General features: G+C 43.0%; 3 protein-coding genes across 6 annotated transcripts in view; 2 read left to right on the top strand and 1 right to left on the bottom strand.

Annotated features, from left to right (window-relative positions):
* On the bottom strand, positions 3,781–72,135 carry XRRA1 (X-ray radiation resistance associated 1). Of its 3 annotated transcripts, none has more exons than XM_018059344.1 (19): positions 72,030–72,135; positions 64,978–65,045; positions 62,926–63,023; positions 56,822–57,006; positions 52,344–52,415; positions 50,997–51,069; positions 47,600–47,697; positions 41,167–41,300; positions 30,789–30,917; positions 29,817–30,034; positions 23,300–23,340; positions 20,182–20,307; positions 10,514–10,607; positions 9,623–9,738; positions 6,573–6,914; positions 5,816–6,014; positions 4,949–5,064; positions 4,642–4,747; positions 3,781–4,253 (listed from the first exon to the last, which is right to left on the bottom strand). In XM_018059344.1, the coding sequence occupies exons 3-19, from the start codon at positions 63,017–63,019 to the stop codon at positions 4,000–4,002; spliced, it is 2,397 nt and encodes a 798-aa protein (XP_017914833.1). In that variant the 5' UTR covers positions 63,020–63,023; positions 64,978–65,045; positions 72,030–72,135; the 3' UTR covers positions 3,781–3,999. The 3 variants fall into 3 exon arrangements, with proteins under 3 accessions (XP_017914833.1, XP_017914834.1, XP_017914835.1); XM_018059345.1 differs by having other exon boundaries at positions 56,822–57,003; XM_018059346.1 differs by lacking the exon at positions 20,182–20,307.
* SPCS2 (signal peptidase complex subunit 2) lies at positions 72,043–98,897 on the top strand. Its single transcript, XM_005689995.3, has 5 exons — positions 72,043–72,505; positions 86,694–86,777; positions 87,372–87,532; positions 89,018–89,152; positions 98,009–98,897. Exons 1-5 carry the CDS (start codon positions 72,059–72,061, stop codon positions 98,193–98,195), a joined length of 1,014 nt encoding a protein of 337 aa, XP_005690052.3. The 5' UTR covers positions 72,043–72,058; the 3' UTR covers positions 98,196–98,897.
* The window catches only part of NEU3 (neuraminidase 3), a 13,703-nt gene continuing 9,558 nt past the window's right edge, over positions 113,922–118,066 (top strand). For both annotated transcript variants that reach the window (XM_005689978.3, XM_005689977.3), the window contains exon 1: positions 113,922–114,503. Coding sequence is in view for 1 of the 2 variants with exons in the window: in XM_005689977.3 (XP_005690034.2) it covers positions 114,479–114,503 (25 nt within the window). In the remaining variant the exon portion in view is untranslated. The remainder of the gene's footprint in view (positions 114,504–118,066) is intronic.

Genomic DNA, 118,066 nt, shown 5'->3' with positions numbered 1-118,066 from the left:
TGATGATCTTGGATGGCCCATTCAAGGTACCATCCAGCACCCTTGGACATTTTAGATACCCCCATCAGTTCTGTGAACTTGACTGCAATATTGCTTTCTGTTTCTGAAGTACTTTTACCAGAGGAGAATGATCTTTCTCCTCCCATGATTATAGGACAATTAGAGTTCTCCAGGAGCTGCTTTTAGCATAAAGCCCCAAGAAATGAGGAAGACTGTGGATCACTGACATGGTCAGAGGTGGTTCAAATCTCAACTTAGCAACCTACCAACCTCTCCATGAACCAGACCTGTCACCAAAGCTGGCAGCAACTTGGGATTCTTTTCCTTTTTCTTGCATGGCTTTCCATTGAGATGGAAGGCCAGCTGGTGAGGAGGGGAAGAAAAATGAAGGCTGGATCATAATCACAAAATGTTATATAGCTGGAATGGGCATGGGAATTACCCAAGCCACACTATCCCACCTGATGCCCTCCTTCTCTTTAAGAAACAAGGAACTCGGGGTTCAGTGCCCTGTGTCATATTTTGTACTACAGTTATCTAAGGTCTGAATCAATAGTCCTTTAAGTCCTCGAAGCTGCACACACACACAATTTGCTCATGAAGGAGATAGCCAAATGATTATTTTAACAGGTTTTTCTTCCTGCTTTTTTTTCAGACAATTAAAATGTACCCAGATCCCTTGAATACACAGGGAACCGCCCGCCCTGCCCCATAGTGAGAGTAATGTGAACATGAAATCTTGGGAAATGATATATTTTGACTGAACAGCCTGTCATTTTTAACTACCAGGGATTAGAACACAGTCAGCTCTTCACTTTTCTTTGAAAATCAAAAACTCCATAGGGACTTAATTTTTCTCGGCCAGCCATTTTTTAACAACCCACAGATTGGTCATTTGGCTTGGCTTTTAGAAGTAAATATAGCTACTTATGTTGTGACTCAACGAGAATGACTTATTCTTGTGTCAATGAGGAAGCAGGTCTGCTTTTTATTTTCTGAGGGGTGGAATACTAGGAAAAGAGGCTGCTTGAATAGGCTTTCCTCCAAAGGTGATCCAGAAATGCATCTTGACACGTCATCACAGTTAAGATAAATATACAGAAGTCTTCAGTTTAGAAACTGGTTATATTGGATGAAGGAAACGTGCCAAGACTGAATGTGCACATTGTTCTATGTATTATCAGTATTTTTTTCCTAAGAAAAATATTTACACACTTTGCTTTGTGAATAATTGCTTCCTTAATGCCTTGTCTCAGTTGTAGGAGGCAACCTCAGACTGGGGTGCCTCCCTTTCTACCTTTTCTGGGGTCTTAACAACTAGTTAGACAAAGCCAAGGCAAGGCCAGGCTTGTTCTTCCTTTCCTCTCATTTAATAAAGGGTAAAAATAGGGAGTGTACTCCTCAAAGATCAAGCTGTGAGAGCTCAAGAGCAGCTTTTGGGCCCTGGCTCCAGATGGTGGCAGATTCTCCCTTATTGGCCCTGCCTTCTCCCCACGCTGTGCCACCAGGGGCAGGGGATTTTGCTCAGTGGTTCAACCCTTAACCTCCAACAGAACCTTAAAAGTTCCAGTGAGAATGGATAATTATGTAAGGGAAATATGATTGTCTCAAGTGCCAACTAATGGATTTTCTTGTCTGTGTGTGACCGATGTACATTCTCCGTACAGTTATCCTTAAGGCCTTAGGCCCTTACACCCAGGAAAAAAATAGTTTGGATTTTGGTTTTATTCCACCTGCTGTCTGCAGTAGAGCACAGAAGGGGCCTGGATCCTTGGCAGTGCCGCTGCTAGATGCCTCCTCTCCAACTCTTCAGAAAGAGTGTTTTGACAAAGAGGACTCGTAACAGGGCATGCCTATCAGGAATGCTTCTGCCCACACAGGACCAAATGGGATGATGTGTTATTTGAACAGTACTAGAGTGCATTCCTCAATGCAGGTTTGCCAGGCTGAGGAGAGGCCCGAGTTGAGAATACAGTAAAGCAAACTCATGAATGTTCTGTTTCTAGTCAAAGTCTTATCTCTGGAGAGCAATCTCAGGCAAATCTGGGCTAAATGTAGACTGTATATGAGTTCTGGTGCCATTTTTGCTTTAGAAGATGCCCCATATTGGAATGTCTTGCTTCAGCATTCAAAATGATAGGAAAACCAGTTTATTCAGATGGTATCCATGTGGAATAACAGAAAGGTAAGAGCATCTAATCTAGATAAGTATAGCCTCTTCAGGATAGTCTCCTACAGGTAAAGGACTGGCCTGACTGGGCAGAGAGAGCAGATATGCTCTGGGCCAAAAAGCAGAGTTAGGATTTCAGAGGGAATGAGCTCCCTGTCACTAGATGTGCAAGCAAACTGAGTGATCTGCTGGGGAGACGGCAAGAGACTTCCTGCCTTGAAGCTGGACGAGCATGTTCTCAGGAGCCTTTCAGGCCTATGAGCTTATGGTTTGATAGGTGTTTCTGGCTGAAGGGAGCATCCCAGATCTGAATTCGAACCTAGTGAGGTTTACGTGAATGTGGGGGTGGATTCTCTTTCTTAACGTTAGCAGAAGGGTGGTTTTGGGCCTAGGTGATCCAACGTGGCAATTCAGCAACAGGCCCCAGCACAGGAGTGCCGTGGAGGGTAGCACTGTAGGTATTACCTGAATCGGTCCCGGTGCCTGTGTGAGACGGAACTGACTTCGGAACTTGGCATGTCTATGAGAGTGCGTGTGATCGTGCGTGAGACTGTCTGAACTTGAATGTGTATGTCTGATATGACACAGCTTGGTGTAAATATGTGTCTGGCCCCGTTTGTGGCTGTGGTTGAGTATGATGGCGTGCGAACACTTGTGTCCTAATAGTCTCACACTCGGGATACAGCAGACACTGCACCACAGACCTGTGGCGACCAGACTACTTCTGTAATCGCCTTAATTACACCTTAGGTTGTGAGACTTAGTGCCTTGCCGTGGATCCTTCATTTCTATGCCACCGCTTCCTGGACCCCAGGAACTATAGGCCAGGTCTGACTTGTAGGCACCTCTAGGAGAGCAGTCTAAGGAGCAGTCATTGGCCAGGTGACTAGGTCACACCCAGTGTCCGTCCCGAAGTGCACTCTCCAGAATTCAGCCCCAGTGGCCTTCTCTGCAGCAGGTGTGGAGGACTGCACGCACAAGAATGGAGCAACCCTTTAGGCTGCTTTGACCAGCTTGCTTACCCTGCATCCAGGCTGACCCTGCACACTCCACAGTCCACAATCCAGTTTTAGAGTCATGTCCCCCTGTACTTGCACATGGGACTTTGGTTTATATCCTGGATTAGAAGACCTTGGGAAACTCCATGTAAGCCCTTCCCTCAACTTGTCCCAACTTTGTGGTGATATCCATCTAACAAGGAAATCCCCAATCCTCTTCTCCCTTCCATTTGCCATCACAGTGGAAGAGGCTACCCAACAGAGAGAGCCTCAAGGATTTCAAGGTCCTAGAGGCCTCAGTTTTGCACCTAAGCTCTGCTCCCAATACAGACACACACTATTGGACCTGTCCCCCGCCTCCCACACACACACACACACTTGGCTGTGGGCAAGTTAACCTCTCTGAGCCTTAAGATTCTGTGCTGCTTTTCTGTTTCGTCAACCATTTTGTGTCTCAGTGCTTACCCCAGCTCTGTGGGATTACACTGTTATCACCTGTGTGACTCGGGCAGGTTTCCCATGGGACTCTTAAGGATGTGTATCAGCTGGGGTTTCTTTCCCACAATAGAACAACCTGGCCCAGGCTCCAGAAAGGAATGAGGGCTACCTTGCTCTATGCACTCACTCTTTATTGCTGTTGGACAAGGTGCTGATTCCTGCTTGGCCCAGGAAGGGGAGGTCCTGACCAGCTCCCCACTCTCTGTGGCCAGCAAGCAAGGCTGAGCAGAGCTTGGAGACCTAAACCTGTCCCAAGGAGCGGTCAAGGGTGTGGCACCCTTGTGAAGGGTACAGGGCACAGGCTAGTTGGCACCCATGGCCCTGTGCACAGCCCTAGCCTTTCAAGTCACTGGCTGTGGGCTCCTGGTAGAATTCATCCATGAATTCGAGGAAGCGGCCCAACTGAGGCTGGCTCCCGCTCAGTGCCGGGCGGGCCTGGGGCGGTGCTGTGGTCCCAAACACTGACCGCAGCGAGCAGCGCACCAGCCGCCGGTAGCGTGCACGGAACTCCTTCAGCAGCTTTTTGGCCTCCAGGAACTGCTTCTGGTTCACCAGCCGCTGCTCTGTCCGCTGGCGCAGGACGGCTCCTATAGGGAGAAAAGCCAGGAGGGACACCCAGGTCACCTGGGGTCCCACCTATCCCTATGTGAGAGAGCAGCAGGGACTGGGTCCAGAGCTCCCCCATAAAGTGGGATGGAGTGGGAAGAGGATGTTGATGGTCCCTCCAGCTTGGGCACTAGAAGGCCAGAGGGATCGCCTTCTGAGTCTGTCTCAAGCCGTTGGAAACATGCTGTGACTTCAGGCAGCTCTCCGCTTCACTCAGCTCAGTTCCTCCATCTGCACACAGGAAGGTCGGGCAGATGCTCTAAAGGGCTCTTTCTGCTCTGACACAAGCCCTCTGCCTTATCCCAGCAGGGGAGTAAACGTCTAGACCTCAGAGCCTGGCTGATGAGGATGAGGGGTCCTGAGCCATACCTAGTGGCGCCTCTGTAATGTTCTGGGTGGCCCGCATGCGAATGAGGATGTCATCCAGCAGCTGGGCTCGAGTCTTCCGTTGGGGCGGAACAGGGATCCTCCGGGTCTGACAGGAGGTGAGAGAGCAGAGTGTTAGCACAGGCACAGACTTCCGTGGCCTCACCTCCTCATACAGTCACAACAACAGGCAGGGGAGAACTGGGGGCACTAGGGTAAAGTGTGGCTCTTGGAGGTTCCAAGTGACAGCCATTTATGTCCCTTAGGGTCCGCAGGGGCAGTTCACATGCACAGTGAGGTGGAGGCTTACCCGCTTCTCCTTGGGAACATAGTGTTTCTGCAGAGTATCCAGCCTGGGCTTGCTGGAGCGGTATACAAGCGGGTGTTTCAACATGTGCTGCAAGGCCTGTGCATTCTTCTGGATTCCTAGGTCAAAAGGACAAGGTCGAGTCAAGGCATATTCCCCTTCTCCTGGATGCCTCCCCTGACTTCTTCATTCCCCATTTCATAGCAGCCCTGGGTAAAAGGATGCGGGCGCCAAGAAGATCCTTTCTAGCCAAGAAGACACTGTTCCCATATCCTGGCCTGATCTGTTGTGGTGCCAGAGGTGCCATCATTCAGTGAATACTTGTATCACAGAACAAGTCCTAATGGAAAAACAGCACAAGAGTGGGGAAAGGTAACCCATTAACCTCGGAGGGTTACACTGCAGAGACTGACACCCACAGGAGCACAGCTGAGCACCAATACAAAACACATCATCCAAAACAAGGGGTGGGAGAAGATGCTGCCTCCCTTGTCTCAAACCAAACAGGGAGGATTCTGGATGTTCACTTTAGGGATTAACTGGGCTGGGGGAGGACCTGGGGAATCTGACTAGTCTGGGTGTTTATTCATTAAACCCTTCCTGGAGAGACTTCCAACCAAAGCAGTTAGGTCCAGAATGGCTGGAATCTCTGAACAGCTGTGATTCCCTCAAAGCCAGTGAAGTTCTGGCCAGGGGTCCTGACAAGTAGGGCTCTAGACCAGGACACTCCCAGGGGCCCTTTGACAGACATTCAGATGGAAAATAGCACCCTGGCCTGGAAAAGAGTGTTGGCACCAGCCTTGGCTTTGCCCTGACTTACTCTGGGTCATGGAGAGGGCTCCCTGCCCTAGAGACATTCTCCTCACATACCTTTTGGCTCAACGAAGGTGGGGTCAGGCTTGGCTGTCAGCAGCTCCTCATAGCCATGGTACTTCCTGGGGAAAGAGGCAGATGGGGGCTTCTTCTGAGTCCTCTTTGCCTCTCCGGGTGCTGTGGATGGTGGTCTTTGTTCTTTCTCCTTTGTCTCTGAATCATCCCTCCGGAAGATGGAGGAAGATAACCCACTGACCTGTGCCCAAGAAGGAAAAGAAAATGCATTCCATGAACACCTCTGACCTCTGTGTGGGTCCCCATGCTGGATCCTGTTAAGGGCAAGAAGCAAGTCTGGGGTGAGAGGCGGCAGACACGGAAACAGACACTGACTGTACACTGAGGTAAATGCTGTAACAGAGGGGAGCACAAGGGTGCTGGGTGAGCCTAGAGCAAGCTCTAAAACAGCCAAGGAGGCCAGGAAGCTGCCCGGAGGGATTGCTACCTTAGCCTGAGCTAAGTCTTGAAGAACCAGGAGAGCCATTCCCAGGCTGGGGTTGGGGAATGGTCTGCAAGTGATGAGAAAGGAGGACCGTGATTTGTCCCCATGGGCATCCCTACCAGTAACCTTGGATCAGTGGGGGGCTGCAAACTCCCAGAAGGGGCTGGCAGTCTCTGCCAAGGGTGCTGCTTTCTGGTTTCCAGATCTGCCCTGTGCTTAGTTCTAGTTGCCTTATCACAGTTCAGCCATCTAAGGATGGACAGGAACCCATGGGAGCTGGGAACAAGTGGGCGGGAGCAGGTGGGGTCCAGGCACCTGGGTCAAGAAGATGGACTCTGTGCTCTTGCTGTCCTCATCTGACAGGTGGTCTGGGCTGAGGCGGCCAGCAGCATCGCTCCGGTGGGATGTCTCCTCACTATGCACAGTGGAGTTGGAGCAAATGGGCGGCAGTGGCACGAAGGTCCGGTGGGGCATGGGAGGGCCCCCCAGGCCCTCGATAGGCATCTCTCGCTCCACAGAAATGGTTTTGGTGGCAGACGGCTCCTTAGTCAGCTCTGCCTCTGACTCCAGCATCTCCTTTGATGAAGACTTGGTCATCATGGATGGGTGAGGGAGAATCATAGGCTGCTTTGGCACCTTGGGAACTTGAGTTTTCACCTGTCACGGGAGAAGGGCTGAATTGGTCTGCTTCCTAGTCAGAATCTATCCTCCTGGACATAAGCAGCCTACGGCCAACCAGTATAGTGGTCAAAGCACTGGGGTAGGTCTCATGGGGAGGGAAGGGACAAAAATCACACTTAGGAGGCATCTACGATGTGCCTGGTACATGATATGTTACATTTTATTTACACCTCAAACTACCCAGTGAATAAATGTCCTCATTTTGTAAATAAGAAAACGGAGGCTCAGAGAGGTAAAATGACTTGTCCAAGGTCACAGAGTTATTCAGTGGCAGAGGCTCTGGGCCTCATTCTGGATCCCTGACTCTACCACTCTGCCCTTTAGTAGCTTCATTCCTCTGATCAAGGCATTCTGCAGTGCCCATGACTTTCCTCAGGGACTCCTAGGAGGGCCTGGGGGAGATGGCCCCACATTTTCTGGAAGATAGCAGCACCAGGCCCCTATCAGGGTGCCAGTCTCTGCACCTTATACAAAGACCTATAAGGCAAATCTCTCTCAGGGTTTAGACCCAAGGAAATAATTTCTTTCCCACTGAACTGCTCAGCTTTCTTAATTAGCAAAAGCCTGTCACCTCCCCTCTATGCCTCTGCTCATCTGCCAGGAGAGAGCCATGTGCCCAGCTTCCCTCCGCTGGGCTTAGTTCTGCTTCCCCTCCCTAGTTACCTGGTAGATTGCTTATTTTTTGTCAGAAGTCTTTCGTCTACTTACATCTGTACTTTGACAGGCCATGCAGTGCAGTGGAAAGGTCTCAAGCACAGTCTACCTTTTGAGCTCACACAAGGGGAAAACAGTCCCTGCCTGCCTATCTTGCAGAGTTTTCCCAAGTGAGATCTCAATGGTGTGCTCAAATGTGCCTGGTGAGCTAGGGAGTGGGAAGGATGACTATTTTATAAAATAAGGTTCTTTTTAAGAAAGTATTTCCTTTTCGAAATACATAAAATCTCAGTGTTTAGATTTGAAGCCTGAGGGACCCAGTCTTTTTTTCAGAACCCATGCCTCACAGTGGCCAAAACAAGTGCCATTATTTGCCAGCTGGTGGGGAAGGGGCCACATTGATTCCTCCCTCTCACAGGTTTGTGCTGGAGGAGTGCTGGGGATGTTCTTCCTTTATCCCACCACTTTATCTCCTGAGCAAAGATTGGATAATCTGACTGGCCAGAGGTTGAGAGTCACTGGGTTCTGTACGCTGGACTGCTGAGCATCCAGAGCAGGCCATGTTATCCTCCATCTGTGTTCTCACACAGAAGCCTCACACCGCTTTCTGGTTCCACGTTGCGTGGGTCCAGGCCTGCTCTGGCAGGTTCTCCATTTTCTCCCTATTCTGTCCAAGTCTCGTAGGAAGGAGCGCCAGCAACCTTGGTCTATATAACTGAGTAAAAGGCTGTACATCCAAACCCATCTCTGGGAGCACATTGGGGACATGCAGGCATCTCCAAGCTGCCTGCAGCCCACACCACACTCTCCGCGTAGCCCGTGCTGGAGGTCAGACAGGATTTACAGAGCACTGATTCGTTTCTCATTTGGCCACTGGTATGTGTGTTTATATTCCATTAGTTGGAATGATGGTGGTGCCCCTGGACCCCAACACTCCCTTTTAACAAGTAAGTTATTTCACCGCTCTGAGCCTGCTTCCTTGTCTGTGGTGAGGATTACGGGGGAGCACGTGTGCAAGTTCTCAGCATGGGTGCCCTGTACATGGGAGAGAGGATTATGTACTGAGCATCTGGCTCACCCCAATTCCGCCCCTCCCCAGCTGCCTGACGGGAAGGGAGGTAGTAGGACCCTTAGATAACGCAGCAGACGGGGGCAAAGATTATGGAAACCCTCTGGATTTCTATTGCTGGTTTTAAATGCTGCTCTGGTCCCCTGAAGGCTCAAGACAAGAGCTTGGCTGTACACAGGCAGATTCTACAGGGAGGGGCCTAGGGAATATCTTTATTTAACTTCTGGGGTCAACAATGCCTGGTCCAGCTTTTGGCTGTAGGAAGACAAAGTTCAGGAGGGAGAAGCATTTCACAGAAATTTCTGAAATCCTTTGGATGAAAGAGGGATCTTACTTTATGGCATCCCAGAAGTTAAGTCTGGACCACTAGCTAAGGGGAGGTACCGAGAGGGCGGACCGCTCTCCACACCAGGAAATGCTTCCCAAGAGTCAGGCAGGAGACGTGTATTCTAGGGCTGGCACAGCCATTCATGACCAGGGGTGACCGTAACTTGCACTGGTAGGGGGTTTGGGGAGTTAATGTATCAATTTCATCCAGTCTTCTCAGCAACTCAGAGGTTTTAGAGTTGAGAAGCTGATACTCAGTGGAAATTTTGTCCAAGTTTAGGCAGCTATGAGAAATGATGGCACCAGACTGACATGTGGGTCTTCTGACTGATCTCCCCCCACTTCTCCACAGTGTCTTTTTTGGACCTCAGTTCCTCTGGAAAATTAGGGGATCAGACTCAATGCCCTCCCATACCCCTCCCTACTCTGATTTTTGGGTCTCTGTCTGTCTTATCTCTCCTGGGTATATCTGTATGTCATACAGGGAGGGAAGGAGAAGACAAAACTGCTACTACAAACCTAATAAGGATCCCAGGTATTGTGGGTGGGAGTGGCTCTGCTGCCAGGCTGATCTGCAGCATTAGAATAGGCTCCACTCCCTCTGGGCTTGGGGGTCCTGCCTATGAAGCCTTACCTTCCGAGAGTCCTTCCGAGGCATCAATATATGATGCTTAGCCTTTACGATCTTCCTTCGAATTAAGCGGATTCCCAGCCGCTCCTGGAGGAAGCTTTTTAGCAGTGGTGGGACCCCTGGAGCCATGATGGGAAAATAAGATTATTCTGTTAGCTAACATTTACTGGGGGCTTCTATGTGCCAGGCACTGTTCATGTACATGTATAACCTTACTTAATTCTCACACCAGCCCTAGGAGGTAGAAACCTATGTTATGCCTATTTGACAGATGAGGAAACTGAGGCACAGAGAGGTTAAGGAATTTTCCTGAGGCAATGAAGACAGTGTAGAGCAGAGATTAGAATACCCTAGTGTCACTCCAGAGACCCAAGATTCTAAAATGCCTCCAGCTGCTGCGTCTTGGACGGTGGCTCCACTACTGACACGGCAGCTACTGTATACAGTGTGTTCTGGGAGGGGGAGGGCTCTGCAGTTCGGCTTCATGCGCCTCCCCAGCTGGGAAGTGGGGAGTGGGGTCACAGCAGACTTATCCCACAGAGCAGAGTGTCATTATGGAGCTCACGCAGGATCTAGATAATTCTGTATTGCATTCCCAGTGCTGCCTTTTTTTTTTTTTGCTGTGTGACTTTGGGTAGACTGTGATTCTCTGATCCTCAGTTTCATCTTCTGTGCATAAGGACAATAATGCCTGCTTCACAGGGTTGCTGTTGGGATGAGTCAGTGCAGAGCATGTGCTCAGCAGTGTCTGCTGTTTTCTATAGCCCCCAGTGCACTATGAAGCTTGTCCACCTGACACAGAGCAGAGCAGGGCTTGGCACTGAGGTAGGGATGAGGCTCTCCACATTGCTTCTTGGGGATTGGGTTCAGGGGGCAGGTTTGCAGGTACCATACCTCGTGTATGGGTCACCAGAGGGTTGTTGTGAAAGATGAGCTCACAGAGGGATGGGAAGAGAGCTACCGGTAGGATGGCATCTTCCTTTGCAATCTGTAAGGAATGCAGGAGAGCATCACATGGACACCACCCCGCACCTCTCCCCAACTGCTTCCAGGCCCTACAATGCAGGGCTGCATGCTTGCAAGGTCTGGGGTGGGAGTGGGGCTGGGGGAGTGAGGCTGCTGGGGACAGGACTTACTGCTGGGACTGTCTTGTCTCTGCAATTTCACCTGTTTGCACCCAGAATACCTGTGCCTCTCCTGGCCCAAATCTCACCATCACTGTTTCACACTGAAACCTAAGAATTTTTCCCCTTCTCCATATTGGATATGTAGCTTATACCAAGTATTGAGGATGTTGGTGTCAAAAATAAGAACAAATATATGTAGTACTTGTCTCACAAGAAGCCTGGAAATTTGGCAAGGCACTGACTTTGACTCCAGCATACAATTTGTCTGATACTTCCCCTTGCTCAGTGTGACCTCTACACATGCGTCAGTCTGTCAACAGCAGTGACAGTTCTTTCACTGTAGCCTGTCTGGGCACTGATCAAGGGAGGGCTAGGGGACAGGGGGTTGGGGGGACACGTGCATCAAAACGATTAGCTCAGCCAGTGTCCGGGGCCCGGAGGCCACTCTACCCCATGAGGCCAGCCTCTGAAGGGCAAAAAACACTCCTTGTTGAGAAGAATGGTGAGAACATCTGGGGACAACCTTGGGCCAGGTATCTGTTAGCAGTGAAATAGAGTCAGAGCGGTTGGGAGCAGGGCAGTGGCCTCTCAGATGCCTTGACACACTGGAAGGTGTTTAGTCAGATCTGGGGCCCACAGAGAGCACCAAGCGCCGGGAGTGGGTGGTAGCTCAGTCTGACTTCCTCTGGAGCCTCAATGGGTAGTGCCAGATGGCCCTGGGGCAATTACCTATTCAGTGCCTTTCATTTTGGTTCCTTCAGTCAACAAATATTTACTGAATGACTTTATGTACCAAGCTCTGGGCTGGGACTGAGAGAGAGATACAGTTCCTATCCTGGAGGAATAGTACCTGGTGCGAAATAAGCACTGAAGAAGAGTAACACAGAGAAGCATACATTTACAACAGTGACTAGTGCCGCAGGAGAGAGGCACAGGAAGCACCAGGGTGGCCTGAGCTAGTCACAGAGCTAAGAGGGGGCGCCCCTGAGATCCGAAGGACGGCAGGAGGCAATGAGTGAACGCAGCGGGGGATGCAGTACGTGTCAAAGAAACCTCTGTATTAGTCGAAACATTCCCTCTAGTTTCTGGGCATACAGCTAGACTGTTTCTTCTTGCCTGCTAGGCAGCTAGACGTGGGCCTATGACTCAGTCCTAGCCAATGCCACCTGCGTGGAAGTGATAAATGGGCAACGCCATTTCCAGGCACAGCCCATTCAAAACCTCCTGCAGGATCCTCTCCTCACTCAACTATCTTCCCACCAGTTGTGTGCATGCATGCTCAGTTGCCAAGTCGTGTCTGACTCTTTGCGACCCCCTGGATTGTAGCCTGCCAGCCTCCTCTGTCCATGGGATTTTCCAGGCAAGAGTACTGGAGTGGGTTGCCATTTCCTGCTCCTGGGGATCTTCCTGACCCAGGGATTGAACCTATGTCTCCTGCATCAGCAGGTGGATTCTTTACCACTGAGCCACCTGACCAGTTGCACAGGATTCAGCAAAGTTCTCTTAAGGTCCTATGGGATGACAGAGCTATGGCCAGAAGAGATCTGGATCTTTGAAGAATCACGTGAAAGGCCACCTACCAGCCAGGAATATCCACAATGGGTTTTGTAAAAGCAAGAAATACACTTTTGCGTTCATTGACATTTTAAGTTTGTCACAGCAGGTAGCATTACTTCCTCTAATGCAGAGAAGAAACATTTCATACAAAGAAGAATGTGTGAAAGATACCACAGCAAGGAGGAGAAACCCTGTTGGATGGACTTAAAGAAGGCTGCTGCTGCTGCTAACTCACTTCAGTCGTGTCCGACTCTGTGTGACCCCATAGACTAGTGTGACTAAAAGCAAAGAGAAAGGGTGGTTGGTGCAAAATGAGACTGGAGATGCAAGTATGGGCCAGACCAAAGTTTATTAAAGATGTTGGTCCATAGAGAACCTATTTGATGAATTTTTAGAAATATGAAGACCCAGGCTATTGCTTCAGGAGGGGGATCCAGATGACAGAGTAAAGAGGACATGGAGCTCACCTCCCCTCACCCCCCAAACACATCAAAACTATATCTACACATGGAACAATTTTCATGGAAAACATGGAATCTGGCAGACGAGCTCCTAAACCACCAAGGCTACAAGAGAGACTCCCACATAATCAGGCAGGGTGAGAAGAAAGGCACTTGGTCAGGACCTGTGTCCCTGGAAGGGGACTAAGAGGAAGAGGGAGATGGCGTGGTAGATACTATCCCAGGGAGTGAGTGGGTCAGGACACAGACAGGGTGTCCAGTCCTGGGGTCCTACACAGAAAGGGCAAACCCTGTGGCTGTTTGGAGAAATGCTGGGATGGGCTGGAGAAAGGCTGAAGCCTAGACTGCATTAGGGAGGAGGGGGTGGGTGCTGGCTCACCCCCAGACAGGGCAGGGGGTGGTCTACCCTAGCAGCTGCCGCCTTGCCACACTCAATCTGAGCTGAGTGAACACCCCAGGCCAGCAGTGGATCTAGGACAGTCAGGTTCTAGGAAAAGAATCCATTTAGGGAGGCAGAGGTGGTGCGGGGGGCCTGGTGGGCAATGGTGGCCACTGCTGGCACTTACACAGAAGCAGCCCAACTTCCTACAGCTTGAGCAGCGCTTCACTTCCTACAAGCACAATGCCGAGATTCCCAGTCCCAGCCTAGTGAAGGCGCCAGCCCTGCCCACTCTGTGCTACAACTGTGCACTAGATCTGGGCCAACCATAACGGGGGGAAAGATGCAACTTGGACTGCAGCTGAGCAGAACTGCAGACACCTACACAGGCACAGCGCTGGACCTCTGTAAAGCACAGGAGCCCCACTTACTTGTGCACGCCCCTCCTTCAGGGCAAAGGCCCCAGTGTGGGAGAAGGAAAACCACACACACTTTAAGGGAACAGAGTCAGCCTGAGTCAGACCCTCAAGGTTTCCACTGCCGCAACTAGGCAGCAGACCCTGGCGCTTGATAGAGTAGCCTCTGTCTCTGCTGGGAGTGCCAGCTAATCCAACACCAGCCACACCCTCTATCAAAGAGGCCAGCACCCCCTGAGCAAAGACCGGGCTGCTGTCCACCTCAGATCCAGCCCTCACCTCGAAGACACTGGGGACACCCAGCCAACATATGGTACTCCCACACAAAAAAAAATCCGTTCCAGACCAGGGATTGGCCAAGATGGTGGAGCAGAAAGACCCTGAGCTCACCTCTTCTCACAGGCACATCAAAATCACAACTATTTACAGAACGACCATTGATGACAAGGACCAGAACCTACCAGAAAAGAAACAGAATTAGCCTGCCAAATCTATTAAAATAGAAACAGCAATTTAGGCAAAATGAGGTGAAATAGGAACATGTTCCAGATGAAGGAACAAGGTAAAACCTCAGAAGAAAAACTAAGTGGATATAGGCGATCTGCCTGAGAAAGAGTTCAGGGTAACGATCAACAGGATGACCAGAGAACTCGGACAAAGAATGGATCCGGAGGAAAAGGCGGAAGTTTTTAAACAAAGAATTAGAGAGAATGCAATAACTGAAATGAGAAATACACTAGAAGGAACCATTTACTACCATTAACCCAGCAACTTTACTCCTGGATAAACATCTGAAAAAAAAAAAAACACAGTAATTTGAAAAGGTACATTCATCCCAATGTTCACAGCAGTGTTATTTACAGCCAAGATATGGAAGCAACCTAAGTGGCTATCAACAGATGAATGGACAAAGAAGACATGAATCATAGATATACACAATGGACTAATACTCAGCCATAAAAGAAAATCTTGCCATTTACAGCAACACAGATGGATTTGGGGAGTATTATTCTAAGTGAAATAAGTGCGATGGAAAAAGAAAATACTGTATGATATCTCTTATATGTGCAATCTAAAGAATACAGGAAATGAGTGAATAAGAAAGAAGCACACTTATAGATACAGAGAACAAACTAGCAGCGACCAGTAGGGAGAGGGAAGGGAGAAATATAGCTGTAGAGAAGAAAGACGTATAAACCCTTAAGTATGAAATAAGTTACAAGGATATACTGTACAACACAGGGAATATAGGCATTATTTTATAGTAGTTCAAATGAAGTACAACCTTTAAAAACTATGAATCACTATACTGTACACCTGTAACTTATATAATGGGCTGGAAAAAGCACGAGCTGGAATCAAGATTGCCAGGAGAAATATCAATAACCTCAGATATGCAGATGACACTACCCTTATGGCAGAAAGAGAAGAGGAACTAAAGAGCCTCTTGATGAAAGTGAAAGAGGAGAGTGAAAAAGTTGGCCTAAAGCTCAACATTCAGAAAATGAAGCTCATGGTATCTGGTCCCATCACTTCATGGAAAATAGATGGGGAAACAGTGGAAACAGTGTCAGACTTTATTTTGGGGGGTTCCAAAATCACTGCAGATGGTGACTGCAGCCATGAAATTAAAACACGCCTACTCCTTGGAAGGAAAGTTATGACCAACCTAGATAGCATATTCAAAAGCAGAGACATTACTTTGCCAACAAAGGTCCATCTAGTCAAGGCTATGGTTTTTCCTGTGGTCATGTATGGATGTGAGAATTGGACTGTGAAGAAAGCTGAGTGCCAAAGAATTGATGCTTTTGAACTGTGGTGTTGGAGAAGACTCTTGAGAGTCCCTGGGACTGCAAGGAGATCCAACCAGTCCATTCTAAAGGAGATCAGTCCTGGGTGTTCATTGGAAGGAGTGATGCTAAAGCTGAAACTCCAATACTTTGGCCACCTCATGCGAAGAGTTGACTCATTGGAAAAGACTCTGATGCTGGGAGGGATTGGGGGCAGGAGGAGAAGGGGACAACAGAGGATGAGATGGCTGGATGGCATCACTGACTCGAAGGACATGAGTTTGAGTAAACTCCAGGAGTTGGTGATGGACAGGGAGGCCTGGCGTGCTGCAATTCACGGGGTCACAAAGAGTCGGAGACGACTGAGTGACTAAACCGAACTGAACTTATATAACATTGTACAGTAAGCATACTTCAATTAAAAAATTTTTTTAAATCACACCCCCAAAATACCTAGGAATAAATTTAACCAAGGATATGAAAGACTTGTATTTGGAAAATTATAAAACTTTGATGAAGGAATTTAAAGATGATTCAGTGAAATGAAAAGATATCCCATGATATCTTATTATTATTAAATTGGACATACTACCCAAAACAATCTACAAATTTAATGAAATCTCTATCAAAATGCCTATTACTTTTTTCTGAAGACTAGAAGAAATAATACTAAAATTTATATGGAATCAAAAAAGACCCAGAATTGCCAAAGCAATCCTGAGGAAAAAGAACAAAGCTGGAGGTATAATCCTCTCATACTTCAGACTATACTATAAAGCTATGGTCATAAAAACCGTGTGGTGCTGACACAAAAACATGGACATCAATGGAACAGAATAAAGAGCTGTGAAATAAAGCCACACACCTACAGTTAATCCATGACAAAGAAGGCAAGAATATACACTGGAAAAGAGATGGTCTCCTTAACAAGTGATGCTGGGAAAACTGGACAGCTTCGTGTTAAAAAAAAAAAAAATTAGAACATTCTCTTGGGAATTCCCTGGCTGTGCAGTGTTTAGGACTCCATGCTTTTACTGCCAAGGGCCCAGGTTACTTAGACCCTGGTTGGAAAATTATGATCCCACAAACTGGATGCCATAACCAAAAAGAAAAAAAGAAGAACATTCTCTTACAATATATACAAAAATAAAACTCAAAACAGTCTCATCCCCTAAATTTAAGACCTGAAATCATTAAAGTCCTACAAGAACACAGGTAGAACACTCTGACATAAATTACAGCAATATTATTTTGCATTTTCTAAGGCCAAACAAAGAGCAGAAATAAACAGACGAAGTCTAATTAAACTTAAAAGCTTCACAGCAAAGGAAACCACTGATAAAACAGCAATCTGTGGAATGGAAGAAAATATTTGCAGATGATGCAACTGACAAGGGGTTAGTATCTAAAACAAACAGCTCATACAACTCATTATCAAAACTAAAACCAAATAATCCAATTGAAAAGTGGGCAGAAGGTTTTTTCCTTGCTTTCTGCCACTTTATTTTTTTAATTAAAGGATGATTGCTTTACAGAATGTTGTGGTTTTCTGTCATACAAGAATCAGCCATAGGTACACCCCACCCATGTCCCCTCCCTCCAGAACCTCCCTCCCCATCCCACCCTTATACTTTATCACAGAGCCCCTGTTTTGAGTTCCTTGAGTCATATAGCAAATTCTCACTGGCTATCTATTTTAATATGGTATTGTAAATTTCCATTTTACTCTCTCCATACATCTCACCCTCTCCCTCCTCTCCTTCTGCTATGTCCATAGGTGTGTTCTGTGTTTCTCCATTGCTGCCCTGAAGATAAATTCATCAGTAGCATCTTTCTAGACTCCATATATATGCATCAGTATATGATATTTATATTTCTCTTTCTGACTTACTTCACTCTGCATAACAGGCCCTAGGTTCATCCACCTCATTAGAACTGACTCACACGTGTTCTTTTTTTATGGCTGAGTAGTATTCCATTGAACATATTTACCACAGTTTCTTTATCCACTCAGCTGTTGAAGGATATCTAGGTTGCTTCCATGTTCTAGCTACTGTAAATAGTACTTGGGCAGAAGATTTTAATAGACATTTTCCCAAAGATATACAAAAGCCCAAAGGTCACATGAAATATGCTCAACATCACTAATTATTAGAGAAATGCAAATCAAAATCACAATGAAATATCACCTCACATTGTCAGAATGGCTATCATCAAAAAGTCTACTAACAACAAATGTTGGAGAAGATGTGGAGAAAGGGAAACCTTTTATACTGTTGGAGGGAATGTAAATTGGTGGTATTACTTGGCCATAAAGAAAATGAAATACTGCCATTTGCAGCTACATGGATGGACCTAGGAAATATGCTTAGTGAAGTAAGTCAGAGGAAGACAAATACTATATAATATCACTTATACTGGAATCTAAAAAATAATAATAATGAAAGTCAATGTATATGCAAAACAGAAAGTCTCACAGATACAGAAAACAAACTTCTAGTTACCAAAGGGGAGAAGGAAGCAGGGAAAACTAGGGTTATGGGACTAAGAGATATAAACTATTATATACAAAATAGATAGGCAACAAGGATATACTATGTAGCACAGGGAATTATACTCATTATCTTGTAATAACCTATAACGGAATATGATCTGCAAAAATACTGAATCACTATGCTGTACACCTAAAATTAACATAATATTTTAATTCAATTCCATAAAAAAATATGAAGACCTAAATTGGACAAGACTAGGAAATGGATTAGATGTGTGTGGGGAGGAGGGATGTACAGGAGAGAGAAGTATCAAAGATGACAACCAGGGTTTGGCTCAAGCAGCTGAATGGAGTCAACAGCTCAAGTAACTCAGCTATTGACTAAGATACAGAACAATGGAAGAACATTCAAATTTGAATTGGTAAGATCATTAATTCACTTTGGATATGTCTACTTTGGAGGTGCCTTTTAGACTTCCAAGTAGAAATTCACGTAGGTCTGGGGTACAATAAGGAGTTAAAAGTTTATAAGGCACTGGTCATAGGCAATGGATCTGTGAAGCCAGTCTCAGGAGAAAATACAGAGGAAGAGGAGAAGGAGATTCAGAGTAGACCTTGAAGAATTCTGAAATTTGATCATCTAGACCAGAGGTCAGCAAACTTTTTCTGTCAAAGGCCAGATAATAAATGTTTTAGGCTCTGCAGGCCATTCAACCTCCATTGCAACTACTCAACTTCGCTGTTGTAGCAACCACACTAACTTTTTATAGAACACTATCCCCCCAAAATGCAGAATATACATTTTTTCCCCTAAGTGCACACAGAACATTCACCAACCTAGAATATAGGGTGGACCATAAAATAAGCTTAAATACATTTCAGAAGGATGAAATCTTACAGATTACGTTATCTGACTACAACAGAATTAAATTAGAACTCAACAAGTATAAGTTATCTGGAAGAGCCCCATATATTTGGAAGTTAAACCACTCACTTCTAAACAAACCATAGGTCAAAGAAGAAATCACAAAAAAATTTAAAATGTTTTAATTGAATGAAAATCAAAACACAAAATTTATTGAATGCAGTTCCAACAGTGCTTAAAGAAGATATTTATAGTTGCTTATATTAAAAAGAAGAAAGGTCTACATCAACATCTAAAATTACACTACTTAGGAATCTAGGAAAAAGAAGAGTCAATTAAACTCATTGTAAGTAGGAGAGAAAGAAAATTATAAGCAAAAATCAATGAAATAGTAGACAGACAATAGAGAGATCCAAAGAAAGCAGTAGCTAATTATTTTTTTAAGTCAATAAAAGGGTAACTTCTATTCTGGATCAATAAATAGAAAAGATGAAAATTAACAGTTTCAAGAACAATAGGATAATCCATAATATTGATACATCTATGGTCCACTGATTTTTGACAAGGGTGAGCAGACCATTCAATGGCAAAAGAACAGTCTTTTCAATAAAAGGTGTTGAGAAAATTGCATATCCACATACAAAAGAATAAAACTGGACCCCTACCTCACACCATATATAAAGATTAGCTCAAAATGGATCAAAGACCTAAATGTTATGACTAAAATTATAACTCTTGGAGGAAAATACCTGGGGAGTTTGGCTGTACTAACTGCTTGCCTCAGGAGCAACGTAAGCCAGGTTTCTTAAAAGTTGCTGGCATTTCACACCTGAGTAGGGCTCAATTAGTGGGGCTTACAGGAAGTTTTACAGGACATGGAAAAACATGTTAACATAAAACTTGTCAATGAAACACATATTAAATCTGTTCTATGGACTTTACATCTGCTGTTCTCTTTGGTTTAAACATATCTCAAGTCACTCAACCCTCAATCTTCACCTCACTAAGCTCCCTGATTTCCATCTCAGCTTAAACACCACTCTCAAGAGTACCTTCCCTGGTCCCAAATATGAGATGAGACCTACTCTTCACATACTTCATAGCACTGTGAATGTCTTTGCAACACTGGGCATGTTTATACTGAGATTATTTGTTCACTCTCAGTCTTCCTTGTAGGTGACGAGCTCTGCAAGAGCAGAGGTCAAATCTCTTCATGCAATTGTATCCCCAGTGCCCAGCACAGAGCCTGGCACATGGTGAGTGGTAAATCAATACCTGTGACTGAATCAATGGACTCCTGCCTCTGCCTTCTTGCCTTCTGTTTCCTCAACCCTGAGAACCCTTACCCTGAGAATTCCTGAACCTGCATTCTGCCAATGCAGGGAATGGGAGGGCTGGCTTTCGGGCCAGAGCAATTCACACCCCACCCTCCCATCTGCTCCTGGGGAAAGAGGTAGAGAAGCCAAGAGTCACCTTGTTGTAGGCCAGGCTAAGGTATCTCAGCTCTGGGAAGGGTGGGGCCAGCGTCTGGTTCCTTGCCTTCAGTGACTTCACAGGAAGAATCTCGAATATGGGCGGAAGCGCACATACCTTGGTCGTCTTAGAAGGAAAAGAGTCAAAGTCAAAGCACCCTGGTGATAAAGAAGTGGACCAACAGACCCTTCCTAGTGAAGGTGGTGGAAAGAATGACCATTCCAGAGGGGCTGGCCCAAAGGAGGCTTCTGGGGTCATAAGGGGGGGATGTCACCAAGGGCCTAGAGTTCTAGCTCCAAGTTCTCTGATGTCACATAGTTAGTTCGTTCTCTGGTACCCAAAGTTCCAGTCTCAAGTTCTCTGAAGCCAAAGGATGACATAGCAGCAGTGCAGACAGCAGAAGCTCCCTGCTCACCTCCCACTTTCTGCCCTATAGTGGCTTATCCTGAACTTGCCCTTCTATACAGTTGGGTTAAGATTTCTCTAGAAAGCAAAAGGGCAGGTGCATGCTTGCATCATTAAGGGGACTCTTCCTAGTGAGGAGACAGAGCAGGAGTGAGCTGAGCCTTGAACTATTGCTCTGATGCACTCATCCAATCCTACAGTGGAGGGTTCTTCATTCCAGGATAAAACAGCAGCTAAGTCCTGGATGATGATCAAGTTGAAAATGGAAGTTGCTGGATTAACTATGCCAAACTCAGTTTACTTGCTGATTCCTTGAGTTAGATGGAGCCAAAGGAAATCACAGGGTAGATGCTGGACTAATGAGTGGCTTCAGATGAACTTGATTCATCTAGGTGCCATTAACTGCTGTGTAGTCTTGAGCAAGTCACTTATATTTCACCTGCTCATTCAATGACTATTTGTGGAGCACCTACTTTGGGCCAAGTATTTTGTTTCTTCCTGGGCTCCACCTTGTACAGCCACAAGTGGATGAGTCATGAGTGAGAGTAAAATGAAAACCAGTGATGGGGCTTGGGAACTCTCCTCTCAGGGGAATCGGAATGCAGTCTCCCAGAGGCTGGAGGGGAAGGTGGTGGCAGTCTGTTAAGGCATCTCCTCAGCTGTGCCATTCCCGATCTGGAGGGAGGCCATGTGAGCCAAAGAGGGTAAGTCAGACTGAAGCACACAGAAGAAAACACCAGCCAGGCTTGGGAGTTATCTAGCCCTATCCAGGGCCAGGAAGGTCCTGACCTGAGGGCATGACTGGCTCTGCTGGGGTCACAGAGGGCCCTGTCTTGGAGGGGGATGTATTTGATGTTGATAGAGGGGCCACTAAAAGTTCCATCCATTCAAATCACTCTGTATTCTCAGATGGCACACAACTGGGACTTGAGCACTAAGCAACCTGCCAATAATCTCTGGCTTCTATGGCCACAAGCCCTTCTATCCATTAGGCACAACTTTATGCAGAGTGACCTGGCTGCTCCTCCCATTCAGACCTGGAGTCTGTATCTCTAATCCTTTGAAACCAGACTGGCTGCTGCACAATAAAGAATTTGTCTGGTCTTTGTCCTGGGTTTTTGGCAGTGAGCTTCTAAAACCCTTGGAATCTGCAGAGTGATAGGAATGTCTTTGTTATTCATAACCCCTTGGATCATACCTGAGTTCACACTAATGAGATGACTTAGGATGGGGGCTGGCCATACTATAAAGACAACCATGTGATCAGAGGACTGGGGTTTGAGCCAGCCTTACCTCTGGGGAGGCGAGAGGGGCTAGAGATCGAGTGCAATCATGTAGCTAATGGTTCTATCAATTATGGCCATGCAATGAAACTCCAATGAAAGTCCTGGCCACTGAGGCTCTGGTGAGCTACCTGGCTGGTGAACCCATCAGCTGTGCTGGGAGTGTGTCACAAATTCATTCCACAGTGAGAGGGCAAAGAGGCTCTCTGTTTCGAGCCCTCCCAGCCCTCACTGTGCATCTTTTCATTTGGCTGGTCCTGATCTGCACCCTTTATAGTCAATTTGTAATCAGAAGTATAATGGTCTCCTGAGTTCTATGAGTCATTCTAGCAAATTACTGAACCTGAGGGGATCGTGGCAGCTGTAGAATTTATTGCCATTACAAATAGCCCAGGAACCCCACCACTTGCAACTAGTGCCTAAAGTGAGGGCAGTCTTGTTGGGGACTCTGCTCTTGTGGGCTTATGCTAGCATCAGAATTGCACTGCAGTATTATATTGGCCTATGACTTGCTTTGATCAACAGAGAACGCTGTTGCCTGAATTTCAGAACCTTGCTCTTGGAAGTCTAATGCCACCATGCTGCAAAGAAGTCCAGGATGAAAAGATAACATACAGATGACAAGTCCTGCCAGCTGTCTATGAGTCCAGCTCCCAGATAACCTGCCAGCTACAGGAATGCGCCCTAGCTAAACACCAGTAGAACCACCTAACCAACCCAAATAATTGTGAGAAATAATAAATTGCCATTGTTTGAAGTCAACAACTGTGTTGGCTTGTTAAGCGGCAATAATATAGCAATTGATATAATTTCTCACCCAGTTGCATCTGTGGGGAGGGGGTATACTGAGTTGTGACCCAAGGATGTAGGTTGCCTATCTGCATAATGGTACTTCTTACTATAAATTAGTAAATGAATAAATAGATAAATATTAGTGTGTCAGTCTTCTTGCACTTGCTTAGTGAGTATCTACCCTGAGAAAAAAGACAATTTTCTGTGCTGACAAAAATCAAGTGTCTAAGCCTGTGACACCAAGGATTAGATCCCAGATGGCAGTGTGTTTGGCCAGGATCGCTCTAGCTTTGTGGTGAGGGTTCTTGTTAAGGAACTACTCGGCTTCATCCTAGTGGCAGCCTCAGTTCAATGCCAGCTTGATCACTTGAGGCAGGAATCATCCCCACTGAAGAACAATGGAAGCTGGTCTGTGGGTTGTGCGAGGCCTGGGACCTGTCGGTTGAGTCCCCTGCTATATCTCCACAGGCCAGCATAGCACCTGGCACATGGTCAGGACTCAGGAAATATGTGTTCAGTGAATGGGCTTCCTCAGTGTTATATATGCAAATGCCTCTCATGGCTCCATCAACTTATTTTTGTTTACTAAAACTAATGTTCTAATGCAAGGACACAAATATAAAGTAGGCATTTCCTACCTCTGAGGTTGAAAATCCAGGATAAGATGAGAACACGACCTCTGAAATATAAGAGAAAAGAATGGAGATTGGTGAGAGCACTAACTGACCCCCAGGAGGCCAGGGTCTGCGTCTGCCACCCACTGTGTGCAGCAGAGTATCTCCCGGAAGGGGTACTCCTTGGTCCTAAGCTTCAGTGCTAACTAGGAACAGGAGCCAGCTGTGACATGCATCGGGTGTTATGCCCTTTGTGCTTGGAATAAAATTCAAACTCCTTGGCTAGGCTTTGGAGATCCTGCCTGATGAACTCTGATTGCCTCTGCCTACTCCTCCAGTCTTATCTCATGCTACCCTGGCCCTCACTCACTATATATCAGCCACACTAATCTTCTTCCTGACTTTGTACCATGCAAGCTCTTGGGAGCCTCAGAACTACAGGGCAGTCAGTATTGGTCAGAAGGAAAACCAACTGTTTTAGAAGAGAAAAATGGACATAAAAGATATTCTGTCAGAGGATTTGAAAATACTATTTGTTATATTAGTAAAATAGAATGCGTTAAGACAGTGAATTCAGGAGAGACAAGTGAGAAGGAGGCTGCAGAGTGATATCATTCTCGAAATCATCAAAGAGGAGCCAATAAAGAGCTGAGTTCAACCTAATAAAGCAAAGCATCTGCTGGGTCTGGATCCTATGCAGGGACCACTCACCTTTGCCCTGACTAATGGGACCCCTTCCACATGTTAATGATACTGTATTGAGAAGGTTACGTTAAAATGAAATAAGCAATAATATGGGTGGAACACCATGTGGCAAGAACAACTCCGATGACAAGGGTCTGAAAGGAATCTGTGAAAGGTCTGTGCAAGGAAAAAAGTAGGAGTTAGCTAAAGGATGAGCCATGGTCATAAGTATGGGTGCTAAGCAGTGATCTTCTGGGGAGATAGAGAGCCCCCATATCTAGGAAGATGAACTGAGGTACACTCTATCTGAACTCAGGTCCTGGCCCTTCCCACAGTTACAAGAAAGAACTCCAGAAACCAGAACCTGGGTTCTAAGGTTCAGACTGGGAACCGTTCAAAAGATGTACAGTCAGGCACTTCCTAATATTTGAGGAAAATTAGCACCATGAAAGAAAGTTATGAAATATAAAAGAAGAACCAGCATCTGAAAAAAAAGAGAGGTCATTTAACCAAAAGAATAAAAACTTTAAATAGAATAATTAATGTCTTCTAAGGAATTCAAAAGACTATTTCATTTTAAGACAAAATTAGGTCATTATGGAAGAGACACTGTTACTAATTTTGTAATTTTAAAGTATGATAATCAAAAGATTTAATAAATGTCTTGTACAGAAGAAAAGGTCCATCTGAGGAGCTAATTCATAAAACAGAGAACGGGATGAAGGATAATACAAATTTTCCAAGATAAAGGAAACTATCTTGGAAAGAACAAAGTACCTAACAAAATAACAAAAAAGAACCGCATACCCAGAAGCACCTTAGTCAAATTTCCAAAGGAAAAAAGGGAAATCTTATTCCAGGAAGTAAAAATAGGTTTCCTATAAAGGGATGGGAATCAGATTGGTATCAGACTTCTCATGGTAACAATGAATTTAGAAGGCAATCAAGTAATATCTTCAAAGTTCTCAGGAAAAATTATTTTAAGGCTACAGTTCTCTATTCGGTGAGCTAGCATTCAAGCATCATAACAAAAAAAAAAAAAGGTAATCTGGGATATTTTATGGGCTGAGAAAAATCTATTATATGCAAACCCTCTTTGAAAAAATCAACTCAAACAGCAAAATGAAAAGCAATACAGCATAGGAAACTATCTTTGTGACCATGAGAAAGGGAGATACTTAAACAAGAACCCAAAGGCATAAGCCATATGATAAAATTGCACCGGTTTCATGTGATGGACTGAACTGTGTTATCCCCCATCACCTCCCTAATTCATATGTTGTAGTCCTAACCCCCTAGTACCTCAGAATGAGACTGTATTTGGAAACAGCATCTTTAAAAAAGTAACTGAGGTTAATAAGCTCATTAGGATAGACCCTAATTCAATATGAAGGTTCTCCTTGTAAGAAGAGAAGATTAGGACATAGACAATTCAGAGAGATGACCAAATGAGGATAGAGGAAGAAGGCAGCCTTCTATAAGGCAAAGAGAGGCTGAAAAAGAAGCTAAATCGGCTAACACCTTGATCTTGGACTTCTAGCCTCCAGAACCATGAGAAAATAAATATCTGTGGTTTAAGCCAAACAGTGTGTGGTATTCTGGCAGTCTTAGGAAACTAATATACTTGGGTAAATCAAACTTCAGAATTTCTCTTCAAAATGTCATCTCTACCATTGCAGATGAAATAAACAGTCAGGTGATTACAAAATAAAAGAAGAAATAGAAAATATTAAAACTATCAAGGGATATGAAATAGCAATTCATAAAAGCTGAAAACTAAATAAATGAAGAAATGCTTAACATCACCAATATTTATAAAATAGAAATTAAAACAATGAAATATCACTTTATACCTACCAAAATAACAAAACTTAGAGCAATTAAAAAGCTTGGAAATATCAAGTGTAGGCAAGGTTGTAAGGAAACAGGAACTCTGATGTTCTTCAAGTATGAGTGTACACTAGAGCCACCATTTATTTAAATTATGTATGCATATACTCTGTGATCCAACAAACTCACTCCTAGGTAAATATTCCAGAAAAACTCTGGCCAGGGGTATATGCAAGAAACATATACAAGGTTAGGTGACATAGGTGTCCATTAGCAAGGGAATAGATGAATAAAGTGCAGTTAGAGCACAGTGTGGAATATTGTGTATTAGATAAAAGGAAGAACTGGATGGGCATATAGCAATAAGAAAAACCTTAAAAAGAGTGCTGAGTGGAAAGAAAATTAACAGAATGGGCTCAACAGCATATTACCACTATGTAAACTAAAAAAACACATTACACACAAACTAATATATTTTACAAAGATATATCCATATATCCAGGAAAATATACTCAGCACAAAAACAGATACTTATATGAAAATGGGAAATGGTAGGAGGGATTAAGAATGAAGGAGAAAAAATAAAATAGGGCAAGGGAAACTTTATAAAGACTAACAATTAAAGTGCTGGGCTTCTCTGGTGGTCTGGTGGTTAAGAATCCACCTTGCAACACAGGGGACACCAGTTCAGTCCCTGGTCTGGGAGGATCCCACATGCCGTGGAGCAACTAAGCCTGTGTGCCACAACTACTGAGCCCGCACTCTGCAACACGAGAAGCAACAACAGTAAGAAGCCCACATACCACAATTGGAGAAGAGCCCACATGCAGCCATGAAGACCCAGCAAAGACCCTGAGAAAACCATAATTGAAAAAGACACATATATCCCAATGTTCGGGGCTTTCCAGTTGGCTCAGTGGTAAAGAATCCACCTGCCAGTGGTAAAGAATTGGACCAAAGGAGATTCGGGTTCAATCCCTGGGTTGGGAAGATCCCCAGAAGAAGGAAATGTCAACCCACTCCTGTATGCTTTGCCTGGGAAATTCTATGGACAAAGAAGTCTGACAAGCCACAGTCCATGGGGTTGCAGAGTCAGATATGACTTAACGACTAAAACAAACACACACACCTGATGTCTTCTGCACTACTTACAATAGCCAGGACATAGAAGCAATCTACAGGTCCATCAACAGAGGAATGGATAAAACAGTTGTAGTACATATATACAATGGAATATTACTCAGCCATAAAAAGGAACAAATTTGACTCAGCTCTAGTGAGGTGGATGAACACAGAGCCTATTACACAGAATAAAGTAAGTCAGAAAGAGAAAAACAAATATCACATATTAACACACACACATATATATAAAATATAGAAAAGTATTACTGATGATTCTATTTGTAGGGCAGTAAGAGAGATGCAGACATAGAGAACAGATGTGGTGACTCAAATCAATGTGATACATGAAGAAATGACAATACCCACAAGATCACCTCAACAGATGCAGAAAAAGCATTTGATAAAATTCAACATTCATTCATGATAAAAAAAAAAAAACTCTTGCCAAAGTGGGTACAGAGAGAACATATCTCAACATAATTAAAGCTATTTATGACAAACTACAGCCAACATAATACTCAACTGTGAAAAGCTGAAAGCTTTTCAGCTAAAATCTAGAACAAGACAAGGACTCCCACTCTTACCACTTTTATTCAGCATGGTATTGGAAGTTCTAGCCACAGCAATCAGACAAGAAAAAGAAATACAAGGTATCTAAACTGAAAGGGAAGAGGTAAAATTGTCATATATGCAGATAACATTATACTATATATATATATATAACCCTAAAGACTCCACACAAAACTACTAGAGTTGATAAATGAGTTCAGCAAGGTAGCAGGATACAAGATTTAACACATAGAAGGCTTCCCTGGTGGCTCAGTGGTAAAAATTCCACCTGCCAATGCAGGAGACACAGGTTTGATCCTGATCTGGGAAGCTCCCATGTGCCGCAGAGCAACTAAGCCCATTCACCACAGCTATTGAGCCTGTGCTCTAGAGTCTGGGAGCCTCAATTATTGAGCCCAGGTGCCGCAACTACTGAAGCCTGAGCACCCTAGAGCCCATGTTCTGCAACAAGAGAAGTCACTGCAGTGAGAGCCTGTGCACCACAACTAGAGAATGGCCCCTGCTTGCCAAAACTAGAGAAAGCTCACACAAGCAATGAAGACCTAGCACAGCCATAAATAAATAAATAAAATTTTAAAAACAATTAAGATACACTTGTAGTTCTTTACACTAACAAAGAAATATAAGAAAGAGAAAGTAAAAAAAAAAATTCCTTTCAAAATTGAAACCAAAAAGAATAAAATACTTAGGAATAAACCTGACCAAGGAGGTGAAAGACTTATATATTGAGAACTGTAAAACATTGATAAAGGAAATGAAGATGATTTAAAGAAATAGTAAGATATACCACACACTGGATTGGAAGAATTAATATTATTAAAATGGCCACACTATCCAAAGTAATCTACAGTTTAATGCAATCAATTTACCAGTGACATTTTTTACAGAACTAGAACATTCCTTCATTTCGCCAAAGAAGACATACAAATGGGCCAACAGACACATGAAAAGATGCTCAACATTGCTAATCACTGGACAAATGCAAATCAAAACTATAATGAAGTATCATCTCACACAGATCAGAAGGACCATCAACTAAAAGTCTACAAATAATAAATGTAGGAGCAGGTGTGGAGAAAAGGGAACCCTTGTACACTGTTAGTGGCAATGTAAATTGATGAAGCTGCGATGGAAAACAGTATGGATGTTGTTTAAAAAACTAAAAATAGAGTTACCATATGATTCAGCAACCCCACTCTTGGGCATATACCCAGAAAAGATGAAAACACTAATTTCAAATGAAACATGTAACCCCACAATGTTCAGAGCAGCACTATATATGACAGCCAATACATGGAAGCAACCTAAGTGTCAATCAGTAGATGAATGGATAAAGAAGATGTGATACACACACAATGGAATATTACTCAGCCATATAAAAGAGTGAAATAATACCATCTGTGGCAACATGCATGGACCTCGAGATTATCACACCAAGTGAAGTCATACAGAGAAAGACAGATATCATATGATATCATTTATATGTAGAACTTAAAAAATAGTACAAATGAACTTATTTATGAAACCGGAAAACTCACATGGAAAACAAACTTATGGTTACCAAAGGGGAAGAAAGAGGAAGCATAATTAGAGTATGGAATCAACAGATGCATACCACTATATACAAAACAGATAAACAACAAGGATTTACTGTATAGTACAGGGAACTATTTTCAAAGTCTTGTAATAAATGACGGTGGAAAAGAATCGAAAAAATATAAACATATACATATAAATGTATAACTAAATCACTCGGCTGCACACCTCAAACTAAAAAGCTTCTGCACAGCAAAGGGAACCATGAACAAAATGAAAATACAACCTAATGAAGGAGAGAAAATATTTTTAATTACTGTATCTGGACAAGGGATTCCTATCCAAAAATTAATTTTTTTTAAACTCAAAACTCAATAGCAAAAAAATAAACAATCAAGAGGATATGAATAGGTATCTTTCCAAAGAAGACATGCAAATGGACAAGCAAGGAAGGACAAGCAAGCAGGCCCAGGATGGGGAAGAGAGGATGGAAGGAGCCCAAGTCCCTTGAGAATGCCAATGCACCCCAGAATTAACCATCACTGGAAAGCCTTACTTCTAGCCTCTTACTATTTGAGATTTAAAAAAAAAAATCCATTTATACCTGGGTTGTAAAAACATCTTGACTGATAGAACAGGTAGGAAGTTACTAAAATATTTCATGTGAGACCACAATCTCCCCAGACCCAGCAGCTGAGAAGCAGGAGCTCCCCAGGGAGCCATAGACTTTCAGAATCAATTCCTGGAAGCTTATTCACACCATGGGTCAAGAGTCTCTTTAACAAGAGGTATCACTAACCTGTCCGGTCAACATCCTTTTTCATGGGCAGTATAGTATAATCCGGCTGGTCATCTGAGGCCTCATAGATCCACGACTTGGGCTGCAGCATGGATTGGGGCTGTTTCCGGGGACTCCCCCTGCCTCCAACCCAATCTCCAGACCCATCTCGGAGCTGAACCTGCTGTAGGTACGGGATCCGGAAAATCTTGTTTTGGTCCAGGCTTAACTTCTTCAGTCTTTAATTAAGGAAAGTGAATACAGAATCACAGCAGTAATGATACCTCAGGGACATTTACCAAGCAACTTTAGGGAATGAACATGGAATCAGTCTTGGACACTTACTCCTCCTCTGTGACCTTGAGCCAATGATTTACCCTCTCTGGGTCTCAATATCCCTACCTCTAAAATGGAGGTAGCATTTATTAACCTTTTGAGGTTCTTGTGAGGATTAAATGACAAAATATGTAAATAATGTGGCACAAAGTAGTGTTCAGTAAATAGCATTTGAACCCCAAGTAAAATTTCCAGAGATCCAAAACTTAATCATTTAAAGGCCAGCATTTCATTGCTTTAACCAAATACAGTCAGGCCTCCACAATTATGGGTTCTATGTTGGTTGAATCTCTGGATGTATAGAGGGCTTTCTATAGATGGAACTCAAGAGTTTAACTTTTCTGATTCTCAGTCTTTTTTCTTTTATTCCATCTCCTCTCTTAGGGCTAGGATCTCGTTTCTGATAACATCTCATCCTAATTGCCTCTTTGCTGCTTCTAAACCAATCATGTGATCAGAAATATCTTTACTAATGCCCCACTTTTTTGGCTCAAGCTAAAGCTCAGAGGGGAGATGACTTACCCACGGCCACACAGCTGAGATAAGTGGAGGAACTGGGATTTAAAGCCAGGCCTTTTGGCTTCCAGAGCAGTACTCAAGGTGTGAGCAAGCTTGGGGGTTACAGAGGGCACTGTAGAGACAGGCTTTTAGCTTTACCTCTTGAGCCCGGCCAGGCTGACAAAACAGTTGGGGTTGGAGAGTTTGTTGTCATCCAGCATCAGTGTCTCCAGCGCTGGGAACCTCAGGATGTACCTCTTGGTGGTCAGCGACGTGACAGACGCCTCCCTGTGTGCACAAAGACCTAGGGTCATGATCAAGGGCACAGGACAATCAAGAGGCCTAACCAGGGGATTTCTCTCATGGTCTAGTGGTTAAGATTCCAGCCTTCTGAAGCAAGGGGACATGGGTTCAATCCCTGGTTCAGAACCAAGATCCCACATGCTGTGTGGTGTGGTCCCCTCCCACCAAAAAAAGAAGCCTAACCACCTTGGAAATTTCTCTAGTGCCCAAGAATAGTTTTTGCAGACAGAGGTACCAGAAAGTGGAATCCCCTCTCCAACTGACCCCCTTCCCCAAACTCCACTCACACATCCAATCTTTCATATGGAGAAAGGTTGCGTATATCCACTGATGGACTCAGCGAGACCAAGTTGGGGCAGGATGGAGAGGCATTAGTAATGTTCATGGAAGATACCAGGGTGGCAAAATTAGGGGAAAAATTCTATAGGAAGAACACTGCACAATTTGGGGTCAGGGAAGACTCCCAAGTATGTTGTGTCACCCCAACAACTGGTAACCACAGAAGCACTTGGAGATAATGACCCTGGCAGAGGCCAAGTGGGGTAAGGTAAGACAGATGAAGGGCACCATTTTTGGCCGCGGTGAGGCTCTCCTCTAAACGCCTTTGTAGAGTGCACACATCAGTATGGAACTGAGAAGTCTTTTCTTAAATTCTAATTCTGAGGATTTTCAGAAACACTTGAGAGTGGGATTTAACAGGCTGAGGTCCTGAATCACACGTGGGGTAGGAAGTGGTGGTATTTTAGGTACAACCATCAACATGACCTCATTTGTGTCACCATGTGGATGAGGCTTAGGTAATTATTTCTAAGCACATGAGAGATAGATGACTCACATTGTGTTTTCATGGCTCCCTCTAACCTCATCCTCTCTATACACAAAAACAAACACATAGGGATACCTGGTCACACACACACATACACATATGTGAATCATAGGCCTACAATAAGAGGACTGAAAAGTAGCCTTTCTTCTGAGCCTACTGCATTCCTGACATTGTGTAGTTTTATATATGCCATCTCAGAGGAGCACTGGGAAGGACAGGGGTGATCGCTCTCCTTTTCAGATGAAGAAATTCAAACTTAAGAGTCACTTGCCCAAAATCTCATAGTCAGAAAGTGGTAGAGCTCCAATTCGATTCCAAACCCCAGGCCCTTTCCACTACAGCGCCCACCTCTCACATCACATCTTCAAGCCCTATGTGAATTAAAGGGTGGGGAAGTGGAAGGGTAGCTGCTGGCTGGGTGAGAGAGAGGCTGACAACGGTAGACAGTGAGATCAAAAGCCCAAAAGGACTGTTAACAGTTCACCTAAAGGCAGCAATATTTTAAAGGTGAATTTAAAGACAGCACACAGCCAGTTGTGCACTCATTCATTCACACTCAAGAATTTTTTTACACATATTTGTGGAGCCAGGCACATGGAATACAAAGAGAAAAAGAACACATTCCCCTCTCAAAGTTCTTATAGTCTCGTGGAGGAAACAGATGCTCAGCACACAGTGAGATCAATACTAGAGCAGAGGCAGGCACAAAACTTGATGGGAGTCACCCACTCAGGTGGGGCGAGCCCAGAGAAGGCAATGCTTAAGCTAAACCATGAAGACGGAGAAGGAGAGAACTCCCTGTTGGTCCAGTGGTTAGGACCACTGGCTTTCACTGCTGAGGGCCTGGGTTCAATCCCTAGTTGGGGAACTAAAATCCCATAAGCCATGAGGCATGGCCAAAGGAAAAAAGGGAGAGAGAATTTGCTATCTTCTTAAGAACTGTGAGAGAAGGTGAGGAACAAGAAGACAAATCATTGTTTTGTGGCTGCAGCTGTAGTATTTTTAGGAGCTCTGGCTGGTCATGTGCCTCAACATGGGGCTCAGAGAAACACAGGCACATACCTGTGGACAAATCGGGTGAGTCACTGAGAGGAGTAGGTCTGAGAGCTGACAGACAGAACTTCTGGGGTGCTCCACAATGCTCAGGACTGATATTCAGCATGACCCCAGGCCTGAGTGTTAGACGCCTCGTTGTTTTTAGAGTAAATTCTTCCTTTTTTGTTACTCTAATAGTGATGGATTTCTGTAGATTATAACCATGATAGTTCTGAATAAAAAGAGGAAGGGGTCAGATACGGTTTCCAAAAGAGCCCTGGCAGGGTGAGGGGCAAGAGGCTTGAAATCCAAAGACCAGAGACACTCAACAGAGCAGGAAGGAAGCCTTTAGCTCCTGGTATTTTTCAGGGTCACAGATCATTCTCTTCCTCTTCCTGAAAGGACCAACTTCCACACAGTGAATTTTTAATCTACCTGAAAGCAATTATAGGATGGTGCACAGAAGCTCTATTGATCTATAGCTAATTGGCCAATCTTTATTTTACTCCAGTGAAATATGAAACAGCTAAGAAGTAAGATTTCAAAAAATTCCTCTTAAGCTCCATAATAAAAAAGCTAGCTCTGACCTGTCTCTTGTGAAAAGTCACACTACTTTGCCTTTTCAAAGTTCAGCTCCAATTATAATATAGAGGAGTTTCATTTTCTCTCTAAAACACATGCCTTGAAATACGGGGGCCATCAATAGGTAGGTGAGAAGACAAGATGCAAAGCTTCACAGGAAAGCATCAGACTCTCTTGCTGAGCCCTTCCCACAGCAGTTTTGGGAGAAGAGTTCTTTGAAGTGGCAGGAGTCCGTCAGTAATGAAGAAACCAAGATTTCCAGCTGTAGTGCTCTTTTTATTATACCTTCTCTCAGCAAAGGGAAGTGATACCATTTAAAATCTGGTAGCTTTAATGGAATTGCTTAGAAGGTAAGAGTCTGCCCTGGTGGTTGGGTTCTATTCAGGAATGGGAATTCGAGTACCATATTAGAAAAAGCATGGGAATGGGGATCAGGAGCCCTGGGCTCTGGTTCTGGTGTTGCTGCTGCTTTGCTTGTTGTGTGGTTTCTAGTTGGTCTCAAGCATCTCTGGGCCTAGTTGGTTGTGAGAGGTGAGGAAGAAAAGAATTCAGGCTGATGACCATGTTTCTAGCCTGGACAACTGCACAGCAGATGAAGAGCAGTGCCCATCAATGAGGCCAGGGACGCAGGAGGAGGAGATGCTGGCATGGGCATGTGTCTGATGAGTTTGATACGGTAGGTAGGATACATGGGTGTATAGTTCAGATGACAAAAGTGAAGTAGAGAAATAACTTAAGACTTGGAAAGGGATGAGAACACTAAGACTATAAAGAAAAACAGTGGGTTGAGAGTGGACAATGGGGGACCAAGATTTAAGAGATTAGCAGAAAAGGAGACTCAACAGAGCATACTGAGTGTGGACAGATGTGTAGGAAGAAAACGACAATAATACTTGTCTGAAGCCGCACTGCTTTCAAAGCATAAATATTTCAGTTGATTCTCTGATGTAAGCAGGAGTCTATTTATTCTCTCTTTCTTATATGTAAAGAAATAGGAAGTACAGGGTGGTGAAGACTTGTCTTACTTTATAGATTTTCCACTGGAAACAACTAGAATGATTAATAAAGTACATATATATTTTTTTCAAAAAACCTATCATTTAGACCTGCTGCATGATCCAGCAATCCCACTCCTGGGCATATATCTAGAGGGACCATACTTTGAAAAGATATATGCACCCCAGTGTTCACTGCCGCACTATTTACAATAGTCAGGACATGGAAGCAACCTAAACGTCCATCAAAGAGGAATGGATAAAGAAGATGTGGTATACATATACATACACAATAGAGTATTGCTGCTGCTGCTGCTAAGTCACCATCAGTTGTGTCCGACTCTGTGCGACCCCAGAGACGGCAGCCCACCAGGCTCCTCCGTCCCTGGGATTCTCCAGGCAAGAATACTGGAGTGGGTTGCCATTTCCTTCTCCAATGCATGAAAGTGAAATGTGAAAGTGAAGTCGCTCAGTGACGTCTGACTCTTCATGACTGTAGCCCACCAGGCTCCTCCGTCCATGGGATTTTCGAGGCAAGATACTGGAATGGGGTGCCATTGCCTTCTCCACAATAGAGTATTACTCAGCCATAAAAAAGACTGAAATAGTGCCATTTGCAACAACACAGATGGACCTAAAGATTGTCATAATGAGTGAAGTAAGTCAGAGAACAATAAATCTTATGTGATATTGCTTATATGTGGAATCTAAAAAAATGGTACAAATGAACTTATTTATGAAACAGAAATAAGAGTCACAGATGGAGAAAACAAACTTATGGTTACCAGGGAGGAAAGGAGGAGGGAGGGATAAATTGGGAGATTGGGACTGACATACACACTATTATATATAAAACAGATTAACTAATAAGGACCTACAGTATAGCACAGGGAACTCTCTACTCAGTACTCTATAATGACCTATATGGGAAAAGAACCTAAGAAAGAGCAGATATATGTATATGTATAACAGATTAACTTTGCTGTATACCTGAAATGAACACAAAATTGTAAATCAACTATATTCCAATAAAAAATTTTTTAAAAAAACAAATAAAAAGATGTAAGAGATGCAAAGACAGTAAAGTACTGTGCCAAAATCTAAAACTCTAGAGACAGGAATTTCCCTGGAGGTCCAGTGTGAAGATTTCACCTTCCAGTGTAGGGGGTGAGGGTTTCATCTCTGGTTAGGGAGCTAAGATCACACAGTCTTTTTAGCCAGAAAACCAAAACAAACAACAGAAGCAATACTGTAACAAGTTCAAATAAATATTTTTAAAATGGTCCACGTTAAAAAAAAAACTTAAAAAAAATTAAAAATAAAACTCCAGAGATAGAAACCAGGCATAAAAAGCTACTTTTGCCATAAGGATATTTGCTGATATTATTGAAAGAGAAGGTGGGGCATATAATTGGAGATCCTCACTTGAGTCTGGGATCCTAAAGAAAGGTATCCTCAGAACCAGAACTAAGCCCATTCCTCTCATCCCCAAACCAAGGGAAAACTACCTTGGAGTGAACAGAGAAGGGGAAGGCGGAGGGCAAGCTTGTCTTCCTGAAAAACTCCAGCTGATATTTGTATCATTGGAGTGGTTCATAAAATAGCCAGCTAGTTTATTTAGTTTAAAATGGTTGCATACCAGGCACCTAGGCACCTGGCCAAAATAAATGGAAAGGCTTATGGTCCTGCAGACTAAATACCATGAGCCAACTCTCTCCCAAGTATAAACTATAAAATCCAGACTATATACACATACATACATACATATATATATATATATATATATATATATAAAAGACAGTCTTCTTTAGGGCATCTGGGAACTAATAAGCTGTGAAAACTTAGGGCATCAAGATTTGGAAGAAGGAGAAAACTTGAAGGGAATCATGTTACATTTGGGGCCGCTTTTCACCTAGGGCTCTCTGCTGACTCCAGAAGTGGCTGAGAAGCTAAGCAGAGATTCTGACAACCTTGCTAGTCCAGGAGGCCAAAAACTGGGGTCCAGAGTATGTCATAGAAAGGGAGCCCCAATCAACCGCCCCTGTTTTAAGTTAGGGCAATGGAAGACTAAATCCAAAAAGGAAGTGTGAACTAGAAGACTGTGATCCTTGCAGGGACCGAAGACTAGCTTCAAACAACTTCAATTTCTATAAATGAATTAAGCTGATTTGGAGTTACTGGTGACCTATATAGCCAAAAGAACTCTAGATCTGGTGAGGAAAAAAAGTGATTTGAGTTGCCCACAGGGGAAGTCATGGTTTCTCATTCAGTTCCTGACTATCTACATTTAAATTAAAACTAATCAAACTTTAATAAAATGAAATATTCAGCTCCTCAGTCACACTAACCACATTTCAAGTGCTCAATATGACTAGTGGCTACCATACTGGACAATGAAGATATAGAACGTTTCCAACAATACAGAGAATGCTAATGAATGCTTTCAAACATAACTAGAAAATATCTGCAAATTGGTGCTAAGTCTGGGGTATGAAAGGCATGGTGGTCCATACCAAAAGTGGGCAAGTGTGATGATTCAAAGGAAGAATGGAAATTTAGCCTGTGAAGGGACCTGGTAAACTCACAAACCTACTTTGTGGTTATCTCCCCAGTTCTTACATCATTAGAAAAGATGCACTAAGCCACTGACAAAATAACCACACTTTTTTTACTGACCAATAACATGAGGCCTATTATAATAGGAAGGGCCAAACTGAAGCCCTAGGAATTTTGCTTCCAAAACAGTAAATCAAAGATAATTCTACATCTCTGAGGTAACTGCAGAGATTACTGCAAACACTAAAGACTGGAAAGGTAGAAGGATGATGAGTCCTATAACATCCCTGTTTATCTTGTTTATTTGACTTGTGCAGAAGACAGGTCTCAAAGAATGACTGTAAATTACTCAATCACATGGTGACTCCAATTTCAGCCACTGTTCCCTATGTGAACTCTTCTTACTGTAGCACATCAACACAGCCCCTAGAACTTGTGATATAGCTAAGGATGTTCCAGATGTTACTTTCTCTTTATTAATGAACAAGAACCACCAGAAGCAGTCTGCTTTCACCTGACAGGGACAGCAGTATACCTTTGTTCTCTTCCCTAGGGGCTACCCTAATTCTTTAGCTCTATCATAACCTAATCCTTGAAAATCTTGATTATTTTGGTATTCCACAGAACACTATGTTGACTGGAGCTAAAGGGCAGGAAATTAAAATACTTTAGATATATCAGTATGGATTGTGCCACAGGATGGAAGTAGACCTTACAAAAATTCAAGAAACTGACACCGTGATTAATGTTCTTGATGTCCAGGTATCTGGAGCATGTTGGAATATACCTCCAATGTGAAAGACATTTTTCACTGCCTTCTACTAAGAAAAAGTTATAAAGCTTTGTTGGCTTTTTTTTGGGGGGGGCAGCCACACATAAAACATTTGTGCTGTTCTGATACATTTACTGAGGCTGCTAGTTTTGTGTAGGAAGAGCAAGGCAAGGCTCTGCAACAGGCCCAATTGCCATGCAAGTTGCTCTCTGGGCATTATGTAATTTACCAAGGGTACTGGGTATTATGACTTAGCAGGTCCAACTGTGTTCTGTCTAAGGCTGTATAGATAGGGTTACCATATATGCTGGTTTTCAAGGACAGTTTAAATTTTCACCTGTTATCACCATATAATTAATAGTGAAGCTTTTCCCTCTCAACAATGTTCCTGGTTTGGATGAAAAATAGAGTGAATGGTCACTTATTCTATGAATAGAGCCTTTGTAAGGCATCAATTACAGAATCATATTTTGAGTAAAGTTATGCTCTATTCTTCATGTAACTACTTTCCTTTTGAAAAACAGCTTCTAGCTTACTCCTGCATGTTGGTAGAGACTGAACACCTGACCGCGGGACACTAAGGTGACCACATTTACTAAGCTGTGCATCATGACCTGAATGTTCAGAACTTTCTCAGCACATGAAAATAACACTGGAGATCAGCTCAAGCAAATCTGGAAAATTGAATGAATTAACATTGCTTAGATTTCTATGATGCCTACTCCTGCTGTACTGTTTCTTCTCTGTCAACCCATAACTAATGTTCTATGACCACTGGGTGCAGGAAAACAATATGCAACTGGATTTACAAATGGTTTTGCATGATATGCTGATACTAACCAAAACCAGACTGTTGCAGGATTATAGCTCCATACAAAGGTGGCTCTGAAAGACAGAGGAGGAGAAATCCTCCCAAGAGATAAAACCCAGAACAACAGATCTGACTGTTCATTTTCCTTGGTTGGTGAGATAGCCAAAAGTGCAGGTCTGTGCTGATTCATGGGCAGTGGTTTAGCTGATGAGTCAAAGCTTGGAAACCATAATGTAAAACTGCTGACAGGGAGGATTGAGGGAGAATTATGTGAATGGACCTCTCAGAATGAATAGGATGAGAATTATTTGTATCTCGTGTGAATTCTCACAAAGACTATCCACTTCAGAGAAGACTCTCGATGATCAGGTGAACAAGATGACCCATTCCATGAATGTCAGTTAGATACCCTGCTACTTGTAAAATGGCCTTGGCAGCAGGGAAGAAGGCTACATACTTCCCCTCCACAAAGTTCATTTGGCTGCCAGTCCTGTTGAACACCCAACCTGCCAATAACAGAGGCTAATGCTGAGTTGCTAACATGGCACTATTTCTAGGAGGATTAGCCAACCATCCAGTAGAAGGATGACTAGAGTGGACGTTTACTTTCATAAAAGGAGCAGTGATTTTTTTTTTCTTATTGAAATATGGATGCATTTGAGACATGGATTTTCTCTGCCTAACCACAGTGTTCTGCCAAGCATCACAATCTGTGGATTTACAGAATGTCTTATTCATTATTTAAATAGTACACATAACATTGTTTTTAACCATGGAACACATTTCATTGCAAAGAAGTACAATAATGGACTCAAAGACATGGAGTTTAATTTTTTGCCATGTACTCCATCACACAGGAATAGCTGACCTAACAGAATTGTAAAACAGTCTTCTGACAACTTATTTATTCCACTAGCTAGGAGACTACCCACTGTGAGGTTGGATGCTGACTTACAGGATGGAGTGTCACATAAACTAGCAACTAAAACTGATTCTGTTTTTCTCATACTTGATCATAAGGGCTAGGAATGAATGAATGAAAATGAAAGCAGCTCCTCTTACAATTTGCTTCTAATTCCTGCAGCTCTGAGTTCCTAAGTTAGAGCTCTGAGTTTCCTTGGGAGGAATACTTTTACAGGGGACACAAAAATAGTTCGACTTAACTGGAAGTTAAGTTTACTGCTGGCCTCTTGGGTTCTTTATTCCACTGAACCAACAGGCAGGGAAAGAGGGGTTTATTATATTGGCTAGGTGACTGATACCAATTATCAGAAGTATGATTGCTGCTCTACCTTGAGGGCAAAAAGGAATATCTTTGGAATCCAAAGAATTATCTGATATTCCTCTTAAAAGCGTCATGTCCATTAGTCAAAGTTGATGGAATTTCTGCAAGGTGAACAGAGTTCTGGAGTGGGATGATTGTGATGGTTGCCCAACAGTGTGAATGTACTTAATGTTGCCTCAAGATAGAAAGCCTTAGGATAGAAAGCTCTTAAGCCTTAAGATAGAAAGGCTTCTGATAGGGAAAGAGGACAGTCTGACGTAGCCCTTGGAATATGTACAGAAGCAACATGAGAAAGTAATGGTCATAAGCCTGCTCTCTGGAGTCAGATGGACTTGGTTCAAATTCTGCCTCTGCGACTTGGCTTTGTAACTCTGGTTGAGTTATTTAATTTACCTGTGCCTCAATTTCCTCATCTATAAAATGAGGGTGATGATAATAGGGCACTTACCTCATAGGGTTGTGAGGATTAAATTAGTTAGTATATATTAAGAGTGTATAGTCAAGGCTATGGTTTTTCCAGTAGTCATGTATGGATGTGAGAGTTGGACTGTGAAGAAGGCAGAGCGCCGAAGAACTGATGCTTTTGAACTGTGGTGTTGGAGAAGACTCTTGAGAGTCCCTTGGACTGCAAGAAGATCCAACCAGTCCATTCTGAAGGAGATCAGCCCTGGGATTTCTTTGGAAGGAATGATGCTGAAGCTGAAACTCCAGTACTTTGGCCACCTCATGCGAAGAGTTGACTTATTGGAGAAGACTTTGATGCTGGGAGGGATTGGGGGCAGGAGGAGAAGGGGACGACAGAGGATGAGATGGCTGGATGGCATCACTAACTCGACGGACATGAATCTGAACTCCAGGAGTTGGTGATGGACAGGGACGCCTGGCGTGCTGTGATTCATGGGGTCGCAAAGAGTCGGACACAACTGAGTGACTGAACTGAACCGAAGAGTGTCAGAACAGTATCTGACACATAGTAAGCATTACACATGTATTACTATTAAGAGAGAAAGGGCCAGTACATTCTGGCCAGAAGGCACAGCCTCAGCAAATGTGCAGAATGGAAATATGCAAAGCTTATTTAGAGGGTTCATGAAGGGAAATAATCTGGCAAGAGCAATAGCCACAGCTTACGAATGAGCAATCAGAGCAAACGACAGTGATGTGCAGACACCCGTGTCACTCCCTATTGGGGAGGGGTGTGGACTCCCTAACTGAGGCCTCCCCAACTCTTGGGGCTTTGCTTCTACTGGTACCTTTACTGGGAGCTTTAGTAGGTGGCATTCTCCCGGCTTTGAACGCTCACAGTCTGTCCTTACAGCCCTTTAGAACTGCTTTGGACTATTTCTTTGGATACTTGTACTCTGGGACTTACTGCTCTGCAACAGCCAAACTGGGTGGCAGAGAGGTGAGGCCATTGCCTGTGAGGAGCAGGACACGGAGGTGTGGCAGAATCCCCAGGTCACAGATGGCCTCCGCCGTCAGGCTGTTGAAGGAAAGGTCCAGGAACTATGGTGCAAAGATAGAAGACAGAGAAGCAGAAGCACTCCTCGTGATAATCATGCTCATACATGAGGTGGGAGGTGGCTACTTTTTTTTAACTTTCTAGGGGGCCCATCAACCACAGACTAAAACCCTCTTGACTCTCTGGATTAACATTCAAGGTCTACCAGAGTTACTTCCCAACCAATTTGTCAGCCTTTGCTCCCATACTGCAAGCTTTTGCTTATCCCCTGGTGCTAGCCAAAGTGACTGGTCCTTATTCCTTGCCCCACCCCATCCAGAGATCTTTGCTTGAGCTTTTCACTCAGGAATGCCCTCTTTCTATGTATCAAAATCCAAGCCCTAAAAGGCCAGTTCAAAAGCTCCCTCCTTCTGAAAGCTTTTTTCATTCCCAGCCAGATGGACTCTCTCCCTCCTTTGACTTTGAGTGCTTTATCTAGACTGCTTCCAGGGTATTTCTTATAGGCAGCCAGGTAACTGTGATAACGGGATATAAGGCTGAGGACTAGAGATTTTGGTACATGGATGTGCCAAGCGAGCAGGTCCTGGTGCACAGCAGTAGGCTAGGCTATAAACTCTCTGAGGTGAAGTGCCTTGTCACTGTAATCTAGCATAGGCCCTGGCACAGTAGGTGCACATAAAATAAGCAGCTGAAATGAACTGGCTTATGAGGACAATGACCCAAACTGTCACCTCAACACAAAGCGCATTCTAACTAGCCACTGAGATTCATGATATAGTCGACTTGGGTTAGGGGGCCAGCCAGGAAACTGAGTTTCTCTATGCAAACACAAAGGCAATTATGATACCTGGTATCACTCCAGTCTTTCTTTCCAGAAGAGCCTCTCCAGACACCTACTTTTCTTTGCTCCCTTCCCTCCCTCTCTGTAATAGAGATGAACCTTTTTTATTTTATTACCTGGTAATCACTAAAGGGATGTTGCCTATAAAATTAAATTATATGTAATGGCCCATCTCTGGGAATCCTGCCTCCCAGGTAATGAGCCATAAGCTAAAATTCCTCTGTTTAGCTCACAGGAAAACTCCTGAACAGGCCCACCTCTGAATGACTGCAGGAAGGAAGAAATTAACACTTCCTCTCAGGAGGCTGACTAAACCAGGAAATGTTTGACTTTACTCCTTCCTCTTTTAGTAGAAAAGAAGCCTGAATTCTATCTCAGGCAAGATGGCTCTTGGGACATTACTTCACCATCTTCTCGGTTTGCTGGCTTTCTGAATAAATTCACTATTAGGTGCCCCAACAACTTGTCTCTTGATTTACTGGCCTGTTGTGTGGCAAGCAGTACTTGCTAACACATCCACCCACACACCCCCCTACTGAATGGGGCCAGTTTCAGCATCTTACACAGCTGGTGCAGGGGCAAGGTTTCTAGTTTACCACTTCAGTGAAACACAGTCAATCGCACATAAACACAACTGACTAGGTCACTGTTGGAGGAGGGCTGGGTTTGGTATGATTCCACTGCAGAAATTAACTGATACCCCTTGTAGACCTGGCTTTAAGTCCTGACTATCTGTGATATTGGACAAATTACTTAAGCTGAGTTTCCTTATCTATAGAGTAGAAATAACAATGGATTTTTATGAGAAATTGTGTAGGTAAAGCCTGTAGCATAGGGCTTGGAACACAGTAAATGCTTAATGATGCCTGTCATGGTCATCACCTCCCTTCATTCAAGGCCTATGTATTGAAGGCTTACTGTGAACCAATCCATGCCCTGTGTGAGCTCACAGCCTAGTCGGGCAGCTAGATACATAATGTGTGTCTGTTAAGTAGCAATGCTACTAGCATAGATGTTTGACCTCTACCAGGGGCTCCAGACGGGCTTCACACAGCAGGTAACACATAAGCTGTCCTCAGAGACTAGCTGGTATTCACCAAACTGTTGAATCATCAAAAAAGCAAAAGAGTTCCAGAAAAACATCTACTTCTGCTTTATTGACTATGTCTAGCCTTTGACTGTGTGGATCACAACAAACTGTGGAAAATTCTTCAAGAGATGGGAATACCAGACCACCTGACCTGCCTCCTGAAAAATCTGCCTGCAGGTCAAGAAGCAACAGTTAGAACTGGACATGGAACAATGGACTGGTTCCAAATAGGGAAAGGAATACATCAAGGCTGTATATTGTCACCCTGCTTATTTAACTTATATGCAGAGTACATCATGTTGCAAGTTGCCAGGCTGGATGAAGCACAAGCTGGAATCAAGATTGCAGGGAGAAATATCAATAACCTCAGATACACAGATGATACCACCGATATAGCAGAAAGCGAAGAACTAAAGAGCCTCTTGATGAAAGTGAAAGCAGAGAGTGAAAAAGTTGGCTTAAAACTCAACATTCAAAATACTAAGGTCATGGCATCCAGCCCCATCACTTAATGGCAAACAGATGGGAACACAATGGAAACAGTGACAGACTTTGTTTTTGGGGGCTCCAAAATCACTGCAGATGGTGACAGCAGCCATGAAATTAAAAGACACTTGCTCCTTGGAAGAAAAGTTATGACCAACCTAGACAGCATATTAAAAAGCAGAGACATTACTTTGCCAACAAAGGTCTGTTTAGTCAAAGCTATGGTTCTTCCAATAGTCATGTATCAATGTGAGAGTTGGACTAAAAAGAAAGTTGAGTGCCGAAGAACTGATGCTTTTGAACTGTGGTGTTGGAGAAGACTCTTGAGAATCCCTTGAACTGCAAGGAGATCAAACCAGTCAATCCTCAGGGAAATCAGTCCTGAATATTCATTGGAAGGACTGATGTTGAAGCTGAAACTCCAACACTTTGCAAAGTATTGACTGTATTAACCTGATGCAAAGAACTGACTCACTGGGAAAGACCCTGATGCTGGGAAAGATTGAAGGCAGGAGGAGAAGGGGACAACAGAGGATGAGATGGTGGCACGGCATCGCCAACTCGATGGACATGAGTTTGAGCAAGCTCCAGGAGTTGGTGATGGACAGGGAGGCCTGGCATGCTGCAGTCCCTGGGGTCGCAAAGAGTCAGACACGACTGAGCGACTGAACTGAACTGACACTGTTAAGGACAGAAAGACATACAGCACAGCAAGTGGCATGTAAAGAAGTCAGGAAGCAGAAGGCAGCCTTGCTTATTCTGAGATCTGCAAATGGTTTGGGTATGACTAGAGCCCATGGTATAGAGTAGGCTTGATTGGACTGCACAGGCCATGAAAGATGCCCAGCACCAAAGCACTGCCGAGTTCATACCACCATCAGCAAATTCCAATGAGAATTCACACAAATGGGCTATCCCACTTGGCAGGGGCAGAGAGAGAAGATTTCAAGAAGGAACACCTGGAAATCTGGCTTGGGTAAACAGATAAAGATGGGGATAATTCTCTCCTCCATACACATATGTGGACAGTCAACAAAGCCTATGGATTCTATCTCCTTAATACTTCTCACATATGTTCCTTCCGATCCATTCTTTATACAACAGCCATACCACAGTGGTTTTTCTAAAATATACTTTGGACCCTATTACTCGTCAGCTCCAAATACTTCAGTGGGTCCCTACTATCCATAGGATAAGGGTCAGAGTTCTTAAAAAGGCTTCCAAGGCTCTCTACAGTCTCTTCTGTTTCCTCCTGGGCTCATCTATCACCATATTCTACTGTGTCTCACTGCATTCCAACCATACTGAGCTGTTCCATCAGTGTTCTAGCTCAGAAATTGGCAAATGAAGGCCTGTAAGCCATATCCAGCCTGCTGTCTGTTTCGTATGGCCTGTGAGCTAAGAACGCTTTGTATGTTTTTAAATGGTTGGGGGGAAAAACACAATAATATAACATTGTATGAGAATTAAATAAAATTCAAATTTCAGCATCATAAAGTTTTATGAGAACACAGTTCTGCCCATTTGCTTACATATTGTCTACAGCTGCTTTTCTTCTACAACAGCAGAGTGGACTAGTTATGACAGTTATGACTAGTTATAACCCTAGGGGCTGCATAGCCTAAAACAGTCACTGGCCTCTTACAGAAAAAGTTTGCTAACCCTTGCTCTGTCTGTTTGGGCTATTTAATGTTGGATCCAAATCTGCTTTCTACGGAAGTAAGGACAGTTCAAAGAAATGAACAGTCTTAGAACTTGCAGGGCAAAGAATTTCACAGCTGGCCCAGAATTTACAGAGGGGGAGACATAAGTTCCACCGAGAGGGTAAGTTATTTGGCCAAGGAGGTTAGGGAAAAGCAGTGGTGGACCAAGACTGCAAACAAGGTGTCCTGACTTTTAAGGCAGTTCTCCAGCTGACTCCTTTTCAGACTTGTGTACAGAGAATCAAATCATGACAAAGCTGTTTTTCTAAACTGACTCCTGAAGAGTTCTACTCTGGGTGACAGCCCTTCTGGCAAACAAGGAGAGAAGATTCCTAACTTGGATGTTGCATCTGCTGAGTGACATCAAGTTTCATTACACATTAAAGTATTCACTGCTATTGGCTGCAAATTCAGGATTTCTGACAGGTTTATCCTTTTTCTTAGAGAGCCCTCGCAAACCATAGAGAGAGGGGGAATAAATGACTGAGCAGGAGATTTCCTCTTCTCATTTACATTCTGAATGTTGACTTTGTTCTCAGAATTTGTAAACAAATTCTGTTGGATAGGATTGGTCTGCTGGATAAATAATCTTCATCAGTTGCAATCACACTATGAGGCAGGGCCTCCAAAAAGTCAATTAATGATCAACCAGTAAGTCAGCTGTAGGATCAGCGCCTGTAGTCACGTCCCCTCCCTGTGGGCCCACAGGCACTTGAAGCAGGAGTGTGAAATGGTTGGGGTAAGGAATGCAGGAGTCTCTGAACAATGTACAACACACAGGAGCTCAATAACTACTCTTTTAAAAGCAAAATAACAAATTAATGGAAACCTGTAAGAAGCTCCCAGGCCTGTGGGTAAAAAAGTGGCTCCCTGTATCTCTAGAGCTTCTGGAACCTGTTTCCCTCTGTCTATAATAAACTCTGGTATAACATGTTTTTTAACCTAGCACAAAGCTGCATGAGTTGTTGTAAACTTTCTCTCTCTCTCTCTCCTTGTTTTATTGGACTTTCAAGAACTTCACTTCCTGGGTAAGTATGAGAACCACTCCTGTCAGAATTCATAGTAAAGCACTGTGAGCCTCAATATGACTGGAAACCGGGGAGAAAAGGTACTATTACATTCAGTATAGCATGCTTTACAAATACAAGGACGTATAATCCACTTCAGGAAGATCACCATCCCAGGTGGTTAAAACACCTTAAAACTTTGGCACGTAACTCTTAAAAGTGCACTCTCGTGGAAGGTTTCTCTCTGGTCAGACTGGGTTAAATGAGGTTTTTATGAAGAATGGCTGTCTCTTGATGTTTGTACATTAAATAATTTAAGTTACCAGTTCTTTGAGGTAAACCCCAAGGATCATGACATGCAGACACTTCGCTGAGGTGTGATTCTGAAGCTTTTCTAGAAGGCCACCATGTAAGGAAGAGCCCGTTACTTAGTGAGTGAGCCTGGCCAGATGCCTGCCCCACACCTCAATCCAGCTCTGCTGTTCTCTACTCTCTGTGCACGCAGATTCTCAAGTGGTGACAAAAGCTTTGCTTTTATGTGAAACAAAATTACCCTAAAGTTTTCATAGATGCTGATAGGTGATAAACTTGAAGTATGAGAACATGTACAGAAGATGCATGACTATGGGAAATCTAAGAGAAAGATTTCTAAGAGTGTAATTTAAAAAAATATTTTCAAATACAAAACAGCTGTGGATATATAGATGTCAAGAGTATGCTATAGAACTTAGAGAGACCCTGTTTTATTTCACACTCATCCCTGAGTCTATGGCCCATAACCTTATCCAAGCTCATTAGAACCAATCTGGCTGATTCATACCAGGGTGGGTCTCAGGAATAAGTTCACAACACCTCTCATTCAGCTGGGCCAGTCTGCTGTGCCCAGCACTTAACCCCCATGCCCCAACCCCATGGATCCAGATCACCCCTCAAATTCTCTTTCCTAAAATACTCTATTTAAACTCACTCTCCTAGACAGACTACTTTGGCATTTGTTTTCCAAGACCATGGGCATAGGTATAATGCCTTCACCTCCACCAACCCACTCCCTTATCATCACCACCAATTCCACCACCCTCCCCAGAGGACCACCTGAAGCAAGGTAGCTATACAGGCCCAGAGATCTCCTTCCCCAAAATTATGATCACTAGACTCCTTACACCCATTCCTTACAGGGAAACAGGTGGGCACCAAAAACTCCCTACCTCCAACTTACTTCCAAGGACTTAAAGTCTCCGTATTTCACGTAGACTGTTTTGATGCCGTTAAATGCGAGCTCCAGTTCCTTTAAGACTGGAAACGTGTGAAATGCCTCTAAAGAGGGAGGAGAAAGAGGGAAACTGTAACTTGTAAAAGACATAACAGGAAGATAAAATAGTGGTCATTTACTGGGTTCCCACTGGGTTAGGCCCAGCATTGTGTAAAATGCTTTACTTACAGGGATTCTTACTCTCTAACAACTCTGAAAAAGAGTGATTACTACTTCCGTTCCACTGCTGAAGAATCCACGGCTCAACCAGGCTAAGTGATTTGCTAGAAACAGAATTGCTAAATGGAAAGATCAAGAACTGAATCTAACTCCAAAGCCCATTTAAAAAAATGATCCTTATTATTTCTGATTATAAAAGTAAACATTTCCACCAAAGTTTTTTAAAAAAAATAGAAAAATAAAAGTTCCTTTTAATCTCAATACCTAGAGATAACTATTCAAAGTTTCACATATAATACTCTAGACTTTTTATGTGTATACTGAAACACACACACTTCTTTCTACAAAAAGGGACTCATACTACACACATTGTACTGTGACTTGCTTTTTTTTCCCCTTAACAATATGGTTTAACGATGTTCTAAGTCAAAACATACAGATATGTATAATGTCTGAATTATGTTCTACAGTATAGACATACCCTATTTTATTTAACCATACCCCTAGGGATAGTGGCTAGATTATCTGAATAAAAGGTTAAGAACACTTCCCCTTCTGCTTGAGAACTGGACCTTATGTTAACTTTCTAGCCCTCTTCCACTGGTAACCGGAATAAAAATGGTACAGTCACTGTGTTATTAAGCAAAACTGCTGTGGTAAAAATGACCCCAGGTTGGTAAGTCACATCTGGACTAGGAGAAACTAAAAAAGAACTATACCTATCTGAAGGGGGCACCATAACTTTGGGCTTCTCTGTGTGCGGGAACTCCTATGATTGGCCATGTCCTTTTCAGAACTCTGGGGGCTTTGTCTATGGATTATAACAACAGCTATTTGCTCCTGTGGGGAAAAAGGCTTCTAAGCCAGAGTGCTGGCATCAACCCATTGAGAGCAGCCAGTGGCTCACGGATGGCTACCTGAACAGCTACATGAACTGCTCAGGAACTGCCGTGAGGATTCCACTGAACATGAAGTGCTGATGCTGTGCTGCTGGCATACGTGGGGAATTACCCAGAGCCTTCTAAGTGAACCTGGTGTCAAGTGTGGCCTATGTTGGTTTTGTGAGTTGGAATGTTCTAGAGAGTCAAATAGAAACATGTGCCTTCAGGGTATTTCCAATGAACATCCTTGTTCAAGTGTGTTTCTGTAGAATAAATTTTGGGGAGTGGAACTACTAGACTATGTTAAGAGATACTGCCAAACTACCTTCCAAAGATGTTGGACCAATTTATTCCATTTGAATATGAGACTACCCATTTCCCTACCAATGCTGACAGTCATCAGTCCTCATTTCTGTCAATATTTGATACATATATAATAGTTCTTGGATGCTCTTTTATTTATCAGTGAGGTTGAGCATCTTTCCATATGCCTGCTGGCCTTTGTTTTCAAACTCAGGCTCCTAAGAGACCACACTGTTTCCTCAAGGACAGGGACTCTGTCACACACTTCTTTAAAAACACCCTTCAAACTCCATGCATTCAAAACTGAATTCATCCTATTTATCCCTAAACCTGCCTTTCCTATACTGCTGTCTGTCTCAGTAAATCCCCTTGGTTCTTCTCTTTCTTTACATGCCCCTTAGTTACCATGTCTGGTTTATTTCTACCTCCTCTCTCTCTCTGTCTTTCTCAATCCCCTCTACCGTTATGGCCACAGCCCCAGCTGAGGCCTCACCTCCCCTCTCCTGGAAAAATGCAACCATCTCCCAGGTTTCCTGGCTCCCATCTTACAATCCATGCTCCTCACAGCCACTATTGAGTCTCTATTTCAAAGCCTTCCAAGGTTCTCTTTTGCCTGCAGAGTTAAGTCCACGTCACTTAGTGCCCCTGATAATATGGGGCCCCTTCCCCACATTCCTAGTCTCCATTCTCTCTGCCTATACCTCTTGCACACATACAAAGCTTCTTCAGGGTCCCTGATCAGGCACTGCTGGCCCCTATCTGTTGTTCTGTTGGCCAGAAATGCCTTCTCACCTTCTGAGTTACTCCTATTCGTGTTTTAGGTCTCAGCTTACATACTCCTTTTCTCACAAGTATCTTCTGACACTCGAGGCCCAGTTGATGGCCCAGTTGATTTTCTGATTCCCTCTACTGTTGCACTTACCGTATCCTGCTATAACTGAGCTCGGAAGAACAGAAAACTGGACACACTGATTGCTAAAAGCCAAACAGGATACTGTCCTGACACCCAGCAGGGGTCGCTGTGGATTTGCTGAATCCACAGCAAAGAAGGCTTTACACTCCTATAGGAGTTCTCAGGGACTTAAAAACTTTTTACATACAGTCCCTTGGTATGGGTAGGAGACTGGTTCCAGGACCACCCACCCCCACATACACACCCCCTACCCCAATCCCCAACCTCCACCTCCATCTTGCATCACCACCAAGGACACTGAAATCTGTGGAAGCTCAAGGGCCTTGTATAAATTGATGTAGTATTTGCATATAACCTGCACACAGCCTCCTGTACACGTTAAATCATCTCTAGATTACTAATACTGAACATAAAGTAAATGCTCTGTGCTGTGCTGCGTCGCTCAGTCATGTACGACTCTGTGATTCCATATGGACCACAGCCCGCCAGGATCCTCTGTCCATGGGGGTTCTCCAGGCAAGAATACTGGAGTGGGTTGCCATGCCCTCCTCCAGGGAATCTTCTCAATCCACGGATCGAACCCAGGTCTCCTGCATTGCAGGCAGATTCTTTACCAACTGAGCCTCCAAGGAAGCATGTTCTGTAAGTAGTTGTAAATATAATATAAATGCTATGTAAATAGTTGCCAGTGCATGGCAAACTTAAATTTTACTTTTTGGAACTTCTTGGGATTTTTTCTAAATTTTTTATATCCTTGTTTGGTTGAATCCATAGATGTGGAAAACACAGACATGGAGGGCTGACCGTACTGATCCTGTCTGAGTCTACAAAGTATCCTGCCTTAGGGAGGCAGAAAGGAAGGGGATCATCTCCATTTATAGAGAGAGAAGCGGCAGCTCACAGAGAAGTGTTCTGCATAGGTAGTGTTGGCTCTGGGCTGGAATCCAGGTCTGTGTATTCTCCCACACCTAGCTCGTTGCACTCCAAAAAAAAGATGTATGGCGTTACAGGTGAACAGACAGGCAACTTCTAACATGAAAGACTGGCAGCCAGGAAGCAGGAGGTGGTTTTCAGGAAGAAAACTTACCTAGAGGAAGCAGGTTTTCTGAGGCATTGATGTAAATCACTGAATTAAAATGCTTGAAATCCTTTTCCTTAGCCTGTGAAAGGGCATTTCAAAGAACACAAGATTAGTTCCCTGCTTGGAGGCCTTGCTGAAGCTCCAGGGCTGCTGTCAGAAGGAGCAAAGACTTCAGGGTTAAGAACAAGAGCATTTACTTGCTGAAGGCAGGAAGGGCTTTTCTGCTTCTTTTATTTTCCTATTATGAAATAATTCAAATAGTCAGCAAAGTGTGGTAAGTGTTACTCTGAAGGCCCGTGTAACCACTATCCAGCTTTAGTAAGTCTGAATATTATGCTGTCTCTGCTTCAAATTCCTTTAAAGAAATAAAACACTACAGAGAGTTGATATCCCTGCAACATATCCCTACCCTCCCTCTCATAAAATACAACTATCCTGAATTGGTGATCATCCCACATCTCTTTAATACTTGCATTACATGTATGTGTATCCACAAGCCATATATAGTTATTATTTACATGTTTTAAAATTTTATATTAAGTGCCATCATACTGTAGATACCATTCTGCAACCTGCTTTCTTCACTCAACACCACATGTTTAAGATTCACTTGTGTTGAGATACACAGATCTTTTGAGATTTACTTATGTTAATACATTTTAATTTCTGTGTGGCATTCTACAAGCAATCTCTCTTTATATGCCATGGAAGGCCTACAAATTAAAAATATGGGCTATAATATATATACTGGGGATGACAGGCCACAAATCTAGCTCCAAGCTACCCATTAGCCAGTGCAAGGAAAGAAACATGACTCATTATATAAGTCACAGAGTCTGTGAGTTAAGAACAAACCAAGACTTCCCTGGAGGTCGAGTGATTAAAACTCCACCCTCCCAATGCAGGGGGCACGGGTTCGATAGCTGCTCTGGAAAGACCCAGCATGCCATGTTAAAAAAAAAAAAAAAACCACCAGTTATCAGCATCTTGGGAGAACCAATACCATTCCTGGCACTGAAACCTGAGAGAAATTTCTCCTGTAGGCTCTTCTGATGGAAACTCTCTGCACATAATGAATCATACCCCAATAAAATTCTATGCACATTCAACCACTTCCATAACGTTATTCATTTCCTTCAGCTCACCTCACATGGGATAATGGCAATACCAAATCTATAGCAAAAGACAGTGTCTGTGAATGTTGTTTCCACCCAGCAAGTCCCTGTGTGACTCTCCTCCTTCCTATGCCCAGATTCCCAGTTCCCAGAGACTCTGAAAGTTATGATGGTCAATCAGACAGGAGCCACCTCAGGTGTAGCTCACCACAATTACACCTCTGGTGGCTAGCTGTACCTTGGAGAACTTCAGGCCGCTCACGTTAATGTTGCAGAGGTCTGATGGATCCTTCACACAGTGGTGCTTCAGCTGCAACACAATACAAAGAATCAGCACTCAAGGCCCCAGCAAAGCTCATATAATTGGCCAAGACAACAAATGACTCCCTGGTGAGGAGGGCAGCCTGGTACAGTGGAAGAACAGGCTTTGGAGCTGCTCAGAATCAAGCTGCCACCTCGGCTCTCCCATCTCTGTTTCTCGTATGTAAGATAGGGGTGGAAACATAGACTTTATGGGGCTCTTAGAAGGCCGCATTCCTCTCTGTTCCTTCTCTGTCTTTTAAGAGCTCCACTTCCTCTAACTGGTTCTTAGAATAAAATCTTTATTTCTGGGGCATTACCAAAACACTTGTCATAACTTTTGTGTTTCCTCATCCATTCATTTATTCGCCAAATATTTATGTACTACTTTGGGCCAGCAGTACTTTGGGCCATGTGTCATGCTAAATATATCAAGAAACTTTCTCCTGGGACTTCTCTCGTGGTCCATTGATTAAGACTCTGTATTTCCAATGCAAAGGGTGCAGGTTTGATCCCTGGCTGTGGAACTAAAGAGCCTATAGGCCACTCAGTGTGGCAAAAAAAAAAAAAGGACTTTCTCCTAATCCTAACTAAACTCTTTGACATAAGGGAATATATGTCTTCATAAATGAGAAAAATAAGGCTAAGAGAGAGAAAATGACTTCCCTAAGGTTCCACAGCCAATAAGTGATGGACCTATGATTTGAATCCAAATCTGTAATTACTAAACACTGTGCTCTTAGGACTACCATATATTGTCCTTCACAATTAAAAGGTAGAAGAAAAATCTCAACTTTGAAGTTGCTATTTCTATTTAACCAAACCTCATTCCTTCTTTCAGTTAATCATTTAGTTATGGTGCCTTTTATGGTTAGGCATGGAACTGGGAACTTAAAAGACAACAAAGAAAAGCAGAAGTATTTCATGCCTTCATAAAGCTTAAAACTGCATGGAAGCCAATGAGCAAGCAAGTATTTACAAATACAGTAAGTATTTTAAAGGAGAAATTCAAGAAGCCACTGGGAGACAGTAATGGGAGATCCTTATCTTAGTGTAGAAGTGAGGAAGTACCTATTTGAGGAATAGTTCAGCCGATACCTTAAGTGCTAAGTATGAGCTGGTCCCATGAGAGTGGGTGGCAGGGTTTGTAAATGCTATTAAGGCAAATGAAAGCAAGGCTTTTCTGAGAGGATGAAAAACAGGTAGGTAAGGTTATGGACGCACTCATTAGATCGTACGGATTCATGGTGGCTCTGCAAAGGACTGTGGATTTTAGCCCACAGTCAATGGAAAGCTGTCAAGAGGTTTTTTGGCAGAGGGCTGATGGCAATTTTACAAAAACTGCTGTATCTGACATACATAGAGGATGAGAAGAAAGAAAAGGGTGGAGAGAAACCACTATACCAGACATTGTTAGCTCATTTCTCTAGAGCCACTTCTCTACTTCTCATTGTGAAAGAACCCAATATCATTCACATTTCTCTAACTAGATGTATCCTTCAACCCCCGCTCTACAGGCTAAGTCAGTTCAGTTCAGTCGCTCAGTTGTGTCCAACTCTGTGATCTCATGGACTGCTGCAGTCAGGCTTCCCTGTCCATCACCAATGCCTGGAGCTTGCTCAAACTCATTTCCATTGAGTTGGTGATGCCATCCAACCATCTCGTCCTCGGTCGCCCCCTTTTCCTCTTGCCTTCAATCTTTCCCAGCATCAGGGTCTTTTCCAATGAGTCGGCTCTTCGAATCATGTGGCCAAAGTATTGGAGCTTCAGCTTCAGCATCAGTCCTTCCAATGAGTAGTTCATCAACCAGGGATCAAACTCACATCCCCTGCACTGGAAGGCAGTTTCTTAACCCTGGACCACCAGGGAAGTCCCTCTAACAATTTGTTTTTCTTCCAGTTTTATTGAAATATAATTGTCATGTAGCACGATATTAGTTTGTGTACAGCATTGTGATTTGACTTACATACATTAGGAAATGATAATCACAGTAGGTTTAGTAAACATCCATCATCTCATTTAGACACAAAATTAAAGAAATAGAAAATTTCTTATGGTGAGAACTCTTAGGATTTTATACTCTTAATTTTCATATATGACATAGAGCAACATTAATTATATTTATCATGTTGCATATTACATTCTTCTGTGGGAAGAAATGGCAACCCACTCCACTATTCTTGCCTGGGAAATCCCATGGACAGTGAGCCTGGCAGGCTGCAGTCCATGGGGTCTCAAAGAGTCAGACAGGACTCAGTGACTGAGCATGCATATTACATTCCTAGTACCTCTTTATCTTATAACTGGAAGTTCAAATCTTTTAAAAAATGTTTTATTGAAGTATAGTTGATTCACAATGTTGTTAATTACTGCTGTACAGCAAAGTGATTCAGTTATATATACGTTCTTTTTCTTATGTCCTTTCCCTTTATGGTTTATCATAGGATAGTGAATATATAACTAGTGACATATTGTTATCACTAATCACATAACATAATATGATGTTATATGATATATCCATCTCTGCTAACCCCAAGGTCCCACTCCATCCCTCTTCCAACCCCCTCCCCCTGACAACCACAGATCTGTTCTTACTCTCTGTGTCCCACTCATTAGATCGTGCGGATTCATGGTGGCTCTGCAAAGGATTGTGGATTTTAGCCCACAGTCAATGGAAAGCTGTCAAGAGGTTTTTTGGCAGAGGGCTGATGGCAATTTTACAAAAACTGCTGTATCTGACACACATAGAGAATGAGAAGAAAGAAAAGGGTGGAGAGAAACCATTATACCAGACATTGTTAGCTCATTTCTCTAGAGCCACTTCTCTACTTCTCATTGTGAAAGAACCCAATATCATTCACATTTCTCTAACTAGATGTATCCTTCAACCCCCGCTCTACAGGCTAAGTCTTGACTTTCTCTAATCCAAGCAAGGTGGTCATGGTCCCCTAACCAGTGACTGCTGGGACTTGTGATATATGTTTGGCCAATGAGATGCAGGCTGCTGGAGATAGGAGGCCAGTTCTGGGAAGCTGCTTATATTTAAAAATCAATATAAGACAGTGACGTTCCCTTTTCTACCTCTGGATGTTATGCTTTAAATGTGATGACCAGAGTTTCACAGTCATCTCAGAATTGTAACAAGTGATCTCAATGTGGATATGTTGAAATGCTGAAAATAAAGGGGAAAAGAAGAGCACTATGGGAAGTGGTTCTGCCCCTTCTCAGTACTACCGCTTCAATCTTCCTCATCCCTAATGAGAAGTGGACCTGATAATTAAAGAAAGGCCACAGTATTCTGCAAAAAGCCTATGCTACCCACCTTGAGGTGAGATGCCTCCTTAAAGTTCTCTTTCAACATTTGATCTGTGCAGGAACCATAAGCAGAGTCTGGGAACTAAGTAAGCTGCCAGGGAGTTCTTCTTGGGAAGCTATGAGCATTGGACCGCACATTAATACTGGTTTACAAAATAGGTCTTTCTGTGTAAAGCCACTGAGGCATTGCACAGAGTAAATAAAAATTACCATCCCAGTCCTCATTGTAAAGCCTGACCCAGACACTAGGTATATCTAGTTGGCATCCTTGGCTTTCAGCCAGACACTAAACCCCAAGGACAAAGGGAGTGGTGGTGTGTGAGGCTCCCTAGTTCCCCCGCTCCTACAGAGTCTCCCCAGAGCACAATAGAAGCCTTTACACCCTACTATGTGCTGGAATAGTGGTGGTGGTTTAGTTGCTAAGTTGCATCCGACTCTTGTGACCCTATGGACTGTGGCCTGCCAGGCTCCTCTGTCCATGGGATTTCCCAAGCAAGAATACTGGAGTGGGTTGCCATTTCTTTCTCCAGGGGATACTCCTGACCCAGGGATCGAATCCAGGTCTACTGTATTGCAGGCAGCTTCTTTACCAACTGAGCCAGTAGGGTGCTGGAATAGGATTTTTAAATTTACTGTTTACCTTGACCTACTGCTTTGTCTCTCTGGCTCAATGAAGACTTTTTACCTGATAAAATGTAAAGGCATAGGCTTTACAGTCAATAGACCAGAGTTTTAATTCTGAATAGTTCTAATCCAGGGTAAACTAGAGTCCTCATTACTAGCTGAGGAACTTCAGCCAAGGCACATTACTTCTGGGGGCCTCAGTTTTCTCATTTGCACAATGGCAACAATATAACAGGGATGATAACACCTAACTCACAAAGTAGATGTAAAGAAAACTTCACATATAAAGAAAGCTCTGGGTCCCTTCAGCATCTTGGCTACACTCCATTTGCCAAGCGCATTAGAATAGTTTGGGATGGATGGGAGGTAACCGTACCAGAGAAAAGCAGGGCAAGGCCTTGCCACCGCCCCCCACCCTCCAACCGAGACAGTCGTCAACTGGTGCTGCCAGCCCTTCCAGAATGCATTCACTCTCACCAGAAAAGCCAGGTCCAGCGCCTGTCCAGGAGTGTCCGACCGGTTTTCCTGTCGAGACCCTTTCTTCCCTCCAACCTCAAAAGAAACCTTCTGGCCTTCCTGACCTTCAGCTGTTGTCTCAGCCACATTCTTGGGCTTCTTCTTGAGGCTACCTTTCCGAGCCACTAGCCAGTGTCCTCGGCCTGCTGAAAAGATGAGAACAGTGAAAAGATGAGAACAGGAGTAAACTCCTTCAAAGCCAAAACTAGTGCCCTTCCAGAATGTTTATCTTTAATGCAAAAATGAAAATTAGCTCCTCTTTACCTAATATGCACCAGATACTGTGCCACAACTGGGATTGTGGGAGGCAGGTGAACGTCTATATACCTGTCTTATTTAATTGGCCTCCAAACCCAATGAAACATGCTACTGCCCCTGTTTTACAGACAAAAAGGCAAAGACTCAAAAGTGTAGAATGACTTGCCCAGTTCTTTCCTCCACATTTTTGCCTTTGAACTCTTAACGGTTCATTCATGATTGCAGATAAAGTATTTCCTATTCTGTGAAGCCTTCCCTGACTATCCTCAGTTAAGCAGATCCTTTTTTCCTGGGCCAGCTAGTTACTGCACCATTTGTTATCTCTTGGGTAAAGTCCATTGTGTGACACCAACTCAATGGGTTCCATCTTCCTGGACCTTACCCTGAATTCTATCGTTACAAGGCAAAGGTCATGTTAGGAGCTCAGGATAAAAAAAAAATCAAAGGACAGCTGCCATTTTAAAAAGACTCAATAATACATGTCCACTGTAGAAAGAACTAGAAATTGTACACAAGTAAAGTGAATATGAGGTTCACTACTAAGCCTATCCAATAAAAACTGTGACAACATTCTAGAACCTGTTCTCTCCTTCATCAGTAATTTATTCATTTAACATTAGGGAAACTGGGTGAAGACTGTATAGGAACTCTGTTTTATTTTTACAGCTTTTCTTTAAGTCTAAAATTATCCCCAAATGAAAATTTACAGGTGGGGGGAAACCTTCCTAGGGACAGATACTGGTCATTGTTCACTCTTCATTGTTCAATATCTATCATTGTTCACTTGTTTATTGCCTATCTTGCAGTCTAGAATGAAAGCTCCATGAGAATACAGGCTCTGATTCATTCATCTCAATGTTCCCTAGGCCTACACAGAGCTTACCGCACTGAGTGTAGCTGAATGAACCCTGAGCCACAGCTCCCACCCACAATCATCCATTCAGACCTTTTCTGAGCACTGACTTTGTGGCAGGAGTTGGGGCTATAAAGAATATGACTGAGGATTCAAAGGTGCTCAATAAATGTAAAGAGTGCTGTGAAGCCTAGAGTGGGGAGCTACCAGCCTAGGGGATGAGCTGGGTCTTGTATGTTGAAAGTTGACCAGGTGAAGAGGGAAAAACTAAGTAGCCTGGGCAGAGAAAAGGGCACAAAAAGTACTCAGAGGCATGAAAGATTGGGACTGCGAAGAGCAGCACAGAGCTGTGGGGACCAGCTTGGTGCCTCTGACCACTGTTTCCCTGCCACATAGCCCATTCCCCGCCTCAGGTGCTTGCCTTGGCTCACCGGAGTACTGCTACTAATCCTGGCTCTTGGATGCTGCTTCTGCCCTATGCCTGATGTGAGCCAGTCCCTATTCCCACCCAGGGCCCGACAGCCCGGGCACTCATTTCCCAGGGCTGCCCTCACCTAGCACATGGACCTTTGTCCTATCCCAGCAGTCCAAACTCTTGAACACTCCAGCCTGAGCTGGTGCCAAAACTGCCCACACACCCAGGAAGGAATGTGTCGGGAGATGGACATGAAGGAAAAGAGATGAGGCTTAGGAGGTCAGCAGAGTTAGATCTGAAAGGTCTTGAGGGTCAGAATAAGGAGTGTCGGTTCTAATGTGGTAGGCTTTTAGCAGAAAGAGTATCTGTCCATAGGAAGGTTTCCCCACACCTGTAAATTTCATTTGGGGATAATTTTAGACTTCCAGAAAAGCTGTAAAAGTAACACAGAGCTCCTGTACAGCCTTCACCCAGTTTCCCGAATGGCAACATCGTATATAATCATAGTGCAATGGCTGAAGCCAAGAAATTAGCAATGGCATAATATTAGTAATTTAATCTACAGCCTTTATTTGACTTTCATCAGTTTTCTCACTAATGCTCTCTTTCTGTTCCAGGGTCCTATCCAAGAACTCACATTTCATTTAGCTGTCACATCACCTTCGTCTCCCCTAATCCGTGACAGTTTTGCAGTTTTTATTTTTCTTGTGTGATCCTCACACTTTTGAAGAGTACTAATCAACAGTCAATTGCTTTAAAAGACGTCTCGCAATTTGAGTTTGTTTGATTTTTTCCCCCCCATAATTTAGACTAAAGGCCTTGCAGTTTGGCAAGAAGTGGTGCTGTGACCTCCTAAGCACAACATATCAGAGCACACATGATGCCAATTATGTCTTATTACTGGTGATGTTAATTTTGATCACTCAGCCAAGGTGGTGTCAGCTTAGTTACTCTACTAAGAAGTCCCTTTGAAATTAATAAAGACAGCCCAAGACTATACAAATAACCTGTTTTTCATCATACTTTAACCCATGAATTCTAGCATCTATGATGGTTAATTTCATGTGTCAACTTGGCTGGGCTATGGTAAGCAGTTAGTCAATCAAATACCAATCTAGGTGTTTCTGACAACCAGTTGTCTTTAAGTACCTGAAACAATCCATGGATAATGTGTGGGCCTTACCCATTCACCTGAGACCTTAAAAACAAAAAAACAGGCTTCCCAAAGGAAGAAGAAATTTTGCCTTAAGACTGCAGCATGAGCATGAAAACCTGAGTTTTCAGCCTGCCTGTCCTACAGATTTCAGACTTGCCAGCCTCCACATTTCATAAACCAATTCCTTGAAATATATAATTTATCTGTGTGTTTGTCCACATATATATACACATATATGTATATGAAAACAAAACATGCAGGATATACATACAGAGAGACACACATATTCTACTGGTTCTATTTCTCTAAAGAACATTGTAGAGCTTCTTGCCTGTAAAGATTATTATTGTGATGTTTTGATAGTGATTTTCTATTTCCTTCATTCATTCTACATTTATTAACTAGAATTCTATTGTAAGGAAGAGCTGCTCTTCCCCCCCCACTTATTTATGTAATCAGAGTTTAATTATATTGTATGAGATCATGACTGTATATTAAAACTTATTCTACAGATTACAACCCAATTTTACCTTTATTTATTTTGCTGTTCATACTGCTCCAGCTTTGCCCACTGGGCATTCCCTCAGGTTGGCACCTATGTCCTTTCAAACTGCCACCATTGTTTTTCTGAGCACTGCTTTATTTTCTGGCTCAAAGTGTATTTTCTCCTGACTCAGCCCTAGAAACAACTTTTTGCCTGAGAAGCCCTGGCTTCTTTTATTGGAGAATGGTATTTAGAAACCAACACTAAGGTGCCAAGCATCCCTTTGCAACTGAGGTATTATCGCCCTCCATGGGCCAGGAAATATACATATGTATACTAACACATGAAGATATATACAGCTATATTTATTTCTCTGTCCATCTATGTGTGTGTGAGGGAGTGTGGGTGTGAAATCAGGAGTTCTTACTGACAGCTCCACAGGAAGGTTTTAAACAACTAGGTGGCCAAAGAAGGTCCTATGTGAAAAGAAAAATCACTCAAGAGAAGTGGGGAGGACAAGCTGAAGGAGAAGGTTCTTCCACTGTACATGGTTCTTCCATGTACAGACTGAGCAGCAAGCCACTCCATCCAGGGTAAGCTAGAAGTACTTTTCCCTTGCTCTACACTTTCAAAGCAATAAATTAAATCCAGTGAAACCACACTTCTCAGCAGTGTTCCATGTGCAAGACTCTGCTCAGCATTAGGAGGGGTCCCAGCCCCAGGGGAGTCTTTAATTAGATAAATGGTTGAAAAACTATTTAGCAGAGTCAAGTTTAAGCCACTTTATTTAGGAGCTAGGCAGAATATGACTATACATCAAACAAGAAACACAGAAAGGAAGATGGCTCACAAGAGAGGATGGGCACTGAGGGCTGGAGTAGCTGGACACGGCTTATTGGAAGATGTGGGAGACAAGCTGAGCCAGTGGGATGGGAGGAGTCTGGACAACTGGAATGAGAGCTGGAACATTCCAGGCAAATGGTTAAAAACTATGTGAATAGAGAACAGACTCATGGACATGGGGAGAGGGGAGGAGAGGGTGAGATGTATGGAGAGAGTAACACGGAAACTTACATTACCATATATAAAAGAGACAGCCAACAGGAATTTGCTGTATGTCTCAGGAAACTCAAACAGGGGCTCTGTACCAACCTAGAGGGGTGGGATGGGGAGGGAGATGGGAGGGAGGTTCAAGAGGGAGGGGATATATGTATACCTATGGCTGATTCATGTTGAGGTTGGACAGAAAACAACAAAATTCTATAAAGCAATTATCCTTCAATTAAAAAATAAGCAATTAAAAAAAAAGCTATGTCAAAATAGAACACTATGAAACAGGGCATAAATCAAGGCATGGGGTAGAACGGAAAGGTAAAGGAACAGCAGTGAGAATTCACTGAACAGATGAGAACACTGTGGTGTACATTAGAAGGTTCCCTGAGAACCTTTGTACACTGTCAGTGGGCATGGAAACTGGTGCAGCCACAGCGGAAAACATTATGGAGGTTCCTCAAAAAATTAAAAATAGCATGACCATATGATCCAGAAATTCCTCTCCTGGGTGTATATCCACAAAAGACAAAGTCACTGGGCGTCCTTTGTAGCTCAGTGGTAAAGAATCTACCTCCTGGTGCAGGAGACACCAGTTCGATCCCTGGTCTGGGAGGATCCCACATGCCATGGAGCAACTAAGCCCATGCGCCGTAACTATTGAGTCTGTGCTCTAGAGCCTGGGAACCACAGCTACTGAGCCCATGAGCTGCAGCTACGGAAGCCCACATGCTCTAGAACTCGTGCTCCACGACAAGAGAAGCTGCTGCAATGAGAAGCTCACACACTGCAACAAAGAGCAGCTGCTACGCACTGCAACTAGAGAAAAGTCCGAGCAGCAACAAAGACTCAGCACAGCCAAAAATAAACAAATAACTTAAAAAAATAAATTTAAAAAAGCAATTGGTAACCAAAGTTACCAATTCAAAAACATACCCCAGTGTTCAAAGCAGCATTATTTGCAGCAGCCCAAGACATGGAAACAACCTAAGCGTCTATCAACAGATGAACAGATAAAATCTGTGGGACATATATACAATGGGGTACTACTTAACCATTAAAAAGGAATTTTGCCATTTGCAACAACATGGATGGACCCCGAGGGCATTATATTAAGTGAAATAAGTCAGACAGAGAAAGAGAAAAACTGCCCATATAAGATATTGCTTATAGCTAGATTCTAAAGAATACAACAAACTAGTGAATAAAAAAATTGAAGAAGCAGACTCACAGACACAGAGAACTAGTGGTTCCAAGCAGAGAAGAGGGATGGAGGGGCCATGTAGGGATGGGAGGTACAAACTCCTGGGTGTAAGTTAGGCTCAAGGATGTACTGTATAACATGGGGAATATAGCCAATATCTTGTAATAACTGTAAATGAAAAGTAATCTTGAACAATTGTGTAAAAATAAGACATTTTAAACAGATACATGTTTAAAACAGATACGTGTTAGTTGCTCAGTCATGTCAGACTCTTTGCGAGCCCATGGACTGTAGCCCACCAGGCTCCTCTGTCCATGGAATTCTCCAGGCAAGAATACTAGAGTGGGTTGCCATGCCCTTCTCCAGGGGATCTTCCCAACCCAGGGATCGAACCCAGGTCTCCTGCATTGCAGGCAGATTCTTTACTGTTTGAGCTACCTGGTAAGCCCAAATACATACATAAATAGGACAAAAAAAAATTAGACTCTCTGAGGCTGCTGGGGGGAAGATGGATTAGAAGGGAAGGAACAGGATGGGGCAGGGAACATTAGTGAATGGGTTGAAGAGGAAGACATGGGTGTTAGAGACATTCTGAAGCAGGTGCTGGGTGTGAGGCAAAGGTTCTGATTTGAGAAGTCACCTGACCTTCCTCTGGCATCCGAAGCAGGCTTTTGGCTGGAAAGCAGTTGCTCAGGTGAGGCTTCCCATCATCCAGCTTGTAGAGTCCTGTGGAGGCCATGACCCTAAAAGCCAAGCACGGAAAATAGGAAGTGAGGAGTGAGGAGGGGCAGGGCTGCTCTCACCCCAACACAGCCTAGGAGCCCACCAGGACCACCCCCAACACACACCCTCTCTCTGAGGCCCTACAGATCCATGTCTTTGTTCTTAGTGTTCCTTTGGCACAAAACAGCTCTTCTATCTTGTACATCTCACTGATCTCATGCTTTAAGATTAGGCTCCCATTCCACTTCCTTTAGGAAAAGAAATTTCTAATCGAAGATCTAAATTCTTTAAACCTTGAGCTCTTAGAGACTGAGATTTTTCTTTAAAGGGATTCAGTAATTCCTAAACCTGCTTTGGGATAGCTTTAGACAATTTGGGGTAGCAGAGGTTTAGGAACCTTTAAGACCCTGGCCAGGGGGAAGGAGACCCTGGCAAGAAGGTAGGACCCTAAGATGGAGGGTCTGGGAAGATTCAGTTCATGGGAGGAGCAGAGTAGAGAGCTGGGATCAGGTGTCCTGGGAAAATGTTTCCCAGAAGAGAAACATATGACAAGGAGATGGGTGCAACAGGAAGGGGTAACAATTTTACAGACAGGGACTTAAGTTTGAGGCTAGTTTCTACCACTGAGCTCAGTGACCCTGGGCAAATCACTTTACCTCTTTGTGCCTCAGATTTCTCAAATATAATATGAGGATTAAACCTGTGCCTCAGAGAACTGTTCTAAGAATTAAATGAGGTAATAGAGAAAAAAAAGCTTCTTTCTAGACTCAATCCAGATGCCATCCCTTCCATAAAACCTTCACTGAAACTTCCAGAGGTAAATAACTGCTGCTTTAGCTAAACTCTGGCATGTTTCTTCTGTACATCTTTTGTGGTTGGAACCCCTTCTACCTCGTGAGATTACTAACAATCATAAAGGGACTCTTTTAATGGTCTCTGAACCTGAAAGTCTCGAAACACGTCCAATTCACTGTCTCTCTTCTACTTTTGGAAAGCTCACAGGAAACACTCAATAAACAAGTGTGAGTCAAATGAAGGATACAGTGGTCCTCCCAAGGCCCAGAGATTTTTTTTTTTTTTTTGGCCCAGAGATTTTTAATACATATTTCTAATCTCCCTAATTAGGCTCTGAGGAAGGACAGCATCTATGATGCTCATCTCTTCACTCCCAGCATCTAACACCTGGCACATAATAGACTCCACCTATGGAATGAATGGGAGAAGGCAATGGCATCACACTCCAGTACTGTTGCCTGGAAAATCCCAAGGACGGAGGAGCGTGGTAGGCTGCAGTCCATGGGGTCGCTAGGAGTCAGACACGACTGAGGGACTTCACTTTCACTTTTCACTTTCATGCATTGGAGAAGGAAATGGCAACCCACTCCAGTGTTCTTGCCTGGAGAATCCCAGGGACGGGGAGCCTGGTGGGCTGCTGTCTCTGGGGTCGCACAGAGTCGGATACTACTGAAGCGACTTAGCAGCAGCAGCAGCATGGAATGAATGAGTGATCTTGTTATCTCCTCTGGTTCAACACAGGGCACTGTGAATTTCCTGATCCCTGCCACCCTGAAAAAGGTTGGAGATCCTTTCCATGTATTTCCACGATACTCCCTACTTCTCCTAGTATAATACTTATCACTTTGTTATAATTTTTATTCCCTTACCAACTTCCCACCTGCTATGCGGCCTATAATATCTATTTACCTATATAACCCCAGAGCCTAGCATAGAGCCTAGAACTCATTAAAAATGTGTTAGGAAGATGAAGGGATGAATGGATGACTGGATGGGGAAACACAGTCATGGAGTCAATCTGTCTTTCAGGAAATCCCTCTTGGGACTAACCACAATCTGGTAGATGGGTAAATGAATGAATGAATGAGTACACAGTTACCTGGGAAAGGTCAGAGATGACTGTGAGAACATTTCAATAACTTACAGAATATGATGACTTTAGTTCTGCATAGTACTTACTTGATCTTTGATCTTGGAAGAGACCTCTTGACTTCTTTTTTATTCTGTTTCTTCCCCTGTTTCTTCACCTATAAAATAGATATTGCACTTCTTCTTAGTCTGTCATTTAGATCTCTTTAACTTTCTCATTAATTATATCCTTCTGTGACACTTTGTTCCAAAATGTGTCTCGCCTGGGGCCTAGAAAAATGCCACAGGACTAAAGATTCCAGAAATAGAAAAGAAGACAGAGACATGGACAGGAAGATGTAAGAAGAAAATAATTTTATGACAACGAGGTGGGGCTCAGTTCAGTTCAGTTGCTCAGTCATGTGCGACTCTTTGCAATCACATGGACGGCAGCACGCGACACTTCCCCGTCCATCACCAACCGCCGGAGCTTACTCTAACTCCTGTCCATTGAGTCGGTGATGCCAAGCAACCATCTCATCCTGTCATTCCCTACTCCTCCCACCTTCAATCTTTCCCAGCATCAGGGTCTTTACAAATGAGTCAGTTCTTCGCATCAAGTGGCCAAAGTATTCAAGTTTCAGCTTCAACATCAGTCCTTCCAATGAATATTCAAGACTGATTTCCTTTAGGACGGACTGGTTGGATCTTCTTGCAGTTCAAGGGACTCTAAGAGCCTTCTCCAACACTACAGTTCAAAAGCATCAATTCTTCGGTGCTCAGCTTTCTTTATAGTCCAACTCTCACATCCATACATGACTACTGGAAAAACCATAGCTTTGACTAAACAGACCTTTGTTGGCAAAGTGATGTCTCTGCTTTTTAATATGCTGTCTAGGTTGGTCATAACATTTCTTCCAAAGAGCAAGCATCTTCTAATTTCATGGCTGCAGTCACTATTTGCAGTATTTTGGAGCCCCTCAAAATAAAATCTCTCACTGTTTCCATTGTTTCTCCATCTATTTGCCATGAAGTGATGGGACCAGATGCCATGATCTTAGTTTTCTGAATGTTGAGCATTAAGCCAACTCCTCTTTCACTTTCATCAAGAGGCTCTTTAGTTCTTCTTCACTGTCTGCCATAAATACAGGTGGTATCATCTGCATATCTGAGGTTATTGATATTTCTCCTGGCAATCTTGATTCCAGCTTGTGCTTCATCCAGTCCAGCATTTCTCATGATGTACTCTGCATATAAGTTAAATAAGCACAGTGACAATATACAGCTTTGACGTACTCCTTTTCCTATTTGGAACCAGTCTGTTGTTCCATGTCCAGTTCTAACTGTTGCTTTCTGACTTGCATACACAGTTCCCAGGAGGCAGGTAAAGTGGTCTGGTATTCCCATCTCTTGAAGAACTTCCCACAATTTGTTGTGGTCCACACAGTCAAAGACTTTGGCATAGTCAATAAAGCAAAAGTAGATGTTTTACTGGAATTCTCTTGCTTTTTTGATGATCCAGGGGATTTTGGCAATTTGGTCTCTGGTTCTTCTGCCTTTTCTAGATCCAGCTTGAACATATGGAAGTTCATGGTTCATGTACTGTTGAAGCCTGGCTTGGAGAATTTTGAGCATTACTTTACTAGCATGTGAGATGAGTGCAATTGTGTGGTTCAGTTCAGTTCAGTTCAGTTCAGTCGCTCAGTCGTGTCCGACTCTTTGCGACCCCATGAATCGCAGCGCGCCAGGCCTCCCTGTTCATCACCATCTCCCAGAGTTCACTCAGACTCATGTCCATCGAGTTGGTGATGCCACCCAGCCATCTCATCCTCGGTCGTCCCCTTCTCCTCCTGCCCCCAATCCCTCCCAGCATCACAGTCTTTTCCAATGAGTCAACTCTTTGCATGAGGTGGCCAAAGTACTGGAGTTTCAGCTTTAGCATCATTCCTTCCAAAGAAATCCCAGGGTTGATCTCCTTCAGAATGGACTGGTTGGATCTCTTTGCAGTCCAAGGGACTCTCAAGAGTCTTCTCCAACACCACAGTTCAAACGCATCAATTCTTCGGCGTGCAGCCTTCTTCACAGTCCCAACTGTCACATCCATATATGACCACAGGAAAAACCACAGCCTTGACTAGACGGACCTTAGTCGGCAAACTAATGTCTCTGCTTTTGAATATACTATCTAGGTTGGTCATAACTTTCCTTCCAAGGAGTAAGCGTCTTTTAATTTCATGGCTGCAATCACCATCTGCAGTGATTTTGGAGCCTCCCAAAATAAAGTATGACACTGTTTCTACTGTTTCCCCATCTATTTCCCATGAAGTGATGGGACCAGATGCCATGATCTTCGTTTTCTGAATGTTGAGGTTTAAACCAACTTTTTCACTCTCCTCTTTCACTTTCATTAAGAGGCTTTTTAGCTCCTCTTCACTTTCTGCCATAAGGGTGGTGTCATCTGCATATCTGAGGTTATTGATATTTCTCCCAGCAATCTTGATTCCAACTTGTGTTTCTTCCAGTCCAGCGTTTCTCATGATGTACTCTGCATATAAATTAGATAAGCAGGGTGACAATAAACAGCCTTGACGTACTCATTTTCCTATTTGGTACCAGTCTGTTGTTCCACGTCCAGTTCTAACTGTTGCTTCCTGACCTGCATACAGATTTCTCAAGAGGCAGGTCAGGTGGTCTGGTATTCCCATCTTTTTCAGAATTTTCCACAGTTTATTGTGATCCACACAGTCAAAGGCTTTGGCATAGTCAATAAAGCAGAAATAGATGTTTTTCTGGAACTCTCTTGCTTTTTCCATGATCCAGCGGATGTTGGCAATTTGATTTGAGCATTCTTTGGTATTGCCTTTCTTTGGGATTGGAATGAAAACTGACCTTTTCCAGTCCTATGGTACTGCTGAGTTTTCCAAGTTCGCTGGCATATTGAGCACAGCACTTTTACAGCATCATCTTTTAGGATTTGAAATACCTCAGCTGGAATTCCATCACCTCCACTAGCTTGTTCGTAGTGATGCTTGCCAAGACCCACTTGACTTCACATTCCAGGATTTCTGGTTCCAGGTGAGTGAGGACACCAATGTGGTTATCTGGGGTCATGAAACATCTTTTCGTACAGTTCTTCTGTGTATTCTTGCCACCTCTTAATATCTTCTGTTAGGTCCATACCATTTCTGTCCTTTATCAAGCCCATCTTTGCATGAAATATTCCTTGGTATCTCTAATTTTCTTGAAGAGATCTGTTGTCTTTCGGATTCTATTATATTCCTCTATTTCTTTGCATTGATCACTGAGGAAGGCTTTCTTATCTTTCCTTGCTATTCTTTGGAACTCTGCATTCAGATGGGTATATCTTTCCTTTTCTCCTTTGCCTTTCGCTTCTCCTTTCTCAGCTATTTGTAAGACCTCCTCAGACAACCATTTTACCTTTTTGCATTTCTTTATCTTGGAGATGGTCTTGATCATTGCCTTCTGTACAATATCACGAACTCCTGTCCATAGTTCTTCAGGCACTCTATCAGATCTAATCCCTTGAATCTATTTGTCATTTCCACTGTATAATCATAAGGGATTTGATTTAGGTCATAACGGAATGGTCTAGTGTTTTTTCCTCCTTTCTTCAATTTAAGTCTGAATTTGGCAATAAGGAGTTCATGATCTAAGCCACAGCAGCTTCCAGTCTTGTTTTTGCTGACTGTATAGAGCTTCTCCATCTTTGGCGGCAAAGAATATAATCAATCTGATTTCGGTATTGACTATCTGGTGATGTCCATGTGTAGTCATCACTTGTGTTGTTGGAAGATGGTGTTTGCTATGACCAGTGCATTCTCTTGGCAAAAATCTATTAGCCTTTGCCCTGCTTCATTCTGTACTCCAAGGCCAAATTTGCCTGTTACTCCAGGTGTTTCTTGACTTCCTACTTTTGCATCCAGTCCCCTATAATGAAAAGGACATCTTTTGGGGGTGTTAGTTCTAGGTCTTGTAGGTCTTCAGAAGAACTATTTAACTTCAGCTTCTTCAGCATTACTCGTCAGGGCATAGGTTTGGAACACTGTGATACTGAATGGTTTGCCTTGGAAACGAACAGAAATCATTCTGTCATTTTTGAGATTGCATCCAAGTACTGCATTTCGGACTCTTTTGTTGACTATAATGGCTACTACATTTCTTGTAAAGGATTCTTGCCCACAGTAGTAGATATAATCGTCATCTGAGTTAAATTCACCCATTACAGTCCATTTTAGTTCGCTGATTCCTAAAATGTCAATGCTTACTCTTGCCATCTCCTGTTTGACCACTTCCAATTTGCCTTGATTCATGAACCTAACATTCCAGGTTCCTATGCAATATTGTTCTTTACAGCATCGGACTTTAATTCCATCACCAGTCACATCCACAACAGGGTGTTATTTTTGCTTTGGCTCCATCTCTTCATCCTTTGTGGAGTTATTTCTCCACTGATCTCCAATAACATATTGGGTATCTACCTACCTGTGGAGTTCATCTCTCAGTATCATCTTTTTGCCTTTTCATACTGTTCATGGGGCGAGAATACTGAAGTGGTTTGTCATTCCCTTCTCTAATGGATCACATTTTGTCAGAACTCTCCACCATGACCCGTCCGTCTTGGTGGCCTGACATGGCATGGCTCATAGTTTCATTGAGTTACACAAGGCTGTGGTCCATGTGATCAAATTGGTTTGTTTTCTCTGGGGCTAGAGAGCTTAAATGGAGAAGGCAATGGCACCCCACTCCAGTCCTCTTGCCTGGGAAATCCCATGGACGGAGGAGCCTGGTAGGTTGCAGTCCAGGGGGTCGCAAAGAGTCAGACACAACTGAGGGACTTCACTTTCACTTTTCACTTTCATGCAATGGAGAAGGAAATGGCAACCCACTCCAGTGTTCTTGCCTGGAGAATTCCAGCAACGGTGGAGCCTGGTGGGCTGCCATCTCTGGGGTTGCACAGAGTCGGACACGACTAAAGTGACTTAGCAGACTTAGCAGCAGAGAGCTTAAATAGGAAGTGCAAATCACAAATTAGAAAGGAAAGGATCATTTATACCACCATTTACACAAAATAAACTTATGCATAACAAAAGCAGCAAAGACAAAACTTAAAGACACAACCTGGGAAAAGATATTCACTAAGTATCCTGGAAACTACAGTTTCCTATGAGGAATACCAGATGAGAAGGTGTGGACTTATGACTAATGTGTTAGGAAGGGCACATAACCCCCATGATACACTGTCTAGGAAGTAATTCCTAAGAAAAGTACGGCATTTACCTGTGTGATGGAAAAAAGAAAGACCAAGTTCCCGACTTAGAGGCTGCCTACCTAGTTAGTTTCAGCCACCTCTGGTCTCTATCTCAAATGTGAGCAGCTAATCTCAATCTGATGGTAGTGTCTCCCAGCTCCAAAATACACACACACACACACACACACAGACTAATGCTTCTCATCTACATTCAGTTCAGTTCAGTTGCTCAGTCATGTCCAACTCTTTGCGACCCCATTAATTGCAGCACCCCAGGCCTCCCTGTCCATCACCAACTCCTGGAGTTCACTCAGACTCATGTCCATTGAGTCAGTGATACCATCCAACCATCTCATCCTCTGTCGTCCCCTTCTCCTCCCACCCCCAATCCCTCCCAGCATCAGAGTCTTTTCCAATGAGTCAATTCTTCGCATGAGGTGGCCAATGTACTGGAGTTTCAGCTTTAGCATTATTCCTTCCAAAGAAATCCCAGGGCTAGTCTCCTTCAAAATGCATTGGTTGGATCTCCTTGCAGTCCAAGGGACTCTCAAGAGTCTTCTCCAACACCACAGTTCAAAAGCATTAATTCTTCAGCGCTCAGCTTTCTTCACAGTCCAACGCTTACATCCATACATGACCACTGGAAAAACCATAGCCTTGACTAGATGGACCTAGTACCTGGACAAACACCTCTTTGTACAGCAAAAAAATACTAATACAAATAAACTAGAAGGGACTAAAAATAACTGCATGCATGCACAGGTGGGGCCAGTGAAAGTGAAGTCGATCAGTCTTGTCTGACTCTTTGCCACCCCATGGACTGTAGCCCACCAGGCTCCTCCCTCCTTGGGATTCTCCAGGCAAGAGTACTGGAGTGGGTTGCCATTTCCTTCTCCAGGGGATCTTCCCGATGCAGGGATCAAACTTGGGTCTCTTGCATTCCAGGCAGACGCTTTAACCTCTGAGCCACCAGGGAAGCCCAAATTATGAACAATAACACATAACAAGGCCAAAATCCAACTGCCACTTCTGAGGTGCCAGGAGCAAAAGTAGGATACTGTGCGTGACTCCTGCACACAGCACCACAAAGGGTGTGGGCAGACCAAAGTAAGCCACTCGCCCACCTCACCCATTTGGCTCCCTACCCTCACCCCATTTAAGGGACCAGCTCACTCGCCACACCACCGCCCCCCCCCCCACACCTGTCTCTTGCTTTCCTCTCTGCTGCTGCAAGAGGAAAGTGAAAGTCGCTCAGTCGTGTCCGACTCTTTGCGACCCCATGGACTACACAGTCCGTGGAATTCTCCAGGCCAGAATACTGGAGTGGGTAGCCTTTCCCTTCTCCAGGGGATATTCCCGACCCAGGAATCGAACAGGGGTCTCCTGCAACTCAGGCGGATTCTTTACCAACTGAGCTATCAGGAAAGCCTGCTGCAAGTGGAGTCCCAATAAAATCTTGCCTGAATTCCTTGCCTGGCCTCTTATCAATTCCTATTGATTAGAGTCCAAGGACCCCTGGTGGTAACAAAGGGAGCATGGCACGGGTTCGATGACACAAACACCTGGCTGCTAATCTAGGTTCTGATACATGTTATCTGGCTTTGGTTAATTTCCTAAGTTTCCTCATCTAACTGTTTCGTCAGGGGACTAAAAGAGGATGGATATATAGGCACTTAAGACAGCGACTGGTAGGCAACAGGCACTCAGTGACTGTGAGTTCTCTTTATCACGAAAATAAGATGACAGTCACAGCTGACAGTCACCAGAAAACCAGTAAGTGCAGTAACAAGGCTAAAAAAGGATAAGGACGAGCTCCTACCCCATCCTTGGGAAACACTACATGTGGAGCGGCGGAGACTCTAACCCCTCACGCAAACTAAGTTTCCAGCCGCACCTGCCTCCGGCGTCGCTTCCGCCTCCGAGATGTCCGCGGGGGCGACGTCCCGGTCGGGCGGGATGCGCGCCTCCGAGCCTCCCGGGAATCTCGGAGCCGCTCCACCGTGGCGCCTGCCACTACCTTCTCCACCCCTTAGTAACCGCGACGCGGCGGCCGGCCGAGAAAGTGGCAACCGATGGCTGGAGCTTCTAATTACTACAAGTCCCGGCAAGCCTCGCGGCCACTTCCGCTGGCAACTTCGCGTCAGCCAGCCCCAACTACGGATCCCGATGGACTCCGCGCAGTACGTCACGCCGTCTGTTTCAGCCAATCGGCTTCGGACAAGTTTAGGAGAGGAGGGAAACGCAGAGGCAAGCAAGATGGCGGCGGCGGCTTCTCAGGGCGGGAGAGCTGGTGGTGGCGGAGGCAGTAGTGGGGCTGGCGGTGGCTCCGGCTGCGGGACAGGCAGTAGCCGTAGCGGTTTACTGGACAAGGTGAGAAGTCGATCCTTGGTGACAGTCGAGGCCTGGGGAGCGCCAGGGAGGCAGCGAGTCCTTCTTCCCATCCTCGTCCCCCTTTTCTTCTGCGGCTTCTCAGAGGGAGGTCTCGTTGGCCCACCGTGGGAACCTTAACTTGCGCTTGTAGCCAGCTCCCTACATACCTCAAACCTGGGCTCTCTCCTCTTGAGGACTTTTTTCCTTCTGGGAAGTGTTCCTCCTAAATGCCGGCCACTATAGCTTCTTAAGATAATTTGATTATTCCCACATTTCAGAGCGGCCATTGCTTTTCCTCGGTGGTGCTGGGGGGCCACTGTTGAATCTGCTCATTTCACGGACAGGGAAGATTGAGTCTCGACTGAATGAAAGCAACTCTTCGAAGTTAGTATAGTCTCCAAGCTCCCACCACGACGGCCACACTAGCATGCTGCTACAGATTCCAGAGTGCTCTTGGGTTTTTGCTTCCTGAAGTTTCTAGGCGTTTTATCCCGACCCGAATACTGAACTTCGAGTACCGACTTCTCCTACGGCCTAACAGGAAGTCTAAGATTTATCTTCTTTTGTTTTTCTTCTCCTTCTACATCCCCCACCTCGTACCTCCTCCCCCTCCTTCTCGCCTGCTACCGGGCCAGGTGAATTTCCCCTCTCTCCATCCAGTTTTTTTTTTTCTTTTTTTTTTAATGCGGACCTAGCAACTGGGATAAAAGAAAAATTTTCCTGAGTTGGCCTTTCTTGCCCTTTACATAGCATTTTGAAAGAAACAATTGCGTGGAGATCTGGATCCTAGTACTGCTTCTGCCTCTAATTAGTTGCGTGACCTTGAAATGTGCTTGTTCTCCGTGTGTCTTATTTCCTTATCTGTAAAATGAATGTATTCTAAGGTTTCTTCCAGTTTTCTCATTGTAAGGTCCTGGGTCAGTTTGATGAGAAATGATAAGCTTGGGGTTTTTAACATAGTCAGGATTGTTAACTTTTCATTGAAAACAGCTTTCAGACTCATGTGTCTTTAAGCACCTGCTGAGTGCTTAAGAAATGAATAGGTGATCATATTGAGAGGTTCCTATCCAGATCTTTTTGCTTCTCTTTCTGGGTGTCATTGGTTTTTAATTACATGGGCTTCCCTGGTGGCTCAGACGGTAAAGAATCTGCCTGCAATGCGGGAGACCTGGGTTTGATCCCTGGGTCAGGAAGATCCCCTGGAGGAGGGCATGGCAACCCACTCCAGTATTCTTACCTGGAGAATCGCATGGACAGAGGAGCCTGGCGGGCTACAGTCCATGGGGTCGCAAAAGTTGGACACGACTTAGTGACTAAGCACAGCACCCTTTTAGGGCTTCCCAGGTGGCACAGTGGTAAAGAATCCTCTTGCCAGTGCAGGGAGACACAAGAGGCTCAGGTTCAGTCCCTGGGTCAGGAAGGTCCCCTGGAGTAGGAAATACTATTCTAGTATTCTTTGCCTGGGAAATCCCATAGATAGATGGGGTTTCCTGCTAAATCTCATTGGCAGGCTACAATCCATGGGGTCAGGAAGAGTCAGATGTGACTGAGCACACATACATACACACACTCTTAACCTTTAAGAGATAGGAACATGTTCTGTCCTATTCCTGTCCAGCAGTTGAGATGGGAAGTTGCTCCAAGCTATATGAAAGTATTGAGGATTGATGGTCATTGGGAATTGTTTTCATGCTGGGTGAGCACCTCATGGCCTGTGTTCATTCTGTTCCATTGAGTGCTCTTGCTTTTTCCTCCACTTCAAGCAGATACTAAGCATGGACCGTCTGCTAAGGCAGTGATTACCGAAAAGTAACAGGAAGATGAACAAGTCATTTAACGTAACTGTTCCTTTCTTCACCTGAAATATTAGAGTTTGGGGGAGAATCAGATGATACGCATGAATGACCTCTGTAACTTGCGTATCTAATTCAGACATGTAATGGCAGAGGAAAAAAAATAAAAAATCCTGCTGTCAGAAAATACTCCGTATAGCAGAGTGTAAGTCCAAAATACTGAACATAAAAGAATTTGGCATTCACTTAGGCACTTTTTACTAAGTTAACGTGAGAGAGAGAATGATCCCTGAGATCCATTTGATAAGGGGTGGGAGCCCTGGTGGAGCTGGGACCTTATTTTGAGAGACAGATGGCATACCAGGTAAAAATGTCCTTGAACAAAGGTGTGTGGTTGATGCCTGTTGTTTCTTAGGTACTCCGTTGACTGACTGGAATCAAATAGAGAATGGCATGGATGGATTGCTTGAAGTAGGAGTAGGGAGCCTGCTGAAGGTTTTTGAGTCTAATATATTAAGTGGTTTTGGAAGAATCATTCAGATAGTTGGGAGTGGTAGAATTTAAAAGTCTTCTTATAGGCCTCATACCATACTGCTATATGGGGTTTAATACAAAAAGAAAGACATGTTTGAATTCTAGTGCAGCATGTTGAAAACTATATGATGTTGGATAAGTTATGTGGTATTACTGAACTTAAGTTTCCTTATATAAACGGTGTGGATGCCCATACATAATTGTGGCTTACTGTGAATATTGTCATATAATAAATTGCTATATGGTCTTTGTAAAGGGCTATAAAAACAGAATGACAAGGTGAGGAGAACCCTAACTTGCTAGCAGAGATAGATGAAGGGCTTCACAAAAGAGAACGTTGGCAGAATTAAGCAAGAAGTGAGGTGCCAAGGAGAGAGAAAATAAATCAGGAGCTGTTTAGGTGTTTTTACTTGGAAACCTTGATTTCAGCCTTACATTGAGTTGTTCTTCCTCTGAAGTCTTTAGCATTTATTGCAATGGGAATTTAGCTATCACTTAATGTGACATATTGTTTTGTATCCTGCCCCCAATTAGTATGTCAGTTTCCCATGAGAGGTTCTCTGTGGTGATCAACATAGAATAAGTACTTGAAGCATTGAATTTAGCAAAGAGAAAACTTCATATCTGCCACCCTAGTCTTCAGAAACTGCCTTAGAGGATGGTGCTTCTAACTGTCTGAAAACCAGGGACTGTGGAAGAGAACATGGAGAAAATGAGGGGCTGTTACTTTACATTTCTTTAATTCGATTTCTTTTTTGGAGGGTTTTTATTTCTTGCAACTGTAGTTTTATTTGCTGTGAAGAAATGTAATAAAGAAATGCAAATGTGTTTCTAGTTTTCCCTAAACAGATGTGAGTTTCTGGTCCTTTGAAACTGACTTGGAGAACAAAGCAATTCTAGCTTCCTGATCTTAAAAATAGATATGCAAATATAACTTTCCGGCTTCCATCACAGAATAACTTAGGTCATTGTGATAACTTATGTCCCCAAAATGCATTAAAGTATTTTGTTCTGTGTAGCAGGCTATAAAAAAAATTTGTTTACTTAATTTGCTTTGGCTGTTAAAATTGACATGTGGTATTAAAGCACCAGAGCTTCCATGGTAGCTCAGACAGTAAAGAATCTGGCTTGCACTGTGGGAGACCCGGGTTTGATCCCTGGGTCAGGAAGATCCCCTGGAGGAGGAAATGGCAACACACTCCAGTATTGCCTGGAAAATCCCATGCACAGAGGAGCCTGGTGGGCTACAGTCCATAGGGTCGCAAAGAGTTGGACTTGACTGAGTGACTGACACTACTACACTATTAAAGCATGCTTTTTAGAACTGTATCCAGATTTTAATCTCATAGCCAGATTTCTGTCTCGTGGTTGGATTTTTTGGCTATTAAAATTGACGTGTGGTATTAAAATATGCTTTTTAGAGGCTGTACCCAGCCTTTTAACTTCGTATGTGGATTTCTGGCTCCTGGCTGAACTGTCAACCTGATCTTAACGCAGAGTTTTTATATCTTCGTAGTTGAGAATATAGGTTCTGGTGCCAGGCTGGCTGGCTGGCTTTGAATTCTTGCTCTGCCACTTATCAGAAATGTGTTCTTGGGCAAATTAATAAATCTCTTTGTATCTCAGTTTCCTCATCTGTAAAGTGAGGATAATAGTTTTTACCTTGGTTTCTGGTACATAGTAAACACTGAACAAAACAGCTGCCACTAACTAGCTAGTTTCTCTGGATTTCACTTCTTAGATAATATTTTTTGTAACGTGTAATGAAGACTATTTGCATCAGACCCTCTTGAGATTTCAGTTAAAAATACAAACTTCTGGACCTCATCCCAGAACCGAATCAGGTTCTCTGGGGGTGGGGCCTGGACAGCTGCATGGTTTCGCACATAGCTATTTATTTATTTTTTTCTTTTACATTTTAACAGTTACATCCAGGTTGAGAACGTCTGTCTTAGATGACTTTTTAAATCCCTTCTGATTCGGACATTTAAAGATTTTTTTTTTCTTGTTTGATTTTCAACTATTCTGCTTAATCAGTAGTGATTTCTCTAAAGTGTTTGTATTGAAGAGACCTTGAAGTTCATCTGTTCCAGCCTCCTCATTTTAGAGACATACATACAGACATTGATACAGTTGGAGAGGGGAAGATGAAGTGATTTATCCAAGACCACACAATCAGTTCCAGTTCCAGAACCTGGCTGCCCAACTCTTAATCCAGTACTCTTACCTTATTTAGCACATTGCCTTTCATACTGGAGCAGACCATGTTCTAGCTAATATAGTAGTGGAAAGAGCATCTGATTTGAAGTTGGAAGACCTAGGCTGAAGCCGTGGCTTTGTCACCCACCAGCCATGCATCCTTAGGCAGGTCATATATACTCTTCTGCTCTGTTCAGTGGGATCTTTGCTTGCCAAACTTGAACAGGGTAGTATGCCTGTACCCTAACCAAGCTCTGACAGAGTGAACAGTTTTATGGCACTACTGTGATGCCTGTGTTTGTGTTTAAAGAAATAAGATGCAGACTTTTAATCGCATTTTGCAAACCAAACTTAAAAAACATGTCAAAACTCATTATTTTTGATTCATCAAAAAAGTTTTTCATATCAAAGGACATTATCACAAAAGTGAAAAGACAGTCCACAGCATGAGAGAAGATATTTGCAAGTCATATCTGATAAGGGTCTAGGATCTAGACTATATAAACTGTCTTATAACTTGATAATAAAAAAGACAAACCAATTTTGAAAAGAATAAAGGCTGTGAATTGACTTTTCTTCATAGAAGATCTATTAATACAAATGGTCAGTAAGCACATGAAAAGATCTCAACACCGCTAGTTACTAAAGAATGCAAATCAAAACTGCAATGAGAAGCCACTAGGACGGCTATCATAAAAAAAGAAAAATAACCATTTTTGGTGAGGATATGGAGATATTGGGACCCTCCTGCATTTCTGATGGAAATGTAAAATGATGAAAAAGTTATAACTCAGCATGTTCCACTCCTAGTTATGAACTCAAGAGAATTGAAAATGTGTCTACACAAAAACTTGATCATAGCAGCATTATTTACAATAGCTAAAAGGTGGAAGCAAGCCATAAAAGTGTGGTATATCCATGGCGCGAAGTATTATCTGGCCATAAAAAGGAATGAGACACTGACACATGACACAATACAGATGAACCTTGAAAATATACTAAATGAAAAAAGCTAATCACAATAGGCCACATATTATATGATTCCATAGATAAGAAATGTCTGGAATAGGCAGATTCATGCAAACAGAAAGTAGTGGTTGCCAAGGCTGGGAGTGGGGTCGTGGTAATTGGAATAACTGTTTATGGGTATGGAGTTTCTTTTGGGGATGATGACAGTGTTTTGGAATTAGATGTTGATGGTTGCATAATGTTGTGAAAAGAATAAAAACCACTGCACATTTTTATATGATGAGTTTTCTGATACATGAATTAGATCTGTTTTTAAAACTCATTCTTTTTTATAGCATTTATGGAGTAATCTTTAAAGCATCAAGTTTTTTTTTTAACTACTTATTCATCACTGTATAACACAGTGGTATCATAGATGTTAATAACCTCTGACAGCCCAGCTCCCTGTTTTAGCTGTTGCCTGCACCGTTTCTCTGTTCTGACCTCGATCTTGTCAGATCTCAATAGTGGTTTTTCTTATTACCTGATCTTGAGTATATGATTCATTGATCAGTTCTTTCTTGAAATATTTTCTTTGTGTGGCTTTTAGAACGCCACTTGCCCTGGTTTTCCTCCTCCACTTATCTGTCTTTATTGTTCAGTTCAGTCGCTCAGTCGTGTCCGACTCTTTGCGACCCCATGAATCGCAGCACTCCAGGCCTCCCTGTCCATCACCAACTCCCGGAGTTCACTCAGAGTTGCATCCATCGAGTCAATGATGCCATCCAGCCATCTCATCCTCTGTTGTCCCCTTCTCCTCCTGCCCCAAATCCCTCCCAGCATCAAAGTCTTCTCCAATGAGTCAACTCATCGCATGAGGTGGGCAAAGTACTGGAGTTTCAGCTTTAGCATCATTCCTTCCAAAGAAATCCCAGGGTTGATCTCCTTCAGAATGGACTGGTTGGATCTTCTTGCAGTCCAAGGGACTCTCAAGAGTCTTCTCCAACACCACAGTTCAAAAGCATCAATTCTTCGGCGCTCAGCCTTCTTCACAGTCCAACTCTCACATCCATACATGACCATTGGAAAAACCATAGCCTTGACTAGACCGACCTTAGTCGGCAAAGTAATGTCTCTGCTTTTGAATATGCTGTCTAGGTTGCTCATAACTTTTCTTCCAAGGAGTAAGTGTCTTTTAATTTCATAGCTGCAATCACCATCTGCAGTGATTTTGGAGCCCCCTAAATTATGACACTGTTTCCACTGTTTCCCCATCTATTTCCCATGGAGTGATGGGACCGGATGCCATGATCTATGTTTTCTGTTACTGTTGTTATTTTTTTTTCCTGACCTGGAAATAACTGGCAAGCCCCTGGCCCTGTCTATGTACACATCCCAAGGAGATACACAGTGTCCTGGCTTAAATACTGTATGTAAGTTAATGACTTTCACATATATGTTTTCAATATAGACCTCTGTTCTGAGCCCCAGATTTATATGTCTCAGTGCCTACTTGCCATAGCTGGAGCCAGTCTACTTACCTCCGCTTACTTAGCTCCACTTACTTAACCTCCACTTATTTACCTCCACTTACTTACCTCCATTTATTCTGGTGTTGCCATTAATGTTCATGCTCATAATTAACGTGGTAATTTCTAACCTACAACTTAACTCTAGCGATAACTATAGACAGTAATAAGCCACTATTCAGAAGTAATTTTTTTGCAGTATTTATTGGCCATTTTTATTTAAAAAGAAAAAAAAAGATGGAAATTGAAGATTATGTTACCAGGAGCTATAATATCTCTTTTTGAGATATCTTGGTATTGCTGAATTGTACTCTAAATTAGATGATAGTAAGAGGCTTCAGCAATACGTGAACCATGAACTTCCAGATGTTCAAGCTGGTTTTAGAAAAGGCAGAGGAACCAGAGATCAAATTGCCAAAATCCCCTGGATCATCAAAAAAGCAAGAGAGTTCCAGAAAAACATCTGCTTTATTGACTACGCCAAATCTTTGACTATGTGGATCACAATAAACTGTGGAAAATTCTAAAAGAGATGGGACTACTACCTGACCTGCCTCTTGAGAAACCTATATGCAGGTCAGGAAGCAACAGTTAGAACTGGACATGGAACAACAGACTGGTTCCAAATAGGAAAAGGAGTACGTCAAGGCTGTATATTGTCACCCTGCTTATTTAACTTAAATGCAGAGTACATCATGAGAGACGCTGGGCTGGAAGAAGCACAAGCTGGAATCAAGATTACCAGGAAAAATATCAATAACCTCAGATATGCAGATGATGCCACTCTTATGGCAGAAAGTGAAGAGGAACTAAAAAGCCTCTTGATGAAAGTGAAAGAGAGTGAAAATGTTGGCTTAAAGCTCAACATTCGGAAAACAAAGATCATGGCATCTGGTCCCATCACTTCATGGCAAATAGATGGGGAAACAGTGGAAACAGTGTCAGACTTTATTTTTTTGGGCTCCAAAATCACTGCAGATGGTAATTGCAGCCATGAAATTAAAAGACGCTTACTCCTTGGAAAGAAAGTTATGACCAACCTAGACAGCATATTAAAAAGCAGAGACTTTACTTTGTAAACAAAGATCCGTCTAGTCAAGGCTATGGTTTTTCCTGTGGTCCTGTATGGATGTGAGTTGGACTGTGAAGAAAGCTGAGCACCGAAGAATTGATGCTTTTGAACTGTGGTGTTGAAGACTCTTGAGAGTCCCTTGGACTGCAAGGAAATCCAACCAGTCCATCCTAAAGGAGATCAGTCCTGGGTGTTCATTGGAAGGACTGATGCTGAAGCTGAAACTCCGATACTTTGGCCATCTTACACGAAGATTTGACTCATTGGAAAAGACCTTGATGCTGGGAGGGATTGGGGGCAGGAGGAGAAGGGGACGACAGAGGATGAGATGGCTGGATGGCATCACCGACTCAATGGACATGAGTTTGAGTAAACTCCGGGAGTTGGTGATGGACAGGGAAGCCTGGCGTGCTGACATTCATGGGGTCGCAAAGAGTCAGACACTACTGAGTGACTGAACTGAAGCTTCCTAAAGACAAACATCATTTGCTCCCCAAATTGAAGTTTTTCTTATTTTGAACTTACTGCTTTGTGATCTTTTCGCAAATGTGTACATGTGAGAGGTAGGGGTGTGTTATTTTCAACTCAAATAGTATATCCGCTTCTCAGTCTGCCATAAGTTTTCATAATCTTATTTGGTTTAGAAAATTCTGAAATCACTATTAACTGTAGAGCTTAAACATCTCAAACTCAGCACGTGCAAATGGGTATTTCTCGTCTTTCCTGCTGCGCTCCTCCTCTTGGAAAACAACATGACCACTTAGTTATCTAAGCCCAAATTCTAGTTGAGTGGTCACCTCTGTCTTTTCTCTTTCACATTTAATGTACCTAGTCTGATAGTAAGTCCTGCCAGTTGTACCTCATAAATATTCCCTTTTCATCCCCCTGCTGCTGCTCTAATTCAAGCCTGCATCTAAATCGGGCCCCATCTGATGAGTTGATCTCCAGTGTTACTCCCCTCCAGACCTTTTGCTAAGTTGCCTCTAAAAATGACTTTTTAAAAAAACACAGATTGGTTGTATTGTTCATCTGCTTGAAATATTCTCCATTGCTTGTTTCAGAATAAAGTCTCAAGTCCCTTAACCCAGTGGATAAGGTCATCTAGGATATGCTCCCTCTGTCACGTGCCACATCTACTACCTTCTGTCTTTGCAGCCTGCAGCCACCGTCTAATCTGAGAGAGGCCAAAGAAGGGAGAAGAAAGGTTTATTAATATTTCTTCAAGCCAATATTAATAAAAAGTTAATAATATTTCTTCGAGTTCCTTTAAAATCAGAGTAGGGTCCTTCTGTTGACACAGTTTACCTCTGGTATCCTCATCTCTTCAGTGTGAATTGAGGAATCCTCTGATTCTTACTGCCCAGTTGTCAGGCTAAGGAACTTATGAAGAAATCCACTGAGATCTTTATCACTGCATAACTTTACTTCAGTTTTCACTGTATTAGAATTTTTTATTTCAAATTTGCAGTGGAGAATCATAACTGAAGTTGAATCTTTGTAATGTTCTCTAAAAGCCATCAAATGCCTAAATTTTGTGAATGGTTCATCATCAAGGTTTGATATCAGATATGCTGGCTTGATAAAGTGTGTTGTGTTGATAGTGGCAGGGAAGTGATTTATTTAAGATAGGACTTTTTGAACCATATTTTCAGCCAAATAGCAGTTGGTTTCAAATGGAGGAAAATGGAAAATTCCAAATATTTTATATCCTATAGGTTTTGTTGGCATATTAAGATTAAAATCTTTTTAAGCTTTTCTTAAGTTATTAACTATAACTTATTAGATAAAAGTCAAGATACTTTATGTGACTGTCACTTCAGAGATCTGTTTCCTTTTGGTTTTGATGGCTAATAATTCCTTTCCTTGTATTTTGTGGGAAGCAGTGTAAAGTAATGAAAGTACAGGTTTTGAAATCATGAGAACTTGATTAGGTCCCAGCTTTACTACTTTCTAGCTTTCACCTTGGGCAAATTTCTTAGACCATTAATGTTATCTGTAAAAAGAGGATGCTAGTCAGTTTGGGCTGCTCTAATAAAAATACCATAAATTTATTTCTCACAGTTTTGAGGCTGGGAATTCTGAGATCCAGTGCCAGCATGGTTGCATCTGGTGACAGCCTTCTTAACTACTTGCAGACAACCTTCTTGTATCCTCACATAGTGGAAAACAGTAGAAGCAAACTCTCATGTCTTTTTATCAAGGCATTAGTCCCTTTCGTGAAGCCCCTCATGACCTAATTACCACCTCCTAAAACCATCACATTCTGGTTTAGGATTTCAGTATATGAATTTGGATAGCAGGAGAGGGATGGGGATAATGGACGGAGGCTGGAATAGTAAACCAGGCAAAGAGTAAGACATGGCATCTAAGGAAAGGGGGATCAGCTCAAGAGGAGGTTAAGGGACCCCTCGGAGATGGTAAAGGGAGGCTCCAGGATGACAGTTACACAGTGGGCCTAGAAAGAAGGCCACCTAGACTGAAGCAGGTCAGAAGGCTTCCAGAGAGGTTTCTCTAGGAAGATCAAATTCACAGAATGCTCCATGTGATTGCAAATATTGAGAGGAGATTTAAGAACTGGGGAAGAATTTGAGAATATATTGGTGAGAAATACACTGTCTGACCACGAAAACAGTAGTAGCTCCAAGGAAAGCAAAAAGCTATGCAGAAAAGGAATCCTAATCTATTACATGACTTATTCTGTGAACAGCATTTATGATCATATTGTAAACTGCAAGTAATGATCTAGCAAAAATTAAGGTATTATGTAATAACAAATCAATATTGGTCTACTGTAACTATATTCAAAAGATGGTGAAGGAGGAGCAGGAAAAGTAAATGTGAAAGTGGTAGGGGATGAATTGGTTAAATCTCATCTTTCATGTGGGTGAAAAAAGTCAGAAGACTTAATGCTGAACACTGAAAATAATATTATAAACTTTTCCCTAAGATTTGGGAGGTGGATACCCCAAAAATCAGCCTAAGGAATTGAAGTTAGTGTCTGTGGGGAATGGGAAATGGACAATGGTCAGGAGTGTCTCAAGGGAGGGAAAGCAGGACTGGTAATTCTTTTTTTTATTTTTTAATTTTAATAACTTAACAGAACTCTTTAAACCATGTGTGTATATGACCTTAGTGCAAATATTAGCTTAGTCAACACTGATTGTTGATTGTGCCCAATATACATGTATCTCTAATACATAGGGAATGAGGGGAAGAGGAATTGTGTGCCAGGTTACCACATCTGCTATATCTCAGTTGGCAATACTGCCTGTGTATCAAAGCTCCCAGGGATCACCCTGCTCTGTTAGTCACTAGAAGTACCCGCAGGGCCATACTCTTGGGTAAGATTTATTACAGCAGATGAACACAAAGCAAAATCAGCAAAGGGCAAAGGTGAATAGGATGAAGTCCAGAGGAAATCAAGGGCAGGAGTCGAGAGTCTTCTCCCACTAAATTCCCACGGGTTGTGCTTAATTCCTGTAACAACAATGTGATACGATGTGTGTGAAGTGTTGTCTGCCAGGGGATCTCACTAGAGACTCAGTGCCCAAGCTTTTATTAAGGGGCTGATTAAATAGGCACCATCTCCCTGGTCCGTGCCAAAATTCCAGACTCCTAGAAGAAAAACAGGTATTTAGCATAAACCACATTGTTTATGCAAGCAGTTTAGGCATAGTGAGCTACTCTTTATCACTTGGGGAAAGTTTTAATATCAGTGTAGGAATCCATTTACCAGCCAACCTCCCACATGCCAGCCAAGAGCCATCCTTTTACACAGGTTTTTCTAAGAATGGCAATCTAAGATCTATATTTCTTTTCTGCACAGAATTTTCTTGTGATTTATCCTGGGAGGTTCAACATAAAAGAAACCGACCTTTGCTTTGTCTTATTTATTAACTACAAAGGAAGATAATTCACTCTTAGGGTTGAGGAAGAGAAGTGAGGGTAAGAAAATGGTTTCTAAAATACCTTGAATAGCAGTGGAGAGAACATGATGAATATCATACATTTTAGTTGATGGACAGTTTTTGAGAATGATGGAAAATGTCCACCCTCCTGCCCCTTTTCCAGATGTGTCTCTGTGCTACAGCAGAGATGCTCTTTGCTTTGACGTAGGCTAAGGTTTTTCATGTACACCGAATGAATGATGCTCCCATCTCTTCAGAAATCAGTTATAAATTTTCTTGGTCATGTAACTGACTGGAAATGTTCTTGTTCCACTTATTGAAGATCCTTCTAGGTACCAGTGGAATTAGAACTGAGTCTATATTAGAACAGATTGTGATGGCTTCTAATGCATTTTATCCCCCAAAATTGCCAAGAAATTATACTCTGAATTGTGGAAGCAAGTTTCTTTTCTCTAATGCACTGCAAGTAGTGACGTGTGGCTGAGTTTCTATAAGAACATCATTTTTTTGGAATGAGCAGAAAAAGATTTAATGACTTTCATTCATAAATAATTCAAATTCTGTCATGGATTCTGGCTGTACAGGTTTCCTTCTTTTGCTCGCTGTTACCAAAATGGGATTTACAAAAGTGAGTATAAGCAAGCTATTTAGCTAGATAGCCTGTTAATTTCTTCTTGGTTCGATTTGTGTTTTTAAAATTAGGTGTCATGTTTGATTTGTAGGCTGGCAGGCTGTTAGAATCTTATTACAGCATGCTGCCGGTAGTAATTTCTCAAAGGAAATTCTTGTTTTTATGAGACACAAAGGAGAGAAGCCTTGATTTGAGTTTTAATCACTTGAAGTATGACTGTTTTAGCTCATGCATTTTCTCCCAACAGACTTCACAGAGTAGTTTTTCTTTTCTATGTAATAGCATGTAGAATTACAAAATTAAGTTTGATGAATTATATTTTTGTGTTCCTTTAAAATCTCACGTTTTACAGATATTTATTCCATCTCTTTATTTCTTGTCTGCAGTATCTCTGAACTTGTGCTCAGAGAGTTAAATAATATTAAGATTTCTTCTCTGTCCTTCAGTAAAATCTATACTAAAGTCAAATGAATTTTGGGTTGTCTGCTTGTTTGTAATTTTTATGACACTCGATATTTGTTCAGTTGATCTAAAAAAATTGAGTTGGGCATATGATCTGTAAAAAAGACAGGTTTATCAGATTATTTCTGTACCCTGTTTCACTTAACCTACATTCACATAATCACTTGCATTTGAGAAAAAAAAATTTACAGAATCTATTCACATGGTTAACAATGAAAGAGGTACACATTGAAAAGTCTCCTTCCCACCCATGTCCCTTAGCCTTTTCAGGATATCTGGGTGAACCATAGTTTGTTTAACCAGTCTGGTGTAAGTGAGCACTTGAGTTATATTTTTACAGTTGCAGATGTGCTGCAGTGAATAACCTTGTATATTATTTAATGTCTGTGCATATAAGGAAAAATTCCCAGAAGTGGGAAGTTGAATCCAAGATGCTAAGTTATCTTCTGTAGGTGTTACACCTTTTTGAACTTCTGCCAGCAGTGTGTGTGAGAGAATCATTTGCCTTTAATTAGCACAGTATTTGGGAACCTTTATAAACCTATACAGATGAGGGAAATTGAAGCAGGCTTTGTCCAAAGTCACATACCTAATTGGTGATAGGACTCAGTTTTTAATTCAAAATGTTCTTTCCAAAAGGCTACACTGAATCTGCTATTTTCTTACTTAGATGTGCTGGTAAAATGTCGGGAGACAAAAATGTATTAAAGAAGACCATCCTTTTGTTAGTGTCTGGATGGATGTTGTCTAAGTTTTGTAGTCGCAGAGTGATAGGATGAACAAATGGAATTCCTTTCTGTTCCCACATTCGGGTATAATGGGGATGGGGTATTTAAGCTCACACTACAGTCTCTACAACCCATGCCAGTGTTCTACCCTTGTAGATTTGACTTTTCAGCATGGAGACTGGCAACATCATATGCTTACCAGCTGATTCTAGTGACCTAGTTTCCTTCAAATTCATCTTCAAGTGTTTTGTTGTTTAGCTGTTCAACATCAGGAGAGAGAATAAATGTTATGTATACTTGAGGATGCTCTTAAGGAAGTAGTTCACTTTACTTTTAGTAAGATGCCATGTCTTTTAATGCACAGGTTATCAATTTGTTTTACAGTGGAAGATTGACGATAAGCCTGTAAAAATTGACAAATGGGATGGATCAGCTGTGAAAAATTCTTTGGATGATTCTGCCAAAAAGGTACTTTATTGGGGACAGGGTGAGGGGGAGTGTCTTTTAGTTCATGTACAACTGATGGCACATCTCTTGCAGGACTTTTTTTTTCTGTGCGTTGGAATGACTTTAGTTTTCAGTATTAGGAATTGAGACAGAAAGCATTTTCTGAACCTTGCAGTATATATAGGGGAGCATATGTTATAATTATTACTTACCTCAAATTTCTCTTCAAATTCTTTAATTTTTTAATTCCAGAAAACTAGTAATCTGTTGTTTTTGAGATTAATTGCCTAGAGGCAAGAGGGTTGAGGGAATATAGGATGGGCATGCATGATTGATTATCTCTCTATTTTAAAAGGGAAAAGAAAATTTTAGCTTCAGTCTAAAGAAGAAGATAAGGATTTAAAATGTGTCAGAAGTTGATGAGCTTTTTCTCTGCGATTTTTGTAAACACATTTAGTCTTTTTTTTTTTTGCTCTGAGTGGCAAAATCCTGATTGGAGAGAACTACTTGGTCATTTAAATGATTATCATAACTTTCATCATGGAAATTAAGAAAAAAAGCAGGTACAAGGAGGGAAGTAGTCCTACTAGCTTGGTTCCTTGTTCTTCTCACTAGGTACTTCTGGAAAAGTACAAGTATGTGGAGAATTTTGGTCTAATTGATGGTCGCCTCATCATCTGTACCATCTCCTGTTTCTTTGCCATCGTGGCTTTGATTTGGGATTATATGCATCCCTTCCCAGAGTCCAAACCTGTTCTGGCCTTGTGTGTTATATCATATCCTTTAAGCTCAGGTTTCTTTTCTACTGACAGTTTTTTAAAAAATCTCTACTGATATTCTTCTCTGCTTCCTACAAAAAAAAAAAAACAGACTTTCACCTTGGGGCCTGCTGATGTTAGGATGTAACATTATGAAACGTGAGCTCTGTAAATTTGTTATAATTATTGATATTTTAGATTCAGTATGGATATTTTATTTTTAATTCTGTCAATTATTAACGTAGAGGTTAAGTGTGAGCACCTAGTAGCAAAACACTTAGCCAGGCTTCCCTGACCTTCACTATCTCCTGGAGTTTGTTCAGACTAATGTCAGTTGAGTTGGTGATGCCATCCAGCCATCTCATCCTCTGTGTACAAACTGATCTCAAATCATAGTCCCAGAATTTGCATCTTGACTCTTTTCAGCATCACACAAACCAACCCAATATGACCTTTTTCACAATTAAGGCAGTTCAGAAGAATATGCCATGGGTTCTAGAGACAGTTCCCAAAGGAGTTCCAAAGAGGTTTGAACAATGACAGCAACCTTATTATATGGCCTCCCAAGAAACTGCCTTAATGGAATTTCTTTTGTTTGGTTATACTTGTTTAAAACAAAACAGGATCTTGCCATTTTTATAATCATACCATTTTAATACACAATAGTAATGAGTACCATTATAAATGTCTTCTGTGTGCTATACTCTAAAATGTATATATACCATCACTAAATCTAATGACTATTCTAAAAAGTCTGTTCAATTGCCATTTTAGAGGCAACAGTGTTAAGCCTTGGAGTAAGGAGTAATTTATCGAGGTTACATTGGTTAAAAACTAGAATTCAAATTTAGGACTACTTTACTCCAAAGCTTATTCACTTTCCCATATTTAAATGACATACGTACACAGAGTTCTTATGCCAGTTTCTGGCACGCAAGAACCCAAACACGGTAGCTAGTACTGTCAAAAACTGAGTTTAATAATAAGCCTACATGTATGTACGAAGTAATTGTTCTTACAGTAAGCTAAACTGTTGTAGTCGCCCATCTAGCCTACTTAGTAGAGCATGAGACTCTTCGGTAAACTGCTTTGAAGTCAGTTTCCCTTTCTTTTAATCACCCTTGAAATTAGTTATGTGGTCAAGTCCACTGTGGTTATTTGTTTTTTATTGTATGGAGAAAGGAACACAAGTCTTGACAAACCGGGTAATAGAGGATCTTATATATGTTGTCCTTGAACAGAAGAGAGAGAGCTGGTTTATGCCCTCTACCTTTTTCCTTTCTTCCTGAGATGTTCTTTGCAGAACTAACCAGAGAGATCCTTGCGTCTCTTGCAATAAACATAAGCATGAATACGAAGTAATTAAAATTTAGTGTTTTTACAGCAAGACAAAACTATGTTCTTTAGAACTATTATGGAAGTTTTTGTAGCCCTTGCCTGTCAGTTTGTGTTATTTCTCTTTTGTGTGTATGTTGTGTATTTTCCCCTTAACTTTATCTGCACCTATTTTGTGATGATGGGGATCCTGACCATTTATACTTCGTATAAGGAGAAGAGCATTTTTCTCGTGGCACACAGGAAGGATCCTACAGGCATGGATCCTGATGATATCTGGCAGCTGTCGTCCAGTCTCAAAAGGTATGACTTTCCTCACAGATTCCTAAATCCTGAGGTTGGATTTTCTCTGGGTGTTTAGTCATTATCAACAGACTATTATATGTCTACTCTTTGCAGATCAGAGTGCTAGTCATATAAAGTGAAGAAAGTATTATGAATAAACTAGAAGATTTTTCCTGTCACACTTCTGAGATTGTATTATCACAGAAGTGCTCTGAGGATAAATTGTGGGAGAAAGTAACTTTGGTGGAAGAATGAAGAACAATTCTGTTTCCTTGTGGCCAATAAATGGAGCCATTAGAGAGCAGAACTATAAACTATATATAAAACTATAAAGGCCAGAGGTATGAAGTCAGTTGTCTTTGAAGAACCTCCTTAGCTTCTTTGTCTTCTGTGATCCTGACTGCAGTCTGGGCAATCAGAAATCCTGAAGCAATGAACTGGGCAACTCAGAGAAGCACAATTCAGTCTGTTTCTGACTAGTGAAAGGTGTACTTTGTGCAACTGACACCTCAGGTCTTCTAAGTATCCAGAACAGGGTTCAAATTCCAGCTCACCTCTAGCTGTGTGACTTTTGGTATATTGGGTAAACTAGTTGAGCCTTTCAGTTCAGTTCAGTCGCTCAGTCGTGTCCAACTCTTTGAGACCCCATGAATCGCAGCACACCAGGCCTCCCGGTCCATCACCAGCTCCCAGAGTTCACTCAGACTCGCGTCCATAGAGTCAGTGATGCCATCCAGCCGTCTCATCCTCGGTCGTCCCCTTCTTCTGCCCTCAATCCCTTCCAGCATCAAAGTCTTGTCCAGTGAGTCAACTCTTTGCATGAGGTGGCCAAAGTACTGGAGCTTCAGCTTTAGCATCATTCCTTCCAAAAAATCCCAGGGCTGATTTCCTTCAGAATGGACTGGTTGGATCTCCTTGCAGTCCAAGGGACTCGCAAGAGTCTTCTCCAACACCACAGTTCAAAAGCATCAGTTCTTCGGTGCTCAGCCTTCTTCCCAGTCCATCTTCACAGTCCAACTCTCACATCCATACATGACTGCTGGAAAAACCATAGCCTTGATTAGACGGACTTTAGTCGGCAAAGTAATATCTCTGCTTTTGAATATGCTATCTAGGTTGGTCATAACTTTCCTTCCAAGGAGTAAGCGTCTTTTAATTTCATGGCTGCAGTCACCATCTGCAGTGATTTTGGAGCCTCCCAAAATAAAGTATGACACTGTTTCCACTGTTTCTCAGTCTGTTTCCCATGGAGTGATGGGACCGGATGCCATGATCTTCGTTTTCTGAATGTTGAACTTTAAGCCAACTTTTTCACTCTCCTCTTTCACTTTCATTAAGAGGCTTTTTAGTTCCTCTTCACTTTCTGCCATAAGGGTGGTTTCATCTGCATATCTGAGGTTATTGATATTTCTCCCGGCAATCTTGATTCCAGCTTGTGTTTATTCTAGTCCAGGGTTTCTCATGATGTACTCTGCATATAAGTTAAACAAGAAGGGTGACAATATACAGCCTTGACGTACTCCTTTTCCTATTTGGAACCAGTCTGTTGTTCCATGTCCAGTTGTAACTGTTGCTTCCTGGCCTGCATACAGATTTCTCAAGAGGCAGGTCAGGTGGTCTGGTATTCCCATCTCTTGAAAAATTTTCCACAGTTTATTGTGATCCACACAGTCAAAGGCTTTGGCATAGTCAATAAAGCAGAAATGGATGCTCTTCTGGAACTCTCTTGCTTTTTCCGTGATCCAGTGGATGTTAGCCGTTTGTTCTCTGGTTCCTCTGCCTTTTCTAAAACCAGCTTGAACATCAGGAAGTTCACGGTTCACGTATTGCTGAAGCCTAGCTTGGAGAATTTTGAGCATTACTTTACTAGCGTGTGAGATGAGTACAGTTGTGCGGTAGTTTGAGCATTCTTTGGCATTGCCTTTCTTTGGGATTGGAATGAAAACTGATCTTTTCCAGTCCTATGGCCACTGCTGAATTTTCCAAATTTGCTCGCTTATTAAGTGCAGCACTTTCACAGCATCATCTTTCAGGATTTGAAATAGCTCTACTGGAGTTCCATCACCTCCACTAGCTTTGTTCGTAGTGATGCTTTCTAAGGCGCACTTGACTTCACATTCTAGGATGTCTGGCTCTAGATGAGTGATCACACCATCGTGATAATCCGGGTCGTGAAGATCCTTTTTGTACAGTTCTTCTGTGTATTCTTTCCATCTCTTCCTAATATCTTCTGCTTCTGTTAGGTCGATACCATTTCTATCCTTTATCGAGCCCATCTTTGCATGAAATGTTCCCTTGATACCTCTAATTTTCTTGAAGAGATCTCTAGTCTTTTCCATTCTGTTCTTTTCCTCTATTTCTTTGCATTGATCACTGAAGAAGGCTTTCTTATCTCTTCTTGCTATTCTTTAGAACTCTGCATTCAGATGTTTATATCTTTCCTTTTCTCCTTTGCTTTTCACTTCTCTTCTTTTCACAGCTAGTTGTAAGGCTTCCCCAGACAGCCATTTTGCTTTTTTGCATTTCTTTTCAATGGGGATGGTCTTGATCCCTGTCTCCTGTACAGTGTCACGAACCTCATTCCATAGTTCATCAGATACTCTGTCTATCAGATCTAGGCCCTTAAATCTATTTCTCACTTTGAGCCAGTGTCAGACTTTATTTTGGGGGGCTCCAAAATCACTGCAGATGGTGACTGCAGCCATGAAATTAAAAAACGCTTACTCCTTGGAAGAAAAGTTATGACCAACCTAGATAGTATATTCAAAAGCAGAGACATTACTTTGCTGACTAAGGTCCGTCTAGTCAAGGCTATGGTTTTTCCAGCAGTCATGTATGGATGTGAGAGTTGGACTGTGAAGAAGGCTGCACGCCGAAGAATTGATGCGTTTGAACTGTGGTGTTGGAGAAGACTCTTGAGAGTCCCTTGGACTGCAAAGAGATCCAACCAGTCCATTCTGAAGGAGATCAGCCCTGGGGTTTCTTTGGAAGGAATGATGCTAAAGCTGAAACTCCAGTACTTTGGCCACCTCATGCGAAGAGTTGACTCATTGGAGAAGACTTTGATGCTGGGAGGGATTGGGGGCAGGAGGAGAAGGGGACAACAAAGGATGAGATAGCTGGATGGCATCACGGACTCAATGGACATGAGTCTGAGTGAACTCCGGGAGTTGGTGATGGACAGGGAGGCCTGGCGTGCTGCAATTCATGGGGTCGCAAAGAGTCGGACACAACTGAGCGACTGAACTGAACTGAGGGTAAAAATGACTTGTAGAGTTGTTGTTAGGTTGCCAGCTGGTATACATAGTTGACTTTTGAACAATAGGAGTTTGAACTGCATGGGTCCACTTATATATGGAGTTTTTTCCTTTCAGTTAAATACTGAAGTACTGCATGATCTATTATTGGTTGAATCCACATATTTGGAACTGTGGATACAGAGGAACCATCTATATAGAGGAGTAACTATAAGTTCTGTGTGGATTTTCAACTGCACAGAGGGTCAGCAACCTTAACACTGCCCCCTTAATGTTCAGCTGTACACCAAGAATTAGGAAAGCAAGTATCTGTTGAGCATTTACTATGTACTGAGTATTGTGCCAACCTCATTGTCTCATTTAAACCTTAGAACAACCCATTTTAAAGATAAGAACACCGACTCAAAGGGTTTAATTAATTTTTCCATGGTTACAGAGCTCAGAAGTGAATTTAGCCCATGCCTGAACTCATGCTGTCAGTCACTATCCTAAAAACACATGGTAATGTTCTAGCATGTAGTAGCCTCTCCAATTACTCACATATATGAAGGTAAGTGTAGCATCAGTGCCATGCAGCCTCTCATTACCAGCCTGAGGTGATGCCTGTGAGGAGGAGCTGGGCTTCATTCTAATATTGCACCAGAGTTCTTATCTCCTGGCAGGACTCATAGATGCCATTTTGGTCTCAGCTGTCATAAATCTATACTCTGTATCAGAGCACTCAAGCAGAATTGCAGAATTCTAGACCCAAGCAATATCCTAATTTCATTGTATACATTCTGACATAAATATTTTTTAACAGCCTTACTGAAATACAGTTTCCACACCATATTTAAAGTAGTTCAATGCTTTCTTAATGTTTTTAAAAATTTTGCAATCACCACAGTCAACTTTAAAACATTTTTATCCTTGCCAAAAGAAACTCTGTACCTTTTATATAACAGTTATTTCTCTATCCCCTCATTCTCTGAAACCTTAAGTAACCACTAATCTGCTCTCTGTCTCTATATATTTACCTCTTTGGGATATTTCATACAGATGGAATCACACAATATGTGATCTTTTTTAATTGGCTTCTTTCACGTAGTATAATATTTTCAAGGTTCAAACATGTCATCAATATTTTATTCCTTTTTGTGCCAAATAATATTCCATTGCATGGATATACATTTTTCTTAATCCACTTACTAGTTGAGGGCCATTTGAGTTGTTTCCACCTTATGGCTGTTAAGAATAATGCTGCTGTAAACATTTATGTGTAAGTTTTTATGTGGACAAACATTTTAATTTCTCATATACCTAGGAGAAGAATTGCTGTGTCTTCTGGTAACTCTTTGCTTGAGGAACTGCCAGACTCTTTTCCGAAACAGCTGTACCATTTTACAGTCCCACTAGCAGTATATGAGGGTTCTGATTTTTTTTTTTCCACATTGACTGCTGACTTTTACCAACTGCCACATTGTTGGTGCCTTTGGAAAGGAAGTATGCCACCTTGTTCATTCTCCTTGTAGTTAAATACAGACTCACTTCTTTCTGCTTGGAGATGGCTCCTGGTTCATTGACACTCTCTTTAACATAGCTCCTTTCAGAAGGCTTAATCAATGATTTCAGTATCCCAGTAGATGATTGTTTTAGGATGCTGGCCTCTTAGCTTTACTTTCTCTCCTCTGATTATCTTGTTTTCTGCAGTGTCTTAAATACTTACTTCCTTTGAGAGACACCCTAGATCTTGGTATTCAGTTCAGTTCAGTCTCTCAGTCGTGTCCAACTCTTTCCCCATGAATCGCAGCACGCCAGGCCTCCCTGTCCATCACCGGCTCCCAGAGTTCACTCAGACTCGCGTCCATCGAGTCTGTAATGCCATCCAGCCATCTCATCCTCGGTCGTCCCCTTCTCCTGCCCCCAATCCCTCCCAGCATCAAAGTCTTTTCCAATGAGCCAATTCTTCGCATGAGGTGGCCAAAGTACTGGAGCTTCAGCTTTAGCATCATTCCTTCCAAAGAAATCCCAGGGTTGATCTCCTTCAGAATGGACTGGTTGGATCTCTTTGCAGTCCAAGGGACTCTCAAGAGTCTTCTCCAACACCACAGTCCAAAAGCATCAAATCTTCGGCACGCAGCCTTCTTCACAGTCCAACTCTCACGTCCATACATGACCATAGGAAAAACCATAGCCTTGACTAGACGGACCTTAGTCGGCAAAGTAATGTCTCTGCTTTTGAATATACTATCTAGGTTGGTCATAACTTTTCTTCCAAGGGGTAAGTGTCTTTTAATTTCACGGCTGCAGTCACCATCTGCAGTGATTTTGGAGCCCAGAAAAATGAAGTCTGACACTGTTTCCACTGTTTCCCCATCTATTTCCCATGAAATGATGGGACCGGATGCCATGATCTTCATTTTCTGAATGTTGAGCTTTAAGCCAACTTTTTCACTCTCCATTTTCACTTTCATCAAGAGGCTTTTTAGTTCCTCTTCACTTTCTGCCATGAGAGTGGTGTCATCTGCATATCTGGTATTATTGATAATTGATTTCATTTTTTAAATATCTTACTCCCTGACCACTGCTTTATATTTTTCTAGTTTGTCTCTTTCTTGTTCTTTTGCCCCAACAGTTTTTCAGCCCCAGTGGCATCCATAATCCTTGAGCCCACCATCTTTTCCCTGGCCCTCTTCTCTTCATTGTCTCACTTACTCCTTACCTAGCTTAGCTTCCGTGGTATTTCTGTATTCCAGTTACTCTCTCACTGTCCTTGAAGGTCTTTCCTACCTTCTCTGTTCTCAAACCTCTTGCTCTCCTCCCCGACTTCACTGTCAGCTGCTTTTGTTTCTGGGGAGAGAGCAGCAGCCGGAAGTCTGCCATCTTTATCCACCTGCAGCACTCCTCACACTCTGCCTTCTTCCTCAGTTCCTATCTGAAGCCTCCTCTCCAGTCATCCACTTGATTCTATCCCTCCCTGATTACTTGGTGTTTCCCTCTCTGCTGGGTCATTTTTTCCTGGCATACAAGTAAGTTGTAATTTGTCCCAAGTGAGAAAGTTGTTTTTCTTTTCCCTTATCCTCCTCCCATGGTCTTGTCATTTCTCTATTCCTTTTGTTGTCTTCTCCCATTATCTCTTGGATTTGCTTTTCTTCAGTTCTCTTTCCTCATTCTGTTTGACCTGTCACATTTGACACAGTGAATAATTCTCTCCTTGTTACACTTTTTTGAAAAACTAGACTTCTAGAATACCATAATCTTATAATTCTTATCTTTTTGTGTCTGTTCCTTAGTGTCCTCTGTGATTCCTTATCCCCTTTCTCTAAATTCAAAATGCCACTAGTGCCTATTCCTAGCATCTCTTTTCTGTCTGTATTCACTCACTAGGTGTAATCCTAGCCAGACTTCCAGGACTTTAAATACCATTTGTAATAGTGAAGATTTCTAAATCTGTGTTTCATCCTAGACCTCTTCTTCAAACTCCACTGTCCCAGCTTTCTATTTGACATTGGATCCTAATAAGCATCTCAGAATTAACATATCTAAAACCTAACTCTGCTATCCCTCATCTAAGCCTGCTTTTCCTTGTTTTCCTCATCTCAGTAAAGGGCAACTCCATCCTTCTAGTTATTCAGGTCAGAACTCTGGAATCATTTTGTCTCCTCTGTCTCTCAGTCCTTTGAATAGGTTGTCAGCGAATTCTGTCAGCTCTACTTTCTAATTATATTCATTCTGACCACTTAATATCTCCACCTTGACCATCATCTCTCAATTAGGTTACTGTAATAATGTCCTAATGGACCTCTGCAGCTGTTCTCCCTGCCCATAGTCTATTTCCAATACAGTGGGCAGAATGACCCTTTTAAAACATAAGGCAGATCAACTCAATCCTCAGCTCAAAATCCTCTCACACAGAGAAAAGCTAAAATCCTAAGCATAGCTTAGAAGTCCATACTTATGTAGCTGCACCCTCCACACATTTGCAGACACACCATAGCCTGTGGCTCTCATCTTCTCTCCGTTTTGTTTGCATTGGGCTCCTTTCTGTTGTTAAGACATTCTGGGTATGTGCTTGCCTTTGCATTTACTGTATTCTGCCTGGAATATACTTTTTCCAGATAGCTTGTTCTCTCACTTTCTTTTAGGCTATGCTCAAACATCTGCTTAGTGACGACTTTGCATATTTAAAAGAACATCATAATTTTTATTTTATTGCTGGTTCCCTCACACACACTGAAAGTCTCAAAAGAGAGAGAGATTTGTCTGTTATATTCATTGATGTATATCCTTAGCATCCAATACTGCCTAGTCCTGAATACTGGTTGGTCCTGAATAAATATTTGTTGAATCAATGAGTAGCTGTTAGATTAGATTAGATTATGTTCTGCCATCAGAGCCATGGAACTGGGCTCAAAAGTCCAAAAATTACTGTGATATCAGTTAGAAGCAGTTGAGCAGAGCTTGAAAAAATTTTTTGAGGTGTTGAAAGTATTCAAGGACCTTTTCTCCTATCTATCCAGGTTGAAAGTAACTGGCTAGACAACAATTTATCGAGCAATGATTTTTTTTTTTTTGAGCACTGGTTAATGATAGGCACTGTTATAACAATGATCCTATAAAGTGGGTGGGACTTTCCGTCTTTTAAATATGCAGGAAAAAATCTGAGGCTCAAGCATCTGCTTCCTCTAAAGGTAGTATCAACCTGACAATCCACTGAATATGCCCTAATTAAATGGAGACAGAAACAGGTAGGGATGGCAGGGGAGGAACATTGGCCTACCAGGGGTTGATGTCATAAATCCTCTTGAATGAATGGAGATAGTAAAGGCCTTCAGGATACCTTAAGGTGTAGCTAAAAGGGATCTCTGGAATTCATGGAGTAAAAGATACTGCTAGCCTGGGATCAGGACAGAACCTGAAGCTAGGTTGATTACACGGAGCAAGGACCCAGCAGCCTGGAATTGGGGAACATCTGTGAAAGCAAAGGTTCTTCATTTATTCATCATGATTTGATTACCTAGCAAGTGCCAGGCTAAGAATAGAAAACAAGACAAAATCCTTCCCCTCAAAAATCCCTGAAACTAGTAAAGAACACAAATACGTGATTATCATTTCAACAGATAATTTCATTGACAGCACAGGAGCCTATCATTAGACCTAGCAGATGATGGGCACTGAGTATTTGGGGTGACTGATGGATGGTGTATGTATGACAAAGGCGAGACATCTAACTCAATTTGGGAAGATTTTCCCAGAAAAGTTTATGCCCAAGTATAGTATTAAGAAATGGGACCTAATCAGGTAAGACTGGAGAGTAGTGTCTACTGGCAATACCCTTCTACCATAACAGCGAAGTAAAGGGCAGAAGTGAAAGAAGATAGTCCATGTGATTTAGCAGTCTATGACAAGGTAAAGGAGGCACGTAGTACTTAAATCAGGGGGGACATAGCAGCACCCACAAATCAGATTTTTTTATCCTGAACATCCCCTAATTTTTTTTTTTTTTTGGAAAGGATAACGCTGTATGTTCCCTACATCACCAGTAGCCTGCTCAGTGCTATTCTTCAAAAACTCTTGGTGCTCTGTTGTTACTGGCTGAATGTCTGTGTTTGGTTTTTGGTTTGTCATCTTTGCTCAGGTTCGATGATAAATACACTCTGAAACTGACCTTCATCAGTGGAAGAACGAAGCAGCAACGGGAAGCGGAGTTCACCAAGTCCATTGCTAAGTTTTTTGATCACAGCGGGACTCTGGTCATGGACGCATATGAGCCTGAGATATCAAGACTCCATGACAGTCTTGCCACAGAAAGAAAAATAAAATAGCTGCTTCTAAAAGCAGCTGTCTTTTGGCTGGATCTTGCCAAATTAAGGGGTGAAGGAGAAAGAAACCGAGAACTTAATATGGATAAAGTAAGAAATGTTAAAAATGTCCCTGTTTTGTCTTGAAATTTTAGTCCATTCTGGATAAGTAGAAACTTCTAGCTCAGATATGAGAAGTTGTAGCTCTGATATCTAGCTATAGCCTCTTTGGTCTGCTGATTGCATTGTTTTGATTTGCTCTTCTGGAAAAGCATTTTTGCTAAAAACCATACAGACTTCCTCCTTCATACCTAGCAGTACTTTATAGAGTATAGCTTTGTGCCATGCAGCATTTGAAGACTCAGTTTTTAAAATTGTTAACCTGTTGATGACCTTTTTATGTTAATTCCTGTTTCAACAGCTGTTTCCCTTAATTCAGGATACAACTTCTTGTGTATGACAGTTTCCTTTCACACACCATTTTTGTGGGTGTGTATATATCTGACTTGGGGAGAATTGGGGGAAAAACATAGCTTTTTAATTTGTTTAAGAAGAGACTTTCTGCCTGTTACGTTTTGTGCTTTAAACTAATTAAAGAAGCCATTGGCATTTTTAGTTTTATGTTGTCTATGTTTTCCACTGGTATATCCCTGTTGATTTGTTTGTGCCCTTTATTAACTGCCATTTTCTAAAATTTTTTTCAATAAAAGGAAAGAAGATCTGAAACATGGAGTCATGGTCTTGATGGAAGGAACAGAGCAGTGCCTGTTGGCAGTGTTACTACATAGGTTTCCTTTGTTTCTGTTCAGCCAGAGGCCCCTGAGAACCTGGAGGTGAGGAACTGCTCGCTTTCCAGTGATGACAGTAATGACGCTCAGTACTTAATTTGTGCCAGGTAGCATTCCAAGTTCTGTATGTGTATTAACTCACTAGTGCTCCCAGCTGCCCTAAGAAAGTAGGTACTCTTAATTATCCCAATTTTATAGGAGAGGAAACTGAGACACAAAAATTGGTTAATTTGTGTCCACACAGCTAACAATAGAGCTGGGATTAAACCTGTTGTATCTGGCTCCAGAGTTGTGAGCAGCATCTTTTCTAGTATTTTCACACTAGGGTCAGAGAAGAACTGGGAGTTGCCCAGATCCTGTGTCCTATAGGAATATTGTCCTTCTCACCTTGTAAGTACAGTTCCAGCTGAGCCTAGTACCTAATACTATAATAAGTTTATAAGAAACCCCAGTTATCACATTTTCCTCTTTGACTTGGGAATGTTGCCCTATTTAGCTCACACAGTAGAAGAAGTGGCTCAGACGGTAAAGCGTCTGCCTACAATGTGGGAGACCCGGGTTCAGTTCCTGGGTCGGGAAGATCCTCTGGAGAAGGAAATGGCACCTCACTCCAGTACTCTTGCCTGGAAAATCCCATGGACGGAGGAGCCTGGTAGGACATGACTGAGTGACTTCACTTCACTTCAGTAGAAGATTGTGGGTATCACTAGATAGGAAGTTGAAGCCTTGGATTCGGTATTTCCATGAACCTTGGGTAGGCCTTGTAATTCTCTCCTAGTTTCTTCTCCCCACCCCCCAAGTGGTAATTCTGTTCTGTCAGCCACTTGAAGCTTTTGAAAGTATAATCAGATAATCATGTTTTTATAAGGAAGGAATTACTATTAGGGAATAACCCTCTCCGTAATGATTCCTTGGAATTCTTTCATACCAGTTGTACCATTTTCTTTCCATATATGAACATGTATTTTCTTTCTTTCCTTCTTTCTTTTTTTTTTACGAATACTGAATTACATTGTGTTTTTTTTAACTTGATATTTCTTAGGTACTTTCCCTGTCAGTATACATGGGTCAAATGCACTTTTAATAGTTGCATAATATTCCATGGTAGAAATGGTTTTAATTTAACTGTGATATTTCTTTATTAATTGGTATGTTTGTTTTCTTCTGGTTTTTCACTATCCCAAGGGAGAAGTCAGTTTGGGAGAAGGGGAGAAAAAGAGATATCCTTGAGTGATAGACAAGAGACCTGGGTTTTCGGCTGTATTTTAATTTGCGACCTTGGGAAAATCTCATTTCTTCTCTAGGACTAAAAGAACCCTTCAAAAGAGTTTTCAGACAGTGTACCCTTTGAGATTATGAAGGTTCCTTACTGCCTAGAGATGCCTATATACAAAGAATATGAATGCTGTTATCCCTTAAATCTGCCCTTAAACCCTACTTTGAGATTTCTTAGGCTGTGTGGATGTCTTAAGGTGTTCCCCTGACTCCGTAACCAGTTGAGACAGTATTGATTTAATAAATAAAGAAGTGGGTTAGCAGCCTAGCCATGCACCCCTACCCCTCATCTATCCAGTTGTGGTATTCTAAGATAAGACTGCTAAGAAGAGTGGGGAGACAGCTGTGTTTTTCATTATTTGCAAATTTGAGCTGCTAACGTGTATTTGACAATTGGTGCTTCATATATGTTTAGAAACAGTCTTTTTGCTTCAGAACAGCCTTAGGGAATGAAAGAAAATGCGAAAGTTCCTTGGACTACCCACAGTTGTATTTTTCTCTGGGTCCAAGTTCCTACTCAATTTAGAGCTTTCTAACACCAACTCTCTTATCTTATCACCACCCCTGGCTTCCCTTGACCCAAACCTTCTCTCCCTGATGAAAGTTACAATATCTGGGGAAGCTTCTACTAATAATGAAAAGTGAAAGTGACTCAGTCTTGTCCAACTTTTCGCAACCCCATAGACTATACAGTCCATGGAATTCTCCAGGCCACAATACTGGAGTGGGTAGCAGTTCCCTTCTCCCGGGAATCTTCCCAACCCAGGGAACAAACCCAGGTGTCTCACATTGCAGGCGGATTCTTCACCAGCGAAGCCACCAGGGAAGCCCAGGAATACTGGAGTGGGTAGCCTATGCCTTTTCCAGCAGAGGGTCTCCTGCATTGCAGGTGGCTTTGCCAGCTGAGCTACCAGGGAAGCTCTGTTAATAATATCACAATATTTTTTTATAAAATGTGCCCTGTCCCCACAGACAGCCTCTAATGTTATTACTTAACAATCCATCCCGAAAGCACATTTGCTCAAGTGACTCCTCTGCTATCCACAGATACTTCAAGAATTAGCTTTTTTCTATATGCCATAGAACTTTTATGACAGTCTGGTGTTCTCTGTGACCCCCCTTCTCAGAATGGTTTGAATATACTATTGCCTGCTAATGAACACTGGGGAGGTGGTTGTAAGCTCCTAGTACTGGGAAGTAGGTTTAAAGACAGTTGCTCAGAAGGTGTGCCTTGGCACTCACTTTCCTCTGAGCAGGAGGATTTCTGACTAATCTGGCAATCAGCTTCAGATTTGCTACAGTGTAACCACGGACACTAACATTCTTCCTGTGGGCAGCAGATTTCTCTTCTTTTCCGACAGCAGTTACAGAGACACACATCTACACAAGAGTGAAAAGAGGGAAATTCCCTACTTCTGTGAACAAAACCCAGGTGAATTGTTAGAAACCTTGGTTTGCTTGGGTAAGGAGGGATGGCAGGTGTTGGACTGTCCTGCAGCCAGCTCCCTCCTGCTGCTTATCATGCCGCTCTTAGATCCATTTGGAGACAGCAGTAAAACTCCAGATTTTTTGCAGTGGATCTTGGCTGCTGTAAGGGAGCTTTGGCTCTCTGGGGGAGATTTCCCTGTGACTGACAAACTGCTCTAGGAAACAGTTGATTAATATTGAATAGTATTCGGTATCCAGGCTCTTACTGCCCTGGATTCTGTGTATAATGCTGTCAAAGGTGACCCCCTGGGGAATGAGTGTTGGGAAAGGCAATCTGCCAGAAGCCGTGAGCACATCCCTGCAAGTTCTTCGTGTAAGTGCAAAGACCTCGGCCACTTCTGGGCCAAATCTCAGTGTTCTCTTGGTAGTGAGCAGCCTTGGGAGAGGAGGTAATCTCTCTCCTGGAGCAGGTTTGCTTACTGTTCACTAAAGTGTTGACTCCCCCTAAGCTCTGGGTTCTTTTCTTATGATACAACCTACTGCACATGTAGGCACCCATCTAGGCCTACCTGTGTCAGTTTTGTTGGGGAAGGGGAATGGGGAACTAGCACAAACCTGTCCATTGCTATTTGCTGCATTATAAGTAATAAAGTTCTTTGTCTCTGATCCAGAAGTCTCATGTCATCTGCCAGTCTTCATGAAAAAAGTAAGTTAACTTGTTTGCAAGGAGGATAAAATTTGAAACCTTTCATGGGCTACTGTTGATAGTTTGGTAACAAGGATGGGATCTTGACAGACAAGGCTTTCCAGAAGAGGAAGGTCATGGGCCAAGTGATATGAGAGGATAACCGGGGGCCTGGTAGCAACTGCTGCCATGTGAGGAGGGGAGTAAGGGCCTCTCGTTGTCCTACATGTTAATGAATGTTTTGAGGCTAAGCAACAAGAGGTGAGATTGAAACACACTGTCTGACTGGTTGTAGCTCAATTTTCAGAGCAGGAGAATGAAAGGATGTTTTGACAATGAGGCAAGCAAGTCTGTGGCCCCAGTTGAAGGCAGTATGGCTGACTGATGAGTAATGGCTTCCCCAAAGCTGAAATAAGTGGTGTCAGAAATAAGGATATAAAGCTTTTTAAGTGGACCCAAAATATTCAGTATTAGGAGTTTGTTGAGTCCAGGCAGGTAACCATGAAGCAAAGATAAATTCATGATCCATTCCCTCTCACTCCCTCTCCTGCTTTAAGGAAAGACTTTGTGTATGCTGGGGGATCTTTGAGGAGGAGAAGGATTCCCTTTTTATAGCTCTGTTGAATATAAACATCTAAGTCACCATCCTACTTCACCCCATGGGGACAGGGAGCCCTCGGTGCAGAATGGTCAAAAGTGCCGAGAAACTGTGGCAGAAATTCACAGTGATGTGCGGGGGAGTGGCAAAACACCAAACCAGCAGTCCCTGAACTGCAGAAGCTTGTTGGAGCCAAGAGGTACAGAAGGGGAGAGGTGGCACGGACCATGGAGCAGGAGTCAGGAGAAAAGGCCTCACTGACCCAGCTGAACACTAGGTTAGCCTCTCCCACTCCTGTGATGTCCCCACATTCCTGGCTGGGAGAAAGCATAGTCTGTCAGTTGGCTGTGACCTATTTTAAACTACATGGTTTGAGTTCCTGTGATGGGAGGAAAGTACCGGAATTCAGCTGGTGAGGTTTGGGGCTTCCCAGGTGGTGCTAGCGGTAAAGAACTTGTCAGCCAATGCAGGAGATGTAAGAGATGCGGGTTCAATCCTTGAGTTGGGAAGATCATCTGGAGGAGGGAATGACACCCCACTCCAGTATTCTTGCCTGGAAAATTCCATGGACAGAGGAACCTGGAGGGCTAGAGTTCACAGGGTCGCAAAGAGTCAGACACGACTGAAGCGACTTAGCACGTATCCACTGACAGGTTTGGACACAGTTTGCAATGGGAAGGGAAAATTAAAATGAGCTTTAGGGGAAGCCTCTAAACAGATTCAACGTATTAACATTTTATCAGTTTTGCCTCAAAGTGTTATTGAGATCAAATGTACGTTTGACTGAACTGTGAATGCTCTTAAGTCTCCCATTCTAGGACTACCGCTGCATAGCGGGAAGTGACCCCTGTCTCCTCTTGGGTAGTCTAACAAAAATAATAGAGACTCCTAAGTAGAAGAAAGAAAGGAAAACCACAGTTTCAGTTGGAAACTTGGTAACAGGCAGAGTACTCAGGCCATTTCCCAGTATGATAGTATACTTTTCAGGTGCCAAGTACATCTTTTAAAAGGTGGACAACTGTTAGGCTACTACAGAGCTATTGCTGAAACTAAATATCTGACCCATGGAAGCCTCTTAACTCTGGTCTAAGATCCCATTTGGGGCCGTACTAACTCAGACTTGACAACTAACAAAAGGAGCCCAGCAGTCCCCTAGCCAAGAGGAAATGGCACGTTCTGGGATGCAGTCAGCCCCACCACATTTTAGTCAACATGAAAAGGGGGACAGCTACTCCTTCAGAGGAAAGGTATTCCCCCAGGCTGCCTGAAGCAAAGCTACTAACTCATTGGGCCCTTGATGGGAACCAGTGGTATGAGTTCCATTCCAGAAGCAGAAGACTTTCCTAGCTTGAAAGCAGTCAGGCAGAGACAATGAATTCTCCCTTACCTTGACTTTTATTCTATTCAGGCCTCCAACAGATTGGATAAGGCCCACCTACACTGGAGAGGAAAGTCTGCTTTATTGACTCAAATAGAAATCTCATCCAGAAACACCCTCAGACATACCCAGAATAATGTCTAACTAAATATCTGGGGACTGTCCAGTTAAGTTGACACAAGTATCTGTCCAAGGCAAGTTGACCTTACAGTTAACTATTATAGCAGCTTACTGAGTAATGATAAGAATGAGAGGGGTTGAAGATTGTTGTATAGATTTATTTTGAAAATTTAGTATATGCCATGACCTTGGCCAGGCATGTTTTCTTTGTCTAAACAGCATTTACAGGCCAACCTGGTTGCCACATCCTCTGGGTGCCAGCTTAACTGAAAGGAGGCCTAGAATATTCACATTTAATTCTGATTCAGCTACCTAGATTCTCTTGTTGATTTGACATAGTCCTAGATCATGACATTTGGAAAAGAGTCACCCCTGGAGCCTTCCTCTCAAAGGAAAATGGCCCAGAATAACTATCTCAAACTGTTGTAGGTTCCTTAAATCCCACTAACTGCTGGGTTTGCTATCATTGAAATCGCAAGAGTTCCAGAAAAACAGTTCAGTTCAATTCAGTTGCTCAGTTGTGTCCGACTCTGCAACCCCATGAATTGCAGCATGCCAGGCCTCCCTGTCCATCACCAACTCCCGGAGTTCACTCAGACTCACGTCCGTCGAGTCAATGATGCCATCCAGCCATCTCATCCTGTGTCATCCCCTTCTCCTGCCCCCAATCCCTCCCAGCATCAAAGTCTTTTCCAATGAGTCAACTCTTCGCATGAGGTGGCCAAAGTACTGGAGTTTCAGCTTTAGCATCATTCCTTCCAAAGAAATCCCAGGGCTGATTTCCTTCAGAATGGACTGGTTGGATCTCCTTGCAGTCCAAGGGACTCTCAAGAGTCTTCTCCAACACCACAGTTCAAACACATCAATTCTTCGGTGCTCAGCCTTCTTCACAGTCCAACTCTCACATCCATACATGACCACAGGAAAAACCATAGCCTTGACTAGATGGACCTTAGTCGGCAAAGTAATGTCTCTGCTTTTGAATATACTATCTAAGATGGTCATAACTTTTCTTCCAAGGAGTAAGCGTCTTAATTTCATAGCTGCAGTCACCATCTGCAGTGATTTTGGAGTCCAAAAAAATAAAGTCTGACACTTTCCACTGTTTCCTCATCTATTTGCCATGAAGTGATAGGACCAGAAGCCATGATCTTCATTTTCTGAATGTTGAGCTTTAAGCCAACTTTTTCACTCTCCATTTTCACTTTCATCAAGAGGCTTTTTAGTTCCTCTTCACATCTACTTATGCTTTGTGTGGAAAATTCTTCAAGAGATGGGAATACCAGACCACCTGTAGGTCAAGAAGCAACAGTTAGAACTGGACATGGAACAACAGACTGGTTCCAAATCGGGAAAGGAGTACATCAAGGCTGTATATTGTCACCCTGGTCATTTAATTTATATGCAGAGTACATCATGAGAAATGCTGGACTGGATGAAGCACAAGCTGGAATCAAAATGGCCAGGAGAAATATCGATAACCTCAGATATGCAGATGACACCACCCTTATGGCAGAAAGTGAAGAAGAACTAAAGAGCCTCTTGATGAAAGTGAAAGAGAAGACTGAAAATGTTGACGTAAAACTCAACATTCAGAAAACGAAAATCATGGCATCTGGTCCCATCACTTCATGGCAAATAGATGCGGAAACAATGGAAACGGTGAGAGACTTTATTTGGAGGGGCACCAAAATCACTGTAGATGGTGACTGCAGCCATGAAATTAAAAGACACTTTGCTCCTTGGAAGAAAGGTTATGACCAACCTAGACAGCATGTTAAAAAGCAGAGACATTACTTTGCCAACAAAGGTCCATCTAGTCAAAGCTTTGGTTTTTCCAGTAGTCATGTATGGATGTGAGAGTTGGACTATAAAGAAAGCTGGGCACTGAAGAATTGATGCTTTTGAACTGTGGTATTGGAGGAGACTCTTGAGAGTCCCTTGGACTGCAAGGAGATCCAACCAGTCCATCCTAAAGGAGACCATTCCTGAGTGTTCGTTGGAAGGACTGATTTTGAAGCTGAAACTCCAATACTTTGGCCACCTGATGCAAAGAACTGACTGATTGGAAAAGACCCTGATGCTGAGAAAGATCAAAGACGAGAGGAGAAGGGGACAACAGAGGATGAGATGGTTGGATGGCATCACCGACTCAATGAACATGAGTTTGAGTAAGCTCCAGGAGTTGGTGATGGACAGGGAAGCCTGGTATGTTGCAATCCGTGGGGTTGCAGAGTCGACAGGACTGAACTGAACTGAGCCAGGTGGCTCTGACCACAGTTCAGTTCTTCTTTAACGTGCTGAGAAATCTTATCAGAAACATCAGGTGTACTTTCAACTCCTGTAGTCTCAGGCAAAACACATCACAATCTCTGGACATGTGTCCCTCACCCTCATTCTTGTAGCTCATCATTCTGTGGAATGGACAGATGTCACCTGACTGGTGATATGGACAAATGGAACAGGTTGGACTAACTGTCATCAGGCAATCTTTCCAAAAATAAGAACTGTTTTCAATGATTCTAAATGAACTGGGGACTTCCTGGTGGCCCAGTGGTTAAGAATCTGCCTTCTAATTCAGGGGACACAAGTTCGATCCCTGGTCTGGAAAGATTCCACATGCTGCAGGGTGACTAAGGCCATGCCAAACTACTGAAGCTGGAGCGCCCTAGAGCCCATGCTTCACAACAAGAGGAGCTACCATAATGAGAAGTCCGTGCACCACAACTAGAGAATAGCCCCCACTTGCAGCAACTAGAGAAAGCTTCAGTTCAGTTCAGTTCATTCGCTCAGTCGTGTCCAACTGTTTGTGACCCCATGAATTGCAGCACGCCAGGCCTCCCTGTCCATCACCAACTCCTGGAGTTCACTCAAACTCATGTCCATCGAGTCGGTGATGCCATCCAGCCATCTCATCCTCTGTCGTCCCCTTTTCCTCCTGCCCTCAATCCCTCCCAGCATCAGAGTCTTTTCCAGTGAGTCAACTCTTCACATGAGGTGGCCAAAGTACTGGAATTTCAGCTTTAGCATCATTCACAGCAACAAAGATCCAGCGCAACCAAAAACAAAATTTTTAAAGATTAAAATAAATGAACTGGGAACCCAGAGGCCTACCAGGTGCCAGGAGGTTACATTACAGACACTGTCAATCTGTGTCCCCTGAATGATGTAGGTCCCACTTGGGAGGCCCCAACAATTAGAGACATCATATATGTCCCCAGGACCGTACTTCCTGTGTGGGAGCCAGGCATGAACTTGCCTTCCTCCCTGAAAACATGGTGTCTTGAACCATAGGATCATGAACAACCTTCAAGTGTTTTAAGGACACCCCACCAGCAGATCAGGTAACCTTCAGGTGCCTGTGGATATGGCTCCAAAATGAGGCTTCCCTTGGTTACACAGGGGAACTTCCTGGAGGGGTGCCCTACTCATTTATGCACTTCTGCAGGAGGTTAAGGCACTGGCACCCCACTCCAGTACTCTTGCCTGGAAAATCCCATGGACAGAGGAGCCTGGTGGGCTGCAGTCCATGGGGTCGTGAAGAGTCGGACATGACTGAGCAACTTCACTTTCACTTTTCACTTTCATGCATTGGAGAAGGAAATGGCAACCCACTCCAGTGTTCTTGCCTGGAGAATCCCAGGGACCAGGGAGCCTGGTGTGTGCCGTCTATGGGGTCACACAGAGTCGGACACGACTGAAGCGACTTAGCAGCAGTAGCAGCAGCAGCAGAAGAAGCTTATCTCTATCATGAGAGTCATCATTTTGGAAATGTTGATATGAAATTCATTCCCAACTTCAGCTGAAGTCATCAGTAATGCACCTCAGCCCTGGAAAGTGTTCAAGTGAACCTCAACTCACTGGCCACTGTGGTTATGAATTATAGAATTGCTCTTCTTTGTAGGCCAAGATAGAGTCTGCCATGGCTAATATAACCTACTGTACTTGGATGAATGCCACAGGCAAGGGACAAAGGTCAATAACAAACTGGAGCATACCACCTGGTCTCCAAGGTAGATCATAATGGCTTATGATTGTTGTTTTGGTGGTTGTTTTTCCAACTTGTTGGGTCCAGGCCCTTGGGTGTGGTTGAGGCCATTTCTGCAGATTGGTCTCATCCTGTTGCTTGGATGTATAGTCAGATAGTATCCTTAATTAAATGCTGTATGAGACCGTTAAAATAGATTTGGTTCCATCTCTATCGGATTAATTAGAGTGACCGATGAGATTGGCAAACACAAAATTCATCAGAAACCATCTGTACAAAGTATAATAGAGTTTGGAAGAGAAATAACTGTTTAGCATGGAGGCCTGGGAGGTCTTCATACAGAAGATTTCATTTTGATCTGAGCTATGAATGAAGAGTTGGACCAAGTGTGCCTATTTTACAGATGAGGGACCTGAGGCACAGAAGTTAAATAACTTGGGATTTCCCCAGTAGTCCAGTGGTCAAGAATCCACCTGGCAATGCAAGGGATATGGGTTTGATCCTTGGTCCAGGAAGATCCTGCATACTGCAGAGCAACTAAGCCTGTGAGCCACGACTACTGAGCCAGCACTCTAGAGACCATAAGCTGAAACTACTGAGCCTGCTTGCTGCAGCTCCTGAAGACTGCACACCCTAGAGCCCATGCTCTGCAACAAGAGAACCGTGGCAAATGAGAAGCCCATGCACCAAAACAGAGAGCCCGTGCGCCACAACGAAGAGCCTGTAGAGCGAAAATTTTAAAAAAAAGGTTAAATAACTTGCCAAGCTTACTCAGCTAGGAAGTGAAAAGTCAGGTTTGGAGTCAAGTCACCTCCAAATACAAAGACTGCTACTAAACTTCACTGCTTCAGGCATTAAATAGAGACCACTAAAGAAGAATTGAGAGAGATTTGGCATTAGCTTTAGATATTTTTCTAAAGTTGATGTAATGATCCAGAGTTGGTGATTATGTGTTTAGAGAAGTCTGGTGAAAAACCCTCGGACTTTGTATGAGCCAGTCTTTAAAAGTGAAATATTTCAGATAAATAATAAGGTTTAAAGAATAATAAAATGGATTACCGTGAACCCACTTCCACCTTAAAAAATATGTATCACCGACATAACTGAAGTCTCTTGGAAACTTAATCATACCCTTTAATCCTGAATTTGCTATTTACTCTTCCTGTGCATTTTCTTCACACATGCATCCATTAACAATATTTGATAGTATTATTTTACATGTTTTTAAACTTTATATATGGCATTTGGTTGAGGGTTCCCAAGATTCAGATTCATCCAGAGATTGTTAGAAGTATTGCCAAAATCTTTGCTCTCTGTACACTAATGCCAAACAGAAATACGGAGACAAGAGTTAGGGAGGAGAAAGAAAGAGTGGCTTTATTACTTTGCCAAGCAAAAGCGGCTGTCACCTCAAGAATTCTAACCCCCTCCCTGGTGAGTTCAGTTCAGTTCAGTCACTTGGTCGTGTCTGACTCTTTGTGATCCCATGGACTACAGCAGGCAAGGCTTCCCTGTCTATCACCAACCCCCAGAGTTTGGTCAAACTCTTGTCCATTGAGTCGGTAGCACCATCCAACCATCTCATCCTCTGTTGTCCCCTTCTCTCGCCTTCAATCTTTCCCAGCATCAGGGTCTTTTCCTGTGAGTCAGATCTTGGCATCAAGTGGCCAAAGTATTGGAGTTTCAGCTTCAAAATCAGTCCTTCCAGTGAACAGTCAGGAACAATCTCCTTTAGGACGGACTGGTTGGATCTCCTTGCTGTCCAAGGGACTCTCAAAAGTCTTCTCCAATACCACAGTTCAAAAGCATCAATTCTTCAGTGCTCAGCTTTCATTATAGTCCAACTCTCACATCTATACATGCCTATGGGAAAAACATTAGCTTTGACTATACGGACCTTTGTTGGCAAAGTAATGTCTCTGCTTTCTAATATACGGTCTAGGTTGGTCATAGCTTTTCTTCCAAGGAACAAGTGTCTTTTAATTTCATGGCTGCAGTCACCATCTGCATTGATTTGGAGCCCCCCCCAAAAAAGTCACTGTTTCCATTGTTTCCCACCTGTTTGCCATGAAGTGATGGAACTGGATGCCATGATCTTCGTTTTCTGAATGTTGAGTTTTAACCCAGCTTTTTCACTCTCCTCTCACTTTCATCAAGACCCTCTTTAGTTCCTCTTCACTTTCTGCAATAAGAGTGGTCATTTGCATATCTGAAGTTATTGATATTTCTCCCAAAAATCTTGATTCCAGGTTGTGCTTCATCCAGCCCAGCAATTCGCATGAAGTACTCTGCATATAAGTTAAATAAGCATGACAATATACAGCCTTGATGTACTCATTTCCCAATTTGAAACCAGTCTGTTGTTCCATGTCGGTTCTAGCTGTTGCTTCTTGACCTACTTACAGATTTATCAGGAGGCAGGTAAGGTGGTCTGATATTCCTGTCTCAAAGAATTTTCCACAGTTTGCTGTGATCTACACAGCCAAAGACTGGAGTAATCAATAAAGCAGAAATAGATGTTATTCTGGTATTCCCTTGCCTTTTCAATGATCCGACGGATGTTGGCCATTTGGTCTCTGGTTGCTCTGCCTTTTCTAGATCCAGCTTGAACATCTGGAAGTTCATGTTCACGTACTGTTGACACCTGGCTTGGAGAATTTTGAGCATTACTTTGCTAGTGTGTGAGAAGAGTGCAATTTGCAGTAGTTTGAACATTCCTTAACATTCCTTTCTTTGGGATTGGAATGAAAACACCATTTCCAGTCCTGTGGCCACTGCTGAGTTTTCCAAATTTGCTGGCATATTGAGTGCAGCACTTTCACAGCATCATCTTTTAGGATTTGAAATACCTCATATGGAATTCCATCACCTCCACTAGCTTTGTAGCGATGCTTCGTAAGGCCCACTTGATTTTCCATTCCAAGTTGTCTAGCTCTAGGTGAGTTATCACACCATTGTGGTTATCTGGGTCATGAAGATCTTTTTTGTATAGTTCTTCTGTGTATTCTTGCCACCTCTTAACATCTTCTGCTTCTGTTAGGTCCATACTATTTCTGTCCTTTATTGTGCCCATCTTTGCATGAAATATTCCCTTGGTATCTCGAATTTTCTTGAAGAGATCTCTAGTCTTTCCCATTCTATTGTTTTCCTCTATTTCTTTGCATTGATGACTGAGGAAGGCTTTCTTATCTCTCCTTGTTACTGTTTGGAACTCTGCATTCAATGGGTATATCTTTCCTTTTCTCCTTTACCTTTAGCTTCTCTTCTCAGCTTTTTTTAAGGCCTTCTCAGACAACCATTTTTCCTTTTTGCATTTCTTTTTCTTGGGGATGGTCTTGATCACTGCCTCCTGTAGAATGTCATGAACCTCTGTCCATAGTTCTTCAGGCATTCTGTCTATCAGATCTAATCCTTTGAATCTATTTCTCACTTCCACTGTATAATCATAAGGAATTTGATTTAGGTCATACCTTAATGATCTAGTGACTTTCCCTACTTTTTTAAGTCTGAATTTGGCAATAAGAAGTTCTTGATCTGAGCCACAGTCAACTCCCGGTCTTGTTTTTGCTGACTGTATACAACTTCTCCATCTTTGGCTGCAAAGAATGTAATCAATCTGATTTCATTATTGACCATCTGGTGATTTCCATGTGTAGAGTCTTCTCTTGTGTTGTTGGAAGATGGTGTTGCTATGAACAGTGCGTTCTCTTGGCAAAACTCTGTTAGCCTTTGCCCTGCTTCATTTTGTACTCCAAGGCCAAATTTACCTGTTACCCCAAGTATCTCTTGATTTCCTAGCTAGAGGTTACATAGTCAGGAAGGAGTATGTGATAAGGATTGAGGCAGTACTGGTCTTGTATTCTTTGTTCTGCAAAGTTTCAAAAGGGTAGAATTGCTGACAAGATTAGGGTATGTGCAGGGTCTTAGGTGGGATTCCCTGATGGCTCAGATGGTAAAGAATCTGCCCCCAGTGGAGGAGGCCTGAGTTTGATCACTGAGTCCAGAAGATCCCCTGGAAGAAATGGCAACCCACTCCACTATTCTTGCCTGGAAAGTCCCATGGATGAGGGAGCCTGGCCGGCTACTGTCCACATGTTCGCAAAGGTGGTGACAACTGAGGGACTACACTTTCACTTTCAGGGTCTTCAGTTCAGTTCAGTTCAGTCACTCAGTCGTGTCCGACTCTCTGTGACCCCATGAACCGCAGCACGCCAGGCCTCTCTGTCCATCATCAACTCCTTGAGCCTGCCCAAACCCATTTCCATTGAGTCAGTGATGCCATCCAACCATCTCATCCTCTGTCGTCCCCTTCACCTCCTGCCCTCAATCTTTCCCAGCATCATTGACTTTTCCAATGAGTTAGCTTTTCGCATCAGGTGGCCAAAGTATTGGAATTTCAGCTTCAACATCAGTCCTTCCAATGAACACTCAGGACTGATCTCCTTTAGGATGGACTGGTTGGATCTCCTTGCAGTTCAAGGGATTCTCAAGAGTCTTCTCCAACACCACAGTTCAAGAGCATCAATTCTTCAGCATTCAGCTTTCTTTATCAGGGTCTTAGGTAGTCCAATCTCCTAATCTTGATGAGTCTCTTTGGTCCCTTTATTCTTGCTTCAGATGGTTTCCTGGCTGTTCCACCTTTAATTAATAACAGTGCTGCTGTTTGGAACTCAGGCCATGGAGGCTGGAGTCTTATTTATAAGAAATAGGGGACAAAAAGACCTCCATGCCTAGAAGCTGCATAGGGCCCTGCTCAGCATCAGAAGTACTCAGAGGACTAGGCGTAGAGGTGTACTCAGGGCTAACATTGATTTCAGCAACGTAATAAGGACACACACCGGATCATGAGAAGACTGCCAGCTGAGTCTGAAAAAATCCTTGCATATGCTTTCTTATGCCCACTCCCTCTCATGAAGGATCACACTAGGCACGCTTTCCCCAGCATCACAGAAGCAGCATGCGAGCCTAGTCTCTGTCTAGAGAACCTACCATTAGAAACTCGGCACTCACAGTTTTTACTGGGGCAGGTTACCTGGGCACTCTGCCTGGCATGTTTCAAAATTCCAGACTCTCAGAAGGAAAGCAGGTATTTAGCATAAACCATACTGCGTTCAAACAGTTTGTGCATGGTCTACATTCATTAATTAGAATCTTACTATAGGAAGGGCTGTCCTTTTCTTCCCTGTTTATTCAATTGCGCACATCTACAGGGACACATGGGCTTTTAACTTGTTCAGCGGTTGTAATCTACTATCAGTTACTCAAAATATATGTACATGCACACACAGACACACATATATATCATACATATAAATATAATTTATATTTTCCTAAGGGTCGGTTGCCCAATGCTTTGGACCGCAGGACGTTTTAGTGGGGTCCCCTTTGAGATCCGGAACTTTCTCGCTCGACTCCCAAGTTGTCTAGGGAAGTTTTAGGCGGTGATGTCTATCAACAGACCGGCAACCAATAGGGGAGGGCGTGGGGAAAAGGGCCTGAAGACGGAGGTGGGCGGAGTGGAAGGGTGAGGGTCGCAGCCGGGAAGCTTTGCGTCAGTTGGAGACTGAACTTGGGCCTGAGCTGGAGCGGGTGGTGTCCTGTGCTGAGAGAGGGAGGGGCAAGTTCCAAGCCACCGCTGGGCCGGAACTGGGGGCCAGAAAGAGGAGGAATGAACCAGATTGGACCGCTAAGGGACTGGGCGGGGAGGGGCGGGGCCTCGGCTGCGCCGCCCCCGAGAGGGCGGGGCTGACTCCAGGCCGCAGGGAACTGCCGGTCCCAACTGCCGGTGCCAACTGCCTCTCAACCGCCGGCGGGTTGCAGCTTCCGAGCTTCCTGGACTTCCACCAGCTCTTCTCGGCTTCACAAATGTGTCAGCCCCGCCGCCAGCCTCTCGAAGTCTCTGTCGCCGTGTTTCTTCACTTTTCGTGGTTTGTGTCCGTGTCCGCAGTTTCTCTCCTGCCCCTGTCTCCCTGGGCTTGATCATTTCCCAGGGCTTCAGTGTCCGAGACGTGAGTGCTTGACCCAGCTCCCAAATCGGCCCGAGAGAAATGGAGGAGCCGGGGTTCCGCGCAGGTGAGTGTGGCTGGAAGACTGGAGGGCCTCCCAAAACATGAGGCGAAGTGACTGTGCTGACAGGTTCGGCAGCACTCTTTGGGTTTAGGAAATCCAGTCTATTGGGTCAGAGACACCCCAGTGGGCTAATCTCTCAGACACAGCCAGAAGGTATTCTTGGCTAGCTCTGTTTTTGTTTTCCTTCGACTGAAGCCTAACTTGTTTTGAGATGGAAGGGAACTGAGACTGGGAAAACTCTTCTTACTGGAGAGGGACTACAGGCTTCATATAGCCCAGAACTAAAACTTACATGAGTCCTGGGCCTTGGTCCAGGTTTTGTTACTGACCCATTGAGTGGCCTTAGAGGAGTTTATCCCCCTCTGTGGGTCTGAGAATCCCATTGTATACCATGAGAGGAGTTTGGACCATAGGATCTTCAAAGACCTAACATATGATAAGTGCTCCCTAAGTATTAGTTGTTAGGCATGAATAAAATAGGGAGGTCTTCCTTGGGGTTCACTGGAGGCTGCTTGCTGCACTAGATCAATTGGAGTCTGTGGAATTACATTGTTCTTCAGGCTTGAGAAATAGGTGGCATTATCTCCCTTGCAAGTGAGGAAACTGAGGCTCAGTGGTAAATTGGATTTGCTAGTAAGTGTCAAAGTCAAGTTAGTCTTAAAATCCATGTTACACTATACTTCCCAATAAGAGAGCAGCGAAATCTTGATTGAAAGGTGATTATATGGAGCAATAGTTAATAATGTTGAGTTCTCTGCTGAAATGAACAACTCGAGTCAGTTCAGTTGTGTCCCACTCTTTGCGACCCCATGGACTGCAGCAGGCAAGGCTTTCCTGTCCATCACCAACCCCTGGAGTTTGGTCAAACTCATGTCCATCAAGTCAGTGACGCCATCCAACCATCTCATCCTCTGTTGTCCTCTTCTCCTCCTGCCTTCAATCTTTCCCAGCATCAGGTTCTTTTCCAATGAGTCAGTTCTTCGCATCCGGTGGCCAAAGTATTGGAATTTCAGCTTCAGCATTAGTCCTTCCAATGAATATTCAGGACTGATGTCCTTTAGGATTGACTGGTTGGATCTCCTTGCAGTCCAAGGGACTCTCAAGAGTCTTCTGCAATACACAGTTCAAAGCACAGTTCAAAAGCAAAAGAACTATATCTGATTTTCCTCTGTCCCTAACTCCTGGCACATGGTTTGTGTGAAATAGTTTGGGTTATTGATGCCACAGCCACCACGTGTGTTACCATTGCCATCAACATGCTCAGCATAGTTAGTAAATCGTTAACTAACTAATTGTTACAGTGATAGCAAAACCATAAAAGAAATTGTGAAGACTTCTGAATTTATACTTTTGCTTACATGATGCCTTAAAGTTTATGAAGCATGTTTGAGTGGTTCTTCATTCAGTCATCTTAGGTAAGTATTATTGTCATCCACATTTTATAAGCAAGGAATCCAAGACCTGGATTAAGTGACTAGTGCAAGGTCACACAGTAAGAACTTGTGCTTCTCCTTACATGTTCTGTCAACTCCCTGTCCCTTTCTTTTTTCCTGGTCCTCCCTGCCCATTCCTATGATTGTTCTGTGCTTTATTCTTACGACCCAGAAACATTCTGTTTTGATGTTGACCAATAATCTTGTGTTGGCTGATGATTAATAGTGTTGATATTAACTCATATCCTTATAAGAATTTAAAATATGACCTCTCCCAGAGGGGCAGAGGGGTCTAAACACTTTAAAGAAGGGTGGTTGTAATTGTGGTTGTTGTCTTCATCCTCCTCCTCCACAGGCTTCAAGGAGTAATGCTAGAATATGTAGTGATTGACAGTCCAAAAATAACAGCTGTCATATATTGAGCTCATACTGTGTCATGGGCCCTGTAACAGCTATTTACACTTTTTACCTCAGTTCTTTCAGCCATTCTACGGAATTTTATAAACGAGGGTCCAGCAGTTAAATTACATGCCCAAGTTCATGTAGTCCTGGCTTGGCCCAAATCTTATTTTCTAAACCATTACACAGCCTGACCCTCTGGCAGGAGAGCCCGAATTAAAAGAGACGTGTGCTCAAATATGGTGTGAGGAAGACAGTTGAGAATCCAGAATTGGAGTGAGGGGAGGTTTTTCTTCTGGACTTAGGAGGCCACCTCCCCATCCTTTTGGATAGTGAGCTGTGATTCTTCTCGCTTGAGGTTAGAAATCAGTGAACTGAGTTATTCACCTGCTGAGTGAATTCACATGCTAAATAAATCACTCATATGCTGTGAATGACAAACTTGTCTTGACTGACACTAGGAACCTGTAGCCCAAAGTTCATTGTCCAGAAGGCTACCTTAGAGAGTGGTCTGAAATATGTACTTGATCTTGGCATTCATCTGCCAAAACCTGTTGAGTGGCTCCCTACCCATGGGATAAACAGCTTAATAAGGTATGGAAGCCTCCCAGGATTTGCCCTCCCCCAACCCCTTCAATGCCATCTTCATTCACAGCTTTTGCACTCCACTGTAGTCATACTAGATTACTCTGAGTCCTCACAGCTCACAGTGTGCTTCTGTGATCTCTAGGCTTTTCATATCCACTCCCTCCCCTCTTCTCCTTTGTACCCTTCAGTTGGCTAACCCACTGTTCAGCCTTTAAGATCCAACTCACCCATTCATTCAAACATTCAATGAATATTTGTCAAGCCTATGAATTGCCAGGCAGAGTTTTAGGTGTAGAAGCATAGCAGTGAGTAAAACAGACACGTACATGCCCTTTATGGAACTTCTATTCTGTAAAGCATATTAAATAAGTGTAACGTATGGGTGATGATAGGTGGCATGGAGAACAGAGCAGGGAAGGGGGATAGAGAGGGACAGGGGAGTTGTCAGGGAAGGCCTCACTGATTGGATGATGTCTGAGTAGAGCTGAAGAAGGTGAGGAAGTAAGGTGTGTGCCTATCTGAAAGCCCCAGGCCCAGAGCATAAGGATATGAAACGGGATCACTTGACTTATTAGCTTTTCAAAACTCCACTGCTGCCTTGATCTGAACAGTTGCTTTTTTTCTGTTTTCCTGCATGCTCTCATGTTGACCTCTTAAAGTAGCAATTACTACATGATATTGTAATTGTCAATGTATATATGTCTGCCCTCACCTGGATGTGGGCAGGGACCTCTGATCCCTTTCTGTCTCCTCAGCACTTACCTTATAGCCTGACTTCCAGTGGGCACTCAGAAATATTTATTAAATAAATGAAGAAGGCCTTGTGGGTCTCATTCTTACAGCCTGATTATTTTTACAAATGATTTGGAAGACAAGGCTTGGACAACAAATGGTGAGAGAAAAAATAATAATTCTAAGCTTGATTCTATCTGTCTGGCTTCCCTTTTTGGGCCTCTGAGAAGTTGAATACCTGAGAAATGTACCTAGAGATTTCCATTTTCAGCATTATAGCAAGCCAGCTAACCTGTAAAATGATGGATAAGTATAACAAAGCCTTTTATAGTTGAATTTCCAAGAAAGTAAGAGAAATCCCTAGGGGCCTAAAAACCAAGAGTAAACTGAAAACTGGAGAAGTTAGCCCCTTTA

Source organism: Capra hircus, chromosome 15 (genome assembly GCF_001704415.2).
Source record: "Capra hircus breed San Clemente chromosome 15, ASM170441v1, whole genome shotgun sequence".
NCBI lineage: Eukaryota > Metazoa > Chordata > Mammalia > Artiodactyla > Bovidae > Capra > Capra hircus.
This window is presented reverse-complemented; position numbering and strand designations above follow the sequence as displayed.

Bases quoted from the DNA above. Each gene is read 5' to 3' on its own strand.
- SPCS2 (XM_005689995.3), top strand. From the start codon at position 72,059: ATGTCCGCGGGGGCGACGTCCCGGTCGGGCGGGATGCGCGCCTCCGAG. The intron at 86,778-87,371 runs GTACTTTATTGG...TCTTCTCACTAG, and splicing joins TGGATGATTCTGCCAAAAAG to GTACTTCTGGAAAAGTACAA. The intron at 87,533-89,017 runs ATATCCTTTAAG...CTTTATCTGCAC, and splicing joins CTGGCCTTGTGTGTTATATC to CTATTTTGTGATGATGGGGA.
- XRRA1 (XM_018059344.1), bottom strand. From the start codon at position 63,019: ATGGCCTCCACAGGACTCTACAAGCTGGATGATGGGAAGCCTCACCTG. The intron at 6,015-6,572 runs GTGCCTGGACCC...TCTTGGGCACAG, and splicing joins AGTCCATCTTCTTGACCCAG to GTCAGTGGGTTATCTTCCTC. The intron at 4,748-4,948 runs GTAAGCCTCCAC...ACCTCCTGTCAG, and splicing joins ATGTTCCCAAGGAGAAGCGG to ACCCGGAGGATCCCTGTTCC.